General features: G+C 39.0%; 2 protein-coding genes, 1 non-coding gene and 1 pseudogene across 7 annotated transcripts in view; 2 read left to right on the plus strand and 2 right to left on the minus strand.

The window, feature by feature from the left end:
• Positions 1–8,480: 8,480 nt before the first annotated feature.
• Positions 8,481–72,941, plus strand: FOXN2 (forkhead box N2). The gene is made up of 7 exons (XM_025354767.1): positions 8,481–8,647; positions 21,944–22,084; positions 39,522–40,072; positions 52,216–52,316; positions 55,784–55,848; positions 66,955–67,023; positions 68,550–72,941. Exons 3-7 carry the CDS (start codon positions 39,536–39,538, stop codon positions 69,071–69,073), a joined length of 1,296 nt encoding a protein of 431 aa, XP_025210552.1. The 5' UTR covers positions 8,481–8,647; positions 21,944–22,084; positions 39,522–39,535; the 3' UTR covers positions 69,074–72,941.
• Positions 34,033–34,172, minus strand: LOC112605518. Its single transcript, XR_003115496.1, has one exon. It is a non-coding gene; the product is annotated as a U4 spliceosomal RNA (small nuclear RNA).
• Positions 62,130–62,610, minus strand: LOC112605139 (annotated as a pseudogene). Its single transcript, XR_003115359.1, has one exon. The product of XR_003115359.1 is annotated as an uncharacterized LOC112605139 (transcript).
• Positions 72,942–133,050: 60,109 nt separating the features above from the next.
• Positions 133,051–144,179, plus strand: part of PPP1R21 (protein phosphatase 1 regulatory subunit 21) — a 70,817-nt gene continuing 59,688 nt past the window's right edge. For all 4 annotated transcript variants that reach the window (XM_025354856.1, XM_025354852.1, XM_025354854.1 and 1 more), the window contains exons 1-2: positions 133,051–133,277; positions 143,179–143,247. Coding sequence is in view for 3 of the 4 variants with exons in the window: in XM_025354852.1 (XP_025210637.1) it covers positions 133,221–133,277; positions 143,179–143,247 (126 nt within the window). In the remaining variant the exon portion in view is untranslated. The remainder of the gene's footprint in view (positions 133,278–143,178; positions 143,248–144,179) is intronic.

A 144,179-nucleotide genomic window follows, 5' to 3' on the forward strand; every position in this document is an offset into this window, starting at 1 on the left:
GGGGTTTCACCATGTTGTCCAGGCTGGTCTTGAACTGCTGACCTCAGGTGATCCACCCGCCTCGGCCTCCCAAAGTACTGGGATTACAGGCATGAGCCACCGTGCCTGGCCAGCAAACTTTTTCTGTAAGGGTCTCCGTAGTAAATGGTTTCAGCCTACGGTCCATTGGTTTTCTGTCTCAGTTGCACAATTCTGTCTTTGTAGTGCCAAAGCAGTCATAGATAGTATGTTAATGAATGTGTGTGGCTACGTTCCATTAAAACTTTATTTACAAAAGTGGAAGGCAGGCTAGATTTGGCTCCCAGAGCCATAGTTTGCTGACCCCTGATGTACAAGCATGTAGAAGCTGCATCACTCTGATTACAGCTCCTGGGAATTTGGAAGTGGGACCCTGAGGCTGTGTTAGGTAATAACTGTGGGTTGCTAAGCAGGAAAGTTAGACAAAGTGGGTTGGTGGCAGAGGTGGAGAGCCAAGGCCCGTATCTGGGACAGCCATAATGGGCCACATGTAAGCATATAAGTGAGCAGAGAGTGAAACAGACACACAAAGAAAAGCCAAGACTAGATGATGAGAGAGAGAAAGGGGAGAGTTCTTGTAATGTTGGCTGTGCTTCCCACAGTTGTGTCTCACATAATCCCTGCCTATTTTTATATTCATTTCTCCTTTACTTTTAGCCAGCTGGCATGAGTTTCTGTTTCTTGCAACCGGATAATCCCTAACTTGAGCAACCTTTTATATTCCAGACATTCCAAATGACTGGCAGTTCTCTGACTTGAATAATCATGCTCTTTCCCCACTAGGCTTTGCTAGATATGGTTCCACCCCTCCTTCTACCACTCCCATTCCTACCTCTACTCTATATTCTTCTCTCTTCAGTCTTTGTTCAGACATCTCCCTGAGTTGAGTTAGGACTTGATTCCCATTACTACTTATGTGAAGCTCTATCACTACACTTATATACCACAATTATATTTTCTGATTTACTTGCCTGTAGTTTTAACTACTGTTTTCATCTCTGTGCTAAGTGCAGGGCCTGGAACATAGTTGGTAGTTAATATGTTTATTTAATGAATGAGGTAAAGGTACACAATCTATCTGTAAAATAGGGATAGATTCTAAGTAGCCTGAAGGCTCAGGATCCTCTGATATCCTTACCAGCTTCATGAGCCAAAGCAGAAATAACATAAACTAATGAATTTCTTCGTATGTAAAAGACTAAAGAAAAGTATTCCATATGTCCTTATACTTAACTTTGCTAATAGCGCTGTTCAGACCTATAGTCACTGAATTTTTCGTCTGCCTGTTTTATCAGTAACTGAGTATGATAACATCTCCTCCTAATATTCTGGATTTTTTATTCCTCGTAGTTCTGTAATTTTTGCTTTATATACTTTGAAGCTATGTTATTGGAGGAATACAAATTTACAATATTATTATCTTCCTGGCAAATTAAGTCTTCATTATTATGAAGTCTCCCTTTCACTCCAGCAGAACTTTTTTTTTTTTTTTTTGAGACGGAGTCTCGCTCTGTCACCAAGGCTGGAGTGCAGTGGCATGATCTCGGCTCACTGCAAGCTCCGCCTCCCGGGTTCATGCCATTCTTCTGCCTCAGCCTCCCAAATAGCTGGGACTACAGGTGCCCGCCACCACACCCGGTTAATTTTTTTGTATTTTTCACTAGAGACGGAGTTTCACCGTGTTAGCCAGGATGGTCTAGATCTCCTGACCTCGTGATCCGCCAACCTCGTGATCCGCCTCCCTCTGCCTCCCAAAGTGCTGGGATTACAGGTGTGAGCCACTGTGCCTGGCCCCAGTACTTCTTGTCTTAATATCTACTTAACTTAGCTATTCTAGCATCCTTTTGGTAATTTTGCATGGTTTACTTTTTTCCTATTTTTTACTTTCAAACTTTCTGTATTTTTATATTCTAGATTATGTCCCTTGTAAACAGCATGTGGTTGGGTTTTTATTTTTGCCCAGTTTGACAATCTGTGGTAGTTGGTTACATCAATTGGTGGCCCCAGGTTCATCCCACTTTCTAGTATTTACACCCTTATGTGGTTCCCTCCTGACTCTAGGCCTGTTATTTCCTTTATCTGATAGAATGTAACAGAAGTGACAGTGTGTTAGTTCCAAGCCTAATCTTCTTGGGAACTCTGAGCTTGCATGTAAGAAGTCTGCTATTTTTCTGGAGAGGCTACATGGATTTGCCATGTGGAAAAGAAGTCCTAGAACTACTTGTAGAAAAACGAAAGAACCCAATCAATTGTGAGAACCAAGGCCCCACATATATGATATTAGTCAAGCTGTTCTAACCCCTGGCCATTGGAGCCATCCTAGCTAGGTGCTAGACAAAGAAGTAAAGAAGCTATCTAGAACATTTCAGCCCCAGTGGACATCACCCAGAGAAGAGAGATCCTTCTCCATTATGCCCTGTTGAAATTTCTGACCCATAGAATCTGGAAAAATAATAAAATGGTTTTTATTTTAAGCTACTAATTTTTTTTTTTTTTTTGGAGACAGGGTCTTGCTATGTTGCCCAGGCTGGAGTACAGTGGCGCCATCTCGGCTCACTGCAACCTCCACCTCGTGCCTCATCCTCCTGAGTAGCTGGGACTACAGGTGGGTGAAACCACATTTGGCTAACTTTTTTGCATTTTTAGTAGAGATGGGGTTTCGCCATGTTAGCTAGGCTGGTCTCAAACTCCTGACCTCAAGTGATCCACCTGCCTAAGGCTCCCAAAGTGCTGGGATTACAGGTGTAATCCCACCGTGCCAGGCCTAAGCTAGTAAACTTTGGGGTAGTTTGTTACATAACAATAGGAAACATAAACAATCTTTGTCATTAAATTAGGATCTGTTTTCATTTAGTGTAATTAGTGATATTTGGGTTTATGTCTATCATCTTATAACAACTTTCTATTTGTTCTATCATACATTCTTATTTGTCTTCTATCTTGCATTTAGATTATTTTTTATTACTCCATTTCCTCATACCCTCAAATTAGATTGGAAATTGCATAGTGTCATGGTTTATTTTATGAATCAACTGCCAGTGCCACTGGTGTACAAATGTTCGGTCAGACACGATTCTAAATGTTTCTGTGAAGGTATTTTTTGGATGAGATTAACATTTAAATCCATAGACTTTAATAAAGCAGATTACCTTCCATAAGGTGGGTGGATCTATCCAATGCCTTAATAGAACAAAGATTTATCTTCCACGGGCAAGAAGGAATTCTGCTAGCAACTGCTTTTGGACTCAAACTGCAACTCTTCCTTGGGTCTCTAGCCTGTTGTTCTACCTTACAGATTTTAGGCTACTAAGGCTCCACTTCTATTTCTCTGAAGAATCCTGACTAATACACAGTTTCTTACTGTTTTCTCAGTGATTATTCTAGAGTTCATAAGATGCATTCTTGACTTACCAGAGTCTAATACTAACTATAACTTCTTCCATACTTCTAGAAAATGCACAGATTTTAGAACACTTGATTCCATTTACCTTCTCCTGACATATACCATTATTTCGTGTGTGTGTGTGTGTGTGTGTGTGTGTGTGTGTGTGTCTTAAGAGGGTCTCTGTCACTCAGGCTAGAGCGCAGATCAGTGGTGCAATCATGGCTTACAGGGCTCAAGCAATCTTCCCACCTCAGCTTCCCAAGAAGCTTTCCACTACAGGAATGTGCCACTGTGCCTGGCTAATTTTTAAATTTTATGTACAGATGGGGTCTCATTATGTTGCCCAGGCTTGTCTCTAACTGCTGGGCTCAAGTCCTCCTGCCTCAGCCTCCCAAAGTGCTGAGATTACAGACATGAACCACCACACCCAGCCTATTGCATATTTTCAAATACAGAAGACAAGACTATTATAGTCTTATATAGTCAGTATCAATATTCTTTTAGACTTACCTATATATTTATCATTTTTCTTGATCTTTATTTCCTACCATATCTATGACCTTATAACTGGGATCATTTACTTCCTGCCTATGGAATGCCACTGTGAATACTGTTTTGCTCCTTTGGAAATTCCTTAATCTTACTTTCTTTCTTAAAAAATATTTGTTTCAGCCCTTTAAAGTTATCATTCCATCATTTTCTGGCTTCAGCTATTTCTGTTAAAAAGTCAACTGCAAGTCTAATTTTTTTTTTTTAAGTCCTCTTTTTTCTCTGGCTGCTCTTAAAGATTTTTCTTTTGGTCTTCAGATTTTAGCAATTTTTTCATGATGTGTCTATATATCAGCTGTGTGGATTAAAAAAAATCCTGACGGAGATTCACTGGTTCAAATATTATTTAGGCTGAACACCTTTTCCTTTCCTTTTGGAATGTCATTTATGTTCATATTAAACTTCCTTACTATATCTTCTATGTGTTCTATATTTTCCATCTTTTTTCCTTTTTGTGCTTCATTCTGAATATTTTCTTCTGACTTACCTTCTAGTTCACTAATTCTATCTTTATCTGTGCCTAATATGCTCTTATACCCATCATTGAGTCTTTATTTTCAGTTAGTAATTTTTGTTCCAAAATTTTCATCTGGCTCTTTTTTCAAGTTTCTAGTTGTCTGCCCAAATATTTAATCTTGTGTTTGATTTATTTGAACATAGTAGGCATTGTTATTTTTACATCTGTACCTGATAATTTCACTATCTGACCCCTTTTGGGTCTGTCTTTGTTCTCTGTTGTTTCTGCTATATTTTTCTTATTTCCTTATGTAACTGATTTTAAAACATTGTGTACAAGGCATTGTGGTTTCAATATTATCGTAGAAATTATTTGAGGCCTAGAATGATATTATTTTGCTCTGGAAAGGATTTTAGTTTGCTTCTGCCAAGTGCTTGTGGGCATGAGCTCAAAGGAATTATCCTAATCCAGTTTCAAGGTTGAGGTGATCTGAAAACGAGCTACAGATCTTTTACTTTTATGATGGAGCCCTTTGAATTCCTAGTGCAAAGCAAGGGGCCTTCAACAGAGTTCACCTCTTTCTCCCTTAATATGCCCTGAATTCAAACCTCTGTCCCCCATTCCTGCTCATCCTCTCAGCAGCCCTCTATGGAATGGATCTCCATCATTCTCCAGATCATGGCCTGGTAATTCCTCATTAACTTTTTAGCTTTCTCATGCCCTCAAGCTGACATCTTTCATATTTTGTTGAAGATTCATCCAAATTGCTGTTAATACCAAGGATTACAAAAATGTAGATATCATTAAATATAGGTAGTTCAAACATTACTGAACATCACCACTGTACCTGAAACTCTTCTAAGAAATTAGATTATAGAAAAACATGGTTCTTGACCTCAAGGGGCTTGAAGTCTAGACTCCCTATTGACAAACTGGTTTTTTTAGAATCATCAATTCATGATCAAAAAGTCTTCTGTTAAATTTATGTAGCATTATACAATGATAAATACATTTAAAACATAAACAAATATTTGAGCTTCTGTCACTTTTTAGCCTAAGCACGGGGGGCATTTTAAACAATATATTTTCTTTTTTTTTTTTTTTTTTTGTTTTTGAGACGGAGTCTCGCTCTGTCGCCCAGGCTGGAGTGCAGTGGCCGGATCTCAGCTCACTGCAAGCTCCGCCTCCCGGGTTTACGCCATTCTCCTGCCTCAGCCTCCCGAGTAGCTGGGACTACAGGCGCCCGCCACCTCACCTGACTAGTTTTTTGTATTTTTTAATAGAGACGGGGTTTCACTGTGTTAGCCAGGATGGTCTCGATCTCCTGACCTCGTGATCCGCCCGTCTCGGCCTCCCAAAGTGCTGGGATTACAGGCTTGAGCCACCGCGCCCGGCCTAAACAATATATTTTCTAATGCATTTGTCTTCCAGTAAAGTTTATCACTGAATATGTTTCTTTGAGATATTTTGGAGACAGAAGAATAGTAAGCTTCACAAGAGATCTTAAATCCAGGATCATCTTTTTCCTAGAGTTCACTTCTTGTTTCCTAGCCTTTTTACTATTGCAAACTCCTGGGAAAAGCTACTCACTCTGACTCGTCATTATCTTTAATCAGGGCTTTTCCTTGGCAGATGTTCAAAGTCCTCTAAAACAACCTGTAGGTATACAAGTATCCCTGGACTCTAAACTAAAGGCATAACAGATTTGCTGAGACCTCAGCCTTACTCACAAAGATTATTTAAATACGTCCAGACTTTCTGGGTTGAACCAGTCGGTAAAAGGATTAGGAGAGGGAATTTAGAGAATGGGGGTGTAGTAGATTCATCATTTGATCTTGGACAAATTACATAACTTTTCTGGATTTGTTTTCTCATGATAGATTGAGTTCCTGGATGATACATCTCTGAAGTATCTTCCAGCTCTCAAATTCTGTGATTCTCCTACAGTTAAAGAGGACTGCTTAGCCACTTGATTTTAAAATAGATGGACGGCACGGTGCAGTGGCTCATGCCTGTAATCCCAGCACTTTGGGAGGCTGAGACAGGGAGATCACCTGACCTCAGGAGTTCGAGACCAGCCTGGCCAACATAGTGAAATCCTATCTCTACTAAAATTACAAAAATTAGCTGGGCATGTTGGCGCACGCCTGTAATCCCAGCTACTCCGGAGGCTGAGGCATGAGAATCGCTTGAACCCGGGTGGCGGAGGTTGCAGTGAGACGAGATTGCGCCACTGCACTCCAGCCTGGGCGACAGAGCGATAGACTGTCTCAAAAAAATAAAAAATAAAAATAATAAATAAATAAATAGATGGAGTAAGAGCAATGAGGAGAAAGATAATTAAAGTTCAATATATCAAGTAAGATATTAGTAAAATAATTTGTAAGAAGATTAAGATATATTATGTGAGTAGCCACCACAACAATGTCTGGCAGAGATAAAACAAGACTGAGGTGTGAGGAGGCTGTGGCTCCTTTGTGGTTCTTTCAATCTTCCCTTCGTTCTTTCCCCTGCTCCCTCTCTACTACACCCTCCTTCCAAGAATTTCCTTCAGTATGTCCACATGAGTGGGCAACAGTGATTGCTTCGAAGGGAGAAGTCACAGCAACTCCTGCTCCAATTGAAGGACGCTGTACATTTGCCTTGTGGCCTCCGAATGCAGCTGTGAGGCCCTTCAGGACAGTGCAAGGAAAGACAAATGGAACTGGTAGATGACTAAACAAATTATACAAATGTAGCAGCGTTCCATCTGTGGAATGACGGGATCAAATGTTTACATTTTAAAAATATATTCTGATGTCCATAATTCTTCTGTAGCTGTCAGCCCCACAGCCTGACTTGTTTTAGTGTCAGCAGGTAGCTTGTTTCATACACAGCTGACCTTCTACTCAGAGCCTGCACACGCAGTGAACACGCTCAGTCAGTATCCAGGCTTCGTATACCTTTTCTTTTAGTCTACTTAACACCTTTGTGAGATAGGTATCACTACTCTAGTTTTTGAAGATATTGATAAAGAAACTCAGAGATTTAATTATCAGGATCATATTCGCAGCAAACGAGAGCCTTAGTGCTGCCACTTCTCATACATTTGACGGGTCATTTTTCTAAGTCTCAGTTTCCATATCTGTAAAGTTTCCACTTCTAAGCCTCAGTTTCAGTATCTGTAAAGTTTCCATGAGTTAGATAGGGTTCTCAGATTTAGTAACACAAACCAAAACAAACAGGAAGTATATTCCAAACGGGATGTACTTATATTTAAAAAAAAAAAAATCTCCAATTATATGAAATTCAGGTTTAAATGGGCACTCCTGTATTTCATGTGGCAAGGCTATGTTATTATTGTGGATATGACAATGCATGTGAAGTCCTCAGCTTCTGTAAATGCTATGCATACTAAATTTTGGTTGATCCCTAAGTCTTTTTTTCCCTACCGCAAACACACTGACTTGTTTTCACAGAACATTTCAGTCAAGCAAGAGTAACACTATTTTAAGTCACAGCAACGCTTTACCGTTCCTAAAGCGCTTTCAAAGCCTGGGCAATAGCGGAAGGCTCTTGCGGAAACCCACGTAACTTGGGGTGTCGAGGCCGCTCTAAGCAGTCGGGGCACAGGCAGCGAGGGCCGTCCTGCCCTGCGGTAACCTAGCCCCGCCCCGCGCCTCCTCGGCCACTCAGCGCCCGCGCCGCGCCGCCGCCGCACTCCTATAGGTCCTTCCTCGGACAGGCGAGGCCTTTCCATTTTCCCGCTTTCCCCTGCCCTGCTCAGCCCGAAACCCACACCGGCCTACAGCGCCTCCGCCCTACTTTCCGTGTGAGCCCCGCCCTTCCGGACCCTGCATTTCACCCCCACCCCAGCCGCCGTGCCGGGCAGCCAGCCGGATCCCAGGCCCGTCCCTTCGGTAGGAGGTGGGCGGGAACCAGGAGCAGTCGGCCGAGCCCCCTTCCTCGGGGTCCCGGGAGGCGGGACTGGAGGGAGAGGCGGGGCTAATCTCCTTGGCGCCGCGTTGCCATGGCAGCGGGGAAGGGGAAGGGGAAGGGGAAGGGGAGGGAGGGGGAGGAAGCGAGCGGGAGGGGGATGTGGTGCTGCCGGAGCCGCCACTGCAGCTGCTGCTGCCTGCTCGTGGCCGCGTCTTCCCGGAGGCGACTGCTGGAAGCTTTAGGGAGCAGCTGCGGTGCTCTGCCATATTGTGTCTTCCCTGGCCGGTCCCTTGCCTCCCGGCCGGTCGGCCGAGCTGACGGTGAGTCCCGAGCGGAGCCGTGCCTTCCTGGGTCGGCGCCGCCCGCGGTCGGCGCTCCCCGCCTCAGCCCGCGGCGCAGCTCCCGGGCGCGGAGGCAGCGCGAGCGACCCGCGCCAGGCTTGGGGCGCGTAGGCGGCTGTCCCGTGACGCGCCCGGACATTTTTGTCCCATGAGGAATTTGCGCCGGCGCGGGGGTGTCCCCGGCGCGCGTATCGGGTGGTGTGTGGGCTCCGGGGGATGTCGAACTGAGGGGAGTGTGGCTTGTGAGGAGTTAGGAGTTTTTCCTGAGAGGTAATGACCTCCCGGGAGGGGCTGTCGCGCGGCGGAAACCGCGGCGAAGGGTGTCGTCTCTCCGGGAAGGGGTGGAGGGGGTCCCGAGGACCCTCAGGGCTCGGCTCGGGACTGGAATCTGCTGTTAGGAAAGTACCCGAAGCACCTCGGAGCCTTTGCAACGCCCCCTCCTCTGGCTTGAAGTGGAGCGAGACGTGCCGGGCTCGGAGTCCTCGTCCGGCCCCAGTTGGGACTGGGTGGGCCCCGCCAAGTAGTGCCCGGGGAGGTGCCGGGGGCGGCCGGGCGTTGTGGTGGGCAGAGGCGGGTTCTGGGTGTGTGTGTGGGGGGGCGACCCCAGCACCCTCTCGCCCCTCCACCGCCTCTTGGGGGCCTCCGAGGGTGGCTGTCTTGAGAGGGAGCTAATGTTTCAGTGCTGCAATATGGACACTTCCTGATCGCCGCCTCCTTTGGGGCCGTGGTTACCTTTGCCTTTCAGTCCTCTCTTTCCTGGCAAGGTGAGAGGTCTGAAGTGGGAGAGGCCCTTCAGCCTTCCGAGTTTGCCCCACTGCAGCAGCAGCCTGTGTGGAACCCGGCAGGACGGTGGTAGTTAGGGGAAAGCAGCCCAGGTCTATGTGTTCCGTGCTCCATCCTCCACTCCTGCTTAACTCCACCCGCTTTTGCACCTTTGCAAAATGCCTCTGTTCCCACCGCAGCTCTCGGGAGTTGGGGTGTCTGCTTCGCTGAGGAGCCAGAAGCAGCCACACTCTCGCAGTGTTCTTGCACTGGATTTCTGCTTTAAAGTCTCTTTACAGCAGTCTCTGAACTTCATTTTCTTCCTACTGGGAAAAGAGTTTTAGCGTGCAAAGAAATGACACAGACTTTCTTCCACCCCAACTCCGAGGTGAGGGGAGGAGGGCGGTTAAGTATTTCCAGGTCAGTTGAAGCTGTTTCTCATATCTTTTTTCTGATTGTGACAGCCACGTGGTCGGCTGAGTGTAATAGAGTGCACTGGCGGCACTAGGGGCTGAGGTTTCTCTGGTAGCCAGGGGCTTTGTAACTGTGCTGTCGCTTTGCTTGTACGTTTATCTTGGTGCTTTCTTAGATGGCGAAGAGGAGGAAGCTGAGCCATTAATGCCTGTACCTGTTCCATCCGAATCTTAAGACTTACCTCTGTTTCCTTGCGGGACTTCTAAGGTGTATACTGACGTTTTTTGCCATTCTCTGCTGTTTTGATGATCCATCTTTAAAACCTCAGCATTATTAGGTACCATCATAGAGTGATGGGGAATAGTAGAATAGTGCATTATGGAGTTTGCCAACTTTGGGAAAAAATATTACTTGAATTTCAAAACCATTAATGAGAGATTCTAATGTAATCAGAAATAATTGCATTATCTGGAGGATTTCTTTTTGATAGTTTTAGAAATATCTCAGGTTTTTTTTTTTCTTTTTACGTAAAAATTGTGATCTAAACATAGTAAATAACATTAACAGTGAAAATACTTTTTTAGGGATGAAGTAGTGATTTGATTGGTGTATATGTATACTTTTTAAGGCTTTTTTTGAAAAAATGTGAAGTTAATATGAATGTTAACATGAACTGATTTTAAGAGAATAAAATATAGTTTTTAGACTGTATAAAAGTAGAAGGTCAAAGAGTTGGAGATAAAAAATAAACTTTTGGAGAGTTTGGAAAATTTTTGAATTTAAGGACAGTCCTTGTTTACTAATGCATCGTTTCATTTTGTGAATGCTTTGATAGATTTGAATTATTTCTGTAATGTATGTTTTTATTTGAATCAGTTTTACTTGAAGAATGTTAAACCACAGGAACCATTTAAAATCTGCGCAAGAAGAACTGTATAGAGAAGTTATAGCAACATCATTTTATTGGAATTTTAATTACCCCATAACGATGGTGCTCAATCAGAGAAAATAGATAAAGCTATTGAAGTGGTATCTAGGCCTCAGGGCAGAAAAGACAATACAATTGAGAGATAAGTATATGTGTTAACCACTAAGAGCAATTTTTAGTTGAGAAAGAAAAGTAAATGAGGTCATAAAATACTTAAAGACTAAGCAGGAGGATCTCCTGAGATCAGGAGTTCAATTCCAGCCTGTACAATGTAGCCAGGCTCTTATCTCTTGAAAAAAGGATTACTTAACTCGTGCCTGTAATCCCAGCACTTTGGGAGGCTGAGATAGGAGGATCACCTGAGGTTAGGAGTTTGAGACCAGCCTGGCCAACATGGCAAAAATGCAAAAATTAGCTGGGCCTCATGGGGCATACCTGTAGTCCCAGCTACTCGGGAAGCTGAGGCAGGAGAATCGCTTGAACCTAGGAGGTGGAGGTTTCAGTGAACTGAGATCATGCTACTGCACTCCAGTGTGGGCAACGGAGCGAGACTCCGTCTCACACAAAAAAAGAATTTTTGAAGGGTTAAGAACAAAGATTGATGCTTTGGAAAACTAACATTTAAAGGAGCTTTTGCTTTGGTCATATGTGACTTCAAAATTCATACTACAGATATGTACAATGCATATAGTATTGCTGGAGTGCAGTGGCGCGATCTTGGCTCACTGCAGCCTCCACCTCCCGGATTCAAGTGATTCTCCTGTCTCAGCCTCCAGAGTAGCTGGGATTACAGGCGCCCACGCCTGGCTGATTTTTGTATTTTTAGTAGATACCGAGTTTCATCATGTTGGCCAGGCTGGTCTCCAACTCCTGATCTCAGGTGTCCCCCTGCCTCAGCCTCCCAAAGTGCTGGAATTATAGGCGGGAGCCACCATGCCTGGCTTATGGTATCGTTTTATTAGTAATTTTATTTCATAAATGAGAATGCTATCCCTATCCTTTCACTAAAGATAAAGGAATCAAAAGAACGTTTATTATTATTTGCTTCCAAGGGATTTTGATTCATATATACTTTATTTCCCTTACCCTAACTTTTCTATTTAAATAAACTTTTTATTTTAGAATAGTTTTATAGTTACAGAAAAGTTGCAAGCTAGTAGACAGAGTATACCTCACCCAGTTTCTCCTGTTCAATTTCCTACATTGCAATGGTACATTTGTCGCAATTAAGGAAACAAAATTGTTACAGTAGTATTAACTAGACTACATACTTTATTCCAATTTCACTAATTTTTCCCTAATGTCTTTTTTTGTTGTTCCAGAATTTCACTTTCTGTGACTTTTCTTTGTTTTGATGACTATGACAGTTTTAAGAAGTACTTGTCAGACATTTTATAGAATATCCCTCAATTGAGGTTTATCTGGTATTTTTCTGATGATTAGACTGGGATTATGAGTTTTAGGGAGGAAGATAACAGAGATGAAGTGCCAACCTCATCACATCATATCAATGATACAAACTAACAACATGATAAAACTGATGATAATTACCTTGATCACATGGTTGAGATCTTTGTGGAGTTTCGCCCACTTTCCTGCCTCCTTCCAATCTACTCTTTTGGAAGCAAGTCGCTAAGTACGTGCCATACTCAAAAGCCTCAACCTGATTTTGATTCGTGTATTTTTTAATTTCCCTCAACCTAATTTTCCTTTCTATAAACGAATATTTAAAGTTGGACAGATATTTATTTAGTATCTATTGTATGTAGTTGCTAAGAATACAGTGGTGAGCAAGAGAGACATTTCTCTTCTGGAGCCTGCCTGATTTAAATATCACATAGGATGTGTCTCCTCACCTTAGGTCCTGATTTCGTTGACAGTTTATAAACATAAAATTACTAAAGCCCTAAAAGGCTAAATAATAAAAGCTCTTGAGTAAACATTTAGAATATATGCTATTAGCATAAAGGTTAAATAGACGTACCATAAAAATAGACATCTCTTTGCTCCCAGCACAGATAATGGAAAATTACTTTGATTCTTCCCAAGTAGATATATTACTGTTAAATCACTGGGATAGTTTAATTACTGTTAACTATCTTCCTATCTTAAAAATGTTTACAGGTGTTAGAAGAAAATTCTTGCCTTCTTGCTAGTATTTTTACAGTTATTGGTGCTTCTGCTACTCAAAAGCTTTTTTTTTTTTTTTTTTATGAGAAGTTTTTTGAAAGGTATGTTGGAGAAAACACATGGGGAAAACAACAGGGACCCTGGTCTCTCTATGAGAAGCCATGCTTATTTATTTATGGAAAAAGAAAATGAGGCTGAGGAAATAAAAAACATTAACCAAAGTTTTCAAAGTGATAATAAACGTTTTTGGAGGGAATTTACTGTATATTTAATAGAAGAGTAGAACAGTGCTGCTATCCTAACATTGGAAATGTTTTTGGGAATGTTTTTAACCAAATAATACCAATTTTATTGGAGAATAAAATTTTATTAAAGACTTATTAAGTAAAGATTCCAGTTAATATTTTTCTGGTAAACTGGGTTAACTACAAAACACTCTTACTTTGAACTCTTAATTGAAATTCTTTCTAAAATATGTCATTAATACACTTTAAATTGTATAGCCCATTGAACAGAATTTTTATATGTTTAAAATCTTTTTTTTTTTTTTTTTTTAGGCAGGGTCACACTCCCCAACCCTGCTGGAGTGCAGTGGTACAATCACAGTGCACTGCAACTTCCACCTCTTAGGCTCAAGTTGCCTCCTGCCTCACCTACCAAGTAGCTGGGACCACAGGGATGCTCCACCACCCCTGGCTAATTTTTTAATTTTTCTTTTTTTTTTTTTTTGTAGAGGGGAGGTCTGACTATGTTGCCCAGGCTCTTCTCAAACTCCTGGGTTCAAGGGATCCTCCTACCTCAGCCTCCCAAAGCGCTGGGATTTTAAGCATGAGCCACCTCATCGGGCCAATATTTACATTCAAATTTTGCATTGATACTGGGTTAGTGTGGTTATTCTGAGTTTTGTATATAACTTTGGAGATAGAGAATTGTGGAAATTGACACATTTACATCCTTGTAGTTTTTTTCTTTTCCTTACAAGAGGAAATAGGAAAAAAAGGAGAAGAGATTTCTTATAATTAAGATTTTACTGATCCTTTTAACTGCACCATGCCTTTGTCCAACCCTTCCATCCTTAAAAATTCAGTTTAAATACTACCTCTTTCTATGCTGATTGAACAATGATTATTAATAATCATAGCAACAACTGCAGTCTTTATTGTGTCTGCTGTGTACTGGCATGGTTATACTAGACACATGAGTATATAATTTAATTTTTTTTTGAGATGGAGTTGTGCTCTGTTGCCCATGTTGGAGTGCAGTGAGTGGCTCCATCTCGGCTTGAACGCCTCCCGGGTTCAAGCAATTCTCCAGCCTCAACCTCCCGAGTAGCTGGGACTACAGGCATACACCACCGTGCCTGTCCTGGCTAATTTTTGTATTTTTAGTAGAGATGAGGTTTCACCATGTTGGCCAGGCTAGTCTTGAACTCCTGACCTCAAGTGATCTGCCCACCTCAACCTCCCAAAGTGCTGGAATTACAAGTATGAACCACTACACCTGGCCATAATTTAATTATCAATAATGCTGTAAGGAGTGTCATATTCTCATAAACAGATAATGAGAAATTGTGTAAATGCAATACTGGGTATTTACCCAAATCTCTCAGACTTGAAAAAAATCATTAATCTTTGTATTACAATCTGAACTCTTTAAAAAAATGAGTAGTTGTTAGGATGAGATGCTTACATCTTGATCTGTTCCTAAGAAGGAGTAGGGAAGAATACAAGGTAGGGAGAGAAACTAATATTTATAGAATGCTTACTCTGTGGCAGGAATGTTGGTACTTTATTGTTTTAGCAAGTTAAGTAAGTGGTATTATTCCCTGGGACTCAAGGAGGTTAGGTCATTTGTCAGAGATTGCATAAGTATGTTGGTGGCTGGTCCGTCAGTTTGACTTGAGAGCCTTTCTGTTTCACGTTTCTCTTTTTTTTTTTTTAACTTGCCCCAAAGCAATGAAGATACCGTTTCAGTTCTCTAGTACAGCATCTACTATATTTATTCATTCATTTAAACATTTAAATGTTCACTACATGTTATGGTCTGTACTAGAGCATACAAATGAATGTATTGAGTTCTGCCAACAAGGATTTAGACTCTAGTGTAGTATTTCTTAAATGGGTGACTGAGTTGGGGTGGAAAATTCTGACCAGCTTTTCTTAAAGAACAATCTAAAAAAATTCTGATACATTTTATGTGGTAAGGGTAGAAGTATTGTTTCATGAAATTGTGACCAGCTTTTATTAAAAAACAATCTAAATAAATTTTAGTACATTATATATGGTAAGGGTAAAAGTATTATTTCATGAAATTTTTGTTTTAGTTATATGTGTATGTATATTGTGGGTCTCCATGAAAAAAATACATTTCTTATTGTGGGATAACATTGAAAGTTTGAGAACTACAGGTCTAGTGGCTGAGATAGAACTGTAAGCAAATAATTATACATAATTATAATAGCAAGTAAGTTCCTTTTTTATTTTGAGATGGAGTCTTGCTTTGTTGCCCGTCCTGGAGTGCAGTGGCGTGATCTCGGCTCACTGCAATCTCCGCCTCTGGGGTTCAAGCAATTCTGCCTCAGCCTTGGGAGTAGCTGGGACTACAGGAATGAGCCACCACGCCTGGCTAATTTTTTCATATTTTTAGTAGAGATGGGTTTCACCGTGTTGGCCAGGCTGGTCTCGAACTCCTGACCTCAGGTGATCTGCCTACCTCGGTCTCCCAAAGTGCCTGTATTACAGGTGTGAGCTGCTGTGCCTGGACTAGAGGTAGTTTTAAATTAATGTCAGCAGAAGTTTATTTTCCTAAATTCTTTTTTTTTTTTTGTAATTGTAAAGTGAAACAAATGCAGAAAACCACACTAAACAAATGTGTAACTTAGTGAATTATAAGGCTAGCACCTGTGTAACCCTGTCCTTTAAAAAGTAACCACTGTCCTGGTTTTTCTGAAAATGAATTACGTTTTTGGTTTTATTATTCAAGTACGTATCCCTAGATGCTATAGTTAAGCCTGCTTTCTTGCTCATGTTCACACTCATGCAGATTCTTGCACTCCCCCCTCCTTTTTTTATTTTTCATTAAGCTTGCTTTCTTTACACCTTCTGTTTCTCTAAGATTTTATCCAATACATTTTTTCTCTTAATCCTTTAAGTCTTCGTTTCTGAAATGATTTTTTCTCTTTTATTTTAAATTCTTTCTTGAGCACCTCATTTCTTCTGAGCTTTTCTAATTCTGATATATTTGATATATATATATAATACTATGTATATCTGATATGTATTTCTCATATAATTTTTTTTAAGTTTGCTTTGAAATAGGAGTTCATTTTTATCTCTTCTATGAGTATCTCTTTCAGACTTGCTTTTATTGTTTATAGAGATGTTATTTTATTCTCTGTTTCTTTTTTTTTAGTTGTAACTTTGGGATTCAATCTCTTGAAAGTATGAATGCTTTCATTTATACTGTGCTAGGAATAAGATGCATGTAAGTAAATAATTGCATTATGAGACATATTCTTTTAAACATACATTAAAGGGTATTATGAGAACACAGAGTAGGAACTTACTTTCCCCAAAGTGTAGGGATTGGATGAGGTGGACTTTAGTCATAATGGAGGTTTATTATTGGTATATCAATATTTTAAAAATATTCTGTTTTTTTCTTTTTTATAATTTATATATTTTTCAGGGTACATGTGATATTTTGGTACAACATATAATGATCAAATTAAGGTAATTAGAATTCTCTGTCACCGGAAACGTCATGGTAGTTCTGATTTTAGTTTTTGAGGAACCTCTATACGGTTTTTTGTAATGGCTGTATTACTTTACATTCCCACCAACAGTATATGCTCATTCCCCCTTTCTCCACATCCTTGCCAGCTTTGTTATTTTTTGTCTTTTTGATAAATAGCTTTTCTGACTGGTGGAAGATGGTATCTCATAGTAGTTTTAATTTGCATTTCTCTGATGATTAGTGATGTTGAGCATTTTTTTCATGTTTGTTGACTGCTTTATGTCTTGAAAAGTAACTGATCATGCCCTTTGCCCGCTTTTTGATAAAGTTGTGTTTTTCTTGTTGAGTGTCTTGTAGGTTCTGGATATTAGTCCTTTGTCACATTTATAGTTTGCTAATATTTTCTCCCATTCTGTGGGTTGTCTCTTTATTGATTATTTCTTTTGCTGTGCAGAAGCTTTTTAGCAGATTAAGTCTCATTTGTCTGTTTTTGGTTTTGTTGCAGTTGCTTTTGAGTTCTTAGTCATAAATTCTTTGTTTAGGCCAATGTTCGGAAGAGTTTTTCCTAGGTTTGCTTCTAGGATTTTTATAGTATAGTTTCAGGTCTTACATTTAAGTCTTTTCTATAGCTAATTTTTGTATGTGGTGAGAGATGGGTCCAGTTTCATTCTTTTGCATATGGCTATCAAATTTAGTAGTGCTTTTTATACAAATTAATTTACTGTTGACTTCCTTCAATTACTACTTTGAAATACTGTTCAGATGGAATTAAAATCATATTTTAAAAGTTTTCTTTTGCTATACTATTGTCAGATATCATCAACTATCTCTTAAGTAGAGACCTGAAATTTAGAAAGTGAAAAGATCACAAAATAGAACGGAAAACATAGTATAATGTATAGTATTCTGTATGTGAATGATAAATTGCTCAGTAATTTTTTATTTATTTATTTATTTTTGCGACAGAGTTTCACTCTGTCAGCCAGGATGGAGTACAGTGGCACGATCTTGCTCACTGCAACCTCCTCCTTCTGGGTTCAAGCGAGTCTCCTGCCTCAGCCTCCCAAGTAGCTGGGATTACAGGCACCCACCACCTTGCCCGGCTAATTTTTGTATTTTTAGTAGAGACTGGTTTTGCCATTTTGGCCAGGTCTTGAACTCCTGACCTCAAGCGATATGCCTGCCTTGGCCTCCCAAAGTTCCTGGATCAGTAAATATTTGAATGAATATCATATTTCATCCTTCAATTTTTTTTTTTGTTTCATGTAGTTTGATTAAAATGGCTTCTTTGATTAGTTAAAACAAAACTTAATGATGTGGTATGGTTTGGGTATAATTTTCCCTTTCTATTCAAATTGGCAGCAAGTTAGAGCCAGGTTGTGCTTGCTTTTGAAGTACTCTGTTTAGGGATATTGAGTCCATTGTTTTCTATTTTCTTTCTTTGGTTAACAATACTTTTGACTTGGTGTGTATTAAGTATCTTATAAAATAACTTTAGTGTTTATGAAGTGATCTCATGTCTATTGTTTCTTTTGCTCTCTTAACATAAATAATTACAGTAAAAAGAAGAAATGTAAATGCAGTTGGAACATGGAGAGATTTAAAGACTCTTAACAGAAAAAAGCTGGGGGTGGGAATTATGTGGAGGAGTTGTTACTAGGCCTTAAATATTAGGGTTTGACTGAATGATGATAGGGAAGGTAGACAATCCAGTTGTTAGAATATCAAAAGCAAGCATGTAGAGAAATGTATTGGAACAGGATTAGTATAGTTTGGACTGACTTCTAATACAGAAGCATTAGCTTGAGGATGTAGATACTGAATCATATATTGATTTTTGCTTGTTTGTTTGTTTTTGGTCTTTGGTACTTATAAAGCAATCTAGGCAGGATGTCAGGCTAGTGTAGTAGTGAATAGTGTGAACTCTGGAGCCGTACTTCCAGTTTGGAGCACACTGTTTAATCTTTCTCTGTATGTGTTTCTGCATATAAAATAGACACTAATAATGGCAACTACTTGATAGGGTTGTTATGAGTAAGATTAAAAGAGTTAATACTAGTAAAGTATTTACAACAATACCTGTTACCAATAAGCATTCAATGAGTTTTTTTTAATTTATGAAAATACTAGCTCTTTCATTCTCTGTGTGTGTGTATTTGTAATGTACACATACATCTGTAAATATGTATGGAATATAACGTGAGTGTATGTGGAATAGATACAGAGGGGAAATGTAGATCTCACGTGTATGTATCTATAGGAAAGCTAGTAATATTTGAATTTCAGTTTTGATTAGAATTTATATTATTATTATAAAGTCTAACATCTCATTTTACAGATGACAAAATTACGTACTAGCAGAACTAGAGCCAAGATTTGCCGGACAACAAATATTTGAGCAATAAACAAAACAGACAACTAGCTCTGCCCTTATCAAGCTTTCAGTTAGTCAAGAAAGATATGTATTAAACCATCTCAGGTGTGGCAATTGTTATCAAAAAGAGCACTGTGGGAGAGTAGAACTGGGGCTCCTCCATACTCTGGGATTTTAGAGAATTCTTCCCCCAAGATTTCTTTTTTTTTGAGACGGAGTCTTCCTCTGTCACCCATGCTGGAGTGCAGTGGCGCGATTTTGGCTCACTGCAACCTGTGTCTCCCAGGTTCAGATGATTCTCATGCCTCAGCCTCCCAACTAGCTGGGATTAGAGGCACACACCACCATGCCCAGCTAATATTTGTATTTTTAGTATAGGTGGGGTTTTTGCCATATTGGCCAGGCCAGTCTCAAACTTCTGGCCTCAAATGATCTGCCTGCCTTGGCTTCCCAGATTGCTGGGATTACAGACATGAGCCACCGTGCCCGGCCTTCTTCTCCCAAGATTTCCAAGCTGAGGTGTGAGTAATAAATAGCAGTTAGCCAGGATTAGGTGGAATGAAGAGTCTTCCAGGCAGGAGTAGGATGTGTATAGGCTCTGAGAGAGGAGAAAGCATGGTCTATTCAGATATATGAAATGAAAAGAACAAGGAAAAGGGTGGCAAAAAATGTGTCCTGAAAGGTTAGAGCATGGCTAAAATACACAGGGTCTTGTATACAAGGTTAAGGATTTTGACCTAAGGGTCCCCATGATGGATTAAGCAGGAAAGGGACATTGCTAGATTTGCATTTGCAATATTACATTAGCTATATTACAGATAACAAATTAAGAGAGAGTCTGGCATAAGTGTAGGGAGACTTAATTTAGGAAGATACTGTAGGAGCTACTGTGTGTGGTTGTGCAGAACACACCATAGGGGTTTCCATTCATGTATACTGGTTGAGCATCACTAATGCAAAAACCCAAAATCTGAAATGCTCCAAAATCTGAAGTTTTTTGAGTGCCAACATGATGCCACAAGTGGAAGATTCCATCCCTGACCTAATGTGATGGTTTGTAGTCAAAATGCAGGTGCATGGTTTATTCAAACCAACACATGGTTTATTCAGCATCTCTAAGGGAAAAATAAAATTACCTTCAGGCTGTTTGTATAAGATATATATGAAACAAATGAATATTATGTTTGGACTTAGGTCTCATCCGTAAAGTATCTCATCATATATATACAAATAAACATTCCAAAGTCCCCAAAAATCCCAAATCCAAAGCATTCTGGTCTCAAGAATTTCTGATAAGGAGTGAGTATTCAACCTATACTACCTTTGCAGTGGTCTGGATGAAAGATAATGTTGACCTAGACTATAGTTGTGACAGTGAAAATGGAGAAAAGTGGACAGATTTGAGAGCTATTTCAGATTTAATGACTCCAAAAGTTATCTCCAGACCAGACCTCTTTCCTGAACTTTAGATCATGTATATCCCAAATGCCTGTCCTACTTGGATATCTCACAAACATCTCAAACTCAACAGGTTTAAAAAAAAAAAAAAAAAAGCAAAACAAAATACTGCAAACATTAATCTGTCTCCAAAAAGAAAAAAAAAATAGTCATTTTCTTTTCCAGTATTTATAGTAGCAAATAGAACTAACATCCACTCACTTGCTAACCATGTCTGCTAGTAGTGACCACTAGACTACTTAGCTATATGTAACTGCAGTTGATAATGGCTTTTTAGAATTTAGGTTATATTCCATGTAAGTTTATTTAGAAACATTTATTTTAGAAAGTATTACTTTCTAAAATGATCTGGATATAGTCTTTTTTTTTTTTTTTTTTTTTTTTTTGAGACAGAGTTTCACTCTTGTTGCCCAGGCTAGAGTGCAATGGCGCGATCTTGGCTCACCGCAAACTCTGCCTGCTGGATTCAAGCAATTCTCCTGCCTCAGCCTCCCAAGTAGCTGGGATTACAGGCATGCGCCACCACACCTAATTTTGTATTTTCAGTAGAGACGTGGTTTCTCATGTTGGTCAGGCTGGTCTCAAACTCCCCACCTCAGGTGATCCACCTGCCTTGGCCTCCCGAAGTGCTGTGCTGGTATTACAGGTGTGAGCCACCGTGCCCAGCTGGAGATAGTCTTTAATAACATGAATATCTTTAATAATTTTTTAGCATAAATATATTTTTAAGTCAGGGTACGTATGAGGTTAATGTAACCCTATTTAAAATCAACTTAATTTTGTGTTAATTATATTTTTGCTTTTAGAATTACATATAAAATCAATATATTAAACCAATCAGTATAGAGTCCTAAGTTTTACTCTTGCTTTCCAAATTTGACATTAGGGCTGTTAGTAAGATATTGTCTGCATTTATTAGATTTATTTCTGATCACGAATATACTTTTAAAAGATGCTTCTTTTCAGTGGAGCAATTCAGTTGGCTATAGATGATTTACTACATGACTATGACTTATATTCAAGGCATTGAAATATTATACATAAACAAATTTTGATGACAAGACCGCTTGTTTATATTCAAATGCCAATCAAATTTGTCCTTTAGGACATTAGATCTGTTGACTTTTTAGGTTTCTGTAACTTTGTTCCTTTCAGTGTTGTTTTTCAAGTCAATATAGTCATCCCTTGATATCATGGGGGATTGATTCTGGGACCTCCTGAAGATAGCAAAATCCACAGATGCTCAAGTTTCTTGTATTACCTGGTGTAGTATTTGCATATAACCTACCCACTTCCTTCCGTATACTGTACTTTAAGTCTCTAGATTACTTATAATACCTAATACAATGTAAATCCTACAAAATAGTTGTTATACTGTATTGTTTAGGGAATAATGACAAGAAAAAAAAGTCTGTATCTGTTCGTTACAGATACAACCAACCTTTTTTTCCCCCCAAATATTTCTGATGTGCAGTTGGTTGAATCCATGGATACAGAACCCACAGATGGAGAGGGCTGACTGTACAAGTCTGTCAAAAAACCAAAGTGCTGGTTGGCTAATAATTGGTCACTGTATGACTTATAGTACAGGTGATATTACTTCTGATTCTAGATGGTAAGTATATTTTTATCCTTATATTTTTGTTCTTTGATTTCTGTGCTGTCAGTTTTTTTCTGCTTTTAACTTAGTTGTGTTTAGATGTGGCATTGATAGCAGTCCTGAAGTTTAAGTAGATGGGTTTTCTAAGTCAGATTTACTCTAAGAGCTAGTAGTGGTTCTTTTTTGTCATATTTAGTAACGTGTAGGGTATGTAAGTGCTATGTTTGAGATAATAGAAGTTTATGAATTATTTAGTCACCAATTTTTTTTAACATTTATTAAAAATAACCATTTTTCTTAAAACAGTTTTCACTCAATTTAGATCTTTTGTGGTACTGCTTTTTGAAATCGGTGTTTCTGTGAAAGGGAGGAGGATTATGTGCTAGGGACTCATTTTAATGTATTTGGTCTTTATGCAGAAAATATCAGGTTTGTAGGTTATTGGTTCATTTTAACTTCCCCAAGAAAGGGACGAATGACTACACTTTTCTTTTTGAGACAAATACTGCAACATTGTGTAGAGAAAGTCTATATACTATGTACAATTGACAGAAAATTATTAATATTTAAATAGAAGTGGCATCTAAACACATGGTTTACAAATTGAATCTGGGCAAGTTAGTATAGGAGAAAAGTGAATTCAGTGGAAGGTTTCCACACATATTTTTTTAATTTTGTTTTAGTTTTAAGGGTATCTGCTTTTAGTGTGAGTTGGAGAAAGGTTTCCCCCCACTCACTTTTATTTCATTTTTTACTCTCATTTGAGAAGCAATTTCTCCACGAGACAGATCTTTGACCCTTTTGTATTCTGCACTCCCATCCCCCTTGACTAGAAAATGCAGCTGCACACATTTTTTGTTTAGAGACAATGGATCACATGCTGTGTCACCTAAATCTATGACCAAGAGGCAGTTTTATCCCTAAGAGACCATAATGCTTCAGTTCTCCTGGATGCATGACATCATGTAGCATTATAATCAAATATACATCTTTTTGCAGTACATTTGGGATTTGATTTTACCATGTAATCTCAGTATTGGATTTTATGGGGATAGACATTATTTATAATGGAGAATCTTAATCAAAACAAAAATGTATTGTTAAATCAGTAGGAAAGGTTGTGAGTTCCTTCCTTTTATATGCCTTTTTTTTCTTACATGAGGTTTACCAATGTTTTTAGATATTCTGAGATTATGGAATATCTTTAAAGCTGTAGTGGCTGTTAAGTTTATTATTACACAGTGCATTGCAGATAATGTGCGTTCAGTAAATGCTAGACTTTATTTTTGCTACTGACTCGACAAATTAACAGGAAGAAAATTGTTTTCCTTTTTTGAGTGAGAACCAACCTTAATTACAAGGAAAAAAAAATAAAAAATTGTTTTTTTTTTTAAAATGAGGAAGTCTTCAGATTTAGAAAATATTAGTATCTATAAACTGCTAAAATATATTATGTCAAGTTTATTGTAATCTGATTATACTTTTGAATAAATCTGGGAAATACAATGCTGTGGCTTCCAGGCTTGAGAAATGGTACCTTATTATAATTAATAAATATGATTCATTCCTAAGAATATTGGAAGTGAGGAAAGGAGAGGAAAATTGAATGGAAATTTATTTGATTATATATTAAATCTTAGTGGCAAAGCTTAAATAAATTGCAGTGAAGAATTGAACTAATTGCTAGGCAGTTTCCATAAAATTGACAAACATTTGGATTTCTGGGCTTTGCCATAGCTCTGTAGTAGACATTTCTTTTTCTGTGAAAAACATTGTTTAGTGATCTGAATTCAGTGAATGACTATCTCTTTCCCTTTAGTAGGGTTATCTTAGCCTAAGTCAATTTGTTTTTTTAATATTGGTTACTTGAGAGTGATTGGATAAGAAAGCCACAAATCTGAGATGATGCCTGCTTTCTGGTTGCTCTTTTGACATTTGTGAAATTGATTTATTTGCTGATGACATGCAGTTAAAGTTTCCAAATGTCTTAAGACCACCTAAAAAGAATTAGAGATTGTAAACTTTTAAATTAAGTGTAACCAAAAAATCCTATTTTTATATGCTTCAGGATTCACATGTTTAAGCATTTAATGGGACTGATTTTAAGTAAGAAGCTGGAGTAGTAGGGTCAAAATGGTGAGAAACAATTTTGTCTGTAGGCTAGATACAGCCATATAGTTTGAGGTTAATTATTTCTTGCTTAAAGCCTGGGACTGACTACAGTCTTCCTCAGGCCTCTTGGTACAGTTATTCAAGTGTTGGTTTCAACTTCTTTCCAGTTCTAGTAGAAATAACAGATGGCATGGTTCTTTTTCACTCCATGTAGTAAAGCTTATTAGAAACAGCACAATTGATGTTCTTCATTACCCAAAGAGGTAATAAGGAAAGATATTCAGTGACTGGCCCAAGGGTACAAGGAAACACTAAATTTGCCTAAGTTTGCTTTGGGCTATCAAGAATTGACTATCGTATTTTGTTTTGATCTGAGTCTTTTCTCAGTGCTATATTTTATTTCCCAGTAAGAATTCTTAGACAATATAATGGATGAAATATAAATTTTAAAAAATTAAACAATTATTTAGAAACAACATAGATTTAGGACCCTAAGAACTGTAGTATACGTAAGATAGAAACTTAAATAAAATTGAAAATGTGGCATGAAGAGATTCAATAATAAACCTTTAAAAGCACTTTTTAAAGGTATTGAACCCATAATTAATCGAACCGAGTTAATTGCAGCTATGCTTTATTTGCTGTGGACCTATGTAAGTTATTAAAGAGTACACTAAAAATCATTTATGTTGGCCAGGCACAGTGTTTCACACCTGTAATCCTTACAATTAGGGAGGGGCCAAGGCAGGAGGATCCTTGAGCGCAGGAGTTTGAGACCAGCCTGAGCAACATAGGGAGACCCTGCCTCTACAGAAATAAGAATATTAGCTGAGTGTGGTGACACACACCTGTTGTCCCAGCTACTCAGGGAGCTGAGGTGGGAGGATCACTTGAGCCCAAGAGCTTGAGGTTGCAGTGAGCTATGATCATGCCACCGCACTCCAGCCTGGGTGACAGAACCAGAAGAAAAAAACCCAGAACCTTTATGTTCATGAGAATTTCTTAACTGAGCTGGATTTTTTTTGGTCATTAAATAAATTTTATGTTCATATACCTGTATTTTTAATGTACTGTAGTTGCTAGGCTGGAATTAACCATGTTATTTATATATTTTTCATAGATCTGCCTCATTTGTTAAAAGTATTATCTCAAAATGGATAGAATATTATTATTTTGAGTATTTTAACTTAAGAATTCTGAAACAGAATAGTACATTCTAAATTAGTTGGATACAAATGAATGTAACTAGGAGATATTTATATTCTTGTCCAGTTTTGATGATGCCATTACATTTGTTGCTGTGTCTTTTCTTTTTATTATTGAGAATGGCATTAATAGTGAAAACTCATGATTATTTCAGAGGTAGTATAGTTATTTTTATTGTTCATAAATTCTTTTGTGTGTGTGTGAGAATGTTGGCATCAGACAAAGCTGTCAATAAAGTAATTTAGACCTTTCTTGGCCATTAATAACAAAATATTAAAAGTTTATGTATTTTAAGTTCTTTTGGATTATTTAAACTACAAGGATTAGAAGAAGGGTTCTATCATGTTGCATGATTGGCAAAATATCTGCAAGCAAAGTGCATGGAGACAAATATAATAAGGAAGTGAAAGTGGAATAATAAAGAAAATTATGAAACACATATTGTGGCACTCTTCCAAGAAGTCCTGATCTCATTTGGCCACCTCGTCAGTGGATATCATTGGTCGTGAGGGAGATCTATCCTTAACACTAGACAAATATTTTTTTAATTTCAAAACTTCAAAATATAAAGCCTTGTTACTGATTTTGTACCCTAAGCTTTATATTTAGAGGTTATAATATTTATACATCTACTTTAGGAAGAAAGCTAATAATTTTAAAATTTATAATAGTAATAACCATCATTACCAACTCTGCAGCTAGTATTCATTGTATACTTACTCTGTACCTCTGTTCTAAGTGCTTTATTTTTGTTGTTTAATTTGTACTAAGAATCTTATGAAAGTAAGTAGTAGTATAATTCTAAATTGATAAGTCTCATAGCTTAGTGAAAGGCAGGGCTGGGATTTGAACCCAAGCAGTATTTCTTCACAGCTCATGCTGATAATCCCTTGCTTCACTCTCTCCAGATGTAATTAATATCAAGATAAATGATTTAGATTTTACTTTTCGAATTTTTAAATTAATGGAGTTCCTTATCCTTCACAATTTCAACTTCAAATATATTGCCTCCTCAAGTTTCTGCCCAATATCTCCTAGTATTATGTATGTTAATTTCTTTCTAAAGGAAGAAGACTTTCATTTTATAAATTATATAATATTTACCATAGACTCTAACTATGACAACAGAGCCATGCATGTAGTAGATGCAAGAAGTTTCTGATTTGAAGTCTCTTAGAAAAGAACCAGAAGAGGTTCTTCTGAATAGTGTATCTCTTATACATCTCTTTCTGTACCTTTTATCTACATTGCTAGATGCAGAGATACTATAATCATGGTCCAATATAGCTAATACTTTAGCATTTAAAATTCCTATATACTTTTTATATAGATTTAAATTTCTATATTTAAAATTCCTATGTACATTTAGGTACTTCTGACATTATAGTAATTCATAATACATTTCCTTACCAGGAGATTACTTACTCTGTATCCTCAACTGTTAAACCACAGATAGACAAAAAAGAGACTTATAAGTATTTGTGGGGGTGGGGGAATCAGAAAGTTTATGCGTTAAATTCATGTCCCTTAAGGTGAGCTCTTTACCATTATTAAGATTTTATTCAGATCTGTGGTGGTATGTGAAATTCTAATGAATTTTACCTGGCTTTCCATTCTGTAACAGCTAATAAATCGGTAAGTCCATTTCCATGATTTAGAAATCCAAAATCCTCCGGAAACCAAAAGTTTTCTTAACCCTTATAGTGGTAAAACATGATCTGAGCGGATATAAGGGTATTGGTGGTCTTTACCCCCTTCTTAGTGTGAATATACATTTTGCCACAGAAATATTAACATATTTATTTTGGGGTATTGCCTTAGACTTCACTAGGATGTGAGAGAAATATATATATATATATAGATATCGTATTACCTTTCTGAAATCCAAAATAATTCTGAATTTTGAAATATATTTGGCCCTAAGGTTTTTAGATAAGGAATCGCAGACCTGTATAATCAGGTACATTGACTACATACAGTACCACTGAGGACTAAGATATGGAAGTAAGGTTTGTTTGGTAACTTAAATATAGCAATGTGAGACCTTTCAGTATGGAGCAGTGCCTCTCTCAAATAGTATGGATCTCTTTTAAAGAAAAAAAAATCTCATTTTGAGAATCTCCAACTTTAGTTCTTAGAGCAGTTTTCTTTAAAAATGTCTCTCACTTTTCTCTTTGAAAATGGCAAAATACATTTTTTATTATTGAAATGAAAGCACAAAATGAAAATTTGCAACACTTGTGACCTGTAGAATGTATCCATTAATCATTTACCTCCAGGGATATGTACTTTACCTACTTCCGATTGGGATTCGTTGTCATAATGAGCAACTCTTGCTAGAAGTATGTCAAACTTCTCAAGTGTGCTGAGGCAGAAAGGAAAACATAAGAAATTCTGTGCTAAAATAAAGGATAATGTACTTCAGTGACACTGTCATCAGAAATTAATGTAAATATCTGTTTCCAGCAGCATGGTGAACCACGTACCTGGATCAAGGTACCAAGTACCTTCAGCTTTCTGCTGAAAACAACCTAAAATGCTGGATAAAATAAAATCTTAAATGCATCAGTGCTCTGGCGCAAAGGGGAGAGTACTTAGGGCAAGCTGAGTTCTGAACCTGGCTATTGCCTTGAGGATATTTGCCATACAGGTGAGCTTCTCTGTTCTTGGCTTTGTGGGGCTCAGGGATCAGGAAGCAAAGCCTAGACCCAATCAGGGTGGAGCATTTAGCAGGAAATAGTCTTCCTCATTAATTTGGAGCCCCATTGTACTGCACTTTTGTAAGAGTAATATAGAAATTCTTTCCCTTTATGCCCCCAGGGTTTCTACAGGTAAATTTTTTTCTCGAATATTGCTGTAAATCGAAAAAATGTCACTGAAAATGCGCTACCACAAACCAGTTCTCACACTAGTTGCAGCATGAATTCACACTAAACCTTAAGAATTTAAAATGATCCTGGGCTGTTACTACTCCCAAGGGCCTGATAAAACCTAACGTGTAATCATCATTATCAAAGAATTCCCATTGGTAAAGTTCTAATGAAAATAAGTGGCTTATAATAAAAACTGCAGACCATCCAAGGAAAAAGGCACAATCTAAGAGAATCATTTGAGTCAGATCTGCAAATAGTTCACATTTTGGAATTATCAGATGGAAAATAGAAAATAAATACATTTAATATGTTCAGTAAGAGGCTTAAAAATAAAAAGAGCAAACATGTTGAAACAGAAACAGAAGTTCTGGAAATGAAAATAGTAATTGAAATTAAAATTCAGTGAATAGGTATAAAAGCAAATATATTGAAAAGTTAGCATAATGAAAGGTAAATCTTAGGAAATTTAGAGCACAATATAGACAAGAAATTGGAAAATACAAAAGAGGTTAATAAAGGGAACATTTTTAAGAGAAAAGACATTGCCTCCAAAGGATTATCAGGTTCCGATAACAGTAATGGAAATAGTAATGGACTATGAAATGATATGTGAGACAAAATAACAGTGTAGAATTCTATAGCAAAAACATCTTTCAAGATCATGGACAAAATAAAGACATGTTCATACAAACAAAATGTGAAAGTTCACTGACTATTTTTTAAGCAGAAGTGAATGATCATAGGTAGAAAATCTGAGATTTAAGAAGAAACGATGAAAGAGAGTGACAATTATATGGGTGAATAAAAATGGACTGCATAAATAGTAATAGCATCTTATGAAGTTAAGAAAAAGCTATATTGGGTGGGGGCGGTGGCTCACGCCTATAATCCCAGCACTTTGGGAGGCCGAGGCGGGTGGATCACGAGGTCAGGAGATCGAGACCATCCTGGCAAATACGGTGAAACCCCGTCTCTACTAAAAATACAAAAAAATTAGCTGGGCATCGTGGCAGGTGCCTGCGGTCCCAGCTCCTCAGGAGGCTGAGACAGGAGAATGGCATGAACCCGGTGGGGGGCAGAGCTTGCAGTGAGCGAACATCGTGCCACTGTGCTCCAGCCTGGGCAACAGAGCGAGACTCCGTCTCGAAAAAGAAAAAGCTATATTATATTATAAACAAGGAGAAGGTGATTGGCGCTAGCATGTAAAGATCTTTTTATTGTTGCTGGGCACAGTGGCTCACGCCTGTGATCCCAGCACTTTGGGAGGCCGAGGTGGGCAGATCACTTGAGGTCAGGAGTTCGAGACCAGCCTGGCCAACATGGTGAAATCCAGTCTCTACCAAAAATATTTTTGGAAAAAAGCCGGATGTGGGGGTGCACGCCTGTAGTATCAGCTACTCAGGAGGCCGAGGCAGGAGAATCGCTTGAACTCGGGAGGCGGAGGTTGCTTTGAGCTGAGATTGTGCCACTGCACTCCAGCCTGGGTGACAGAGCAAGACTCTGTTTCAAAAAAAGAAAAAAAAATATATATATATATGTATATATATATTTATTGTTATTTATTGTTTAGGAGCAGACTAAAGATAACTGGAATTTTAGAAGTATATATCAAAAATTATAAGGTAACATTTCAATGATAGAAATATGTATATAACTTCCACACTAATAGAGGATTAAAAGAAATGGAATGAGAAAAAAGAATCATATCAAAGAAGGCAAGAAAAGAAAGATAAAAATTAACATGGAAAGAGTGGGATACCAAAAAGGATGGTAGAAGTAAATCCAAATACATGCATGCCTTTAAAAACAATATTCATTTATATGGGATATAGAATAGAGACTACAAGAAAACAAAAATGTTGAAAGTAAAATGATGGAAAAACATACACCTGGCAATTTTTTTTTAATGTTTTTAAATTTTAGTGTGTACATAGTAGGTGTGTATGTTTATGGGGTACATGAGATGTTTTGATACAGGTATGCGATGTGAAATAAGCACCTCCTGGGAAATGGGGTATCCATCCTTTCAAGCATTTATCCTTTGAGTTACAGATAATCTAATTACATTCTTTAAGTTATTTAAAAATATACAAATAAGTTATTATTGATTATAGTCACCCTATTGTGCTATCAAATAGTAGGTCTTATTCTTTTTTTTTTGTACTCATTAACCACCCCCACCTCCCTCCCACTAATCCCCCACTACCTTTCCCAGCCTCTGGTAGCTGTCCTTCTACTCTTATGTTCATGATTTCAATTCATTTGATTTTTAGATCCTATAAATAAGTGAGAACATGTGATGTTTGTCTTTCTGTGCCTGGCTTATTTCACTTAACATAATGATCTCTAGTTCCATCCATGTTGTTGCAAATGATTGGGTCTCTCTCTTTTTTTTATGAGACTGAGTCGTCTCCCTTTGTTGCCTAGGCTGGTGTGCAGTGGTGTGATCTCAACTCGCTGTAACCTCACTTCCCAGGTTCAAGTGATTCTCCTGCGTCATCTTCCCAAGTAGCTGGGACCACAGGCACACACCACCATGCCCCACTAATTTTTGTGGTTTTTTTTTTTTTTTTTGGTACAGATGGGGTTTCACCATGTTGGCCAGGCTGATTTTGAACTGCTGACCTCAAATGACCCGCCCACCTCTGCCTCCCAAAGTGCTGGGATTATAGGTGTGAGCCACCACCCCTGGCCTGATCTCATTCTTTTTCATGGCTGAAGAGTACTCCATTGTGTATACGTACCACATCCATTCCTTTCATTGATGGACACTTAGGTTGCTGCCTGGCTAATATTAATGGGAAGAAAGCTAGTACATCATTTCAAATAGACTTAAAGACAAAAAGAATTGATACATAATGGGAAATGGCTAATTTGGTAGGAGTATATATGTTTTAAAGTTACATGCAATTAATAACCATAGCCACAAAATGAAGCAAAAAGTTAACAGATGTACAAGGAAAAAATTGAAAAATTTTACCAGTATAGCAGGAGATTGTAATATATCTGCCTAAGTATTTGATGTAGAAAGCAGATCCCAAAAAAAGATTAGTAGGAATATAGAAAATTTAAACAGTGTGGTTAACAAGCTTCATCCAATGGACTTATATTTCATCCACACACCATAGAAATATCAAGTGAATCATTATGAAAATTAATCATGTACTGGGCCATGAAACAAGTTTCAACAAATTTTAGAGATTGATACCTTATACACTATTGTAATACCAACTCAGTTAGGTTAGAAATAGGTAACCAAAAAAAACCTTTTTTAATCACATGGAAATTAAAAAATTTTTTTTTCTCAGTATCTCATGGATGAGAGAAGAGATGTTGGAAGTTAGCCTGTTCTTTACTAGGAGATGTTAAATCATACCTCAGGTTTGCTTGCAGCAGACAAAAATTGAGAAATGGCCCAGATAAAAGGCCTTGCATTCTTAACAGATGAGAGTGTGCAGGGACGCTAAGGACTGATGGTGGGTTGGTTCTTCTAACAGGAAGAATGAATTTTTTTTTTTTTTTTTTTGAGACGGAATCTCAGAATCTTGCTCTGTTGCGGGGGCTGGAGTACAGCAGCTCGATATCGGCTCACTGCAAACTCCGCCTCCTGGGTTCACGCCATTCTCCTTCCTCAGCCTCCCAAGCATCTGGGACCACAGGCGCCCGCCACCACGCCCGGCTAATTTTTTGTATTTTTAGTAGAGAGAGGCTAGCCAGGATGGTGTCGATCTCCTGACCTCGTGATCCGCCCGCCTTGGCCTCCCAGAGTGCTGGGCTTACAGGCGTGAACCACCACGCTCAGCCTGAAGTTTTTAATAAATGGTGCTGGAACAATTTTATGTTTATATGTGAAAGATGAAATTGGATAAAAAATACGTGTATACATTTTTGGTGAGTTGAGGAGGCAAAAACTATAAAACAAACTGCAGACCATAAAAAAAAGGGTTAATAAATTCCACCATATGAAAGTAAAGAAGTTTCTTATTAAAAGACAACTAATAAAGAGATTGAAAAGACAGGTCATCTACTGGGGAGAGATATTTGTATCACATATAAGTATTAGTATCCACACATTACAAATCATTAAGAAAACTCATAGAAAAATAGGCACAAGGCTTCAATAGATGCTTTATGGAAGAGGAAACCCAAATGGTATATAGATAGGTATATATTCATAGCTGTATGTTCGTATATATCTATATTCATATTCTGTATATCCATATACAGATATAAATGAATGAAAAGGTATTCCACCCTGTTACTAATCTGGGAAATGCAAATAAAACTACAAGGAGATAGAGTTTCATAGTTGATATGGTCTGGCTTTGAGTCCCCACCCAGATCTCATCTTTAATTGTAATCCGAATTGTAACCCCCACGTGTTGAGGAGAGACCTTATGGTAGGTGATTAGATCATGGGGGTGGTCCCTTCAAGCTGTTCTTGTGATAGTGAGTTCTCACGAGGTCTGGTGGTTTTACAAGGGGCTTTTCCCCAGTTTGCTCAGCACTTCTCTTTCCTGCCACCATTTGAAGAAGAATGTTTTTGCTTCCCCTTCTGCCATGATTGTAAGTTTCCTGAGGCCTCTCCAGCCGTGCAGAACTGTAAGCCAATTAAACCTCTTTCCATTATAAATTACTCAGTCTCTGATATGTCCCTCTAGCAGCTTAAGAACGGACTAATACAGTAGTCATCAGATTGGCAAAAAACAATTTTGGCAAGTACATGAAGCATTTGGTATATACATTCCTGGTTAGTGGTAACTGATTCAGCATTTTTTTGGTAAGCAGTTGGTCATCAATTAAAGTTGAAGACTATTCTGTGACCAAATAATTCTGCTTCTTGACATATGTTCAACTTTTAGATGTATACTCGAGAAATTTTTGGCACTTGTATTCCAGGTGATATGAACAAAGACTTCTATAACAATAGTACTTGTAGTAGTCCCAAACATAAACAATTAAATGTTCCTTAAGAGTATAAGAAATTATTGAATATTCATAAAATGGAATACTAGTCTCCCTAAAAATGAATTACTGCTGCAATAATGTTAATGAATTTGATGAGAGAAAAAACAAGTCTCGGAATGTCTTCCATGTAATTTTATTTTACATGATGTTTAAATGTGGAAGGCTAGATAACGTTTAAGGGTTCTAACATCTGGAAAAATATAAAGAAAAAACCTTTTGTTAACTCAGTCTTTAATATAATCAGTTAAAAGTGTAGAAAAATAAGTCAAAATTCTGTTTGGTTAAACCAACGTTTTGTATTTAGTAGGTTTCTTAGTTATTTTGGGCAAAAAAGGCTATCACTGTGACACATCTAATTCTCTGTAATGCAGCATATTGTGTTTTAGGTAATGCTGAAAAATCTGTGGCTTTGTTTCCCTTTTCTTATGTAGTCTCTGAAGCGTTTCTCTCTTACCGATGTTAATACCGACCTAAGCAAAAATGCTCTTCTATGACCTTTTGGGAAACGCTCAGAGAATTCCAATATGTAATTTTATTTTTCTTATCCTAGAGTAGGGTATCACTATAACATTGAACATAATACGCAGATGTGCAGATCTCTGTTAGACACCTTCGGAGATGCATGAGCTGCACAACGGTGGAAAAAAAAATAGTACATTTAAATCCCAAGCCTTCTTCTCAAGATACCGCCATGGCAGGCACACAATCAAGCTCTAGATGGGTTCCAGAGTGATTGTACTGGGTTGGTTTGAACTCTCCACTTTTATTTTTATTTATTTTTCATATTTTATTTGTTTGTTTATGTCTCCATAGAGACTATCAAAAATTGCCAGTGCTGACTATATTGCAAGTAATTGCAGTGGGGTATTGGGAAAAGTTTCCAGTTAGCAATAATTGTGCTCAGATAAACCTCATTGGCTGCGATACTGCCACTGCACAAAGCTTTAACTCTCCACTTTTAAAAATCTCCTTGTGAATAATTCTTTTTCTTTTTTAGAATATAGAAGATGGGAGCCTTAACACAAATTTGTACTTTGCTAAAGTGTATAGTCCATTTATCTACTTTTTTGGATAGCAGTGTCTTGGCTTTAGAAATTTGTTTATTAGTGGTTGTATTAGTTACTTGGATTAAGCTAGTTATACTCCTAAAAATTAGAATATATTTTTTAAATCCCACATCGTATTATTTTGGCTTTTTTAAAAGTAATATTTGTTATGTACCACAATTTTATATGGTTTGTTGAAATACTGTTCTTAAAGGAGTAATAAAATGTTATGTTACAAGCCCAGGTTTCCTTCTATTTATGCATTTGGCTTTATGAAGCAAGTTGACCATGCATATTATTAATACTCTGCTAGTGAATGGTTTCAGTTCATTTTAAGATGCAGTTTCTCATAAGACTATAATTTTTAAAATAAATAAAATTGAACGTTTTCTTGATTTTATTGTGAAATATACAGATCTTTTTGTAGTAATAATGCATATTTATATATTCCTGAAAACACTAAAATTGTGCTCAGCTGATGGGCCAGCTCACTCAAAAGTGAAAAATATGCAGCTTTGTATCCAGAATACTAACAAAAAAATCTTAATGAGAATACTAGAATATGTTAAAACATATATGAAATTTGTCACAAATAAGTAATATGGTCAGTTTAGGATTTTTAAAAGAAGATGAACACGGTGCGAAGAAGGGTTGAAGCTACAGGATTATGAAGGCCAGGGTAAAATGCATAAAGATTTGGAAAGAAGAGCTCATTAAACACTTGCAAGAAAGAGCATGTGGCCAAACTGTGCCAAGAAGAAGAACATGGGTTGAATGAGAATTGTGTACCATACTGTCTTTTCAGCATCTTGCTGCTTTCCACTGTGTTAGCCTATTTTGGGTTCAGCTGTTGTTATTTGGTAGTACAAAAACATAGGCTGAGAAGAATCATGTACAAACCAATGTGACTTACATTGTACTAAAATCATTCCTTTATTTACCAATGGGCTAATTCGTATTATGTAAGATTTGTAACAGAACAGGCTGTACTAAGAATACAAGAGGTGGCTTCTGTTTTTGACTTGAGCTCTCTGATAAGTCCATGACCTTTTTAAGATTTAATTTTTGTGTATGAAATGGAAATACTACAACTGAAAATAATGTAGCACAGCCTTTTCTCCCTTGAGCTTATTGTTTTAATTTTAAACTATAATAAGCACATTAAAGAAAAACTGGAAAACAGAACAACAAAGACAAAGATTACTGTTAGTAATATAAACCACTGTTTTCTTTTTTGTATGTATTTTTTACTTTTTCACCTGTTTTTAATTTATTCACATTCTTCAAGTCAGTCATTTTTAATGGCTACTAAATATTAGATTGAATAGATGGGCTTTAGTTTACCATTTCTCTGTTATAGAAAATGTAAGTTGTTTATAGTTTTCCATTATCTTTAATAATTTTTGGATGAATATCTCTGTGTCCCTCCACACATCGTGGGCTGCAAAGGGAGTATCTTTTTCCCTACATAAGATTATTTCACAAAAGTGACACATTTGGAATTGTTGGTTCAAAGAATGAAATTTTTAATAATTCTTAATACACATTTCCAGTTAGCTTTCCAAAATGGCCCTAGGTCCTTGCCCAAAATTGTTTATATTTTTTAAAATAAGTTTTTAATATAATTTTTAAATTTATGTATTTGTTTGCTATTTGTATTTAATATGTGAGAAAAGATCATTTGGCTATTTATCCATTGTGGTGGACTTAGTATTCTAAGTGGGTAGTGCTCTGTCTACAGTCGTAGCACCCTGAACATGTCTGATCTCATCTAAATGGATAGTGCTCTAAAGTGCTATATAAGGATAGTTTAGAAACAGCTTTTTTTCCTCCTTGCAAACACAATGACAGTTCAAACCTTACTAAGATGATGTCAGTACTTGGTTTTTTAAACTTTGCTTGGATTAACACTCTGTAACTCTTTGGCATATTTGTTGCCATACTATTTCTTTACATCTTAAAGTAATGAAATTTTATTATAAACTTGTAATTCAGAGGAATAACATACTTGCAACCATTTAAATTACTTATGAGAAGAAAATTTAGTCAATAGTTATCAAGAAACTGATTTTTTGAGTATGTTACGTTAACAAAACGCACTATTTCTGTTTTAAGCAGTATTGCTAAAAATGTAAGTTACTTGAGCGATTGAGAGTGACTGTAATGGCCAGAAATTTGAATATTGAACTTAGCCTTGTTTATAATTTTGGCTCTGCTTTTTATTAGCTTTAGTACCTTAGGGAAATGGCTTACTTCATTTCCATTTCCTTATTCTTAACAATGAATTTCAGTTTTTTTTTATTGTTACCACTTAGGATGTTTCCTACCATTAAGCATTCATTTCTAAAATAAATTAACTCTTAAAGGCAGTTAGTGCAGCATTTTATAGAATAGACATACAATTTGTATTATGAGTTCATTTCCGTCTGAAATAATTATGATTTGAGTGTCTACTCATACTCAACATTTTGATAAGATTCATTAGGAATACAAAAGTAAAAGACTTTTATCCCAGCTGGGCATGGTGGGTCATGCCTGTAATCCCAAAACTTTGGGAAGCTGAGGAGGGAGGATTGCTTGAGGCCAATTGTTTGAGACCAGCCTGGGCAACCATAGCAAGACTTTGTTTCTATAAAAAATTTAAAAATTAGCTGGGCATGGTGGTGTGCGCCTGTAGTCCTAGCTACTTGGGAGGCTGGTGCAGGAGGATCGCTTGAACCTAGGAGGTGGAGGTTACAGTGAGCCATGATACCGCCACTATACTACAATCTGGGTGACAGAGTGAGACCCTGTCTCTTAAAAAAAAAAAAAAAAAGACTTACTCCTCATGGAATTCACAGTTGGAAAGGAAGGACATATATTGAACTAAGGAGTAGTTCAGAGTAAGTAGAGATGATGCATTTTAAAGCCTATGACATAGAATCTGTAATGTAGTAAAATCTCAGCAAATGTTAGCCACTGCTGTTTGGTACTTTCTAATTTCTAGATGTAATGACAGATGAATGGAGATTTAAGTGACAAGGCAAAAGTGAAACATTAGAAATTAATCACTCCCTTCTTTAATTGAACACTGGGTACACCAAAGAGTGGGTTTTTTTGTTTGTTTTTTAAGGAAGCAAGACACTATTCAACCAATTCTCATTCATCATGTTTTTAAGTCCCTATGAATAGAGAGACTTTGGTGATAAAATGAATAATTTGATCACTTATATAGTACAGGATATCAGTTCTGAAATACATTGTGTGCTCATATATGTGAATGCTTATGTATGTGGTTTTCATAAGAGATTGAAACAGAAACCAAATCTGTTATCGTTTGATCTTTTCCTTTTTACAGTGTCGTGATGTTTCAAGTTATGGGTGCACAGGAGAGAGATAAGAACTGGATATGGAAAGAATGCTGTTAAGATTTAAAATGAATAGGATTTGAGTCATTGGTGCTCATAGGTGTTGTGTACATACTGTTGCCAGCACATACTGTGGTTAGAATTTTGTTTCTGGAGTCAGTCTGCCTGGTTTTAAATTCTGACAGTTCCACTTATGCTTAACCTCTCTGATTAATTTTCCTCATCAATAAAGTTGAATTAATAATAGTGCCTACCTTATAGGATTTAATTGACAGTTAATTGAGATATCATATGTAAATTGTTTAGCAGAATGCCTGGGCGCTAAAGTATTATCTAAGGCTGTTGCTAATGGAGTGCTCTGAGGCTAACTACTTCTGGTGGTAGCTCCCAGAATTCAGATAAACTGTTCTACATCTAAAATTAACCAGTTTTCTCTTTTACATAACTGACATAAAAAATAGAAATAAAATAAAATTAGCCGGTTTTCAGAATTCTTGAAGTAACCTGCCATCTATGTTCTAAGCAAAATAAAACTCTGGAGGTACCCCCTCCCCCCAATTATTTCAGTTACACAAGCATAAGTGGGTTGAATAGTATAATAGTTGGTTTTTCACTGAGTTTAGAAATGAGTTATCTTTGTGAGCCATTGAAAATTAATTAAATAGCACATTAGCCTATTGCTTTCTTCTCTGGTCTGTTATTCTCTCATGATAAAGTTTTTGAATAGAACGGTGTTTAAAATGCAAAACAAAAATCATTTGAGAAAATAGAAATGAAAAAAGAATAGTAACAGCTATTTTTCGCTGTCCTTGAAAGTACAGGGACAGTTCAGACCTTACTAAGAGAATGTCAGCCTTGAAATGTCAGTACTTGAGATGATATAGAATGCAGAGTTTAAAAGTACTGGAATTTTAAAAAGAAATGATAAACTTACAGTGAATTTAATTTAGCTAATAATAAATTTAGTGAATAAGAAATGTTATCTTGTTAGACTTACAGAAGTATAGAATAGAATGGTTGGTAACCAGATATGGGTGGTGGGGGTAGGAGGAGGGTGTAGGGAAAGGGGAAATGTTAGTCAAAGATTACAAAGTTACGGTTACACAAGAGAAGTAAGTTCTAGTGACCTATTGCATAGCATGGTGACTATAGTTAATAATAATGTATATTTCAAAATTCCTAAAAGAACATTTAAAATATTCTCACCACAAAGAGAAATAAGTATGTGAGGTGATGGATATATTAATTAGCCTGAGCTAATCATTTCACAATATATACATGTATCATAATATCACATTGTACCCCATATGTATAATTATTATTTGTCAATGAAAAATAAATAATGAAATAAAAATGTTATCTCTTTTTAGTATGATATGCTATAAAAATAGTATACATAGTTTCTTTTTATAGTAAATAGTTGAGATTTGAGGAAAGGGTTTATTTTAAAATATTGCTTAAATAATATTTCAAATGTATTATTTTCAGGATTCAACTATTTGTAAAATCATAGATTTTTAAGATACATATGAAGTCTTATAATTCAAAGAAATAGCCTGTCCGTTTTAAGTAATAATAGCTACTTCCTATTAGGCGATTAGTGTGGGCTAGGTGCTTAAGTACTAAGTATTTAAAATGCATTATTTAATTGTGTTATTATCACCCATACACCTGGTCCTATAAAGCTGCACTTTATTTACAGCCATTTCAACTAATATAAGTTATTTTCCTTGTTTTATAACCAGTAGTATCTTCATTATACAAATGTGATGCTTAAATATTATGTGGGATAATTGATAGCAAAATTTCCCTGATTTGGGGATATTTACATATGTATTTTCTTTTTCCCAGAGTTTAAGATTCTAAAGTATTACATTGATAATTGTTTCCTTTGTTGCAGAACTATAAGAGTAAATGGGTCCAGTAATTGGAATGACTCCAGATAAGAGAGCTGAAACCCCAGGAGCTGAAAAGATTGCAGGATTAAGCCAGATTTACAAAATGGGAAGCTTGCCTGAAGCTGTTGATGCTGCCAGGCCAAAGGCCACTCTAGTGGACAGTGAATCAGCAGATGATGAGCTCACAAACTTGAACTGGCTTCATGAAAGCACTAATCTTCTAACAAACTTCAGCCTCGGAAGTGAGGGTCTTCCAATTGTTAGTCCATTGTATGACATAGAGGGAGATGATGTGCCATCCTTTGGACCAGCTTGCTACCAGAACACAGAAAAAAAATCAGCAACTTCAAAGCCCCCATACTCCTTTAGTCTTCTCATTTATATGGCTATTGAGCACTCTCCAAATAAATGTTTGCCTGTCAAAGAAATTTATAGCTGGATTCTGGACCATTTTCCATATTTTGCTACTGCACCAACAGGCTGGAAGAATTCTGTTCGACATAATCTGTCCCTGAATAAATGTTTTCAGAAAGTGGAAAGAAGCCATGGCAAGGTCAGTGTTTATGAATTATATTTGGGAAGTGGGGGAACTAATTAACATGGAGCCCTTAAAATATCTGCAAACCGGGGAGACAAAAAGTAGTCAAGTCAAATCACTTCAGCTGAACTGAATTATATTAGTTCATCATTTATTTTTGCTTGAGATGTTTTAAAATTTCTTAAATATTGATATAAATTTAGCAGAATTATGTTTTGTCTACTATAGGTACCTAGATTAGTCTTTTTATCATTTTAGCTCTTTGTTTCTAGTTTCTGTAGTGTTCCTATAACTATCAGTATTTGATTCTTTATTCAATATGATAATCTCTGCCTTATAATCAAAGTATAGACCATTTAAATTAATGAAATTGATATGGTTGGGTTTAAATCTATCACCTTGCTATTCATTTGATTTTCTTTTCCACTTTTCCTGCCTTTTTTGGGTTGAGGTATTCTTCATTTTGGGTTTTGGTTTTTTGGTGGGTTTCTTTGTTGTTTTTTTGGGTTTTTTTTTTGAGACAGTCTCGATCTGTCGCCCAGCCTGAAGTGCAGTGGCGCGATCTCCGCTCACTACAATCTCCACCTCCTGGGTTCCAGCGATTCTTATGCCTCAGCATCCAGAATAGCTGGGACTACAGTTGTGTGCCACCATGAGCAGCTAATTATTGTATTTTTAGTAGAGATGGGGTTTTGCATGTTGCCCAGACTGGTTTTGGAACTCCTGACCTCAAGCACCACCCACCTTGACCTCCCAAAGTGTTGGGATTACAAGTTTGAGCCACTGTGCCCGGCCAAGGTGTTTTGTGTGTGTGTGTGTGTGTTTTATGCTTCAATTTTATCTCTACTATTGGCTTATTATTTATTTATTTATTTTAGTGGTTGCTATATGGTTTTCAGTATACATCTTTAATTTATCATTGGTCCACCTTCAAATAATATTACACCATTTCACTTAACTGGCTCTTTACAGAAAAGGTTGCTCGGCGCCTGATGCCCTACTGGATTAATTCCTTTTGCCTGGAGAAGTTTATTTAAAATTTCTCATCATTCAGTTTTCCTGGCAATGGTTATTTTAAACTTTTTTTGTGGTGTACGAGTTTAGAATTTAGTAACATTTTTTTATTCTGTGTATTTTAAAGATGATTTGTTGTCTTCTGGCTCCCATAGTTTCTGGTGAGAAGTCTGCTGTCATTCCTATTTTTGTTCTCTGTATGTAATGTTTCTTTTTTTAATTGCTGTCTTCAATATTTTTTCTTTATCTCTTTATCACTGCTTTTCAGCAGTTTGATTGTAATGGGCCTAATTGTGGTGTTCTTTATTTTTATCTCGCTTTGGTTTCTCAGTGGTTCTTAAATATATGGTTTATTGCCTGTCATTAAATTTAGGAAATTTTTGCTCATTATCTCTTCAAATATTTCTTTTGCCTCACTCTTACTTTTAGGACTCCAAGTAAAAATATATTAGACCATTTGCTAGTTGTCTTACTTCTTGATTGCTTTGCCCTTCCCCGACTCTTTCTCTCTTAGTTTGGATAGTTTTTACTGATTTTTCTATGGGTTCACCCTTTTTCTTCATTGTGTTCATTCTGCTGATAAGCCCCAGTGAAGGACTTCTTCACATTTTTAATTTCTAATGTTTTCATTTTCCTTTTAAGAAAGTTTCTGTCTCTGATAAAATTCCCCACTAGATCCATAAACATATTAATTATAGTTATTATGTAATGTCTGTCAGTTTCAATATCTGGTCTGTCTCTGGGTCTGGTTTTGTTGACTGTTTTAATCTCTTGTTTTTGTATGTGTTTTATAATTTTGGAATGAATATCAGACGTTGTAAAAGAATGGCAGGGACGGAAGTACATAATATTTCTACCCAGAAATAGGCATGCCTCTACTTCTGTCAGGATGTTAGTGTGAACAGGTATTGGTCAGTCTAGTTAGTAATTGAGAAGAGTTTTCAGTGTTTGTGGTTGCAGTAATTACCATTGGTACACCACAATCTTCAGACTCTTACAGAGATGGACTGCCAATACTTTGTGTTTAAAAGCGAGGTCTGGAGTAATATGATTTTTTTGTCTCGGCATTACTGCTACAACTTCATCTTCCAGCTTGTGCCACATTTGAGGGTGGGAGAGAGGTAAGATAGTTCTCCCTGTTGCCCTTCCTACAGCATTAGATTGCTATTGCTTGTTACTTGGAGCAAGGCTTTTGGAGGGGGCAGAGTGGGATCCTTGGTTCTTCTCCGGCATTAGTCTTAAACAGGCTCAGGATGCCTGTGCTTCAGGTGTGAGTCTTTCTCTGCCTCCCCCAGGAGCAGATAGTCTCTCCATCTACTTAGTATAGAGTCTAGAGCTGCATTCTTCAGTAGCAAAACGTAAACTGTTTCATGCCAGGACCATCTTACCACTGCACTTCAGCCTGGGCAATAAAGGGAGACTCTGTCTCACAAGACAAAACAAAAAACACTGGATTCAACTTTGGCCAAGTGCAGTGGCTCACACGTGTAATCCCAGCACTTTGGGAGGCTGCGACAGGTGGATCACTTGAGCCCAGGAGTTTGAGACCAGCCCGGGCAACATGGCAAAACCCTGTCTCTACTAAAATTAGAAAAAATTAGCTGGGCGTGGTGGTACACGCCTGTAGTCCCAGCTACTCGGGAAATGGAGGTAGGAGGATTGCTGGAACCCCCGGAGATTGCAGTGGGCCAAGACTGTGCCACTGCACTCCAGCCTTGATGACAAAGTGAGACTCTGTCTCAAAATAAAAAAATAATCCGGGCGTGGTGGCTCGCACCTGTAATCCCAGCACTTTGGGAGGCTGAGAGGGCGGATCACCTGAGGTTGGGAGTTCAAGACCAGCCAGACCAACGTGGAGAAACCCCATCTCTACTAAAAATACAAAAAATTAGCCAGGCGTGGTGGCACATGCCTGTAATCCCAGCTACTGGGGAGGCTGAGGCAGGAGAATCGCTTGAACCTAGGAGGCGGAGGTTGTGGTGAGCCTAGATCGTGTCATTGCACTCCGGCCTGGGCAACAAGGGTGAAACTCTATCTCAAAAAAATAAATAAATAAAAATAAAAATAATAAAATGTGACAGGCTCCATCCTGTGAAGTGAGATGTAATATATGAACTCTTACCTTTGCAGAGCACGGAAATGGCAGTCGTGCTCTGCCTTTCTTCTAGTGCACATGGCACATTGCCTTATTAAATATGGGGATAGCTAGGTTTTATACTTTTCTTTTAGCAACAGCCATCCTTTGCCTGGGACTAAAGTGGGCGAAGGATTTTGCCTCTTCCTCAGTGGCAGACAGCTTTTGTATTAGAGAGGAATCTGGAATATAGGCAGATTTGTGTCTATTCTACAATATCACCTAATCTTCACCTTGTGCTTGTTCAAGGTCTAGAACATGGATGATCTTTGCCTAAACTTTGGCAGATTCTGTACATCTGTCTTCATCCATAAGGGTTTTTCTCTTAGGCTTCCTGGCCTGCCTGCAGTCTTCCTCTGGAGCACCAGATGGAGTCCAGTGGAAAAAGACCTTGCCTAGTGGAGGCAGACCCTTCTTCTGGGAATGTCAGGGATTCTCAGCTGTCATGCTAGCTCACATTTGGTCTTAAATAATTTGAATTAAAATTTGCGTGGTTTTTTCCTTACATTTTTTTACTACTGCCATTTCTGTACTCTGCCAAAGGTAAGCGTTCATATGTTACATCTCACCTCACAGGATGGACCCTGTCACAATTTATTTTATTTTTTTATTTTGAGACAGGGTCTCACTTTGTCATCAAGGCTGGAGTGCAGTGGCAGTCTTGGCTCACTGCAACCTCCGGGGATTCAAGCAATCCTCTTACCTCCATTTCCTGAGTAGCTGGGACTACAGGCATGTACCACCACGCCCAGGTAATTTTTTCTAATTTTAGTAGAGACAGGGTTTTGCCATGTTGCCCGGGCTGGTCTCGAACTCCTGGGTTCAAGTGATTCCCTGTCTCAGCCTCCCAAAGTGCTAGGATTACAGGTGTGAGCCACTATACTCGGCCTAAGTTGAATCCAGTGTTTTTTGTTTTGTTTTGTAAGACAGAGTCTCCCTCTATTGCCCAGGCTGAAGTGCAGTGGTGAGATGGTTCCTGGCATGGAGTTTCAGTTTTAAAAAGTAAGGAGGCAAACAGTTAATCATAATACAAAATAGAAAGAAATATAGTAATAGTAACATGAACAAAGTCAGAGAGGAGTTGATTAATTATTACCTAGTACAATGGTCCCCAAACTTTTTGGCAGTATGGACTGGTTTTGTGGAAGACAGTTTTTCTGCAGCCTGAGGTGGGGGCATGGGATACGGTTTTGGGATGAAACTGTTCCACCTCAGATCATCAGGCATTAGATTCTCATAAGGAACGCACAACCTAGATCCCCTCACATGTGCAGTTCACAATGTGGTTCCAGCTCCTGTGAGAATCTAATGTACGGGCTGATCTGACAGGAGGCAGAGCTCAGGTGGTAATGCTTCTCAACTTCCACTCTCCTCCTGCCCCATGACCTGTTTCCTAAGATGCCACGGACCTCTACCGGTCTGCAGCCTGGAGGTTGGGGACCCCTAACCTAAAAGATTTGGGAAATGTTTATGGAAAAGTTTGCCTTTGAAGCGTGCTTTGTGAAAAAAAGAACAGGTTTTAGAAGGGTAACATATGCCAAAGGGCAATGGTACATTCTGCTGGGAGTTTGGGGCAGTAGGCATATTCTCTGTGGGTGAGGAATGTATGAAAGCAGGGTGGAAAAGCAGAGTGATCCAGAATAGAAGTGTGGTGAATATCATGCTAAATTGTTTGGACTTCAGTTTTGAGAGCAAACCAGTGAGAGTTTTCAAGCCAGGAGCATGATAGAGTTTCCCTGTATTTGACTTGTGACAGTGTGAATGATAGAGCAATATATTATCTTAAACAATATCTGAATTCATTTGCCAAAGGAATGTCACAGTTACTAGTACCATGCAAACGGAGATAGTTTCAGTGAAGATGTGGGATTTGAACACTTTATAATCACTGCCCTCCTTATGTCTAAATCCACTGACTTCTTTTCTGTTCTTATTTAACCTGAAACTGCGTTATATGATATGATTAGCTCTGGGAATTCATCTTTTCTTTGATTTGTATAACACTGTGCTTAATTCTTTGTTTACTTGCCTGACTCTCCATCTTTTTCTTCTACCACTTGTTATTTAAACTTTAGTGTTCACTATTTTGTCTTTTTTGTTGATTTAGTGTTTTCTTAAATAATCTCATTAATTCCCATGGCTTAATATGTCATCTGTAATCTAATGACTTCTAGATCTTTCTCCTGAAGCCCAGACCTGAATTTGCAACTAATTATTAGATCTGGAGGTATCTCAAATTCAGTGTGTCCAAAATTGGACTTTATTCCTCTCTCTTCTCCTAGGATCTCTCTGGGTCTCAGCTAGAAATCTGACTCATCTTGGGTACCTGCTCTTTGCAATGCCTAAGTTATTTGAAGGTCAAATTTGAAAGGATTGTAGATATTATCCTGATGAACTTCCTTATTTTATAACAAAAAAGTGAGATAGGTGGTATTAATTGATCCTGGTCTACAAAGCCTGTCAAAGCCAGGGGTTAGACTCTAGAAAAAACAGTGTCTAGTAGCACCTGTAAATACCTACAAGTTGCTTTCTGATTCTGGCCATTGTTTTTAGTTTCTACCATAACATTAGCCTTAGTTCAGGTCTTCCCCTCATTTCTCATCGAATTGAACTATTATATAAGTTGAGGAGTCAGCATGAAGGATTGGGTTCAGTTATGTTCCTAGATCCAGATAGATGTGTGACTTGGTAAAGATAGACTCTCTGAGCCTCATTTTTACTTCAGTTTTTGTAACTAGTAGACTTTAGTAAATATGACATACTAAATAAAAGCCAGACTTGTTAATATGGTTTTCAAGACCCTCCCCAGTTTGGCCTCTGCCTGTCTTTGCAGCTTTTTTTCTTCACTACTCCATGATCTGCCCCCACAAGACTACTTGCTATTGCAGTATACTATAAATAGTCCTTGTTTATTTTGTTCCTCTATCTACACTGCATTTTCGTAATTCACTGTCAGTGGAGATAACACTTCCTCAAAGCCCAGCTCAGAAGTCACCTCTCAAGCATTTCCTGCTTCTGTGTACTCATTTTGTGTTTTTATAGCATTCTGTTTGTTATCTTTATAATATACATATCCCAGTTATGTATAGATTTGCTTCTCCCGCTAGGGAGGATATGAGATCTCTCTGAGGTCAAGGCCTTAGTAGAATAGTCACGTGTGTGTGTGTGTGTGTGTCAGAAAGAGAGAGAAAGGGGAGAGTGATATTATTTAATAACCTTTTAAAAGCTCAGCGTCTTTTTTTTCATCTTAATGCATAATTCTCTTTAGTTGTGATGTGGATGAACATTTAGGTTTCTAATTTTTTTTTTTTTTTTGGAGACAGTCTCGCTGTGTCGCCCACGCTAGAGTACAGTGGCGCAATCTTGTCTCACTGCCAGCTCTGCCTCCCAGGTTCATGCCATTCTCCTGCCTCAGCCTCCTGAGTAGCTGGGACCACAGGTGCCCACCACCACGCCCGGCTAATTTTTTGTATTTTTTTAGTAGAGACAGGGTTTTACTGTGTTAGCCAGTATGGTCTCGATCTCCTGACCTTGTGATCCGCCCACTTCGGCCTCCCAAAGAGCTGGGATCACAGGCGTGAGCCACCACACCTGGCTGTTTTCTAATTTTTTGTTATAAACACTGCTACAGTGAAAATCATCTCCCTATCCTTCATTCTCTTTGCCTTCTTTGAAATTGATCCCCCTTTTATTCTTTTCCTCTATTACTTTGGTATTGTTATCCTCTTTTTTTTTAAACACTACACATATTTCATAATTATTTTATGTAGTCTCTGTTTAAATTTACCCTTATAGTTACCAGTGTCATTGTTTGCTATTGTTTATGCATTTAGAATTTCCTTAGTGATTTTGTTCTTGAATTGTGTCACTTAATTCTTTTATACTTTTAGAACTATTGTGTTTATACTTATGATGGTACATAAAAGGTAACCATCTACTAGGTACTTAGAAATATAGGCAGGGATAGAGGTGATGTGGCGAGATTACAGCTCTAAGTTTGGAATTTATCAGCATTGCTTCTGAGTGGAAGAATCTAGGAAAAGTATGGTGTAATGAAGCCAGGGAAGCTAAGCTTAAGTGTGAATAGCCAAGGGTGTCAAATATTGCAGAACACTTGAAAATGATTGGCTAAGTTGTTGAAAAAGTAGCAGCCAAAGGATTAGGATTCAAAATACATAGTAAGTGCTGTGCTGGTCGGGCGCAGTGACTCACGCCTGTAATCCCAGCACTTTTGGAGGCCGAGGCGGGTGGATCACGAGGTCAAGAGGTCAAGTCCAGCCTGGCCAACATGGTGAAACCCCATCTGTATTAAAAATACAAAAGTTATCCGGGCATGGTGGTGCGTGCCTGTAATCCCAGCTACTTGGGAGACTGCGGCAGGAGAATCGCTTGAACCCAGGAGGCAGAGATTGCAGTGAGCCGAGACCGCGCCACTGCGCTCCAGCCTGGCAACAGAGTGAGACTCTGTCTCAAAAAAGAAAAAAAGTGCTGTGCTGATAAATGTTTTAACAACTGTCTAGGGATGGGCTGTTTAGCTTTTGCAGATTTCCATAGTATAATATTTCCATCATGGCCAATTTCAAACTATCAACATCATATCATTAAATGTGGAGTTGAGAAGCGATGTTTACTAACAACAGTATACCGTTACATAGAAGAAACTCATAATTCAATAAGAAAATGAAAATCTAATAGAAAAATGGGCAAGTATATGAATAGGCAGTTCACAGAGGAGGAAACAAATAGGCAATAAACGTAAATAAAGATGTTTATCTTACTAGTAATATGTGTAAGGGACATACAAATTAAAAGAACAAAAAAATGCTTTTTTATCAGAATTCAAAAATTTTAAATATTTGATAATATCAAATCAGATGGGGACATGAGTAAATATTGATACTTTCACACCATTGATAGGAGTATGTTAATATGGCCATTCTTGAGGGCACCCTGGCAGTAGTTACTAGAATTAGAAATGGGCTCTCCTTTGATCTAGCAGATCATATTCTGATTTCTCCTCTAGAGTAGCATTCATACTTGCACACAAGAAGATGTGTGTGAAAATATTCACAGTGGTATTATTTTTAGTAAAATTTACAAAACCATATGTCCAATGGTATGATTTGTGGTAGTACTCAAAAGGGAATTGGTTGCATCCATAATTTTTAAATGTGTACATTTTTAATGTAATTAACCTGAGTGTTTTGAATTTTCAGAGAAAGGAAGAAATTAAGGAAGTAAGAGCTAGAGAATGTGAAAGGATATAGTCCAGAGTATAGGTAGAATTTGATAAAGAAAAGGAGAGAAATCATCTTATAATTTAAAAAAAGGGATAAATATAGAAATGGTAATATATTGGCATAAAAATTGGCAAGCTGTCACCACAAGTCAGGGTCGGGGGGAAGGAACTTTTAAATCGTCTTCAAAGAAATCAGTTAACTATTTTGCCTAAATGTCTGAGTTTTAGACAGAAAGAGATACATTCAAGTAGATTTGGGAATGCATGTGGATTTTTTTTTTTTTTTTTTTTTTTTGGTGAAACATTTCTTGGGTCAGTGACAGAATGACAGTATTTTTCTTCCAATCTGTGGAAGTCAAATAAATTATACTTAGTTGCATTAAATGTTAGAATTGGATTTGGCAAGCTTGACAACACTTTTCTGATGAATGGCTGTTATCTAGAGATGATAATCCCAATCGAAGGTAGAGTGGCAAGGTCTAGATCAAACTATGAAGTGGTAATGATACTCAGCCAGCTGATACAGCTGCTGATTAGTTTTTTTTCTCTCTATCATCAGTACCATTTTTACTCCTCTGAAAAGACAATCTAATAATACTGGTTTGGTATTTATTGGTCTCTGGATTTTAAATTTCTTAAAGTTACATATGGTTGTCTTTTGTTTTGGTTCAGCTTGCTTTGGTTGGGGCTTTATGTTTTAAATGTTAACATCTGGCTGGGCACAGTGGCACGTACACCTGTAATTCCAGCACTCTGGGAGGCTGAGACGTGAGAATCACTTGAACCTCAAGGCAGAGGTTGCAGTGAGCCAAGATCGTGCCACTGCATTCCAGCCTGGATGACAGAGCAAGACTCTGTCTCAAATTTAAAAAATAAATAAAAATAAAAATAAAAATTGGCCAGTCGTGGTGGCTCACACCTGTAATCCCAACACTTTGAGAGGCTGAGGCAGATGGATCACTTGAGATCAGGAGTTAGATCAGCCTGGCCAACATGGTGAAACCCCATCTCTACTAAAAATACAAAAATTAGCCAGGAGTGGTGGTGCGCACCTGTAATCCCAGTTACTTGGAAGGCTGAGGCAAGAGAATTGCCTGAACCTGGGAGGCGGAGGTTGCAGTGAGCTGAGATCGTGCCACTGCACCCCAGCCTGGGTGACAGAGCAAGACTCTGTCTCAAAAAAAAAAAAAAAAAAAAGTTAACATCCAAGTCTTGTATGTACTCTTCTAAATTTTTATAAAGCCCAACTTAAACATTATTACTGTGAGATTTTAGCTGGGAAACATGGAATTAAATTTTTTCCTAGTGTGGTAAAATTTTAATCAGTTAATTATTTTTAACTCAGAGGTTCTAAAAGCCACTGAAAATCATTACCACTTTATAATTTTGTCTAGGCCTTGCCATTTTGCCTTCTTTTTGGTATTAGACAAGGTGAGCAACTCTATTAAAATACACAGATACAATGAACGTTGCCTCTTCTCCCAATCTAGTTTTTACAACTTCTGTTAAGTCTTTTTAAAGTTCACCTTTTAGTACATTCAAAATTTCTTCAAAACCTTTAGCAGTTCTCTACTAAGTAAGTTCAGAAGTCTTAGAGTTCTAAAATGCGAAATAATAAAATGAGAGAATGCTCATTTCCTGTTTCCGTTGCACAGAAGACCATTTTGTTACAGGCAAATTTAGTTTTAAACAGTACTTCTAAAACTTTTATTATTTGTATTCTTTCATCTAAGCTCAGTAATATAGGAGCAAAGGTTTTAAGTGGAAAATTAGTTAAAAATAAGTTTCTTTTTGCTATGGACTCTAAAATGTAGATTAGCAAATAGAGAGTTTTATCTCTTGTTCATGATAGTTCATGAACAGACCCAGTGAAAGGAAGTGCTGCCATGGTAACATAAACCAGACTGTTACTTGAGACCATACTCAAGATACTTAACTGCCCCGAAACTGCGCGTTTTCAATACCAGTTTTTCCAATTTGCTATTTCAAGGAAATAGCAACTCTACTCTGATCAGAACAATTTGCAGTCCCCTCACAGTAGAATTTGTAAAGTAGACTTGAACTAAACAATTTCTAGGAGTGTAATCTCAGGAATTCCAAGGTAGAGCATGGCTAGCATTATTGAAATAATTGTCTTGGTCTGTGTATGAAAAGTAACGCATGCGTATCTTTTGTATATGAAACTGAATTGGCTTTGGGGCAAAAGGTGTTATAGTTGCTAACAAAAGGTGTTATAGATGCTAACTTTTTAATTCTTTTTTTTTTTTTTTTTTTTAAGACACTGTTTCCCTCTGTCACCCAGACTAGCCTCAGCCTCCTGAATAGCTGAGACTATAGGCACACACCACCACACCAGGCTAATTTTTCTATTTTTGTAGAGACAGAGTTTTGCCATGTTGCTTATGCTGGTCTTGAACTCCTGAGCACAAGCAATCATCTGCACCGGCTTCCCAAAGTGCTAGGATTACAGACGTTAGCCACCACACCTGGCCTGGTGCTAACATTTTCCCTGTCATCAAAACACATTCATCATTTGGTCCAGGTGACTGAACATATAGCTAAGTGAAGTTTCATTTAATCCAAAAATACATTTGTAAAACTTGTCTTTTCTTGAAAAAGAAAAAAAAGAAAATGTCAAATACTTGTTCAGTATAGTTAATGTGATATCTTGCTGGTAAACACCAGAGAAAAGTTTCTGCTGATAATCTGGTGTGTTTCTTTCCTTATGACAGTGTGGTATGACAGCCATGGTTTTTCTGTTTATAGACATTGCCAGCATGGTAAAAAACTGCCTTACACTCAATTTCTACACCTTTCCACAGGCAAAAGGTTTTATTCTCTCCTAAATTTATTTTATTCCTTGTTTTTTTACCATCTAACTTTTGCCTTTTTTTCAGAACTAATTGATTTTTTCTTATTGTTGATTTTTTTTCAAAATTCCCTCCTCTGTGGAAAGTAAAGGAGTAGGAATATACCATTATTCAACCAATATGCCGCAAACCCTTACGTATGTCACTTTCAGAATGGCCCCTTAATATTCACCTATTTTGCAGCTATATGTCTCTTGCGGATAAATCCTCTTTGAATCTCATTACAATTCAGTGAAGTGGACTGCATTGTTGTTTTACTTTACGGGTAAAATGTAAATGAGAAGTCTGACTCTCAAAAATTAAATGATTTGCCCAATATCACATAGCCAGTCAATAAGTAGGGATCGGGACCTCGGTTTTTGAACCTATATAACAGTGTTCTTTCATTTTGCCATTCAGCTATAAAAATTATGACACAATATTCAGAGATAAAAGAGCCTCAGTAATGGACTAATATTACCTTGAAAAAGACTGTGGGAAATGGAAGGACTCTGGAGATCATCACATTAAATCTTAATAGCAATCATAAAAGCTTATATCATAGGAGATTTCATACACGCAAAAAGGAGTGTGAGAATGAGAAACAAGTAAATTTTGTTGTTATCTAAATCATTGTTAATGTAGTCGTAAAGGTAATTTAAATTTTAAGGAAGAGTTTTTAAAGTAGAAAAGGCATAATATAAAACCAGAAACTAATAACATTTGAACCTCACTAATCTTGTGAGTTAGAGGAAGGTGACTTTTAGTCGCTACAGTGCACACATAGCAAGCTCACTTCAACCTTAGTTTCATACTCAAAAGGTACTAGAGATTATTTCCCCCTGCACGTTTATTTAAAACATTTAGACACTGACTGTTTATGTATAAAAGTTCCTAGTTATTCTTGTGCATTTTATTCTAGGTTAATGGAAAAGGTTCCTTATGGTGTGTTGATCCGGAATATAAACCCAATCTTATCCAGGCACTGAAGAAGCAACCTTTTTCTTCAGCATCTTCGCAAAAGTAAGGATCTTCCATATAACTGTCAGTGGTAATTTATAGGATTTCATTGTGTGAGACGGAGAAACTTAAAGGTCTAGGGTATTTTGGTTCTGTTTTTTTATTGTATAAAGAAGTATTTATGTTTTATTTAGTTTTTAGTTTTTGTTTCTGTTTTTGTTTTTGTTGTTTTGTGAGACCAAGTCTTACTCTGTCACCTAGGCTAGAGTGCAGTAGCGAGATCTCAGCTCACTTTAACCTCTGTCTCCCAGGTTCAGGTGATCCTCCCGCCTTGGCCTCCCTATTAGCTGGGACTAAAGGCACGCACCACCACTCCCAGCTAATCTTAGTAGAGACGGGGTTTCACCATGTTGACCTAGCTAGGCTCCAACTCCTGACCTCAAGTGATCTCCCACCTCTGCCTCCCAAAGTGCTGGGATTACAGGCATGAGCCACCATCCTTGACCTGTTGTTTATTTTATTTTCTTTTTTTTTTTAAGAAGTCTTTATGGATAAGACATTAGCCTAAGTTAGTTTTCCTTATGGTCTAATTTGTATTTCTAGAAAACAGGAAATTGGTTAGTTGAGAACATACACTCTGGGAAATATAGTCAGTACTGAATATGTTATAAGTAAACCCTAAAGAAAGTTGTAATATAATTTCAACTACAAACAGATCAGATCATTTTAATTGTCTGCAATACTAATGCTAACCTAAAAATGAAGGAAATTAAAAATATATTTAAAATTTTTTAATAAGATGATTAAGTTTGTCATAACATTTTATATACATATGTAGGTTTCTTTTTCTATTTTAGGGTTTTTTTTCATAGTACTTATAATATTTGAAAAGTATGTTCAAGTCTAAAATTTTTAAATGTTCGGCAAATAAAATAATGCTTTGAACTTCGTTTTTATTTTTTCTGGTAAATATAATTGTACTGTATTTGCTTATAATTTTCCTTGGCTTTGTTTTCAATCCCAGTAACCCCTATTGATCTTCTAGCTTCCTCATTTTAAGTTAAATCTGAAAATACCCTGACCTTCTTAAATCTGATTTTTGTTTCCTTTTTCTAAAGCAGATTTTAGAGTCTTCTACAATTTATTATCTACCTTCATTTGAATTGAAAATCCCAGATTTGGTTAAAATACTTTTAAGGGTAGTTTATAATGGCTAACTTGTTTTTTGAAAAATTTAAAAAGATTTTTAATAAAGTAATAAATGGAAATTTTTAAACATATGCACAAAAGTAGAGAGAAAGTTATAATGAACTCCCAGCTGCAGCAATCATCAACATTTCATATAGTGGTTAATTTGAATTATTAAAGTATCATTAGATAACTTGCAGAGGAGTGGTTGTAGCTGAAATACAGTAAATAGCTGGGAAGGCTAAAGTTGAAATATCAGTAATATATTCACTCACTGAGATTTTAAGCTTCTTTACCATATTTGTAGATTAGATGGATCATTATCAAAAGAATAACTGAGGATTTATCTTTATGAAATGAAACCTAGAAAAGAAGTTACCAGATTTTATATTCTCATTTGGAAATTGATATCTTTATTAATTAATTTTGGTTATTATGAGGCATTCTAAATAATAATTTAGAAACTAATGGTAAGTTCTATTGATGTTCACCTATGTGTTTTACTTAGCTGTGTTGGTTTTTTCTTTAACTGAAGATTAAGCCTGGGCAACATGGCGAAACCCTGTCTCTACCAAAAATACAAAAATTAGCTGGGCGTGGGTAGTGCACACCTGTGGTCCCAGCTACTCAGGAGGGTGAGGTGGGAGGATCGTTTAAGCCTGGGAGGCAGAGGTTGCAGTGAGCCAAGATGGTGCCACTGTACTGCAGCCTGGGTGACAGACTGAGACCCCATCTCAAAAAAAAAAAAAAGATTATATGAAAGAATTGGCACCATTTTTTCTAAACCATCACAAATATATTTTGCTGTCTTTGATATATTGCATTTTCATGTTTCTTTTAGCCTTAATTATAAGTTTAAATGTTAAAAGTGATCTTGTGGCTTTAAAACAAGATAAAAACTATGGTTGGGCGAGGTGGCTCAAGCCTATAATCCCAGCACTTTGGTAGGCCGAGGCCAGTGGATCACCTGAGATTGGGAGTTTGAGACCAGCCTGGCCAACATGGTGAAACCCTGTCTCTACTAAAAATACAAAAATCAGCTGGATATGGTGGCACGTGCCTGTAATCCCAGCTACTCGGGAGGCTGAGGCAGGAGAATTGGCTTGAACCCAGGAGGCAGAGGTTGTAGTGAGCCGAGATGGTGCCACTGTACTCCAACCTAGGCAACAGAACGAGACTCTGTCTCAAAAAAAAAAGATAAAAACGACAACATAAGGGTTATATATAACCGTTGACTTTAAACCCCTAATATAAAATGAAACATTTTCCCCTTTGTGATGTTTGGCAAAATAACAGTTCCATCTGACATGCTTTTGTGTAGCCTTGCATATAAGAATTTGTAAGTCTGAGGAAAAGAGTGAGATACAGTATATGTAAAACTATGAATAGGAAATAAACTTTTAAGTTAGTTAACAAATAGATTTTTTCATACTATCATAAACTCCAAAGAAGAGAAGTAGTTTTTCCCAAAAATATTTTAATTCGTGGATTTAAAAAAGAACTGTTGATGTCTTCCCATGAATATAGAAAGTTTAATTTTATATTTATTAATAAAATCAGGAACATACCTGTTTGCTATCAGTACCAAGTGTTCCTTAACCATGTGTTTTGGTAAATGCTTTTATTTCTGTGGTAATACCTATATTAGTATTATATCAAACTTAAGCATCCAATACAAAACCAAACAGTAACTATCATGTATTATCTATTGTTCCAGGCATTTTAAATGCATTATTCTTATTTAATTATCACAACAGCCTGCATGGGAGATTTAATTATTCCTGTTTTACAGATGAAAAAACTAAGAGATGAATTATTTTGCCTAAGAACATCCAAATAGTTGTGATTTAATTTTGGCTCCTATGCTCTTTCTGCTTTGTCAGACTTTCTAAATTGAGTAGTATTAGCAAAGAAAACAAGGTAATAGTTTGTTTTTTATAGTACAAATTAGCTGTATTTGTGACTAAGTTGTATAACAAGTGAAATAGTTGGGTGCGAGTAGCTCACACCTGTAATCCCAGCACTTTAGGAGGCGAAGGCAGGTAGACTGCTTGAGCCCAGGAGTTTGAGACAGTTTGCACAACATGGTAAAACCCTTTCTCTACCAAAAAAATTACAAAAATTAGCCAGACATGGTGGTGCATGCTTGTGGTCCCAGCTACTCAGGCAGCTAAGGTGGGAGGATCACCTGAGCCCAGAAAGTCAAGGCTTCAGTGAGCTAAAATCACGCCACTGCACTCCAGCCTGGGCAACAGAGTGAGAGAGAACCTGTCAAAAATTAGGGGGGAAAAAGTGAAATAAAAATTTTTATAAGCACATTTGCTTTTCTGTTTGTTTTTCAGTGGTTCTTTATCACCTCACTATTTAAGCTCTGTACTCAAGCAGAACCAGATGCGAACCCTCAGAGGTATGTGTGAATATCAGTACAGTCAAGCACCACACAACAATCTTTTGGTCAACAGTGGGCTGTGCATATGATGGTGGTCCCCTAAGATTATAATGGAGCTGAAAAATTTCTATTGCCTGGTGACCTGGTAGCTTGTTGTAACATTGTGGCACATTTACTGAAGTTTGTGGTGATGCTGGTGCAAGCAGACTCACTGCACTGCTAGTCATGTAAAAGTATAGCATGTAGTTATGTACATACATTAATACTTGATAATGGTAATAAACAACTGTGTCACTAGTTTGTGTATTTACTATACTTTTTACTGTTATTTTTGAGTATACCCCTTCCACTAATTTAAAAAAGTTAACTATAAAAGAGCCTCACACAGGTCCTTCAGGAGGTATTGTAGAAGAAGGTATTGTTATAGAAAAATGACAGCTCCATGTGTTTATTGTCCCTAAAGACCTTCCAGTGGGACAAAATGTAGAGGCAGAAGACAGTGATATTGATGATCTTGACCGTGTGTATGCTCAGGTTAACGTGTGTATTTGTGTCTTTGTTTTTAATTAAAAAGTTAAAAAAATGTTAATTTAAAAATAGAAAAAAGCTTATAGGTTATAAGTAAAATATTTTTATACAGCTGTATTATGTATTTTATGCTGTTATTACAAAAGAGTAAAGTTTAAAAAATTAAAAAGTTTATAAAGTAAAAGGTTACAGTAAACTAAGGTTAATGTATTGTTGAAGAAAGAAAATCAATTTAGTGCAGCCTAAGTGTATAGTGTTTATAAAGTCTACAGTAATGTACAGTAATGTCCTAGGCCTCTACATTCACTCACCACTCACACGCTCTGACTCACCCAGAGCAATTCCGGTCCTTCAAGCTTCATTCATGGTAAGTACCCTATACAGGTGTACCATTTTAAATATTTATGTAGTGTTTTTGTTGTACCCCTTTTTTGTCCCCTGGCAGAAACTAATAGAGCATTTACTGTACCTTTTCTGTGTTTAGAGACACAAATACCATTTGTGATACAATTGCCAATAGTATTCAGTACAGTAACATGGTGTACTATTTTGTAGCTCAGGAGCAATCCTAGGTGTGTAGTAGGCTATACCATTTAGGTTTGTGTTAAGCACACTCTAGAATGTTCACACAATGACAAAATCACATAACAGTACATTTCTCAGAACATATTCCCTTCATTAAACAAAGCATGACTGCATTTTTTTTTTTTAAGAGATGGCGTCTTGCCGTATTGCCCACACTGGTCTTGAATGCCTGGGCTCAAGTGATCTCCTGCCTAAGCCTCCCAAGTAGGTGGGACTACAGGCACACATGACTGTATTTTAAATCATAAAAAATTCAGATAAAAATTCGGGGTATTTTGTTGTTGCCGTTTAACATTTTTCTATTTTAAAAGATATTATATATTTATTATAGGAGATTTGGGCAATAAAAACATTTATAAAAGAGAAAGTAAAGTCATTTATACCATTGTTAATATTTTGTTTTGTTTTTATTTATTTATTTATTTATTTATTTATTTATTTTGAGATAGGTTCTCACTCTGTCACCCAGGCCAGAGGGCAGTGGCACAGTCCATGATTCACCACAGCCTCAAAATCCTGGCCTCAAGCCATCCTCCCACCTCAGCCTCCCAAGTAGCCAGGACTACAGGTGCCATCACACCTGGCTAATTTTATTGTTAACATTTTGATATAGTTCCTTTGGGGGTTTTTTAATGCCATATATGTAAATAGATACATTTGCATGCATGTATGTACAGGGACACATACATAAACACACACATACTTTTTCTCCAAATACTAGATTCACACTGTGTGTATAGTTTTATATCCCATTTCCATTTATTTTTATGTGTATTTTTCATTGAAAATAGGATTGAATTTTTTAGTAATATCAGTAGAGTTATTACCTTTTCAGGTCTATCTTAGACTAGAATAGGGGTTGGCAAACTATGGCCATGGCCATATCTGGCCTGCCATCTGTTTTTGGGTGTCCCATGAGCTAAGGATGGTTTTACATTTGTAAAATGGTTGGAGAAAACAAAATCAAATAACAGTAACATTTCAAGACTATGAAAATTCGTTGCAACAGAGACCTAGATATTATATCCTGGGTTTTGCCTCTAGCCTGCAAAGCCTAAAATGTTTACCTTCTGACCCTTTACTGAAGAAGTTTGTCATCCCTTGAATTAGAATATACTTGAAGATATTTCTCCTATAGGTTATTTAATCTGAAGAACTTTAATTTTAAAAGGTAGTAAGTTGACTTTTTAAAAGCATATCAAAAGTCTGAATTAGTGGGGTTTTTTCTTCTTGTAGATTAGTAATATAGTAAAATCAGTTTTTCTAGTCTTGCTTTGGAGCCTAGAGACATTTTCATAACCTTTACAAATAGAAAATTTCGGGTGAAAACCTTTCTGTGTATCAGAAATTTTTTGGCTCTTTGGAACTATACTAAACTGAGCCTCAGAAGCATTGTGCTGATATCTTTTAAAACAAAGGAGGAAAAGAATATGAAAAAGTTCTAGAGAACCCTGCAAAGAAGTTAAATGGATAGGGGATCTGTTTCAGATAATGTTCTGTCTTAACATAAGACAGATATCTGTGTTCCTGTTACCGATATCAGTAAATGTAGTTTCTCTTTACATTTAGCTATTGCCAAAACGCCTTTATCTTTGTATTGCCTCAATAAAGTCTGACACTTATTCTCTAAAACTCAGTTTATATACATATTTTGAGAACATTTTCTTTGTGAATTCTGGAGTTTACTTAAAATCTTTTCTTCCTCTTGTTCTATTCTATCCAAATTCTTTCTTTGGGGAACAGACATTTCCACGAGTTTCTCCTGCTAATTTCAGCTGCATATTTTTCATTATTAGGGCACAGGTACTTCTTCTTCATCTAATGACTTATACGTGTTATGCATCATCTCTCTCATGCTACCAGCACCTTACCTCCATTCCTATATGCATGGGTCTTAGGCCTGTTCCTCTAGTAATAATTAACTTAGTAGGGAGGTGGTTGGTATTCTAGGTTAAAACAAATGCACATCTGTCCTGGAATATAATACAAAATTCTCCATGAATTTTAAGGGGAAAAAAACACAAAACCTCACAAATTTAGGAAATTTTATTTTTGAACTTGGTTGTTTTGGGGTATATTTCTGAGGAAATTTTCTCTTGCCTCTTTATATTATTTCTAGGGAGAAGTTTAAAAAACACCAAGTGGATTAGACATTCATTACAGCTAATACTGTTGAGCCTCCTGCCAGACTCCTTGTGCCAGAAACTGTTGTAGGTTCCTTGGGATATGCATAGATGAGGCCTGCTCTTAGAAAATGTATACTTTGGCTGGGCACAGTGGCTCATGCCTATAATCCCAGCACTTTGGGAGGCCAAGGTAGGTGGATCACATGAGGTCAAGAGTTCGAGACCAGTCTGGCCAACATGGTGAAACCCCGTCTCTCCCCATCTCTACATGTGGTGGCACATGCCTGTAATCCCAGCTGCTCGGGAGGCTGAGGCAGGAGAATCACTTCAACTCAGGAGGTGGAGATTGCAATGAGCGGAGATCGCACCACTGCACTCCAGCCTAGGCAACAGAGTGAGACTCCATCTCAAAAAAAAAAAAAAAAATTGGTGGAGAACACCTGATTATCAATGATTTGTCCAAGATACAATCTCAAACTCTGTGGAACAAAAGTTCTCCCTGGCAGAGAAAATCATAACAATAGAGAAAGTTGTCTGGCAGTTGCTAGGAATCTGTCTGGCATGTTGATATAGACCAGGTAGATGTGGTCATTAGCCCATGTTGATGTAGACCAGGTAGATGTGGTCATTAGTGTGGCAAAGCAAATATAGAAGTTTAAGAGCTTATTTAGCATAATAAGGATTTTGAACATCCTCCTCTGCCTAGAACAATTAATAAGCCTTAAGTTGCTTACTTGATGCTTTGCATGCATTATCTAATTTAATCCTTAAAACAACCTTCTGAGATATTGCTGCCCCTCTTTTACAAATAAGCAAACTGAAGTTCGGGGAGATTAAGTAACTTCTCAAGGTCACACAACTAGTAAGTGGCAAAGAAGGATTCAGATTCAATAATTCTAATTTCAAAGGCTGACTCCTACTAGATAAGTGGCACTGGGAGACCTACTGAAGAACTTTAAATAGTGAAGTGACATTGTGAGTTTTATGTTTTATAAAGATCACTTAGGTGTTATTGTTGGCCTCCAATATTAAAACATATATTCATCTAACACTTCACAGAATCATTTACTGGTCATTATATTAGAGCTACCTTTAGACATATAAGACTAAGGCGAGAGATTAGGCTTAGAACTCCAGAAACTGCTATCAGCCTAAACAGATGCAGCAGTGTGTTTGTTGTCTCTTGATCAACTTATAATGACTAATTTTATGTGACAATATCAGTGTTACAGCATTGTATAATAGATAGCAGGAGACACAGGATTCTCATATTGAGATAGCAGAACAAAATTTTTTTTGGTTAATAGTTTGGTTTGGTGTGTATTTAGAGTAAATTCACCTGTTTAAAAATATTACTGAGCTGTTCTAGACACCAAGGTACATCAGTGAACAAAGCAGACAAAAATGGAACTCATATTCCAGTTAGTAAATTTTAGTAGTTATGCTAACTACTAAAAGCATCTGGTATACTACAAACAGATATAAAATTAAGGTAGTTGATGGTGATGTTAGGGCTACATGTAAATCTAAGATTTGTGTCTGATTGAAATGAAACTAAACCGGTGGTCCAGAGAGCTTAAAGTGTTGGTAATTTATTGAAACTGTTCTTCTGCTTCAGAGAATTACAAGAGACAGCTTCTCCATCTGGATGCTCTGCAAATGTATATATTAATTTTGATAGAGACAATAAATCCTTTTTTAGTTACTACAAAGCTTATACCATTTAAATTATTTCTATAATTCTCCTATCATTCCTTACACAAATGGACTGAGAATCAAACAACAGAAATATGCTCGACTTATAACCTTACTCTCATATGGCTAAAACTGGTGCCTTTTAATTAATTATTTTTAATAATTTCCCAACATCAAGGTTAAGGAAATAAAGATCAACAGGCACAAATTAACAGGTTTTTTAAATTGTTGTTTATTTTTTGTTTTTTGAAACGGAGTCTCGCTCTGTCATCCAGGCTGTAAGTGCAGTGGCACGATCTCCGCTCGCTGTAACCTCGACTTGCTAGGTTCAAGTGATTCTCCTGCCTCAGCCTCCCAAGTAGCTGGGATTACAGTCACGTACGACCTCACCCGGCTAATTTTTGTATTTTTAGTAGAGACAGGGTTTCACCATATTAGCCAGGCTGGTCTCAAACTCCTGACCTCAAGTGATCCACCCACCTCAGCCTCCCAAAGTGCTGGGATTACAGGCCTGAGCCACCCTGCTTAGCCAAATTCACAGTTTTGACACCGTTTTGTCTGAACCAGTTATGAAATCAGTAGCATGTTTGAAACTACCAAATTTTGGTTCCTTGTGAACTGGATATGTTAGATAATATGGCTAATAGTGTTATTGTTTTTAAAAACAGAGCCACCTTTAAAATAGCATAAAGTACTTTATCAATGAAAAAATACCATTATGAAGTGTTTTCAAATGTGACAATAAACAAATGAGTCTTCAGTTTAAATTTAATAGCAAAATTGACTGAGCACAGTGGTTCATGCTCGTAATCCCAGCACTTTGGGAGGCTGAGACGGATCCCTCAGGAGTTCAAGACCAGCCTGGGCAACATGGTGAAACCCCATATCTACAAAAAATATGAAAATTAGCTGGGCGTGGTGGTGCACACCTGTGGTTCCAGCTACACGAGAGGCTGAGGTGGGCAGATCACTTGAACCTGGGAGGTGGAGGTTGCAGTGAGCCATGATTGCACCATCGCACTCCAGCTTGGACAACAGAGTGAGACCCTTTTGATAAACAACAAACCAGTCAACAAAAACAGATTGGGTACTATAATTAAAAATTGTTTGTAAGTTCTACCCAGAGAATTTTTATTCCCTTTGTTCTACAAAGTTCAATATTGTACCTTGGACAAATCATTGATAATCAGGTGTTCTCAATTATGATGGTGTTTTGGGTTATTTCTCTATTGCTTATTTTTAATGTTGAAGTTAAACTTTTTTTCACAGTTAATTGGCAAGGCATTGTAGGAAGCATATTTATAAATGTTTTAAATAAGATACAGGTAAATTTGTTTTTCTTCTACTATTTTTTTTTTTTTTTTTTTACAAAGCTACTTTTAATACTTTGGGGTGAGCCCCACAGGAATAAAAGACACTGGGAAGGGGTAACCCCCTCACCCCTGGGAGTGGCCCAGCGGGAGAGAGGCTACCTGAGGGGAAGGAAGCACAAAAGGGACCCGCTGCAGACTCAGGGCAAAGGGAATGCTATCGGTGCTGGGACCTGTGAGCACTACAGGAGGAAAGGCGAGCGTGGTGGGACTGGCTCCAGGCACACAGGCGAAGGGCAAGAGGGTTGGACACGAAGCCACAAAGCTACTTGGGTTCCTCCTTCTCATTTGCCTTTTTCTGCTTCTGCTGCATGATCTCCGAGTCCCTCGGCTTGCGGGCGGCAGCAGAAAGCCCGTCATCTCGGCGCTTTCCCTTAACCGAGTCGCTCTGCTTTTTCATATTCTTCTGGCGGGCGAGCTCACGCTGGTTACCGCGGGTCATGGCGACGGCAGTGGCTCCGACCTGCCTCCGTTACGTCCCCTCGTTCTGTCCGGCAAAATTCTTTTGTAAAGAAGTGTTTGGTTTCACAAAGTTAATTTCATGTTGGAGAATTCAAATTAATTTGGCTGTATAAGTTATTTACAATAAATAAATACATTTAAGGAGTATTTTTCGTACCATTCTACTGTTATAGAAACAGTACTTAATTTTGTTATCGCTTTAAAATATTCAGAAATGGTGTTCATGTAGCTTTCTTATGTTAACAGGATAAGCCTCTTAATCAGTTTTAGGTGTTGTGTTTCAAAAATATGTTCCTTGAATCATAATGGATGCTTGTTAAAAGAAGTCAAGTTAGGCGGGGCAGGGGGCTCATGCCTGTAATCCCAGCACTTTGGGAGGCCAGGGTGGGTGGATCATCTGAGGTCAGGAGTTCGAGACCAACCTGACCAACATGATGAAACCCCATCTATACTAAAAATACAGAAATTAGCTGGCATGGTGGCAAGTGCCTGTAATCCCAGCTACTCAGGAGGCTGAGGCAGGAGAATCACTTAAACCCAAGAGGCGGAGGTTGCAGACAGCCGAAATGGCGCCGTTGCACTCCAGCCTGGACGACAAGAGTGAAACTCCATCTCAAAAAAAAGAAGTCAAGTTAGAGATACACTAATTTTTTAGTAAGTAGATTTTATAGGTGCTTCATTTATAAGACAAAGTTTCTGTAATTGGTTTCTCATTATAATGCATTTCCTTGTTAGATTATTTTACCATCACCTTCCTCTTTTATAAAATTGGAAACAAGGTAGATCCTTTTTTATTAAAAAGAAGAATTAGGCTGGACACGGTGGCTCACACCTGTAATCCCAGCACTTTAGGAACCTGAGGCGGGAGGATCAGTTGAGCTCAGGAAACATAGTAAAACCGTATCTCTACAAAAAATAAAAATAAAAATTAGCCGGGTGTGGTGGTACATGCCTGTGGTCCCAGCTACTTGGGAAGCTAAGGTGGAAGTATCGTTTGAGCCCTGGAGGTTGAGGCTACAGTGAGCCATGATTGTGCACTACACTCCAGCCTGGGTGACAGAGGAGACCTTATGTCTTGAGAAAATAAAAGAAAAAAAAAAAGAAAAATTAGTTTATGGAGAAGTAATCTCTCTGTTGGGGCTTTTGCATAATGCCATGCATGTTGTACCCTCTGCAAGTTCGCCTGGCTTAAGACAGTGAGTGGGACCTGAAGTTCAGCCCACATTCCATTCTTCTAGCTGTGTGCCTTGGATAGGGAACCATTCACCTAGAGGAAGATTTGCCTTTTTTCCAACTCACACAGAGACACATTATGGGCTAGTGGCTGCATCTTTTCTTCTTCAGATGTGATAGAATACTGAACTCAGAACAAATTGTCTCAGCCTTCATCCTAAAAAACAGGAATTGGAGAGGTCATTTTTTTTTGCTAATCTCTTGAATGTGGCATGTGGGCATCATTGATTCAAATCCTTTGTACTTGCTCTTCTTTCTGCCTAATACTCTTTTCCCTCAGATATCATTCTTTCCCTCCCTGAGGTCTTTGCCCAACTGTAGCCTACCTTCTCCTTCAGGATTTCTCTGACCTCTGTATTTAAAATTGTAACCACTTTCCCTAACACTCTATTTCCCGTTCCTCTTAATTTTTTAAAATTTCTTGGCCATTTGTATGTCTTCTTTTGAGCAATGTCTGTTCTGATAATTTGCCCATTTTGAAATTAGAGGGTTTTGGTTTGTTTGTTTTCCTGTTGAGATGCTTGAGTTCCTTTTGTATTATAGATGTTAATCCCCTGTCAGAGTAGTAGTTTGCATGTATTTTATCACATTCTGTAGATTGTCATTTCACTGTTGATTGTTTCCTTTGCTGTGCAGAAGCTTTTTAGTTTGATATAATTCCGTTTGTTTTTGCTTTTGTTACCTGAGTTTTTGAGGTCTCATTCATAAAATCTTTTCGCAGACCAATGTCGTGAAGTGTTTCATCTTTGTTTTCTCCTGGTAGTTTTATTGTTTCAGTTCTTACATTTAGGTCTTTGATCCATTTTGAGCTGATTTTTGTATAGGGTGAGAGGTGGGAGTCTCGTTTCATTCTTCTGCATATAGATATATATTCAATTTCCTTTGTATCATTTATTGAAGAAACTGTCTTTCCCCCAGGAAGCGTTCTTGGCACCTTTGTCAAAAATCACTCCGCTGGGGTGGGCACGGTGGCTCATGCCTGTAATCTCAGGACTTTGGGAGGCCAAGGCAGGCAGATCACTTGAGGCCAGGAGTTTGAGACCAGCCTGGCCAACATGGTGAAATTCCATCTCTACTAACAACACAAAAATTAGCCAAGTATGGTGGCACACCTCTGTAATCCTAGCTATTCAGGAGGCTGAGCACAAGAATCACTTGAATCTGGGAGATGGAGGTTGCAGTGACCCAAGAACACTCCTCTGCCCTCCAGCCTGGGTGACAGAGTAAGACTCTGTCTCCAAAAAAATACACATTAAAAAAAAATAGTTGGCTGTAAATATGTGAATGAATGTCCAGGTTCTCTATTCTGTTCCATTGATCTATGTGTCTTATTTTTATGCCAGTACCATGCGTTTTTGGTTACTACAACTTTGTAGTATATTTTGAGGTCTGTTAGTATTTTGCCTCCAGTTTTGTTCTTTTTGCTCAAGACTGTTTTGCCTATTTGGGGTCTTTTGTAGTTCCATACAACTTTTAGGATTATTTTATATTTCTGTGAAGGATTGGTATTTTGATAGAATTTATAGATTGCTTTGGGAGTAGTATTGTCATTTTAACAATACTAATTCTTCCTATCCATGAGTATGGGATGTCTATTTGTATTGTCTTCAACTTTTTTGTAAGTATTTTATTTTTTGTAGCTATTGTGAATGAGATTGCCATCTTGATTTCTTTTTCAGCTAGTTTGTTGTTTTGTGTATAGAGATATTACTGATTTTTGTGTATTGATTTTGTACCTTGCAACTTTACTGAATTTATCAGTTCTAAGAGTTTTTTGGTAGAATCTTTAGTTTTTTCTATATATAAGATCCTGTTGTCTGCAAACAGGGACATTTGACTTCCTGTCTTCCAACATGGATGCCTTTTACTTCTTTCTCTTACCTAATTGCTCTGGCTAGGGCTTCCAGTACTATGTTGACTAAGAGTGGTGAGAGTGAGCATCCTTTTCTTGTTCCAGTTCTTAGAGGAAACGCTTTCAGCTTCTCCCCATTCAGTAAGATGTTAGCTGTGGATCGTGAGGTCTCATTTTACTTGGGGAAAAAGAGGTATAGTATTATGTGCTGTCTCATAGCGGCCAACATCTGATTTACTTAAGCCTGGATAACAATAGCATTTCTTGCTTAAGAGAGTTTATGGTCTAGTTGGAGAGAAAACAAGTCAATATCTTCATGGCTTTATTATCTACAATACCTTTTAAATTAGACATTGAAAGTAAATAGGAAATCTTTATGCTAATAAAAATTTCCACCTTTGAGATATAGATTACAAATTTCATATCTGAGTCTTATTTTAAATGTCTTTTTGTAAGCTAAAATGTATAAATATTTTCTAACTTTTCTAATTATTAATGGTGTAATTTAGATTATACCATTTTACTTTTCTTTAGTTACTCAGATGAATATATCACCAAGATGAAGAACTTACAGCAGTAAATATAAGTAGATGTGAGAGCATAACTTTATCTGTTGTAGAACCTGCTGATTTTACCAGTCTTCTAAAGCCCATTTTTAATGGAGTATCCATTTGACTTCATGAATATTATATTTATTTGTGGTACTTGCAGGCTTGTGTATAATTATGACTAAAACAATACTAATTGTTTTTGTTTCTGCATATTCACTTAGCATTTATAGGTTTACATGATCTAGACTGACGAATTACATATTTTTATCTCCTGCAACTGACATGTAATTAACATAGTACTTCATAACTGCAGATATGCATAGGTAATGATAGTATTCAAGGTAAAAATGCAAAAAATAAATAAATAAAAGGAGTAATGATGTACATTCTTAGCTAATTTAGTCTGTTTAAGGGGAAACCTTACTGAAATAACAGTTTAAGTTTTCGTTTTCATTGTGAATAATTAAAGAAGAGAACTTGTATTATTTCTGGTACCTTTCCATTTCTTTTATACAGTGCTGTTCGCAAAACTGTTTCATGATTTTAAGTGAACAAAATCAGACTTCAGAATAATATATAATATCCCATTTTTAATGTATGTTTATGCTTTCTTAGAATATACACCAAAATTGTAACACTGGTTATCTTTGGGTGCATGCAAATACTTACAATAGCCTCTCTTTTATAAAGAACATTAATATTATTACTTTTTCCCTTTTCAGAATCTGATATCGATGCTGCTGCTGCAATGATGCTTTTAAATACTTCTATAGAACAAGGAATTTTAGAATGTAAGCAATTGTGCCTTTTAAAAAAAAAAATTTTAGTGACTTTTCAAATTTAACCTAGACTATAAAATAACTATTACAAAATTACTTCTTTCCAACCAAATTTTATTTTGATCTAAGTAACTCAGTTTCTGTTTTATTATACTTTCATTAATTTATGTGAGCAATTGAGAGATTGAAGTTAATGCTGTGATTTTTCTTACATTGACCAAGAAATGAAGAAAAATATATTTAGAAAAATGAGCTCGAAGAGCTAAAAGTAAAAATGAAAACTATAAACAAGAAAATATAGTAAGTAAAGTATATTTATGAACTTGGACTAGGAAAAACTTTAAGATACAAAATGCAAAATCTATAAAGGAAAAAAATGGGTAAATTTAATAAAACATCAAAATTTTAGCATCTGGTCAGGCATGGTGGCTCACGTCTGTAATCCTCGCACTTTTGGGAGGACAAGGCAGGTGGATCACTTGAGACCAGGAGTTCCAGACCAGCCTGGGCAACGTGGCAAAACTGTCTCTACAAGAAATACAAAAATTAGCCAGATGTGGTGGTGCATGCCTGTAGTCCCAGTGACTCAGGAGGCTGAAGTAGGAGAATTGCTTGAACCTGGGAGGTGGAGGTTGCAGTGAGCCATGGGCACGCCACTGCACTCCAGCCTGGGTGACAGAGTGAGACTCTGTCTCAAAAAAAAAAAAAAAAAGAAAAAAGCATCTGACAACAAAATATGTCTAAGAAAAGTGACATAAAATGCTGGAGACGTGTTTTTTCCTTATATAACAAAGGATTAATATCAAGTATATACATAAAAGGATTCTACAAGTAAGAAATAAGAAAACAGTTCAACCGAAAAGTCAGCAAAATGTATGACTAGGTGGATCTTAGAAGAGGAAATATATGTGGGCAATACACATGTGAAAAGATGTGCAACTTCTCTAGAAATTGGGGAAACACAAAATGAAATAATACTGAGATAACTTTTTTGTCCATAAAATTATAAAAAATTTAAGTAATTGAGACTGGTGTTAAGTAGGGAATAAGCTCTATCATACACTGTTGGGAGTAAAACCATTTTGGATGGCAATTTGAGAATACCAATTATAATTTTAAATGTGTATGTCCCTTAGCAATTTTTTCATATCTCTTTTTAAATATTACTTGCATATATTCAAGAAAAGGCATCCAGAAGGATTTGTATTGCAGCATGATTTATACTAATGAAAAATTGGAAACAGGCTAAATATTAACACAGAAGTGATTAAACAGTGGTACATTCATATTGAGGCATTCTTTGTAAGCAATTCAAAATATATGTTCTATGGAAAAGTCAAGACACTGTTAAATTTTTTTTTTTAATGTTTCAGATTAATGCTTGCAGAATGATGTGATCTGGGTAAAAAAATAAAAAATCTACAAAGCATCATTAATCTAAAACATTTACTGCTCAAGAGTAATGTAGTAGTTTAAAATTGGTCTGTTTTTGCAACCAAACACATTTGACCTATTGATGGAACTTTTATTTTCCACAGGTGAGAAACCTCTTCCTCTTAAAACAGCATTGCAAAAAAAGAGGAGTTACGGCAATGCATTTCATCATCCCAGTGCTGTACGATTACAAGAGAGTGATTCTTTAGCCACCAGCATTGATCCAAAAGAAGATCACAATTACAGTGCAAGTAGCATGGCAGCACAGCGTTGTGCATCCAGGTCTAGCGTGTCTTCCCTGTCTTCTGTAGATGAGGTATATGAATTTATCCCAAAGAATAGCCATGTGGGAAGTGATGGCAGTGAAGGATTTCACAGTGAAGAAGATACAGATGTTGATTATGAAGATGATCCTCTTGGAGACAGTGGCTATGCATCACAGCCTTGTGCAAAAATCTCTGAAAAAGGGCAGTCAGGCAAAAAGATGCGAAAACAGACATGTCAAGAAATTGATGAGGAGCTCAAAGAAGCAGCTGGATCTCTGCTCCACCTTGCTGGAATTCGTACATGTTTAGGTTCCCTAATAAGTACTGCAAAGACGCAAAATCAAAAGCAACGGAAAAAATAGAAATACTTAAAGTGTGGCAATACTCTTTCACTTAATTCTTTACAAGGGATATCAAAGCCATAATGGACTTCATTAGTTTTAGGGTAGGGAAGGGATACGAATTACTTATTTCTTTCAAAACATTTTTGGTTTTTGGTTTTTAAAATTTTTATTAAACAATTGCTGTTAGGATCATGCCTGATCAGAAATACATGATGTGAAGTCCTGAAAGCATAATTTTTGTGGTAAGTGTCTCCAAGATTTGGAAATTTTTGTATAAGAAAATCCCCAGCCTCTGTCTTAAACTTGTGGGACAAAAATCCTTTCTTCTGTTAATATGTCAGAATGTAAGATTTGGCAACTCTATAAATTTTTTTCATTTTCTTTTCCAATCTGTAACTATAGTTACTGAACCAGCTAAAAATTTTGCTAATGTACTTTTCATATACTTCTCTCCTGACACACAATCCGGTAACATAAGATTGAAATTTTTTTACTTTGTTTTAATTTGTTTTTAATTTTTTTGTTGTTGTTGTGGTGTGGGCAAAGACAAACATAAATTGAAAAACATCCTGATGTTTAGAAAAAGTTTCTTTTGGTTACATAGGTAAAGAATGCAACAAAGAGTTCTAAGGTTTAAAAAAGACAATTTTGTGGTGTTATTTCATCCAAGAACACTCCCAATTCCTATTACAATGGTAGCTTTGAAGTGTTTTTACTTCACAGATACTGCATAGCATTTATTGGGGCCTTTTATTCTTGCCCAAAGTGCTTTGCAAACATTAAGTTTTAGCCACTAGCTGCCTTTGTTGAGTATAAGTTATCCAATGAGAGGATATAGCCAATTAAGTGTGTTATGGAGTACACCCATTTTGACACACTTGTAATAAGAGAATCTTTCATTTGCCTGCCACATGTACTGCATTCTGAGAATCTTGTAATAGGAATGCAGTGTAATGAAACATTCTGAGTACTAATTGCGTATGTATCATAAAGTAGGTCATTTAGGAAAAAACTTCTGTCCAAGCTTTGTATGAATTAAATTTATAAGTATAACAAATTAAATCTTAATAGATTTAATGCAATTTTGCAAACAAAATTACCTTCCTGAATTTCAAAATTCATATAAAATTAGATCTTATGCAATACACCCTTTTGAGGAGGCAGTGTAATAACCTATAGTGCCATTGATCCATGAGAAAAAGATTTTCTGGTACTACTCCAAAAGTGCTTTGACTGAGTATCTTATTTGAACAGTCTGCTTATATGAGACAGCTTTTCATAGTATCATTTGTATAATTTGATTAGATCATTCAGAAACAACAGGATGCTAAACTACACTTATTCATTCTATCTTTTTTTTTTTTTTTACAATGATGGAAGCAACTTTCCAGAAGTTCAGTCTTATGCTACATCCTAAGTCATAGACAATGACCTTGTTTTCATCATTCTGATAGATTGTATACATATGTACACATACATACACACATGCACAGTCAAGGTCATGATGTTGATTTGCTGTTTTCAGCTGTTTCTATGATTATAAAGCATTTTTTAAGAGACAGATATTTTAACTTTTAATTTTTATTTTGGCAAAACTGTCAAATGAGAAAAATGATTTTAAAAACTTTTTTTTTCAATTGACAAGACTTTAAGTCAGGGATAACAGTATTAATGTTCTCTGTTCCGTTTCCATGTTTAATTTAACCTGGATAGCCACATTAATGAATTGGTGCTATCAAAATATAGTAATTTTTAAATTTGTTAATAATGAAAAATAACCCTTAAGCATGCAGGATGAGGTATTTGGGTTTTTTCTTTATATCGATCACATCTACAGAGAATGGCTAAACCAAGTTAACTTTTATTATAGACAGTGAATAAAACACCAAAAACCCAAAAATGCTTTAACCACAGTGTAAATAATAAAGAGATTACACTCATCATTTTAATAACTGTTTTTAAGTTTTTACCATAGCCTTCTGGATAGACCTTAGGAACAGTGTTTCAGTAATCTGGCACCAATTTATTTTGTTCTGCTGAAATTCGGTATCACAAATGTGCTACCTGGTTTCTGTCTATAAGATAATTACTCTTTCTTTATAAGAAAAGGAAAGTGATCTAAGAGAAGCAGAGTTAGTTCCAGCTCTAATAGGGATCTTCAAGGTTATTTTGTCTTGATGTATGTAACAGTAATTCTTTACATCTTTTGATTTTTCTCTTCCTTTTTATTCACTCTTCCCACGAATTTACATGTTTAAGTTATATTCATCACTAGCAAGGACGATAAACACTTCTGCACTGAAAGCTAACAGGGAGAGATTACACAATATTTTACAGTTTCTTAAACTTAATTTAGTGCATCACCTTCCACTTGCTAACATACCAAGCCAGTTATTTTCCAGGGGAAGCACCTTTTAAATTGTGGTCCTCCAGTTACTACTTCCATTGAGATCATGCTCTCATTCCTCAGGTGTTTTGAGAAACATGACTAATAACCATATAATTAAGTAGAATCATTCCAAGTCCTATGGCCTGGAAATTGTATTCCCGATAATACACAAGTTTTCCTGTAATAAAGTCAATTTAGAAACTCCAAGGTGATTACATGTTTTCCAACATATTCTAAAACTGTGATATAAGCTAACATATATTTTGCCTTACGTCAAAAGAATATGTTTTGTTGCAGCTGATTCCAGTTTATAATAGATCCCTAGTAAAAAGCTTTGATTCAGCACGATTGTTCATCTTCACATCCCAAACAGAATCAGTGTTTCTTGAATATATATTTTTGAAGTTTTTTGTGCAATATATTACTAAATCAGTTATTATTTTACTTTTCAAATTCAGAGACAGAAAACAGATTACCTGAATTCATGGAAAAGGTGGATCACCTCCCTTTTTCCACCTTCAAAGCTTTTCCTGTCCTCATAGCCAGCATGACTTCTTTTAACTTGGATTCCTTTGTATATAGTAAAGTTTAGTATATATATTTTTTCTTTTGCTACTTTTGGAGGCATTATGTAAAGGGCTCATACTAGATGTTCAGTTAAATATGCTTTAGCACAAAGTCAAACTAGAGAATGTGTTAAGGAGGGAATGTATGTGTCTTGGTAGACCAGGAGGCCTTTCCCAGCAATTTAAGCAACAGATGTGAATACTTCACAAAGCTGTAAAGACCATTGTCTTAAATACTGCAACAACTTAACACCCTTTTGTGAAGATCATAGCATTTATCTAAGAAACTTTGAGGCTTTCTGGTTTACATATATCTTACAGGTTTTTTTTTTTTTTTTTTTAGTTTGAAATGTGCAAACTTTGATTTAAACCAAGTTTACTTCAGTATGTTAATGATGTAGTAAAAATATTTATTGAAAGGCGAATTAGAGTATTTTAATGTTATACCTGCCATTTTTTTCTTAAAGCATATTCTTTGCATCTAACTGCCAGTGCCATTGTCAAAACTTATTTTTTAAATCGTTGTACATTTCTTATTAAACTAAGTGCTTAATTTTAAAGTATTATGTTGCCATCATATAGTGTATAAAAATGTATAATTGCCAATTGATTGTTAACTATTATTTATTTTTAAATGAAAGTGTAAGAATGCTTTCTGATTCAACAAATTTGTTATCAAACTGTTTCCTTATCCTCTTTTCTGATGTAGCATAAAAATTGTTCTGGTTTGAGTTATAACTGCCAGTAGATGACCAGTCACAAGTGAACCACTTTTCAGTTGCCAGTCTTTGCTCATATTAAAAACAACTTACAAATGCTTAGTTTTTGTATCTAATCTCTGATTATTAAAATGTTTATAAAGTTTATTTTTACCAAAGAGATGCAATTCATTATGACAAAGTATTGCATAATAAATTTGTTTTATAACATTTTTTTGTGCTCTGATCTTTTGTAGGATAGGGTGGGGACAGGAGAAGGGTGGTAGGGCAGATGTGATGGCTTATACTTCTACACACACTTTCCATCCAAATTGGAGTCAGGGAAATGAAAAATACAGTTAAATTTCAAAAAAATTTTTTTAAGTTTTTTTTTATGGTTTTTAGATGTTATCTTAATTATTGAAAGCTAAAACAACATTAATTAAATTACTGTCTTCCTAAAGTTGAACTTCTTTTTCTGTTAATTTACATGTATCTGAAATATTTTGAAATATAACTGGGAAAAATGGAGTAGAATATGAAACCAGCCTGGCCAATGTGATGAAACCCCATCTCTACTAAAAATACGAAAATCAGCCAGGTATAGTGGTGAACGCCTGTAATCCCATCTACTCAGGAGGCCGAGGCATGAGAATTACTTGAACCCGGGAGGCGGAGGTTGCAGTGACCTGAGATCCCACCACTGCACTCCAGTCTATGTGACAGAGTGAGACTCCGTCTCAAAAACAAAAAAAGTCATCAAGAGCTTTATGCCAATAAATTCAACCACTTCGGTGAATTAAAAGGCAACAATAAGAAAACCCAATCTAAAAATGGGCAAAATACCTGAACGGACACCTCAGCAGAAAAGATAACAGATCACACTCATTGATACTTACCCAAATGAGTTGAAAGCATGTCTAAACAAAAACCTGCACACAATTGTTATAGCAGCATTGTTCATAATTGCCAAAACTTGGAAGCAAATCAGAAGTCCTTCAGTAGGCAAATGTATAGACTGGTACATCCAGACAGCAGACTACTATACAGCAATTTTTTAAAAAGCTATCGACATCCCAAAGAAGATATACAAATGGCCAAAAAGAACATCAAAAGATCCTCAACGTCGCTAATTATTAGGGAAATGCTAATTAAAATCACAATGAGATACCAAGTCATATCCATTAGAATGGCTACTATTAAAAGGTTAAAATCACCACCAAAACTAAATGACAAGTGTTGGCAAGGATTGGAACACTTGTGCAGCCACTACAGAAAGCAGTATGGAATTCAGAATAGTACAGTCACTGAAAAGCAGTATGGAAGTTCCTCAAGAAATTAAAAATAGACCAACAATTTTACTTCTGGGCACATACCCAAAAGAATTGAAAGCAGGTTCTCAAAGAGATATTTGTCTACCCATGTTTAGAGCAGCATTATTCACAATAACCAAAAGGTGGAAGGTACACAAATTTTCATCAATAGATGAATGAATAAAATATGGCACATACAATGGATTATTATTTCACCTCAAAAGGGAAGGGAATTTTGACGCAAGCTTTACAACATGGATGAAACTTGAAGACATTATTCTAAGTGAAACCAGTCAGAAAAAGAAAAATACTGTATGGTACCTACAGTAGTCAAACTGATAGAAACAGAAACGAGAAAGATGTTTGCCAGGGGCTGGAGGAAAAGGGGAATGGGGAGTTGTTTAATGGGCATGGAATTTTGAGTTTTGCAAAATGAAAGAGATGTAGAGATTGTTTGCACAACAGTGTGAATATACTTAGCACTATTGAACTGTACACACAAAAATAGTAAATGTTGTATATATTTTACCACAATTAAAAAAACAAAAACGAAAAAATGAGACATCAAGCTATGATGGAAATTTAAACACGTATTACTAAGTGAAAGAAGCCAATCTTTGACTTAGTTGAAAGGTTCACTTACTGAGCCTTAGAAGGCTCATTTCTGTGATTCCAACTACAATCTTATATCGCTTACCAACAGGAATACCTTCTGAGAAAAGTGTCAGGCAATTTTCTTATTGTGGGAACATCATAGGGTGTACTTACACAAACTTAGGTGGTATGGCCTACTACACAACTAGACTATATAGTAGACAGCCTATAGCCCATAGGCTACAAATCTATGCAACATGTTACTGCCCCAAATACTGTAGACAGTGGTAACGCAATGGTATTTGTGTATCTTAACCATATCTACACATAGAAAAGATACAGTAAAAACACAGTATAAAAGATAAAACATGGTACACCTATATAGGGAACTTATCGTGAATGGAGCTTGCAGGACTGGAAGTTGCTCTGGGTGAGTCAGTGAGTGTGAGTGGTGAATGTGAAGACCTAGGACATTACTGTACACTACTGTAGACTTTATAAACACTACTCTTAGGCTATACTAAATTCATTTTAAAATTTTTTCTTCAATAGTAAATTAACATTAGCTTACTGTAACTTTATAAACTTTAAATTTTTTTTAACTTTTTGACTCTTTTGTAATAACACAGCTTAAAACACAAACACATTGCACAGCTGTACCAAAATATTTTTTCTTCATGTCCTATAAGCTTTGTTCTATTCAAGTTTTTCTTCTTACTTTTTAAACATTTTTCTTAAAAACTAAGACACAAACACACACATTATCCTAGGCCCACACAGGGTCAGGATCATCAATATTACTGTCTTCCACCTCCACATCTTGTCCTACTGGAAGGTCTTCAGGGGCAGTAATACGTATGGTGCTATTATCTCCAATGATAGCAATGCCTTTTTCTGGAGTATCTCCTGAAGGACCTGAGTTTGTTTTACAGTTAGCTTTTCTTTTTTTTAATAGGAGTATACTGTAAAATAATGGTAAAAAATAGAGTAAATATATAAACCAATAGCATAGTCATTTATTTTCAAGTATACTCTACCTTATTGTATGTGCTATACTTTTATATGACTGGTAGTGCCGTAGGTTTGTTTATACCAGCATCACCATAAACACAGAATATATTATTACAATATGAGGGTTAAGGCATCACTAGGTGATAGGAATTTTTCATCTTCATTATGATTTTATGGGACTGCTGTCGTCTATGTGGTCTGTCCTGGCCTTCGACCAAAACATCATTATGCAGCTCATGGCTGTATATGACATTCTAGAAAAAACAAAACTATGGAGACAGTAAAAAGATCGGTAGTTACCAGGGGTTGTGGGGGAGCATGGGCTTTTTAGGGCAGTAAAACTATCCTTTATGATACTGTAATGATGTATATATATCATTATACATTTGTCAAAACCCACAGAAATTAAAACCAGACAGAGCGAACCCTAATGTAAACTACGGATTTTAGTTACTAGTGATGTATTAATGTTGGTTCATCCATTGTTGTAAGTGTACCACACTAATGCAAAACATTAATAATAGGAGAAACTGGGGCTGTGGTAGAGGGCACAAAGGAGGGTATAAGAGACCTCTTGGTACTTTCCACTCAATTTTTCTGTAAACCTAAAACTCTTCCCAAAAAATTAAGTCTATTAATTCGAAAACAAAACCTAAAACAAAACTGGCACTTGAAAGTACTTCCAGTGGCCAAAGCTAGAAAAATATGGGCACCAAAATAAAAATGCAGTCTTCACTGGGTGCAGTGACTCACACCTGTAACCCCAGCACTTTGGGAGGCCGAGGAGGGCAGATCACAAGGTCAGGAGTTCAAGACCATCATGGTCAACATGGTGAAACCCCGTCTCTACTAAAAACACAAAAATTAGCTGGGTGTGGTGGCGCGCACCTGTAATCCCAGCTACTCAGGAGGCTGAGGCAGGAGAATTGCTTGAACCAGGGGTTACAGTGAGCCGAGATCATGCCACTGCGCTCCAGCCTGGGCTACAGAGCAAGATTCCATCTCAAAAACAAAACAAAACAAAACAAATGTAGTCTTAAACCTTAATGTATCTATGAGTCCATACTGATATAAATAAATGATTGAATATGTTAATACATGAGGGAAAAGAGACAAATCTCCCATGCAGAAGAATAACACATAAATTATGCAGCTACTCCACCCTAAAGGAGGAAGCATAACTTCCCATTTCTTAAATGTGGGCTTGCATAAGGGCTTCCTTCCAGAGTTTAGTGTGGAAGGGACAGTGATGGGGATAGTACCTTCATGATGGAGAAACCTGACAGACACTACTTCAGTCAGGCATCCTAGGTCAACATCAGCAGTCATGACTCATGTTGATAGCACGTGTTGTTGATATTATATACAAATGGACTTTACCTCTGTGATCTGCATCCCAAAACTAATAGCCTAATTTTTAAAAAGAGATCAGACAAATTCTATTAGCTTGGCGTCCTACAACAAGCCTGGCAAGTATTCCTCAAATCTGTCAAGATCATTGAAAACAATCAAAATCTGAGAAACTTTCATAGCCAAGAGGACCCTAAAGAGACACAGCAACTAAATGGGATGTATCCTGAATGGGGTCCTGGAATAGAAAAATGGTATTAGGTTAAAAACTAAGAATACCTAAATAAAGTATAAACTTGTGTTAATAATAATGTATCAATAGCAGTTCATTAATTGTAACAAATGTACCATACTAGTGTAAGAGGTTAGCAGCAGGGAAAACTGTAAGGCAGGGGGCATATGGAAAGTATCTGTATTATTTGCTCAAATTTTTAAACTCTAAAATGGCTCTTTAAAAAGTCTAGTTTAAAAAAAAAAAAAAAACTCAAAGCAAACTCCAAGTCCAGATGGCTTCACATAAATTATATTTATTATTTAAGGAAGAAATAATACCATTATACCCAAACTCCTTAAAAGCAATGAGAAAAAAAGAAGACAAGAAAGTATGTCATAACTTGCTTTATGAGGCTATAGGTTTAGCATTAACCTAATACTAAAACTGAGTAAAGACATTACCTGCTGGGTGCGGTGACTCACGCCTGTAATCCCAGCACTTTGGAAGGTCGGGGCAGGTGGATTGCTTGAGGTCAACAGTTCAAGACTAGCCTGACAAACATGGCAAAACCCTGTCTCTACTAAAAATACAAAAATTAGCCAGGTGTGGTGTCACATGCCTGTAATCCTAGGTATTTGGGAGGCTGAGGCAGGAGAATCACTTGAACCCGGGAGGCAGAGACTGCAGTGAGCCGAGATCGCACCACTGCACTCCAGCCTGGGCAATAGAGTGAGACTCAGTCTCACAGGGGGAAAAAAAAAAAGACATTACCAAAAAACTACAGACCAATACGCATCACGAATGTAGACACAAAAATTCTTAACAAAATAAAATTCAGTAATATACAAAAGAGACAATAACCAATGGGGCTGGCCCTAGGAGTGCAAGTTGGCTCAATATTAAAAATCATCATTATAATTCACCATATCAACAGAGGCAAGAAGAAGAATGTTGGGAACTGGCTCCAAAACTGGCTATAAACAAAATCTCTGCAGCACCATGACATGTTCGTGATGGCCGTGACACCCACACTGAAGGTTATGGGTTTGCCGGAATGAGGGCAAGGAACACCTGGCCCACCCAGAGCGGAAAACCGTTCAAGGCATTCCTGAACCACAAAGAATAGCATGAGTGATCTGTGCCTTAAGGACATGTTCCTGCTCCAGATAACTAGCCAGACCCATCCCTTTGTTTCAGCCCATCCCTTTGTCTCCTGTAAGAAATGCTTTTAGTTAATCTATAATCTATAGAAACAACGCTTATCACTGGCTTGCTGTCAATAAGTATGTGGGTAAATCTCTGTTGAGGCTCTCAGCTCTGAAGGCAGTGAGACCCCTGATTTCCCACTCCACAAGCTATATTTCTATGTGTGTGTCTTTAATTTTTCTACTGCCGCTGGGTTAGGGTCTCCATGACTGAGCTGGTCTTGTCAAGTGGTGCCCATATGTGGGGCTCAAACCCAGGTTGAACGGTTGCCAGAGCGACAGTTGGAGAACGTGGAACTAAGCTGGAGAACACCTGAGTAATCTTAAGCAATCCCCACGGTGAGTAAGAAGGGGAGCTCGGAAGCATCAGGGTAACAATGGGACAAGTGTGGGCTCTGGTTCATTCCACCTTGGAACCTTTTCACACTGATGATGAGGAGGAAGGAGAGTATAATGAAGTAACACAGCAGGTTTGTTTGCCAGCTAAAGCTAAACTGGCAAAGGAGGGAGAGGTTCATTCCTACCCTTCTGCACCCCCTCCTTATTTTGAAGAAAAAGAGTGGCCTCACCCTCCAGATCTTTCTTTTCCGGAGGACTCTGGGCAAAAGGTAGTTGCCCCAGTGACTGTTCGAGCAGCACCTCGAGTGACCACTCTCAGTTCTATTCAGGCAGGAATCCAGCAAGCTAGAAGAGGGTGATTTAGAGGCTTGGCAGTTCCCTGTTAGAATACACGCCCCAGATCAACAGGGAAATATTATAGCTACATATGAACCTTTTTCTTTTAAATTAATTCAGTTACAGGAGTCTCTTAAAAAGGTGATTGCAGGCTGGGTGTGGGCTCAGTGGCTCATGCCTGTAATCCCAGCACTTTGGGAGGCCAAGACAGGCAGATCATGAGGTCAGGAGACCAAGACCATCCTGGCTAACATGGTGAAACCCCGTCTCTACTAAAAATACAAAAAAAAAATTAGCTGAGGGTGGTGGGTGCCTGTAGTCCCAGCTACTCAGGAGGCTGAGGCAGAAGAATGGTGTGAACCCAGGAGGCGGAGCTTGCAGTGAGCCGAGATTGCGCCACTGCACTCCAGCCTGGGCGATAGAGTGAGACTCCATCTCAAAAAACAAAACAAAACTAAACTAAACTAAAGGTGATTGCAGATTGCAGATTTGGCTGCTCAGGATATAGTGTTGCGGTTATTAGCTTTCGACAATGCTAATCCCGATTGCCAGGCTACTCTGTGACCTATTAGAGGGAAAGCACATTTAATTGATTATATCAAGGCCTGTGACAGTATCTGCATCAGGCTGCTCTGCTAGCCCAGGCGATGGCAGGACTGAGAGTGGATAAAGGAAATACATCGTTTCTGTTTTAACTGTAGGAAGCATGGTCATGCTAAAAAATGTAGAAAAAATCAGTGAGTCAGGCCACCAGATAGGGGAAAAAAGAAAACTGCTGAGCCTGAAGTATGTCCAAAATGTAAAAAAGGAAAACATTGCGCTAATCAGTGTCATTCTAAATTTGATAAAGATGGGAACCTGATTTCAGGAAACGCCATGGGGTCCTGTCCCAGGCCCTGTTCCAAACCTGGGCATTTCCGGCTCAGGTCATTCCCTCACCCCTGTACAATGTCTGTCCCCTGCCACAGCCGGTAGTGCTGCGGTAGATTTATGCTACATAAAAGCTGTGAGCCTTTTGCCTGGAGAATCCCCGCAAAAGGTCCCATCAGGAGTCTGTGGACCCTTGCCAGTGGGGATGATAGGATTACTTCTAGGAAGGTCTAGTTTGCATTTAAAAGGAGTACAAATACATACAGGAGGCATTGATTCAGATTACAATGGAGAAATTGACATTGCTGTATCTACTTCTGTTCCCTGGAAAGCAGAGCCAGGAGAGCATATAGCACAGCTCCTGATTGTGCCATATGTGGAAATGGGGAAAAGTGAAATTAAATGAACAGGAGGATTTGGAAGCACAAATAACCAAGGCAAAGCAGCTTATTGGGTAAATCAAATTACGGATAAATGTCCTACCTGTGAAATAACTAATCAGGGAAATAAATTTAAAGGTTTGGTAGATACAGGAGTGGACATTTTAACCATTTCTCTACAGCACTGGCTGTCTGCATGGCCAATTCAACCTGCTCATTTTAACATAGTTGGAGTTGGTAAAGGCCATGAAGAATATCAAAGTAGTTATATTTTGCATTGTGAAGGGCCCAGTGGACAACCTGGGACTATTCAACCAATTATAACTTCTGTACCTATAAATTTATGGGAGAGAGATTTATTACAACAATGGGGAACACAAGTTCTAATTCCAGAACAATTATATAACCCTCAAAGTCAACATATGATGCATGAAATGGGGTATGTCCCTGGTATGGGACTATGAAAAAATTTGCAAGATTTGAAGGAACTGCTTCAAGCGGAAAGACAAAATTCCCACCAAGGTTTAGGATAGTTAAGCCTAACTAAATTTTTTTTTTTTTTGATGGTGGCCATAGTTAAGCCTCCAGAACCTATACCTTTAAAATAGTTGACAGATAAGCCAATTTGGATAGAACAATGGCTGCTAAGTAAAGATAAACTGGAGGCTTTAGAAGACTCAATTACTGAGCAATTAGAAAAAGGACACATAGCTCCAACATTTTCCCCTTGGAATTCTCTGCTTTTTGTAATTAAGATAAAACCAGGTAAATGGAGAATGTTGACAGATCTTAGAGCCATTAATTCAGTTATACAACCTATGGGGACATTATAGCCAGGATTGCCTCCTCCTACTATGATTCCAAAAAATTGGCCTTTAATCATTGTAGATTTAAAAGACTGTTTCTTTACTATCCCCTTAGCTGAGCAAGACTGTGAATGGTTTGCATTTACAATTTCTGCAGTAAACAACCTGCAGCCTGCTAAGCATTTTCATTGGGAAGTGTTGCCACAAGGCACATTAAACAGTCCAACAATTTGCCAGACGTATGTGGGGCAAGCAATTGAACCTACTTGTAAAAAATTTTCACAGTGTTACATTATTCATTATATGGATGATATACTTTGTGCTGCTCCCACTCGAGAAATATTACTCCAATGTTATGATCACTTGCAAAATTCAATTTCTTGCACTGGTTTAATTATAGCTCCTGACAAAATTCAGACTACTACTCCTTACTCCTACTTGGGGAGCTTAGTAAATGACACTACAATAGTGCCACAGAAAGTAACCATACATAGGGATCAATTGAAAGCATTAAATGACTTTCAAAAATTACTAGGAGACATTAATTGGATACGACCTGCTCTAGGCATTCCTACCTATGCCATGAGTAATCTATTTTCTATCCTTAGAGGAGATCCTAGTCTCACTAGCCCTGGGCAATTAACAAAAGAAGCTGAGACAGAGTTACATTTGCTTGAAAAGCAAGTCCATAAGGCTCAAATAAATAGAATAGATCCAGAGAAGACTCTAGATTTGCTAATTTTTCCAATTCAGCATTCACCTACTGGTGTTATTGTCCAAGAGCAGGACTTAGTAGAATGGCTTTTTCTTTCACATACTAATTCACAGACTCTAACTCCTTATTTGGATTAAATCGCTACTAGGATAGGAAATGGGAGAACTCAGATTGTTAAATTACATGGATATGATCCTGGAAAAATTATTGTTCCTCTCACGAAGGCACAAATACACCAAGCTTTTATAAATTGTCTTGCTTGGCAAACTCATTTAGTTGATTTTGTGTGTATTCTTGATAATCATTTTCCTAAAATGAAACTGTTTCAATTTTTGAAATTAACTGATTGGATCCTCCCTAGAATAACTAAATTTAAACCAATTGAAGGTGCTGAGAATGTTTTTACACATTGATCTAGTAATGGTAAAGAATATTAAACACATTACTGGCATCCCATATAATTCTCAAGGACAAGCCATTGTAGAACAAATGAATCTCTCCCTGAAACAGCAGTTGCAAAAACAGAAAGGGGGAAATAGGGATTATGGGACAGCCTATACACAATTGATCTAGCATTATTCGCTTTAAATTTTTTGAGCCTGCCTAAAGGCCAGATGTTAGCAGCAGCTGAACAACATCTACAGAAACCAGCTGCAAGGACAGAAGCAGAACAACTGGTTTGGTGGAGACATCCAATAACAAAAAGTTGGGAAATAGGTAAAATAATAACTTGGGATAGAGGCTATGCTTGTGCAGCTGATTTGGATAGCATCAAGACAGCTGAAGACTTATCATGAGCCAGATGTCAAGGAAGAGATTCCAGGAGGATCCTGAGGAACCCCCGGTTGCAGCCATGTCAAGACTGATGCTGAGGAGGACCCCAGCTGTCACAAGCAACACCCATCAAACACAGCCACCTACTTGGGGACAGATCAAAAAGTTGTCACAGATGGTGGAAGAACACCTGAGGAAAACTGGACAACCAGTCACAACGAGTAATTTAATGATAGCTATGATAGCGGTGATCACCATTGCTATGAGTATTCCTTCAGCAAAGGCTGACATAGAGAACAGTTATACTTACTGGGCATATTTATCAATCTTGGCTGGCAATAATGCCTGGATGTAATCACTCTATGACACATTTACACATGCTTTCTGATCTCATTATTTACCATAATAAATCTGCTCCTATAATTGAGGCATACCGCCCTCAAAAACCTATTTGTAAACAGAATTGGACCTGGCCAGACAAAATGAACGTACTTGTTTAGGAAGATTGCACTGCAGAACAGGCAGAGGTTCTGCTCAGCGATTCCTATGGAATCATTATAGATTGGTCCCCTAAGGGGATGTTTATCTTAAGTTGCACCACTCAGTCTGCATGCCATGGCCACACTATGTTCAGCTGGTCTGAACAAAATGGTCAGATGGTAGACATGGTAGAAATGGTAAGAAGTATGGCAAGTGTTCTTATTATTTGGAAACATGGCATTATAGTGGCACCTCAACCTCAAATGGTATGGCCTGCTGTAGGAGCTAAACATGAGGATTTGTGGAAACTCTTAATAAGATCAAAATTTGGGAAAGAATAAAAGAGCATCTAGAAGGACATTTGTCTTTGGATATTGCATAATTTTTTAAAAAACTAATATTTAAAGCATCCCAGGCACACCTGACCTTAATGCCAGGAACTGGAGTGCTTGAAGGAGCTGCAGACAGATTAGCAGCTAGTAACCCATTAAAATGGATAAAAACACTTGGAAGCTCTGTGAGTTCAATGATGATTGTGTTATTAATCTGTGTGTTTGTCTTTGTATAGCCTGCAGATGCGGATCCTGACTCCTGTGAGAAGTAGCTCACTGTGACAAAGCTGTCTTTGCTTTTATCACTTTGCAAAACAAAAAAGGGAGGCATGTTGGGAACAGGCCCCCAAAACTGGCCATAAACAAAATCTCTGCAGCACTGTGACATGTTCATGATGGCCATGATGCCCACGCTGAAGGTTGTGGATTTACCAGAATGAGGGCAAGGAAAACCTGACCCACCTAAGGCAGAAAACCACTTAAAGGCATTCCTGAACCACAAACAATAGAATGAATGATCTGTGCCTTAAGGACATGTTCCTGCTGCAGATAACTAGCCAGACCCATCCCTTTGTTTCGGCCCATCCCTTTATTTCCCCTAAGAAATGCTTTTAGTTAATCTGTAATCTATAGAAACAATGCTTATTACTAGCTTGCTCTCAATAAACATGTGGGGCAAATCTCTGTTCAGGGCTCCCAGCTCTGAAGGCTGTGAGACCCCTGATTTCCCACTCCACGTGCTATATTTCTGTGTGTGTGTCCTTAATTCCTCTAGTGCCACTGGGTTAGGGTCTCCATGACCAAGCTGGTCTTGGCAGAATAAAAAATATGATCATTTCAATAGATAGAAAAGCTTTTAACAAAATTCAGTATAATTCATAACAAAAATTCTAACCAAACCAGAAATTAAAGGAAGTGTTTTTATTGGAAGACAATTTTCTATGGATGTCTTTTTTTTTTTTTTTGGCAATGTTTTAATTCTAGCAAAATATGTAACATAAAACTTTAATCATCTTGAAGTGTACAATTCAGTAACATTAAGTACATTCATGATGTGATGCAACCATCACCAATATCCATTTCCAGAACATTTTCATCATCCCAAACAGAAACTGTATTCATTAAACAGTAACTCTCCATTCCCTGCCCCACCCCTGTAACCTCTTTTTACTGTTTGTCTCCATGAGTGTGCCTATTCTATGTACCTCATTGTATATGCAATCAATCATACAATAATTTCCCTTTTGTGTCTGGCTCATTTTCACTTGGCATAAAATTTTCAGGATTCATCCATGTGGTAGTATGTGTCAAAATTTTATTTCTTTTTAAGGCTAAATAAAACACCATTGTTTGTATACAATATATTTTGTTCATCCATTCTTCTGTTGATGAACATTTGGGTTGTTTTCACCTTTTATCTCTTGTGAATAATGCTGCTATTAACATTGATGTATAAGTGACTGTTGGAGTCCCTGCTTTCAATTTGTTGGGGATCTATCTAGAAGTAGAATTGCTGGATCATATGGGAATTCTGTGTCTAACTTTCTGAGCAACCACCAAACTGCTTTCCATAGCAGTTAGACCCTTTATATTCCCACCAGCAATGCACAAGTGTTCTACTTTCTCCGTATCCTCTTTAACACTTAATTTCTGTTTTTTATGTGTTTTATTTTCATAATAATCATCCTAATGAGTGCAAAGGAGAGTGTCATATTTTTGCATGTCTTGCAAATAGAGGCACTGGCAGTGTTTTTTTTTCCAGACTATCTTTTCAAGGATGTTTGTATAGAGAACAGCCATGAAAAGTAGATATAGTATCTCTTTCCAGAGCAGATAACAAGTTTGTTTGCTGTCCAGTATCATAAAGATAATGGCTTCCTCTGGGGCAAAGGCTGGACAAGTTTGCTTGTACCCTTTGTAAAATATTTGGATTTCCTAAGCAGCCTCCAAGTGGGCTACTCCGCATAGCCCCAAAGGAGTGATGAGAACCAATGTGATCATGAAGCTGATGTTGCTTGCTGAGCTATAATAAATTCTTTGGTCTTTGACCCAGAAGTCTGATGTCTTTTGCCAGCATCCATGAAACTATTGCAGGCTAGCCTGTTAGCTTGAAAGTAATATAAAAGTTCACACCCTTCACAGTTCCGGACATTCTTCTGCCTGATAAAAGCCATCTATTGAAAATCTATAGTAAACATTATACTGAATGATGAGAGACTGACTCCTCCTTTTCCCAATAATGAACCAGCCGAGTATGTCCATACTCACCCCGTCTATTCAATATTGTTCTGGAGGTCTTTGCCACTGCAATAAGGTCAAAAACTAAAAAAGAAGGAGGAAGAGGAAGAAAAAGAGAAGCAGGAGGGAAAATAAAAGGCATACAGCATGGAAAGGAAGAAATAGAACCATCTTTATTTACAGACACCGTGATTATGTATGTAAAAATTCCTAAGGAATCTATAAAAGGCTATTAGAACTAATAAGTACATTTAGTAATACCACAAGATACTAGGTCAGTGTTTTAAAAATCAATTGTATTTATATTAGCAACAAACTTCTGGAAAATTAAAATTTAAGAAGCAATACCATTAACAGTAATGTACAAAAAATGAAATACAAAGGGATAAATTTAACAAAATATGTGCAACACATGTACAATGAATGAAAACCACAAAACATTGCTGACAAAACTTTAAAAGATTTAAATCAACGGACAGATAAACACTGTGTCCATGGATTCAAAGACTTAAATATTGTCAAGATGTCAATTCTTTCCAAATTGATCTATACATTCAATCTCAATCAAGATCCTAGCTGGCTTTTTTTTTTTTTAAGAAACTGGCAAGCTGAGTTTAAAATTTGTATAGAAATGCAAATGACTTAGAATAGCCAAAAATTTTTTGGAGAAAAGGAAAACAAAATTGGATGACTTATACTACCTGACTTTAAAATTTGCTATAAAGCTACAAAAACCAAACCATATGGTATTGGCATAAATCTAAATATATAGATCAATGGAACAGAATAGTTCAGAAAATAAAAACTCACATATACATAAGCAACTGTTTTTTGACAAGTACCAAGTTAACTCAAAGGATTAAGGATAATTTTTTTTTCAACAAATGGTGCTAGAACAATTAGATATATATCAACAATGAGCCTTGACCGCTACCTCTCACCATACATAAACATTTATTTGAAATCAATCACAGACATATATGTAAAAAAAAAGCTAACAGTGTAACACTTTTAGAAGAAAACATAAGAGAAAATCCTTCTGATTTTGAGGCAGGCAAAGATTTACTAGATAGCATACACACACATAAAAATTAAAAATTAGCCAGACATGGTGGTTGTGTACCTATAGTCCCAGCTACTTAGGAGACAAAGGATGTAGTGAGCCGTGATCACACCACTGCACTCCAGCCTGGGCTACATACTGAGACCCCATCTCAAAACAAAACAAAATAACAATTAAAAAAAAAAAAAAAGGAAAGGTGAATAAACACATTATGCTGAATTCCTACAATGGAACAAAAAACGTTTAATTTTTTTTCAGAAATAAAAAGAAACAAACTGCTGATACAATGTATATGAAACCAATCTCAAAAGAACACACATATGTGATTCCATTAACATGAAATTTTTAAAAAGACAAATCTAATCCTCTCTATAGTGACAGAAAGCAGATCAGTGATTGCCTAGGACCCGGGCTTGGGTGGGGAGCATTAAGAATCCTGCACATACAGCAGAAGGGAGAAGAGAAGAGCTTCTTGGTATTCTAATTCAGTGTCGGCAAAACAAAAATAATTTGTCCTGCTTGACCTGTAGAGTAAGAGAAATAATACAAATTTGCTATTAACATGAAAAATTGAAATAAATTGGACAATTTCTATTACTTTCAGAGCTGATGGTTGAATAAAAAAACCTTCAAGTCATACTAATGACTCCCATGTAGAATAGAGATGGATTAAAACGTGGCTGGGTGTGATGGCTCATGCCTGTAATCCCAGCATTTTGGGAGGCCGAGGTGGGTGGATCACCTGAGGTCAGGAGTTGAAGAGCAGCCTGGCCAACAGGGCGATACTCCATCTCTATGAAAAATACAAAAATTAGCTGGGCGTGGTGGCGTGCACCTGTAATCCCAGCTACTTGGGAGGCTGAGGCAGGAGAATTGCTTTAACCTGGGAAGCAGAGGTTGTGGTGAGCCAAGATTGCGCCATTGCACTCCAGCCTGGGGGACAGAGCGAGACTCCCTCTCAATAAATAAATAAATAAGAAAAAGAAAGAAATATTAAAAGGTGAGGAGGGTTGGGTGGATGTGGGGAATCAGTCACTAGAAGTTTAATGGCCTTTTTTAAAAAAAACTTCATTAAGAATATTAATGGAATGTAGGCTGGGTGTAGTGACTCACACCTGTAATCCCACCACTTTGAAAGGTCAAGGCAGAAGGATCACCTGAAGTCAGGAGTTGGAAACCAGCCCAGCCAACATGGTGAAATCCCATCTCTACCAAAAATACAAAAATTAGCCAGGCATGGTGGCAGGCACCTGTAGTCCCAGCTACTCTGGAGGCTGAGGCAGGAGAATCGCTTGAATCCGAGAGATGGAGGTTGCAGTGAGCTGAGATCATGCCACAGCACTCCAGCCTGGGTGAGAGAGAGAGACTCCATCTCCAAAAAAAAAAGAGAGAGAATAAATGGAATGGAATGGAAGAATAAGTACTACTTACTGAGTATTTACCACTTGCCACTTGCCAAGCAGGGCAATCACCAAGCCAAGCATTTATATATTGTTTGTTATTTCATTTAATCCTCACATTGACACTATGAAGTTAATAAGGTAAATGTTACCATTTATAGATGAAGAAACGCAGACTCGAGGAGTTTCAACTGCCCATGGTTACACTAGTTAGTAAATGATTTAAAAAAACAAGTCTGATTCCAGAATTTGTGCCTTAATTACCAGGCTTTACTGCCTCTGGGTTATAGGAATATACAAACATGAGAACAAATTTGGCCATTGATTAATTTGCTAAACAAATCAGCAGGAAGCACTTTTTGTTGTTGTTGTTGTTGAGATGGGGTTTCCCTCTGTCACCCAGGCTGAATGCAGTGGTGCAATGTTGGCTCACTGCAACCTCCACCTCCCACATTCAAGCAATTCTCATGCCTCAGCCTCCCAGGTAGCTGAGACTACAGGCACACACCACCATGCCTGGCTTTCTTTCTTTGTTTTTTGTTTGTTTGTGTTTTTTTTTGTATTTTTAGTATAGACAGGGTTTCTCCATTTTGGCCAGGCTGGTCTCAAACTCCTGGCCTCAAGTGATCCACCTGCCTCGGCCTCCCAAAGCGCTGGGATTATAGGCATGAGCTACCGCACCCGGCCAGAACACGAAGCATTTTTTTTTTTCTTTTTGAGATGGAGTTTCACTCTTGTTGCCCAGGCTGGAGTGCGATGGTGCGATCTCGCTCGGCTCACCACAACCTCCTGCCTCCCAGGTTCAAGGGATTCTCCCGCCTCAGCTCCCCGAGTAGCTGGGATTACAGGCATACACCACCACGCCCGGCTAGTTTTCTTGTATTTTTAGTAGAGACGGGGTTTCTCCATGTTGGTCAGACTGGTCTCGAATTCCTGACCTCAGGTGATCCGCCTGCCTTAGCTCCCAAAGTGCTGGGATTACAGGCGTGAGCCACCACACCCAGCACATGAAGCACTTACTAAAGCCCCACCACTGTATTGAGCCTTGGCAGTTGGTAGTGAACAAAACAGACAAGTCTCTGCCCTTGTGGAGCTTATATTCTAGTGGGAGGATAACAGACAAAATAAGAAATTGAAATAAAATATCAGAAGTCATAAATGCTATGAAGAAAACTAAGGTGAGGAAAAGGAAGTAGAATCAGGGTGACAGTTGCTATTTTAGATGAGTTGGGCATCTGAGCAGAGCAGGAAATGGAATGATGTGCAGAAGCCTGTCTGCCAGTATCTAGAGGAGGAGCCTCTAGGCAGGAACCAGGGAAGGTAAAGGAAATGCAGCCCTTTGATGTGTTTACAGGAACTGCAAGAGTAGGAGCTACTGCACCCAGAGGAAACTGCGAAGGAAAGACTGGTAGGAGATGACAACTGAGAAACATTCAGGTTCCAGGGACCATGTCATGTGTGGAGCTCTGCAGGGGCTGTGGTAAGAACTTAGAACCTAAGATTAGGGGAGCAAGGAACCAAATGTACACTTCAAAGAGTCACTATTGTGTCATGAGATTCGAAGATTGCTCATAGCAAATCTTAAATACAAAATCTTGGTCAAATACCTTCTGACAAAACAGTATATCCTATGTACTATAATCTGTTACAGTTACCCTTCAAGCCAAAATAACTCCTACATCACGAAACATATAATCCAGAAAACTAAGAAAGAAGGAGTTGTTTCTCTAAACTGGTATCCATATTACTGCACCTTATTTAATTATTTACTTATTTTTTTTTAGAGATAGGGTCTTGCCCTGTTACCCAGGCTGAAATTCAGGGGCACAATCATAGTTCACTGTAACCTCACACTCCTGAGTTCATGCAATCCTCCCACCTCAGTCTCCTGAGTAGTTAGGCCTACAGGCATGCATTGCCATGCCTTGCTAATTTCTTTTTTATTTTCTTTTTTATTTTGTAGAGATGGGATCTCTCTGTATTGTCCAGGCTGGTCTTGAACTCCTAGCCTCAAGCAATCCTCCTGCCCTGGCCTCCCAAAGATTACTTTACTTTATTAACAAATGGTTTTATAAGGTAAAATCTTACCTATTCTCATTTGTATAAAGGTCAGCCTACATTATTGAAAAGTATATTAAAATATATACTTACTGCTTTTAAATGTAATTGGAACTAAACCATCCAAGTTTTTTAGGACTTTAAGGGAACAGAGAAGAGTAACGTTATAATTAGCCTATCTGATAGATTTCATTAAGCAATTCAAGCATTCTCTTGAGGTCTTGCTTACAGTATTGCATCTCTTAATAAGTAGAGTAAAAGTAAGTAAGAAGCTGAATCTTGACCAAATTATAATACTATCAATTCTACAACAACATAAGTTAGCTGAAACACTTACTAATCTTTCAAGTAACTGCCAGCCAGCACACACTTTAAGAACTCAGATGTTTTGGTGTCTTTCTAATCAAATGAACAAGAAGCAGTAGGAAGTTTTCAGTAGGAAAACTTCCCCTCACATCATATTGATTTAATTTAAAGGACTCCCACCCACTTTCTGCCTTCACTTGCACACCATTCTGAATTTTTATATTTTAAAATATAAATTTTTTCTCGAATGAAAATATTTGATGGTAATTCTGTGTTTCCTTGTAATTTGATTCTGTGTAACTACTATCTTTCCCTTCTTTTAAATGAATTTTCCCCAGGAAATGTATGGTCAGCTTTAATTCACTTTAAGAACAATTGTTGATTATTCAAATGAGAAATTGCAATGTTTAAATACTTTCAGCCAGCTGTTGGAAGAGGCAATGGTGTACCGACACATTTCAGCTGATACACTACAGGCTCTTTATCAGCGGAGGTAAAAGCATGGCCATATATAATTCATTAGTATTCTCTCTCTCTCTCTAATTGCTTTCTAGTAGAATTGCAGAAAGGAATTCTCACTCTCTTCTGTTTCCCTTGGGGGTTTGCCTTTGTTACGACTCGACTATAAGCTTTATATGGAGTTGCAGCTTTTGAAATAGAGCATTAATTGGAAGCAATTATTCAATTATAGCAGCTGTGGCTATGCTGTATCCTGAATATTTACCAAGAAAAGAAAGCATTTAACAGATGATTTAATATAGCAGCTTGGCAATAATGAACCTGCAACCAACACTGCAATTGCATAACTAATATCTTCAATGGCTAAAATATTCAAGAGTACATGGTATAAATTTAAAAATAAAATAAGACTATCAGGCTTAATTTTCGAAGCACTGCAAAATGTGTGAAGTCAATTCAAAAGTAATCAAAGAACTTATGTTTGTTTATTATCTAAAAATGTGTGAGATTTCTCCAACTGCTTGATTTTAAAAGTAGATATGTTTTCAATTTTAATCGATTTTTTTTTCTTTTACTCTTTCGATGCCTCATGTATGTACTCTGAAGTCTTATTATAACGCTGCCCTTGAAATTGGTGCTTTGGAACCACTTTAGGTACTTCTCAGATAAGCACCAAGAAGAACCTGCCCTGTGTGAAATTCCACTCTGTAACCAATGGTGTGATAATGAGCTGCCAGCTAGTCATTTTCTGCCTGTAATCTATTCAGCTTCTCGAGTGCTGACCAAGTGCTTGGCAGGGAATGGCTTTGGCTGGGCTAGGATTGATTAAATGGATGTGAAGACAATCCATATGCTGTCAAAAAATATTTTTATGGGCAAAAATCCACTACTAATACCTGCATTATTGGTTCTGAAAGAAATGGAGAAAATGTTTCATCAAATTTATTAGCTCTACGTTAAAGAAACGAAACAAAGGAACTGAAACACTTTGCTACCAACTCTTGTGTCATCTTATTGGTGCTGTCTTGACAAAGAGATGCCATTCTTTTATTTGCTATGATGTCACCTTTGTCCAATCATAACCTTCCTTATGAGAGTAGGATAACTCTGGAGACAAGGTGAGTGACAGCAGCAAGCAACGCAGCAGTCACTAGGCAACAAGATCCAGCCTTTAGCGGAAGAGAATCTTAAAACATTTAACCCTCACACTGTCTGGGTGTCTCATTGCTGAAATGGCAGTAATCTCTGGACAAAAGCCTAATGTGAATAGGCAGCTTGTTTCTAAAGCCATGTTTTTTCAGGCACTGTGAGGAAACTTCCTTCTTAGACTAAGAACATTACTCAGTTTGAAAAGATTGGTAGAGTTAGAAATCTTTAAAACTGCTTTTTCACAGGGTCACAGTTTAAGCCACATGAGGATCCCCCCAGTGTGTTTAGAACTGTTATTCAATTGCTCCCCATAAGGCAGGCTGCCGCACAGGTCTTGTAGTCTGTGCTCTGCACAAAGTCACACTATAGAAGGGGTGAGTGGGACTGAAATCAGCCTGTGCCCCCTTGCCAAGACATACCCTTGCTAGGGCAGTGTGGAGAAGGGTGTCTTTATTTAATTGGTTGCCCTGATGGGGCACCATTTTGTAATTTGTCTGCCTGGAGGAGGCGCTTTTTCCTAATTTGCACAAAATTGCTCTGTGAGCTCTTAGGTGGGGGGCACTGCAAATACATCTTGTGTCCCCCACTAGTCAAAAGCTCTCCAAGATTGTCTCTCCTGTTTCACTTGACTCTTGATGTAGAATTTAGCACAGGCTGGACAGACCCAGGTGTGGACTGGTGGTGGTGTTTCCAAACTGGATTTCCAGAATTGCCTCATTCAGATTGTTTTGGTTTGTTTCCAGAAAAAAAAATGTCACTTAAAATTTTTCTCATGAAGCAAATGTTTTGTCAGTTTTTGAGAGCTAATAGTTTAATATTATTTTCTGCCCCCAAACGGTTACACAGTGTAATGATTTTCTTAAGATAAACCCTTCTGGTTTTTAGTCAGATCAAAAAGTGATTTACAGGCATTTATTAAGTGGGCTTTTTCAGAACAGTGGATACCATGTTTCTCTAACAGTGTCTGGCACAGAGTAAGTGCACATATCTCTTTGCGTGAGTGCATTAATCAATTGATTAATTAATTAACAGTATTCACTTGGTGGAATCCAATAGTAGAGTTATATAATACTTTGGAAGTATTAGAAAACCTACAGGGTTTTTCGGTTTCTTGTTTTTGAGAAAAGGTCTCATTCTGTTGCCTAGGCCGGAGTGCCGCGGCATGATCATAGCCCACTGCAGCCTTAAACTCCTGGGCTTGAGCAATCCTTGCCCTTAGCCTCCAAAGCATCTAGGACTACAGGCATGTGCCACCATGCCCAGCTAATTTTTGTAGAGATGTGGTCTTACTATATTGCCCAGGCTAGTCTCAAACTCTTCACCGCAAGTCATCCTCTTGCCTCAACCTCCCAAAATGTTGGGATTAAAGACATGAGCCACTGTACCTAGCCAAGAAACCTCACAGGTTATCCAGTACAACAGTTGTTATGCAGTTGAGGAAACTGAGAGCCAAATAACTAACCAGTTCGTATATCTAGTTAAAAGCATAGCCAAGTGTCCCTATAATTAGCACAATGTGGAGACTAATTTAGATTGTAATCATGTAGAAAGCAAAGATCATTTGCATTGACTTTGCTATATGCCTAACCTATAGTATCATTAAACCTGTATTCAGTGTTGGTGCCAATACAGTTCATGACTATAATGAGTTTGCAAAAATAAAAATTGGATCCTGTTCAGAAATAACCATGCCGTGGTTGGCTCATTGTGACCACTTTTCTTCTGGAATATAAAAATCTCATATTATAGTGATTATTGCTTTGCAACCTGTATTTTGTTCTGTCACTGAAAGTTTTTACAATCTAATTAAGGAGACAGGACTAACACAAGATAAATTAGAGAAAATACAGCCAAAGACTTACTAAACCAGCCATTTTACATCTTACCCTCACAAAGGGCAGATCCAGCATATTAAACCAGTTTTCTTATTCTGAAACGTTTTTATCCTGAAACCAATACTTCCCAAACTTGTCCTTCATATTTTTCATACTGTCACCTGTGCTATTTCTTTAATATTTTTCTTTAGATTAACCCACTTTTATCTTAGCGTTATTCTAAGTCATAATACTCCTTAATATGTATAACAAATACATATTTTTCCCAATGTACATGAATATATCTAAAAATGTTTATTTGTGTGCCTTCAGCAGTACAGGGTCACTCCTTGGGAAACAGCAGACTACACAGTGCTTTTAAATGTGCAATGACATTAAACATTATTGAGTGCCAAGCAGTGCCATGCATTTTCCAAAAAGGAGGAAAGCCAGTACTGACTTATAACTGATTTAATTTGACCCTAACAAGATCTTCATGAAATTATGTTAGATATCACAGTCTTATGTTCAAATTTAGCTGCTAGTTCAAGCTTTGTCATTAAATGGCATGATCTGGTATCCTTCTGTTTCCTCATAAGTCAAAGAGAAGATGGATTAGACAAATTCTGAAGGCCAACATTACAGGAGCTCAAATCATCTGCATTACTTACTTGTCTCTCCAGTTAGACAAAGGATCCCTGTATGCTGAGAGATCCCCATGCAGGAACTTAAAATGTGATGGAAACACAGTGGCCATAGTAAATGTGAATATGCTTAAGTTCCTATTAACGACTTTCAAATGATTTCTTTAAAGACCAAAATTAGGTATGTTGTTAACAAGACATATTTAAACAAAATGAAAAACACTAAAAATAAAAATAATGGACTAGACAAACATAGCAAACAAGCCTCCCCCTGGAAAAAATAAAGGTGGTAAAATTAATATCAGACAAAACAGCATCTAAGGCAAAAAGTTAGAATAAGAAGGGGTATTTCTTTAGAATAAGAAGGAGTACTTCTTTTTTTTCTTTTTTTTTTTTTTTTTTTTTTTTTTGAGACTGTCTCACTGTCTCCAAGGCTGGATCTCGGCACACTGCAACCTCTGCCTCCCAGGTTCAAGCGATTCTGGTGCCGAGTAGCTGGGACTACAGGCGCGTACCCAACATGCCAGCTAATTTTTTGTGTTTTTAGTAGAGATGGGGTTTCACCATGCTGGCCAGGCTGGTCTTGAACTCCTGACCTCAGGTGATCCGCCCACCTTGGCCTCCCAAAGTGCTTGGATTACAGGCATGAGCCACCGCACCTGGCCAGGAAGGATATTTTATTTTGACAAAAGTATAGTCCATGTAGAAGATGTTATAATAGTTGTGAATATTTATAGACAAAACAATTAAAGTAAAAATTGTTAGAAATACGTAGAAAATTTGACTAAATCGCAATTAGAATGGAAATGTTAATAAATCTTCTTCTGGATTTACAGAATACATAGAGCAAAATAAGATAGAGTCTGAATTATGTATATACTTAGTAAGCTTGAAAATATATATATTCTTGTCAAACAAATATTTGAAAAGGTAAAAATTACACCTTTTTTACTGTCACATTCTCTGACTGTAGTGAAATAAAACACGAAATCAATAAGAAAAGGCAAGTTTCCCTCCCACCCAATTACATTACTTGGCAATATTCATACAAATTTAAGTCAAAGAGGAAATCAAAACTGAAATTATAGATAATTTAGACATTAACAAATGAAAATATACAGTAAAAGATATTAATATATTCAGGGGAAAATCCATAAAGTTAAATGCATTTATTAATGAACATGAAATGTTGAAATACTTGAAAGAAAGTAGAAGGAACAACAAAATAATATGAAGGAGAAATTAAGAATTAATGAAAGGATCAAAGCAGAATCTAATTTATTAGAAAAAGAAAAACAGGCTTCATATATAAAACCAGGAGTTGTTAGTCCGAAAAACAATGAAATAGAGAAACTTCTTACAAGTGTGATTATGAGAAACCACAAATACACAATGATAGAAGTGGAAAGGGAGTGTAATGATAGGCACAACAGAATTTTTGTTACAAGAATGTTTATAGTTTTACACTGATAAATCTGAACATTTAGATAAAATGAAAAATTTAATAGAAAAATTGAAAATCCAAACAGACCAATTACCATAGACAAATGAAAAAGTTTGTCAAACACCTACTACTTCCATTCCCAGCAAAACACCAGTCCAGGGGCTTCACAGTGAATACTACCAGTTTTTTCTAGGAGTTTCTCTCTTGTTTCAGCTGTTCCAAAGAATAGGGAAGGAAGGAAGGAAGGAAGGAAGGAGAGTGTCTTAGTTTATTTTATAAAGTTATAAACACCTGGTACCAAAACCAACAAAACATCACAAAAATGCTACAGATCAATCTCCAGAACTGGCCTTTTTCACGTATAAAACTGGCATGGCCAATGTAACTTAACACTGGCTCCATGTTGGCACGTGTACACAATGGTACAACCTTTGTGTCAGTGAAATTTTGCGTGTTCACATTTAACCTAGAAATTCAGTTTAAAGGAGTTTATCCCAAGAAAATAATAAGGCAAATGTGCAAAAACACGTAAATATTTTAAAAGTTCACTGCAACATCCGTGATCTGTTAAGTGCAAAAGGAGATTTTAAACAGAATGTGTAGCAGTTACCTATTTGTTTAGCAAAAATCTAACAAATATGTGTGTTTATACATGAAGAAGTCATGTTCTAATTCCTGGAACCTATGAATGTGTTACCATTATATGGCAAAGAGGAAAAGAAGGTAGCAGATGAAACTGTTAGCTAATCAATGAACTTTAAGAAAATTATCCTGGATTATCTGGGTGGGCCAGATGTAATCACAAGGTCCTTAAATGTGAAAGAGTGGGGCAGGAGAGGGAATGTCAGAGTGGTGTTATATGAGGAAGACTAACTCTGGCATTGCTGGCTTGAAGATGAGCCAACGTAGCCTCTAGAAGCCGAAAAGGGAAAGGAAACACATTTCCTCTTAGAGACTCCAGAAGGAACACAACAGCCTCGCCAACACCTTGATTTCAACCCAGTGAGACCCCTTTCAGACTTCTCACTTCCCAGTAATAAATTTATGTTGTTTTTAAGTCATTAAGTTTGTGGTAATCTGTTATAGCAGCAATAGGAAACTAATATGATAAATGCCTTGATTTCTTAGTAAGAAAACACATTTTCTAAGATTTCCTCCAAGGGTATCCTGGAAGTATGGGACAGGATCACTTCTTGAGTGGTATTCTAAACGTTTTTCCAGTAGAGTTAATGCAAAAGATAAACACATATTATCTGTAATCACCTATTTCAGGGATCTTAAAATGATAGTATGGCATCAAAAGAAATTATTTGCATGTTGAACTTTTCATTTTTCCCTATTTTCCAAAATTAATAACATTTTGCATCAGCCAACGACACAGGTTGAAACCTTCCCCTTTTGCCAGCGGTAATTGGAACCCAGGTCCTGGCTGCCTGAATGTCCCTAAGTTCCCAGTCTTGGAGGGATTTTTTTTTTTTTTTAAATGAAATGGGGTCTCGCTCTGTTGCCCCGGTTGGAGTGCAGTGGCGCGATCTCGGCTCACTGCAAGCTCAGCCTCCCGGGTTCACGCCATTCTCCTGCCTCAGCCTCCCGAGTAGCTGGGACTACAGGCACCCGCCGCCAGGCCCGACTAATTTTTTTTTTTTTGTATTTTGAGTAGAGATGGTGTTTCACAGCGTTAGCCAGGATGGTCTCCATCTCCTGACCTCGGAATCCGCCCGCCTCGGCCTCCCAAAGTGCTGGGATTACAGGCCTCAGCCACCGCGCCCGGCGGGATCATCTTTTTTAAGTGAAATTGTTAGTATTGAAGTAGAATTGGGCTGGGCGTGGTGGCTTATGTCTGTAATCTCAGCACTTGGGGAGGCAAAGGAGGGTGGATCACCTGAGGTCAGGAATTCAACATCAGCCTGGCCAACATGGTGAAACCCCGTCTTTACTAAAAATACAAAAATTAGCCAGGCAGTAGCGGCATGTGCCTGTAATACCAGCTGCTCTGGAAGCTGAGGCAGGAGAATCATTTGAGCCTGGGAGGTGGAGGGTGCGGTGAGCCGAGATCACACCACTGCACTCAACAGAGTGAGAAGTTGTCTCAAAAAAAAAAAAGAAAAAAAGAAAAGAGAAAAAAAGAAAAAAAGAAAAGAAGTAGAAAGTAGAATTGATTTCACTTCTCCTGAATATATGATGGTAAATCAACATCATTGCCAATATTTCCAGGGATTCTGAGCCCACAGGGTTGAGTAAAGATGCTTTTATTTTTGCTAGAGGTACTGATGATCAAATTTCCACTGATTTTTCTTGATCTCCACTCTGCATTTTGCCTCTCATCTCTGTTCACCATTTTTTATACCTTGTTACTCAATTAGATATTTTCCTTTCCAATCTCTTCACTCTCCCAAATACTACTATGACTTATGGCAATGGCCATAGCAGGCTTTATTAAACATTTAGAGCAATGGAGGGTTGCACTGCATAAAACACAGACAATCACTTCTTAACATTGTATATTAGAATTCCTTACTTTTAAATGTGTGTTGGCCATTTTCAGGACTGGGGAACAACATCACTTTGACTTGGGCTCCAGCCTCCTGCTACGATGCTGGGTCTTCTCTCTTCTTCCCTTGATTGTTCCTTTCCTGTTTAGTTCAAAGTTCTCCAAACCTCAAATTACTGCTCATTTCTCAGGGAGAACAGTTTACTTTCATCTCTGTCCCAACTTAGGTCACCCAGCTACTTTACAAGAACCTTATTTTATTTTATTTTATTTTTTGAGACAGCGTCTGGCTCTATCACCCAGGCTGGAATGCAGTGGCACAATTTCAGCTCACTGCAACCTCCATCTCCCAGGCTCAAGCAATCCTCCCACCTCAGTCTCCCAAGCAGCTGAGACTCCAGGCAGCCACCACCACGCACAGCTAGCTTTTGTATATTGAGTAGAGATGGGGTCTCACTATGTTGCCCAGGCTGGTCTCAAACTTCTGGGTTCAAAGTGATCCACCTGCCTCAGCCTCCCAAAGTGCTGAGATTACAGGCATGAGGCACTCTGCCTGGCCAGCCTTTTTTGTTTTGTTTTGTTTTGTTTTGTTTTGTTTTGACACGGAGTCTTGCTCTTGTTGCCCAGGCAGGAGTGCAATGGCATGATCTCAGCTCACCGCAGCCTCCGCCTCCCGGGTTCAAGCAATTCTCCTGGCTCAGCCTCCCAAGTAGCTGGGATTACAGGCATCCGCCACCATGCCCGGCTAATTTTGTATTTTTAGTAGAGACAGGGTTTCTCTATGTTGGTCAGGCTGGTCTAGAACTCCCGACCTCAGGTGATCCACCCACCTCGGCCTCCCAAAGTGCTGGGATTACAGATGTGAGCCACTGTGCCCAGCCCAGCCTTATCTTTTTAATAAAACTTTTTGAAGAACAGATGTTCCAAGACAAGACATTTCTTCCTGAGGGAATTTTGTTTCGTCAGCTTGCTGCAACAGTTGTTCTTCTCCCCTACCCAAGTAATTTAGTAATTTAAAATTTCTTAACACTTATACTAAATGTCTATTTCATAGTATATGGAACGTATCTCAATTTTTGAAGTAAAACGAGAAATTAAAAAGAAAAAACAATCTCTCCTGGGCTGGGGCTATTTCATACTACAGCCCCAGGCCCCAAAGGAGGCATGTGTACCTTCACTCCCTTTCGTGGTTAGGGGTACTTAAGTGGAAGCTTCAGAAGCACTGGTCTCTTTCTGTTTCACTTTTTCATAATAAAAGTTTTCAAGTGAATGCAAAAGTAAGTACAAAAAGATAATAAATTTTTATGTATTTATAACTCAGTTTCAATAATTATTAACATATGGCCAATGTTATCTCAAACAAATCCCCCTCATTCTCCACGCTCTCTCCCACTAGACCATTTTGCAGTGAATTCCAGATGTTATATTCTGTCCATAAATACTTCATTATTTATATCTAGAAGATAAAGACACGGGACCCTAATTGTCCCATGAAAGTCATTTGACAGTTGTTGAGAAGCACTGTTTTCAGGCATTATGCCCTCTTACAATCCGAAAATGCATACGTTTATTAGATCCTTTCATGGGAGTAGTTGGCACTCAGTGATGAAAAAGAGATATTGTTCGAAGACTAGTTCAGCTTTGCTTATTTTATTTTTTTCTTTTTCTGGAGCAAGACATCTCCAGAATAGTCTATTCTCCAGACTAGCTGAATGACATTTTAATTTGCTCCATGAGCAGTCTCAGCCTTACAAACAACCGACGAATGACTTAATCATACACAAGGCTTCCTCCACACCTGGACCCTCTGTTGCCAAACAGGGGAGGTTTTAGAGAATCTGTGCGTTCAGGAGCCAAAGGAGAGAGAGTTGTGCAAAGGAAGGCCAGCCAGAGGATGGACCCTCCAGAGAGGGATGACTACTACCAAGGCTTCCTCACTACCTGAACTGCCCAGCTACTGTGCACCACAAATCAAGTGATTCTACCCAGTGAAATGCAGTCACTGTTTGCTGTGAGCCCCCACGGGACAGACGCTTGTCTTGCTGACCTTTGTATCTCCGGCGCCTAGCTCCAAGTCTAGCAAACTGTGGACTCTTAGGAGACTGAGGCTCCAAGTTCAGACTAGTATCTTCCTGAAACTGGCAGAATCAGGTACACTGGGGGAACTGGGTGCCTTGTTGGTGAGGAGGGCGTGGTAGCAAGGGTGGGCAATTTGAATTGCGCAGGCCTGGAGAGTACGGCCCAGAGAGGCGCCTCACAGCTCCAGCTCTTTGTGGCGAGGCAGTTAGAGGTGAAATATTGATGCAAAGTGAACGGTCAGAGGGATTTGCTGACAATGTTTGCCTGTTTTAAAGATGTGCCCTGATTTGGCTAATTTCTGGGGACAGAAATTTTTTCTTTATTCTCTCGCTCCTTATTTCAAATGTATGCTGTATGGTCTTTTGTTGTTAAATAGGCTGTTTAGGGACGGCCCAGGAACTGCCAGAATCAGGGTTGGTGGGCCAAACTGGAGAAGGCAAAAGCTGGGAATCCAGCCTGACATGCCAGGTATGCGGGGGGAGTGAGTTGAGAATCCTCTGAATGAGAGTTAGAGGCCTTTCTCACCAGATATAGAAATTTAGATGAATGTGCTATACTTCTAAAGTTCATGCCATTAAATAAGGTAATTCTAATACGGGTCCCAGGGCTAAAAAAAAAAAAGCAAACAAAAATATCTTGGAGGAATGTAGCCTTTGCATCTTCGGGGATTGGTGCAGGACTTAACACATAGTAGGTGCTCAATAAATATTTGTTGAAGGGACAAAAGGGTAAAATTAAAGAATAGACACAGAAATGCATTTCAGTTCTCAAAGCTTTTGTTACATGGCAGATTTGCCTGTATTTGGCTATATTTGCTACAGTCACATGAACCAGTGAACAGAAGGTGGTTTGAAGTCTTGTGAGCTCTTTTAAGCAGCCAATAGATAAGTAAAATAGCACTCGTCCAAACTAATCCCAGAGAAAGCCTCGCAATGAAAATATCATGGTAGGGTAATACACTGTTTAAGGACACGTTTGGGTGGATTAAGTCTAAAATATTCTTCAGATTTATTTATTTATTTATTGAGATGAAGTCTCACTCTTGTCACCCAGGCTGGAATGCAGTGCTGCGACCTCGGGTCACTGCAACCTCTGCCTCCCAGGTTCAAGTGATTCTCCTGCCTCAGCCTCTCAAGTAGCTGGGATTACAGGTGCCTGCCATCACATCCAGCTAATTTTTGTATTTTTAGTAGAGATGGGGTTTCCCCTTGTTGGCCAGGCTAGTCTTGAACTCCTGACCTCAGGTGATTCACTCACCTGGGACTCCCAAACTGCTGGGATTACAGGCGTGAGCCACCATGCCAGGCCTATTCTTCAGTTTTATTAATTTTAGTCTGGTTGACTAAGGTTTCTTAGAAGTGAACCTTATAAGGAAAATAAAAAAATAAATGCATAAAACAAAAACCTAATGTGCCAAAATGTATGGGATGCAGCTAAAGCAGTGTTTGGGGCGGGAGCAGGGGGAAATGTATAGCTAAAAGCCTGTATTAGAAAAGAAGAAAGATCTCAAATCAGTAACCTAATCTTCCATCTTAAGAAACTAGAAAAAGAAGAGCAAACTAAACTCAAAGCAAATAGAAGATGGGTAATCATCATGATAACAAGGGAAACAAATAGAATAGAAAAACAATAGAGAAAAGTAATGAAACCAAAAGTTGGTTTTTTTAAAAGATCAAAAAAACCGTTAGCTCTCGTGATCAATGACTAGAGAGAGAGAGAGAGAAAGACACAAATGACTGAAATCACGAATGAAAGTGGAGACATCACTCCCAACTTACAGAAATTAAAAGAATTCTAGAGGAATACTGTGAACAACAGTATGCCAGTAAACTAGTTAACATCGGGAAACATTCCTAGAAAGATATGAATTACTGCAACTGACTCACGAAGAAATAAAAAATATACGTGGGTACATGAACATTGTTTTCTGGAAGATTATTTGCCCTTTAAGAATTATTTTTCTTCTAACACATGTGCAATGCAGGTAAAGAAATGAAGTACAGATAAACAAAAAAGAGGAAATAACTTCATGACCAAAGGTAAGTACACTGATAACTTTTTTTTTTTTTTAAGAGGCTGAAGTGCAGTGGCACAATCAGAGCTCTCTGAAGCCTTGAACTCCTGGGTTCAAGCAATCCTCCTGCCACAGCCTCCCGAATAGCTGGGACTACAGGTGTGACCCACTACGCCCAGCTAATTTATTTTTATTTTTTGTACAGATGGAGTCTTACTATGTTGCCTAGACTGGTTTGAAATTTGTGGCCTCAAGTGATTCTCCTGCCTTGGCCTCGCGAAACATTGGGATTACAGGTGCAAGCACCCAGCCTACTGACAACATTTTGAAATGAAACCTGCAAATATGTGAACCTGTAAATGTATATAACAGGGTGCTAAAATTGGACTCTTCTCGCTTACTTTTGGTAAAAGCTCTAAAGGCTGATAACAACACAATAGACACCCAAAGATTCCCACATCCTAAATATCCAAATTGGGTGCCTATTCCTCCTATGTAACCTATGTAGAGCAGACTTGAGAGATTATGAAACTGATTCTGCAGGAAATAAGCGGTCAATGAAAAGTGAGGGCTGAAGCATTAGTGAGTGAGGATTTCATGGACAGCCTGTGAGTGAGCTGGGTCCCACCTTCCTCCCAGGGGAAGAGGAGGGAATGCATGCCCTCATCCCAAGCCAGTGAGAGGGCCTTCCAAAGACCCCCTTAGAGAGCTTCACATGGGCTCCCTGAAGCTTGGGGACTGGTGTCTGCCTTTTGCCAAGAGAAGCTAACAGGTGAGACTGTGGCTGGAACTAAATGGCGGTGGCAACAAAGAGATAGAAGTGGCTGACAAAGATGCATGAGTTTTACTGGGAAGCCATGCAGACCTGGGGAGGGAGCTGGCCTGGGTTGTTTTAAAGGAGAACCACACAAGAGGACTCCTGAGGAGAGGGTAAGGGCCAAAACAAGAGGGTTAATGTAAGGGATGCTGCTGGAAAGCCTGGGCTGAGGGGAGAAGTGGAAGCTTCCAGCTGGAGGAGAGACAGCCTCCTCCATAAAGGATTTTGGGGACAACTTGCAAAGCCACCTGCCAGAGAAAGAGCCTGCAAAGGTGCCTCTGCCACACCCTCAGGAACCAATGGTGGCTTAGGACAGTGCCCGCCAGGAAAGATGGCGTCTTTTGCCCCATCCCCATCCTCAGGGACCCACCTTGAGGGGCCAGAGACTGAAGGGAAGAGGACAAGCTGTGAGGGGGAGGATGGCAACCACTAACCCTAACTCCCAACTTCTTCAGCTTGCAAGCTTGAAGTAGGTTGGCCTGGAGGAGGAGAGTCCCTTTCAGTTGAAAGCGGTTCAGATTGGGCTGGACATTTTAATGACTGAAGACAGTCCAGCTGACTGAAAGGGACCAGAAGGCTCTGAGATCTGCCTGAGATTTCGTCCAGGGGCAGGAAAAGGGCAAATCCCGAGAGTGAATTTGAAATAAATGTAGGAGAAAGGAAATCGTTGCTTTATTATTGCATTTGTGCTTGTCTTGTTCAACAAAGTAGTAACAAATATTTTTAAAAAGGTGTGTTTGTTTGTTTTTGTTTATTTTGAGACAGGGACATTCTGTCACCCAGGCTGGAGTGTAGTGGTGCAATCTCAGCTCACTGCAGCCTTGGCCTCCCAGGCTCAGGTGATCCTCCCACCTCCGCCTCCTGAGGAGCTGGGACTATAGGCGCCTGCCACCACACCTAGCTAGTTTTTATATTTTTAGTAGAAATGGGTCTCGCTAATGTTGCCCAGGCTGGTCTCAAACTTCTGGGCTGAAAGTGATCTGCCATCTTTGGCCCCTCAAAGTGCTGGGTTTACAGGCATGAGCCACGGTGCCTGGCCTAGAAAATATTTTAAACAAGTTTTGAATCCTACTGGGTTCTTATGTAAATAAAATGACTTAGCATATGTAGCGCTCCTGGCACGATGTTTGGCACATAATAAATGCTCCATAAATGTTAGTATTATTATTACTACTACTGTTTTGTAATCTGCCTTTTTTCACTTAATATACCCTCAATATATTTTTATGTCAATAAATACACTTATGGCAGATAACTAGAACATGAGTTCCACACCGTTCCGTTTACTAATATATCCTTCTATTTACAACAGTGCTTGGCACATAGCAGGTAATCAATGAACAGTTGTTAAATGAATCATTTCAAGTGGAGGCAATGTGGTGCTGTATGGAATGTACAATATTTATTGATTGATTGGTTATTTTTGGTTAGAATATGATGGAAACAACCACATCAAGGTGGATTCCAATCTTTCATTATTATAAACCAGACTCTCACAAACATCTTTATTTTTGCATCTTTGTGGATATCCTTAATTGTTTTCTTGGTATAAATTCTTAGGAGAGGAACTGCTAGGTCAAAGGGTATGAACATTTTATTCAAACTTGGAAAATTGTCGCCAAATTGTCCTCCAGAGGGATTTTGAGGTTAAGGAAGAAATAGAAATGTATTAAGTATAGAGGTTATTTTTATTATCTTGGCATATCTCTGGATATTTCCCAGTTCCAAGAGTTTGGCATGGCTTTAGGCCAAAAAGGATTTCTGCAAGAAAATCCTTGCAGAAATAAAATAAAAACATATTTCAGTAACTTTTTCTAGGGCATAGTTGATGGGATAAAATGGAAGGGAAAACAGAGCATTCAGCAACAGAAGCAGCTGTGAGTAACTCCTCAGCCCAAGAAACCTTAGCTCTGAAAAGAACAGAGTCCTCTCCTGGCATCACAGAGAAGAATTACAAGTCAAAATACAACTATTTATTGAGCACTTACTAGGTATGGCACTGTGCAGCTGTCATGGACAGACAGTGCTTGCTATATTCCCCCCTCTCCCTCTGCACTGACTTCAGAGTGCACTGGCCTGTCTGTGTTCCCACTCTCTCCCCTTGCCCCATGCCTGGACTGTAAGCTCTCCAGAAAAGGGAACTTGTTGGTTTCATCTTGCATCCCTGGCATGCAGCATTATATGTTTGCAAAACTGAACAGAACTGCCCTAGGAGAACTCCAAAAGGACTGGTGCAAACTCTGGAAAACACACAAACTTATATGCATATGAATGACGAAAGTAAAAAGTGTGGGAGTCTAAAACACCGCCATCTTGATTTCTCACACAAGAGACTGAAGCAATTTGGGGGATTTTGAGCCCCTTATCCTCAGATGGGCCTGCTGTCCCAAGATTTAGTTTAGTACCAGGATCTAGTCACCATGGATCATGGTGACCAGATCCTTCCCTCTGCTTCCTTGCATAAAACAGCAGCCTAAGATTGAAGCCCACGTGAGCTTGAGCCCATAACTCAAGCAACCCAAAAGACTGCCTACCTCTCTTAGAACCTGTGAGTTGAATCTGTATTTGGGGGCTGCAGGAGGTTCCCCAGACATTGTCAGTGGGTGAAACAATGTGGTAGGGATGGCTAGCTGCCTACCCAATATCCCTTCACTTTGGCTTTCTCGCTATAGAGACCAATATTATTAGAGACAGCAAAGCACCTAACTAAAAACTTCTATTTCCAGGCTTGTTTTGAGGACAGGGATGGCCAATGAGATATAAAGAGAGTTGTTGGTGGGGTTTCCAGGGATACTCCTAAAGGAGGTTTATTCATCTACTAGGTGGCTTTGCTCTTCCTGCCTTCCTCCTTTTTTACTTCTTCCTACCTAGATCACAGATGCAATGGTTGGAGCTTTAGCAACCATTCTGTTACCAGGGATTTGAAGATGGAAATCAATGCTAAATAGGGGTGTTAAAGCAGAAAAGATAGGAGGCTTGGAAAAACCAAGCTAAGACTGCTAACTGCCAAGTTTATCTTATTTGAGAGAGAAACAAACTCCTATCTTGTTTAAGCTATTGTCAGTTGAGGACTCTGAAGTAATGACCCAAGGTAATTGCTAATGAATGGCTTTCTATGGGTTGAAGGACACTGTACTAAGGGCACTTTGGAATTTTTTTTAGAGAGATTGCATTTTTGGTTGTCACAATGAATGGGAAAACTACTTGGATTTAACAGATGAGAGCCTAGGAGGTTCCGTCCCAGATGTTCATGTGGATTCAAAGCAACAACAAAATGTTTATAATCAATTACCTGTGCCTTGAACCTAACTATATTTTCCATGTAAAAACAACATATTTTTTTGCAAGGATTCAGACGTACCTAATTTTCCATGAATTTAACTGTCACGTAAAACAAATAAATCTTGAACTTTGCTTTTTGGACCTTTACTAGGATTTGTTCACTATTTACAGAGTTATATCACCACTGGCAACACTAGCTGTATTCAGTATAACACACCTGTATTAATCTGTGTTTATAGTTGTCCTGTTTATGGTGGATGTATGAATAAGTATAGAATTTGACCCCTTCATCATATCTTCTGCGGTAGCTGGTTCTAAGCATTTCTGTATTGAAATACATATTACTTGATTTTAAATTACCTCCCTTTTATTTCTCCTTTGCATCTTTCCAGGGAAAGCCTTATGCTGATTCTCTTTTTGAGAAGGTATGTGTAGGTAGATTATATTATCTATAAATTTAATTTCAGGATCATAATAGTTGCCCTACAAATTTAGCAGGGAGAGCGCTTTGCTCTTGACCATGCCTGTTGTCCTAACTGATACCGATGAATAAACACTCAGCCCTTTGTCTGCCTTCTTTGCTTTAGTGCTAAGAGGCAGAAAGGACTGACAATAGCGAGCTAAGCATTTGGGGTCTGTATTTCAAGCAAAACAGGAGTGATTTTAAATTCATCTGTGGCAAGCCTGGGTTTGGACACAAATGCAAAAGATGCCTCCTATGCAATGTCATTGGAGAGCTAATTCTCTCTGAGGGTTAAGTATTAATCCAAGATCTTCCATGAACTATTCTGTACACATTAGTTTATTAGAGGACACATATTGGGATAGGACTCTCTGTTGATACGGGGGAGGCAGGGCCGACACAGCTCTGGAACTCCAGGGGCTCAGAAAGGGAAAGAGGGGGAGGTGAAGAAACCACACTGGCCATCTGGGGGTAGGAAGGAGTGCCAGGGGAAGCAGCATGCACAGGGCCACTGAGAGGACCTGAGGCCAGTGATGCCAACCTCACCGTTTGCCTTGGTCAGCTCGCTGGGGTGACTGAATTAACCACATCTCTCTCTCCTTAATTGGAGCAGATAATTGGCAAGCTGGCTTTGTGCACAGGAAGTGTGTTCAGATAGATTTGGCGGAGTGTGACAGGAAGAATGGGGACCACCTGATTTCATCTTGTGCCAAGGAGGGCGACACAAAGCGGCAGTGTCTCCTATGGAGAGCCTGGCCCAGGCAGAGCAATGGGGGCAGAGAGCCCTGTGCAAACCCATAGGCCGGTGCTCCCTTCAGGAACCTCAGCTGGCTGGGCTGAACGGGGAGGATGCTGGAGCAGCTGACGCCCAGGAGCCCTGGGGCGGGCTCTGTGATTCAGCTGCTTTGTGACTTTGGCCATGTAATTTAACCTCTCTGTCGGTTTCCTCATCTGCAGAACAATTGAGAAAGAAATGTTATAACGCCTTTAAGATTATGTCACTCCATGCCATGCAACCTACAGATGCTGCCTGAACGCCTCCTCTGTGGGTAGAGCTGCTCTGGGAGCTCTGCCGACTTCCTGGTGATCCCTTGTAGGAGTGAGAGGAGTGTAAAACACAAATATAAACAATAAACAAATCACTGCAGGACCATTTAAATCTTCACCTTCTCCCCAGATAAGTCTTCAGCACTTTCACGTCAGGTTGGAATATATGGCCAAACCTCCTCCCCCAGCCCTTTGCCCAACTTTTTTCAGAGATACCCCCAGGAGAGGGACTGTTTAGAGATAGTTGTTGCCAGGGTGACAGAAACCAAACACTGACAGAAGTGTCACTATTTCTAAGGATATGTTGAGTGAAGTGCTCGCCTGATGACCCACCCCATGACTGCCAGAGGCTCTTTTCCAACTACTTTTTGGAATCTTTATCTTAGGAAACCCTTTGTTGTTGTGAAATGATCTCAGGTCCAGAAAGGAAGTGAGGGTCAGTCAGCAACGCAATCGCAACCCCCCAGCGCACACATGCCGGTACTTGCACACAAACAGCACTGTGGAATAGCAACTGTTTTTGAAGGACTCATCTTCATTTGCCCCTGGCTTAGAGTCGGTCTGTGAGGGCTGTTTCCTGGGGATTTCCACTTGAACTGCAAAGAGCCCTGGCCCTAGCTCATGCCATGCGAGGGACAGAGACAGCTGTATTTCTTGTGTGACTTTCTCTGTGTGACAAGAGGTAGATGAAGGGAGTCAAGGACAGAGCAAGTCTCTCTACAATCCTGAGCATCAACATAGCAACAGAAGCATTTTGTAACTTGTGTTCCTAAGGGTAAGTTTAGGACAAAATAGAATACACATTTGTAGCTGATATTATTATCATTATTTTGCTTTTAGCTCAAGATTTATTCTTCATGATCTAGCAGTTATTCAAATGAGGATTTTCTTTTAGTAAAATCATTTGGCTTAGAGCTATCCATCTATTAATATTACCATTTATTACAAACGTTTGAATGCAGACATGCATTTGTATTTTTTTAAATTAATCTTAGTTATCATGGATAGTTGGGTTTGAATTACAGACATTTGCAAGCTCATAAAAACTGTAAGGGGGATAAGTTCATAAAATTTATTTTGCAGATAAATAAGCTGTAAGAATCATCAAATATCTCCAAAGGTAAAATGAATCAGGGTGTCACATGTCATTCTCATGACCAGCTTGTTAATCAGAGATTCCATAATTACATTCTCACTGAGCTGTTGTTGTGAGGCTTCAATAAGGATATCAAGTTCTTGGTGCCCAGTACGCATCTAATAAAGGAGAGTTGTTATTAATATGTTTAATCCTCAAAAACAGACATACCTACAAAGACACGCACACACACACACACTTCTGGTCCTTTTACAGGAATTCCGTCTTTGGTGGAGACAGATGGATACCCCCTTCAGACTCTGAGCATGAACACTGAGTATCTATTCTTTGCTTTTTCGGAGCCTGGGTCACCTGAATACAATAAATGTCCCTGAGAGCCTCTGTGAGTTCAGCCCTGGCTAGGTCAGCCCTGAACACACGCTACCAGGCTAACTGGGAAAACAAAACATCTAAGTATGAAAAACATCCCAAGACTGCATCTCAGTAAGTAATAACTATTCCGTGGCATAGGTGGGGTTTGAACTTCAAGATCCACCTGGAATACAATTGCAAGTGCTGTGCGGAAAGACTCTGTGGGGCCAGGCGCGGTGGCTCATGCCTATAATCCCAGCACTTTGGGAGGCCGAAGCAGGCAGATCACTTGAGCTCAGGAGTTCAAGACCAGCCTGCGAAATATGGTGAAACCCCATCTCCACAAAAAAATTAAACAGTAGCCGGACATGGTGGTGCACGCCTGTCATCCCACCTGCTTAGAAGGCTGAGGTAAGAGGATCACCTGAGCCCAGGATGTGGAGGCTGCAGTGAGCCATGATTGTGCCACTGCATTCCAGTCTGAGCAGCAGAGTGAGACCCTATCTCAAAAAATAAAAATAAAATAAAATAAAAAATTCTTCCTCCTGGCCCTGGAGGAGGAATATCTTCAAAACTGCCTGGAAGTTCTGGCTCCTGTCTGGGGTACACCTGAACAGGACCCTCTTTTCCAACCCTGTCTGCTGCCTCTGCCCACCTAACTGGTTCAACAGCCACACTCCTCATTTCTGTCCCCAAATAGAATGTGTGCTTATGGGCGTGGCTTTTCACATGCTGTACCCTGTGCCTAGAATGCCTTTCCTCCCATTTCCCCTAAAACTGCTATCAAAGCTTGGAGCCACCCTGAATTGCTCTCCTCTCATACCCCACATCCTGTCTGCCAAGACATCCAGGTGGGTTTCTATATGCTGCCTTCAGAAAACACCTAGAATCTGCCTTTGAGTCACCATATTAGTAGTGAATACCCAATCTCTGAACATGTCCTCTCTTACCTGAAACACTGCAAGAACGTCCTAAATGTTCCCTGCCTCTGCCCTTGCTTCCCTGGCCCGGTCTACTCTCAACACAGCAGCCAGAGTGATCTCTTTGCAACACGGTCAGATCATGTCATATCTCTGCTCAGAGCTCTCCAAAGCAGAGGTGGGCTGGAATGACAAGCACTGGTTAGTGAGGGCCAATCCTGCACATCACTTCCCTACTCTGTGGTCAGGAATGCCACACTCATGGCTTGAAATAGGCCAAGGTGGGAGATTTACACCACAGAAATTGGCAAATGCTACAAAGCAGGGTTGTTTTTTTTTTTTTTAATTATACTTTAAGTTCTAGGGTACATGTGCATAACGTGCAGGTTTGTTACATATGTATACTTGTGCCATGTTGGTGTCCTGTACCCATCAACTCGTCAGCACCCATCAACTTGTCATTTACATTAGGTATAACTCCCAATGCAATCCCTCCCCCGTCCCCCCTGTTTTTTTTTTTTAGACCTAGTTTGCCAGCATATCGCTGCTCCTATGATGGCGCATTTCTCTCAGAACCAAAGTCCAAGTCTTTAAAACTCCCCACAAGGCCCTCTGCAATCTGACCTTATCTCCTCCTTCCCTGCCCTCTGCTCCAGTCACACTGACCTTGCTGTTCTTCAAACATGCCAGCACATTGTGGCGACGGGGATTTTTGCCCTGGCTGCTCCCCATGTCTGGATCACTGTCCCTAGATAACCATACCTGGGCTCTGCTTATTTCTTCTTTTACGGTAAGTTCTTGCTCAAACGTCACCTTCTCCATGAGGCTTACCTGACCACCTCCCCAAAAATGCTAACCCCTCTCCAACTCTCCTGTCCTCCTTACGCCGTTCTATTTTCCCCTACGGCATTCTAACCTGCTATCGAATGCGCTTACTTACTTATTCTGTTTTTTATTAATATTTATGCTCGGCACCCCCACCGCCACCCCACTAGAATGCCACCTCCATGTTTTCTTTCCCTGATGCATTCCAGCACCTATAACTGCCGGGCACCCAGAAGGCACTCAGTAAGCATTTATTAGCTGACCAGCTAACCTGATCTTCAAATGCCCACCTGCTCTGTAAATCTTCCCTAGACTTAGCACCTTCCTATCTTCCTCTTCTCCATCCCCAGAAGGTCCAGGCTCTTGTGCCCCTATGTTAGTGGAGCCCTCTTTGTACGTGAAGCTGCTAAATTGCTTCTGTTGCGCCATAATGTTTTTCTTACTAACTGCCTCCCCGTCAGCTGGCTGTGTCTGAGCTCTTCAAAGGCATCTCCAGCACCTATCCCAGTGCCTGGCGCACGCACCACCCCATCGGTCTGTTAAATGAACACATGTATAGATGAACAGTAGCCAGAATTTAATTTTTCACATTGATTCCTTTTCTCCTCCAGAGGCCCCCTCTGGTGACAGCTCTGCTAGGAAGGCCTAGAGCAGGGAGGGACTGGGAGATACCATAGAGGGAGGCAAAAGGGGTGCTTCTGGACTCCATGCTCTGAGCAGTCTGGTTATGACTATCATGCTCCTGACACTTCTCTGCTCAGCCCTTACTCCCGCCTTTCATAAGCTCTGATCTCCCTTGATCCCAGGCTAGGGTCAGCTTTATGCACAGGGAAAGGAGACTGCTGATGGTGGTGTGATACCAAGGGCTTCAGGAAGGTTCCTCATTCTCAAATACTTTATTTTCCCTTGTGCCACTTTCCTTGGGGTCTTCTTGGAAAGCAAAGCCTCAGCTACCTGGTTCACTGCTTGAGGTCGTGATGGATGTGTGGAGTATTTTCAGTTTTTCAAAAGGTTTTATGGAAATGCTGTCATTTCTGTGTTGCACAGAGTCTAGTGGAGCAGTCAGGAGCATGGGATTATGGTTGTGGCAGAAGCTTCCAAGGAAAAACTCAGGATGCAGGAAGAATGCCTGAGGGGAGGCCTTTGGCTGGGAGCATGGAGGGGTCCAGGAGAGGAACTCTTCAGGCAGAGCCAACAGCACCTCGGTGAGCACAGGGCAGTCGGGACCCAGAGGGCTGGAGGGCAGTGAATGCAGGCAGCGCAGAGTGGCACTGAGGAGGGAGGGCCTGATTGTGTAGGCCCCCTAGGCCATGACAGGGCATCTGCTTTTTACTGGAGGCCACAGGGAGCCATCCGAAGCTGCCTCCTCTAAAGGATTTTCTCGAGCGGGAAGCAGCAGGATCAGATCTGCAATTGAGAGAAACCCTCCCTCTCTCATCCTCCCCCTTAAGCCCTGTGTCCTCTGAAGGCCTGGCTCATGGAGCAGGAAGGTGGCCTGGAGCCCAGCAGGCACTCAGTGCATGGCTGGAGGGAACGGGAGGCCCAGGGGTGTGCAGGAGAATGGGCGCTGAGCCTGCAGAGCGACTGGCAGTTTGGAGCGGTCCTGCCATCTTCGGGGTCCTCCCTGCCACAGAGGCTTCTGAAGGTCAAGGCCCCTCGTCTGTCCCCAGTGACGCCCCTGTCCACACAGGCCAGCTCACTCCTGCTCTGCCAGCCAGGCCTACTCAGGACAAAGAAGGGGCCGTGCCCCTGCAGAGAGGGGTGACTCGACTCCCTTCCCAGCCATCAAGTGAGGAGGAAGGGTCCACACCCAGAGCTAAGCCCCAGGGGAAGACAGGATGTCCCAACACATCCTGTAGAAGCACCTAGTCATCTTCCAGTTACTAATTTGCCTTACTTGTTCTGTTCAAACAGGGTAATTGTTTCCCCAAAAAGACTCGGGTATAGTGGAATGAGGTCACCAGAGACGTGCCTAAACAATGACAAACTCGGGTCCTGGGCGCGCCGAAACCCTAGTAACCAGTTACTCAGACTGCGGGGTTGATTTTATCTTTCCTGAAGCAGCCGCGGAGCAAATTCAGTGAGGGCGCGCCCCCTGGTGGTAATACGAGGTTCTACCAGGCAGAAAGGGCCGTTCTGGGGAGCGATTCCTCTGGGTGGAACGGAGAACGGGAGGAGGAGGAGGTTTCCGGACGTTCTCAGCGGCACATATTCATAGTTAATACTCAATAAATACTGATTTGTTGATTGAAATATGAAATAAAAGTGATTAATATAACCACTAGTAATCAAGGTCTTGGAATGTGAGAATTTTAATAAAAGGTAAATCAACAGCCAAGGCAGGAAGAAAGCAGGGAGAGTTGGTCTGATAAGAGAAATAACTTTGAGAGCGTCCATATACTTTCTGCTTTGACACTGTGGGCATTATATACTCTCTTTGTTTACCTAAGGCAGCCTATCTTTTTATTTTGAAATTTTTCAAATATATACAAAACAGTGAAAATAGCTATAAATCCCCGTATACCTACCACCCAAGTTCTGGAATATCAAGTTTTTGTCACTCTTGCTTTATGTATCCGATTTTATTTTATTTTGAGACAGAGTTTCGCTCTTGTCCCCCAGGCTGGAGTGCAATGGCGCGATCTCGATTCACTGTAACCTCCGCCTCCCAGGTTCAAGAGATTCTCCCTCTTCAGTCTCCTAAGTAGCTGGGACTACAGGTGCGTGCCAGTCTAATTTTTGTATTTTTAGTAGAGACAGAGTTTCTCCATGTTGGCCAGGCTGGTCTTGAACTCCTGACCTCAAGTGATCTGCTCACCTCGGCCTCCCAAAGCGCTGGGATTACAGGCGTGAACCACTATGCCAAGCCGGCATTTTCTTACATAGCCACATGCCATTATTTCATCAAAAACATTTTATAATTCCTTGGAGTCATCTAGATCAAGCTCGTCCAACCCGTGGCCTGCGAGCCACATGCAGCCCAGGACGGCTTTGAATGCAGCCTGATGGAAATTCGTAAACTTTCTTAAGACATCGTGAGATTTTTTGATGTGATTTTTCTTTTATCAGCTCATCAGCTATCGTTAGTATTAGTGTATTTTATGTGTGGTAAAAGAATTCTTCTTCAATGTGGCCCAGGGAAGCCAAAAGATTGGACACCCCTGATCTAAATGACCATATAAACAGTCTACATTTAGGTTTTCTTGAAAACTTATTGCAGTTATCTGGTTGTTAGGTCTGTCTTTCTCTCTTTCTCTCCCTCCCTCCCTCTCTCTCTCTTTCTCTCTCTCCACCTCCCATTCCTTGTCCTTCCCCTTCCTCTGTCACTGACTTATCCTTACATATAGTGAAACGCACAGGTACTAAGCATACAATTCAATGAGTGCTGACAAACGCACACACCTGGTAACCCACACCCTCATCAAGATAGCCAACATTCCCACCACCTCAGAAAGTTACCACCTGTACATTGGCAGCGACCTGTGTCCTCAACCCCCAACCACTTCTCTGATTTCTTTCACCATGGATAAGTTTTGCCTGTTCTAGAATTTTACATTAAATGCACACTTGCAGTATGTAGTCTTTTTGAGTATGGCTCTTTGTGCTCAGCATGATATTCTTGAGGTTCATCTGTGTCGTTACTGAGGTGCATTCCATTGCTTGCATTTACTACAATTTGTTTATGCATTCTCCTCTTACTGAGCATCTAGATTGTTTCCAATTTGGGCTATTATGAATAAAGCTGCCATAAATATTTTTGCATAAATCTTTTTATGGACATATGTTTTCAGAGTGTATACTTATGTTCAGCTTTATGAGAAAACCTTGTCTCATCCAAAGCGCTTCTTGGTCTCCCTTTTTGTTCAGTTGTCCAATAGTTCAATATTCTGCACATGCCCATCAGCTTCCTTGTGGTATCACTTACCTGGTCCCTCCTCTGATTTCTAGATTTTGTTTGTTTGTTTTTTTGTTTTTTAGAGACATGATCTCACTCAGTCACCCAGGCTGGAACGCAGTGGTACAATCATAGCTTACTGCAGGTTTAGACTCCCCTGAGCTCAAGTCATCCTCCTACCTTAGCCTCCCCAAGTAGGTAAAACTACAGGTGTATGCCGCCATGCCCAGCTAAGTTACAGAAAAAGGTTCTTTTTTGTAGAGATGGGGTCTTGCTATGTTGTCCAGACTGGTCTTGAACTCCTGGCCTCAAGCAATCCTCCTGCCTCAGCCTCCCAAAGTGCTGGATTACAGGCATGAGCCACTGAGCCTAGTCAAAATTCTGAAGGAAAATGCTGGAGTTTTTATAAACTGGAAAGTTGGATCTAAAACCTGGAAGAGGGAGGCAGAGGTTGCAGCCAGCTGAGATCGCATCACTGCACTCTAGCCTGGGTGATGGAGTGAGACTCTGTCTCAAAAAAATAAATAAATAAAAATAAAACCTGGAGAAGATTCATGTTAGTCACTCTGGCAAGAATGACTCAGAAGTGATGCTATGTAGTTTATTCTGCATCTCATCAGAAAGCACGTAAGTGGCACGCTTGCCCCAGTTGCAGTTAAGACAATAAGACTGATCAGTAGATCTAAGGAGTGGAGGCCTGATTCCTCACTGTACCCTGCATCGACCTCTCATCTTTTGGCTTCAGATGATCTTTGCTTTGAATCAATTCCTTTGTTAAGAATTACAAAATGGTGGTTTTTAAAATTCTGTCATCCCTCCACTTTTTTTTTTTGGAATTTTTCCGTGAAGAAGCTTCCTTTATCAACTTTCCCTCGTTGTCATTTGGCAAAGGCAGGAAAATGTGTAACTATTTGTCTTTAATTGCATGTGCCACTAGCAGTTTTAATTCACTAGCAATTTTAATTGCTAGTGAAAATTTTTAATCTGGATTATTGATTGTTAGAAACTTTCTAAAAGCTAAGACAAGAAAAGCTCTCATAATGAAGCATTATTCAAAATGTAAATATGAGAGCTCCCTCATCTTGCTTTAAGAAAAAGATACATAATACAGAAAAACATTGATGTATCAATGGACTTGGATCCACTCTGGGCTAAGCAGTTGTAACTGTAATAATAATAACGACTAACATTTAGGGAACATTTCTTATTGATTTAAATTAATTAATAATTAAATTGAATGAATGTTTATGATAACAGTTATTGAGAAGATAAAAGTGTTAGTCTAGAGGGTTTTAATCAAGTTAGATTTAACTTTTCCCCTTGAGGAAATCATGGATTCGTTTCATTTAGCTGACATTTATTGAGCATTCACTTCGTTGGTAAAACAAAGATGAATTAGACTTAGACACTATGAGGCCTCGAGGGACCTAGTAGATGAATTTTGTCTCAGTGGTTCCTGGGACTTGCTTTGGCCAGATATTTATGGTCTTTGTTGTGATATGTGCAAAGAACACCCTGAAGCTCTTGGCAACACCCCAAGGTCAGATATCACCTGCCCTATATGCGGGTGACAAATAACCGGCTCTGGGATGGGGGAAGGGAGAAGGTTTGATTGGTATCATTTGCCTATTTCCATGGTGCAAATACTCCCACCATGGCCTGTTTCAAGCTGCCAAAATGATGTCACTGAATGCAGAGTTGCAAAGATATGCATAGCACACCATTATATAGTATTTCCACTACACAGATGCAATAGAGGTAAATGACTTCACAAGCACAGATAATGATTAAATAGAGTAAAATAAGGAACAGATGAGCTTTGAGTATTTATTATCTTTGTAATATAACTTAATTGTAAGTTTATATAATTTAAGTTTTAATGATGACTATGTTTAACAAGTGGTTTGCACGATCTCTGAAAATTTAACGATTAGCTCTAGAGAGCCAGTATGTATGGGCCTGCTCCAGCACACCACTGCTTACACTCATGCAGTAGTACAAGATAGACACCGTAATATACTCATGGAGCTGGGGACTTGGAACAATGTGGCTGGGATGACACTCTGAGTGGGGATGGTCAGTGGCCTTAGGGCATGGTAGAAGAGAGGAGCTGGGTACAGTAATATGGGTTATTTCCTTGTCTCTTCTGTGGGGGTTATTTAGTTTCCATCTACTGGTGTAACAAATTATCCCAAACTTAGTGCTTTAAAACAATAAAAGTTTATTATCTCACAGTACGGGAGGTCAGAAGTCAGACAGGGTTCTCAATGGGCTAGAATTAATGTGTTTGCAGGGCTGTGTTGAAGGCTCTGAGGGAGAATCCTTTTCCTTACTTTTATCAGCTTCTAGAAGCCACCCACATTCCTTGGCTTGTGCTGTCTTTACTCCATCTTCAATGTTGGTAAAAAATTAGCAACATTAGTCAAGTCCTTTCCCATTGCCATCTCTTTGATTTTCAATTTGGAGAGCTGATTAGCAATCTTAACTCCATGTGCAAACTTAACTCCCCTTTGCCATGTAACCTGACACATTTTTAGGTTCCAGGAACTAGAATGTGGCTATCTTTGAGAAGCCATTATTCTTCCTAACACAGGGGTGCTGACAGATATCTCCAGCTGGCTCTGCACACACTGTACTCTGGGAGAACCTTCTGGAGAAGGTGCTTGGAGCCCTAGAAGGTAAGATACAATGAGAATCCCATGGAAGCTGCTGATTTGCCTTGGGTAATCAGCAGGTATAAAAAAGTGTTAGGAAGAAAATAAATAGCAGGCAGAGAGAGAGAGAGATGGAGAAGTATTTTAGTAGATGGTAAGGGAAGGTCTTTCTGAAGTGTTGATATGTGAGCTAAGACCTGCCATGCCAAGATCTGGGAAAGGCCAGGCGAAGTATAGTGGCACCAAGGAAGTGCTGGTTGGGGCTGGAGTTTAACTGCCTTAATCATCCTAAATAAGTAAAGCAATGTGTTTACTATGCACTCAACTTGTAAGCTATGTCTGCCACCTCATTTCCTCTTCCAACCAGGTCTATCCTGTTAAATCTCTCCTAATAGAAATTGTGGCATGCCACTGGAGAAAAATGAGTACAAAGTTTCTGAAGATTGGCATGTTTGAAGAACAGAAAAAAAGAGCAGTGGAGATGAAGGCTAATAGCTTGTTATAATAATGGCACGCAGAGAATCATGCTTCCCTATGTCCATGCCCCTGTACAATTGATGTTCTGCTCTTTCTGTCAAGAGATATTATCTGTTTTTCCACCCCCTTAAATCTGGGTTGGCCTTGTGACTTGCTGGTTCAGTAGAAAATAGCAACAGTGGTAGTGTACAATTCCAGAGCCTAGACCTTAAGAGGCCTCGGGGCTTTGCTATCATCACCCTCTTTGAACCCTACCATGCCACGAAGAAGCTCTGTCTAGCCCACTGGAGAATAGGCGGACACAAGGAGAATAACTGAGGAGCCCAGCCAATAGCCAACACCAACTGCTCCACATACACATGAGGCTGTTTAGACCTTCCAGCCATAGGTGCACCATCAAGATGGCTGTAGCTGTGTGAGTGCTTTTAGGTGAGACCAGCAGAAAAACCTACAGAATCACAGGAAATAATAAACCATTGCTGTTTTAAATCACTATGTTTTTTTGGTGGGGGCGTTGTTACACAGCAATAGATAACTGTTACATGAAACGGGGAGGCCTGAGGGACCAGATCACATAAAGGTTTATTAGCCATGGTAGGGAACTTGGATTTTATTCTAAGTACTCTGAGGAATCATGGGGTTTTAAGAAGGAGAGTAACATCCTTTAAAAGATCATTCTGGGCTGGGCACGGTGGCTCACGCCTGTAATCCCAGCACTTTGGGAGGCTGGGGTGGGCTGATCACTTGAGGTCAGAAGTTCGAGACCAACCTGGCTAACATGGCAAAACTCTGTCTCTACTAAAAATACAAAAAATTAGCCTGGCATGGTCGCAGGTGCCTGTAATCCCAGCTGCTTTGGATGCTGACGCAGGAGAATCACTTGAACCCAGGAGGTGGAGGTTGCAGTGAGCTGAGATTGTGCCACTGCGCTCCAGCCTGGGTGACAGCAAGACTCTCAAAAAAAAAAAATAAATAAAAGCTGGGTGTGGTGGCTCACACCTGTAGTCCCAGCACTTTGGGAGACTGAGGCAGATGGATCACCTGAGGTCAGGAGTTCGAGATCAGCCTGGCTAACGTGGTAAAACTCTGTCTCTACTAAAAATACAAAAACTAGTCAGGCGTGGCGGCACGTGCCTGTAGTCCCAGCTACTCGGGAGCCTGAGGCAGGAGAATTGCTTGAACCCAGGAGGTGGAGCCTGCAGTGAGCCGAGATCGCGCCACTGCACTCTAGCCTGGGTGACAAAGTGAGACTTTGTCTCAAACAAACAAACAAACAAAAAAAAGATTATTCTGGGGTTTATGTGGAGAAAGGATTGTAGTTGAGCAAGAATAGAAGCAGGGAGACGAGTCAGAAGGCTTTTTCAGGCATGCAGACAAGAGATGATAGCAGTGGAGATGGAAAACAGTGGACAGATTTGGGTCCTGCTAATGGACTGGCTTAGGAAAGAAATAGTGAATAACAATCTTCTTCTTTGAAATTCAGAGCTATATAAATAAATGTGCTTTGGACTGGGCGTGGTGGCTCATGCCTGTAATCCCAACACTTTGGGAGGCTGAGGTGAGAGGATCACTTGAGCCCAGGAGTTTGAGACCAGCCTGGCCAACATAGTGAGGCCCTGTCTCCACAAAAAGTAAAAAGAAAAAAATTGTCAGATGTGGTGATGTGTGCCTGTAGTCTCAGCTACTCCTCAAGAGGCTGAGGCAAGAGGATCACTTCAGCATGGGAGGTCAAGGCTGCAGTGCGCTGTGATTGTACTACTGCACTCCAACCTGGGTGACAGAACAAGACCCTGCCCCAAATAAATAAAAAAATACATGTACTTTGCATTGTCTTTTCTTCCTTTGGTGGACAGGGCAGTGCTTGACAAGTGACAGTAAAGAGACAGAAGCTTGGAAGCCCGATGAGCACTGAAGTTATGTTTTGAGATGCGGTCAACATTAACAAAACCTTTTTTTTTTTTTGAGAGAGAGAGAGAGAGTTTCATTCTGTCACCCAGGCTGGATAGAATGCAGTAGTGTGATCTCGGCTCACTGCAACCTCCACCTCCTGGGTTCAAGCAATTCCCCTGCCTCAGCCTCCCAAGTAGCTGGGATTACAGGTATGTGCCACCACTCCTGGCTAATTTTTGTATTGTTAATAGAGATGAGGTTTCACCACGTTGGCCAGGCTGGTCTCAAACTCCTGACCTCAAGTGATCCACTTGCTTCGGCCTAACAAAGTGCTGGGATAACAGGTGTGAGTCACTGTGCCCCTCCAACAAAAAGTTAAAAATAAATTAAGTTAAAAAGCAATTGTCTTGTAAATGCTTTGCTCTGAAGGATCGGATAGGCAAAAGACACCGATGGGCTCATGGACAGTACCACTGCCCCAGTAGATTGGGAAACCAGAGCCTTGGGAAGTGAAAGCCATGAAAGTTTGGGGGAGGGAACACAGAGGAAGAAGATGAAGGGGAGAGAGATCAGAAGGAGAAGGTGAAACTGGAAACCCATTCAGAAGTGGGTAGAAACACAATGGGAAAAGTAAAAAAACCACCCTGTGTTTGTGGGAGTGTCATGTGGCTGCTTTCTTTCTGATGATGGACTGCCCTGTACCCTTCCAGATGCTGCAGGCACATTTGGGGGCTTGCTCAGGCATCCCTGAGTGTAGAGGGCTAAATAAGATGCAGTCCTAGATGAGCATGGTGGCTCATGCCTGTAATCCCCCCAGGGAGGCCAAGGTGGGAGGATCACTTGAACCCAGGAGTTTGAGACCAGCGAGGGGCAACATAGTGAGATCTTGTCTCTACCAAAACAAAAGACAAAAATAAATAGCCAGGCATGATGACACATGTCTGTAGTCCTAGCTACACAGGAGGCGGAGGTGGGAGGATCGCTTGAGCCTGGGCAGTCAAGGCTGCAGTGAGCTGAGATCACACTACTGCACTCCAGCCTGGGCAACACAGCAAAACTGTCTCCAAAAAAAAAAAAAAAAGAAAAGATACTTCTCATTACTTCTCAAGCTAAGATTCTTGAAGTTTAGGCGAGGGCACATGACTAAACATGGTATAATAGGCATTTAAATGTAAATAATGGTCCACATTTTAAAAGTGCTAAAGTGCCAAATGATCTCCAAAAACGGGGAGGAGATAATGTTTGAGAAGGAGTTGTGGAGGTGACGGGGAACAGGGAAGAGGGTGTGTGCAAAGACACAGGGGGTGCTGGAGAAGCTGGTTGAAAATCAGAACTATTGAAGCTGAGTGCAGGAAGCAGGATGGGGTCCAAGAATTCGGGTCTTTTCCCCTGGGAATAGAAATTTGTTTTTAATCTATGAAGCTAGTAACCTGTGGTAAGAAAGGGGATGGACTGGAATCAGGGAGCATGGTTGGAAGGCCGTTTCTAAGTAGACCAGCAGCCTCAGATGAGGCTCATCATTGCTACTATTTGCAGAGCTGTGGAGTAAGGCAATACCACCCTGCACCTAAAGGGCTACTTACAGAGTCCAAAAGACCTGTGCCCTCACTCTGCCTCTTTATGTGATACTGACAAGGAAGAAAATAGTGACATTTGTAGTAGAATAAGAAGATAAACCGTAGACAATGGTAAAGCATCTTTAAAGACTGAAGACACAAGTGGGTGGGTGATGAGAAATTGCTGAGTGGGTACAATGTATGTTATTCGGGTGACGGATACACTGAAAGCTCAGACTTCGCCACTACGCAATATATCCATCTAACAAAATTTCACTTGTACCCCTTATATTTATACAAATTTTTAAAAATCAGAAAACAACCCTGAGGACATAAACACGCACATGAAAGTATATTCAATGTATGCACTAGCATGTTCATCGCAGCATCATTCACAATGGCAACGAAATGGAATCAACCCAGGTGCCCATCAGTGGTGGGCTGGATAAAGACAGTGTGTTACATATACACCATGGAATGTTACCAGCCATAAAAAGGAATAAAATCTTGTTCTTTGCAGCAACAGGCATGCAGCTGGAGGCCATTATCCTAAGCGAATTACAGCAGAAATAGAAAACCAAATACCGCACGTTCTCATTTATAAGTGGGAGCTAAACATTGGGTACACGTGGACACAAGGATAGGAACAATAGAGGCTGGGGACTATAATATCGAGGAGGAAGGGAGGAGGGCAAGCTTTGAAACACCACATACTGCGTACTATGCTTACTGGGTAACAGGTTCAATCATACTTCAAACCTCAGCATCACGCAATATACCCTGTAACAAACCTGCACATGTATGGCCTGAATACAAAATAAAAGTTGAAAATTTTTAAAAAGCATTTTCAATATTACTAATTTTCAGGGAAATGCAAATGAAAACCACAATGAGAAAGCACGTCTCACCCTCTAGTTCAGCTACTATTAAAAAAATTAAAAAGCATGTTCAGTATCACTAATCATTAAGGAAATGCACATCAAAAACCAGTAAGAAAACACTTCTCACCCAATTGGTTGGCTATAATGTGAACAGACAAACAAAAAAAGATAGCTAAAGAAAGTAACGAGTGTTAGTAAGGATGTGGAGAAACTGGAACCCTTGTACATTCCTGGTGGGATGTGCAGCCACTGTGGGAAACGGCATGATGGTTCCTGCAAAAAAAGAAAAAGAAAATTAAACATAAAATTACTATATGACTTTGCAGTTTCACTTCTCGGTATATCCCCAAAACAACTGAACATTCTCGGTATATCCCCAAAACAACTGAACACAGGAACTTGAACAGATATTTGTACACCCATGTTGATAAAAGCATTAGTCCTCATATCCAAAAGTTGTAAAAAAAAACGAATGTTCATCAATGAATGGATAAACAAACATGGTATATACATACAATGGAATATTATTCGTCCTTAAAAAGGAAAGAAATTCTGACACATACTATGACAGGGCTGAACTTTAACGACAATATGCTCAGTGAAATAAGCCAGACACAAAAGGACAAAAGATTATATGAGTTCACTTATATGAGGTCCTAGAACAATGAAATTCATAGAGACAGAAAGTAGAAGAGTGGTTGCAAGGGGCAGGGGGCAGGAGGATGACGAGTTTTCATTTCAGGGATATGGAGTTTCAGTTTGGGAAGATAAAAAAGTCCTGGATGGATGGTGGTGATTGCACTACGATATGAATGTACTTGATGCTATGGAACCATATACTTAAAAATTGTTAAAATGGTAAAATTTATGTTATATATTTCAACATACACATACGAACCCCCTTCTATACACACACATAAACTGAGGACTATCCCCTACCTCCCCACTCTCAAGGGCCAAACTTCACAATCCAATACATTCTACCCTCCTATATCTGATCTGGTCACTCATTGCTCCTCAATACACATCTTTTGTTTTACAGCCAGTAAGTAGAAAGAACAAAATCAGAGTTTAAGAGCCTAACAATGGAAAAAGGGAAGACATAACTCATGCTTAAGAAAAGAGAACTCTTTAATATCTAATTTAAATTCAAGATTAATATCTATTGGGTGTTGAACTATATAACAAACAGAGTGACTCTCCAAAAGAAAACGGTGTGAATTTGGGAATAGAACACTGCAGTGTGGCCGGGCGCGGTGGCTCAAGCCTGTAATCCCAGCACTTTGGGAGGCCGAGACGGGCGGATCACAAGGTCAGGAGATCGAGACCATCCTGGCTAACCCGGTGAAACCCCGTCTCTACTAAAAAGTACAAAAAACCAGCCGGGCGAGGTGGCGGGCGCCTGTAGTTCCAGCTACTCGGGAGGCTGAGGCAGGAGAATGGCGTGAACCCGGGAGGCGGAGCTTGTAGTGAGCTGAGATCTGGCCACTGCACTCCAGCCTGGGCGACAGAGCGAGACTCCGTCTCAAAAAAAAAAAAAAAAAAAAAAAAAGAACATTGCAGTGAGAATACGTAAGAATGCCATAGTTAACTATGTGTGTGTTCAGGGAGGTAAAGGAAGACAAAGGTTTTTAAAAGAAGAAAATGAGAAAGATTACACAGTTGTTTCAAGAAAATTATCTTTGGCTACAAAGATCAGTAACAAGGATAACGCCCTAACGCCAGTCCAGGTTTGGGCAGACAGTTGCCGGGCAGCTGTCCCCACAGAACTATTTTTTGTTTAATGTTGCGATGGCATCTGTGTAAGGTCGTGGTTTTTCCAGAGTCTTTTTTGCTACCAGGTATACAAGTGTGAGAACCCTCTTTTCAAGGCCTCCCCGGTCTTTCTTTGTTAAGGTTTTTTGTTTTTAAGTACTAGTGACTCTATTTTGATTGTGACAACATTCACATAGGTTATCAAGATTATCAAGATTAACATGTTTCTAGTATGTGCCCTTAATATAATATATTGAAAATTATACTTTATCTGTTTTTCCTCCCAAAAATTCGGCCCCAGTAATCATAGGGAAACATTAGCCAAATCCCAACTGAGGCATGCTGTACAAAATACCTGACCAATATTCCTAAAAACTATCCAGGTCAGCAAAAATAAGGAGAGTCTGAGAAACTGTCATGGCCAAGAAGAGAAAAAAAGATGTCAGAAAAAAAAACAACAAAAACACCTTAGGGAATATGAATAAAGTATGCACTTTAGTTAATAATTATGTAAAAAAGGGGGAGCTCGGGCTGGGCGTGGTGGCTCACGCCTATAATCCCAGCACTTTGGGAGGCCGAGGTGGGCTGATCACTTGAGGTCACGAGTTTGAGACCAACCTGACCAAACGGTGAAACGCCGTCTGTACAAAAAAACAAAACAAAAAAATTAGCTGGGTGTGGTGGTGGGTGCCTGTAATCCCAGCTACTCAGGAGACTTACTTGAACCCAGGAGGTGAAGGCTGCACTGAGCTGAGATGGCGCCACCGCACTCCAGCCTGGGCAACAGAGCCAGACTTCCATCAATAAAAAAGGGCCAGGGGAGCTCTTTTCTCTTAGAGATGTATACTGAAATATTTAAGCATAAAATAATGTCTGAGATTTATTTCAGATGAATCAAGTCGGGTGAGAGAACGTGGATGGAGTTATAGACCTAAAGTTGGGAACTGCTGAGACTGGGTAATGGGTACATGGGGTTCACTACACTCTTATTTTTATTTTTGCACATCTTTTAAAACTGTCCATGATAAAAAGTCATAAACTTAAAAAAATCTAGTATGCTAATTTATATAAATCTGGGTGCTGTAGGTGGCTATTTCCTGTCATTATATAGGGAGGCAGGAAAAAAAACCAGTTTTGGGAGAAGAGAATAAATAAGAATGAAGCAGAGATAGAAGGAGAGAAGTGGAGAGAGATGAAGTTCGAGCTGTAAAATGTCACTGTGTCTGCTTCCCACCCACTCCCTGAGACCCTGCTCTTGGATTTTGTGAGCAAAAAAAGTACTGGATACTTTTATCAGCCCCTACCCTGATCCCCCGATCCCCTCCAAACAACTCCAATGCTATGTGTTTGTGAAGGTACAAGTTCAAACAAATACTGAGAAATATAAGGCTCGCTTTGGCACTTCACCCCAGTCTAGAACTCATTCTTCTTCTTTTTTAAGCTAAAGAGTAAAGGGTTTCCCACATGGGGGCACTTAGCCTAACTTAGGGAAAGTACAATCTGCAGTAGAGGTGGAGGACCTGGGTCCTGGTTTCGGTTCTGCTGTGCCGCCATGTGACTCTGGACAAGATACGTCGGGACTCTGTGCTTGCTCAGTTGGTCTTCTGTGTTGCTGTAACTGAGATAGGAAAAGCACTGGGGTAAAGTCAAAAAAACAAAAAAGTTGCAAAACTTCAAAGTACTGAATTCCTATTTTTAGTAGGACTCCTCAAAGTTGCAAATCATCAGAATTTGTTCAGATTTTTGCCTCAGAGAGCACTTATTAAACCTGAACTTTGGAGCTAGTTGCTCAAGAGAAAATCACATGAAGGAAAGTTCTTTTCTTCCTTGCCCACCCCTCTCCTCTTTTCCTTTCAATTTAAGATAAGAGTGACATGCATTTTTGCACTGGATTAAAAACAAAAATAACAACAAGGACAGTGTGTTGTCATAAAAAGCCCACCAGGTGCCTTCCTTAAATCTTCCCCTACGTCCTTCCATATATACATCTTAGTTGTTCGTTAGCCCAGTAATCAAGTATGGTAATCAGCCATGGTGACTGTAAAACCAGGCCAGAGAAAATCTTCGCTTAGTTATTTTAGTGACTGTTTGGGGAAGTGCTAGTGGGGCTAACGGGTCTTCCAATATTACTGTAGTAGCGGCCACATTCAGCAAGTTACTATGAAGTAGAATGCATGATTTAAAGGACGTGGAGAGAGCCCTGAAACTTGAAAAAAGCTCTTGATTTTCAAGTGTGCGCAAACATGGAAAATGTATCCCACAGCCAAGATAGTAAACACACGACTCTACTGATGGCATAATCAATCATTGTTTGTGTGACCAAGGGAAGTTCCACACTGTTCTCGATCTATAAACAATTGGATCTCATTACTTACAGTAGTTGTACTCTAAAAATCGCAGCAAACATTGAATCAGCAAATCACATTACTCCTAAGGAAAATACAGGGTTAAGTTCCTGTGACCCTCTGGTCATAGCATTTTTGTCAGCCGATCAATATATAACTTTGTTTTATGTGTGTTTCTGTTTAAAGATACCTTACTAATATATATTGTTAATTCATTAACATCAAACAGCACTATAACTCATGCCTGAATAAAACTTATCATACATCTGTATTTTCTCCATAAGGCACACCACAGCCTTTTGGTGCTTAGGAATACTGGACGGCACTTCAGCACTTTGGTTGCAGGTCATTTTAAACAGCAAAATCACCAACAGAAATGCAAAAAACATGATCAGTAAAAGGATCACACATTTACAATATGAGAGCTAAAACAAGAAAGTGAGCATCGTCTTCTCTGACCGCAGCTGGGAATGTGGGCTTCCAGTGACTCAAATCTTTTCCCTGCTCTGTGCACGTCTACAAATGACCATGAAAGTACTGTGAGTATTGATTCGGGGGTTACAAATAAATTTTAGCTAGTAGGCAAATTCGCAGATACAGAGTCCATAAATAATAAGGATTGACTGCAAACACTACATACCAGAGCCTGCTATAAGTTGGCAAAATCCCATTTTTTGCCCCCATTATGTGAATTTTTAGGGATGTGAGGGGTTAAGTGTGCAATGTATTCAAATATGAGTCACTCACTGTTAGATTGGATAGATTATGTAGACAATGGTATTGCATTTAAAATAGTCCTCAATTAAGAGTTCAAGACCAGCCTGGCCAACATGGTAAAACTCCATCTCTACTAAAAAAAAAATAATAATAATAAAATAAATTTGCTAGGCCTGGTGGTGCACACCCATAATTCCAGCTACTCAGGAGGCTGAGGCACGAGAATTGCTTGAACCCAGGAGGTGGATGCTGCAGTGAGCTGAGACTGCATCACTGCACTCCAGCCTGGGTGATGGAGTGAAACTGTATCTAAAATAAAATAAAATAAAATAATAAAATAGTCCTCAAATCAGGAGCTATTCTTTCATCTTAAAGACTTGATACCCATCCTCCAAATCATGGGTTCCCAAGCTTCACTCAGTATCTCACTTTCCATCTTTGTATCAGCCATTATCTACGATAATAAAATAGGTATGTACCCTTCGACTACTATGCAGTTTTCATTCTACCCACCCACCTGCCACATGGCTCAAACGTATCCAATCTTTGTGGTATGGAAGATCCTCCACATAAAAGTGAGGTAGCCTTTCAGACAGGACCTGGATGGTTCCCATCTTAGTCCCCTTTTCTGCCCCAGGGCCCAACTTAATCTTGCACAGTCTCCTACATGAGAGCTGGCAAGCTCTGTTCTCCATCACTATCCCTCCATGATGCATAAGGAACCAAGTCCTGTTTTATGCCAGATCTATTGTTCGGGGTGATATACGAACAACACAAGCAAAACTTTTTTCTTGCTCATGCTGTGTGACCACAATTGATTCATATTATGCTTAGGTATGCAGAGAAAATGCAGCCTCTCCTTTCTCTGTGACAGATCTAGCCTTCCTCAAAAATCTATACTTCACTGGAAGGGCAACAGCTAACTCAGTTAATACCATCCTAGTCTCTTCAGTGAAAACAGTTTTCTTTTGGTTTACAACAGTTCCTTCTTTCATGAATGCTCATTTGTTCTGAGTTGTCTTCACCCTCTCGCCTCCCAAGATGGCTTCCAGGTATGTGCCTTCAAGGGCAGGGCAGGGAACCTTGATCTGCATCATGCGGGGCCTGATGCTGCCTTCTGACCCTTGCTGGCCTCTGTGGTGGTGTGTTCCTTGCTTACCCCGGTGGCATCTGCCACAGAAATGTTCGTTCAGGGAAAGAGTGATCTAGTCTGTCTTGGCTTGGTCAGGACCTAGGGGTCTTCCCAGCTGACTTGCCTGCCTGTGTAACTAAAACCTCAAGCTAGATCTGACTGTTCCAGGGATAGGCACCTGACTGAAGCAGGGCCAATCAGAGACCCTCCCTGAAATTTTTTCAAACTGGAGCTAAGCAATCTGGTTCTTCTCTGGAGGGAATGGAAGCAAAACTATGAGATGGAACGCTCAGTGCAGTGGGCAACTATGCTTGCTGCCCTGTAGAAGTTGATATAGACCTGCAAGAAGAGACAGAGAATGTGAGAGCTGAAGAAACATTCAGATTTCTGGTCTAGGCTGTGTCTGAGGTCCTGTATCTCCTAATTTCTTCCTGTTTTTCTGCGAAATAGCCACACATCCTTCCAGTAAATTCCCTGAATCCAAGCTAATTTGAGTTCAGGTGCTGACACTTGCAACTGAAATTTTAAAAACCCAAGCAGTATGTTTTTAAATGACTTAATGACCATTCTAACACTTGTGTATTTATAATTCCCATCAACCTTCCTTTACACCATTCCCCAAAGTATACTATGTTTATAGGTTGAAAATTATTGCTGGCAAACATGAGACAATTGAGATTTTTAAAAATTTCATTGGCCAGGTGCGGAGGCTCATGCCTGTAATCCCAGCACTTTGGGAGGCCAAAGCAGGTAGATCACAAGATCAGGAGTTCAAGACCAGCCTGGCCAATATGGTGAAACCCATCCCTATTAAAAATACAAAAATTAGCTGGGTGCGGTCGCAGATGCCTGTAGTCCCAGCTACTTGGGAGGCTGAGGCAGGAGAATCACTTGAACCCAGAGGCAGAGGTTGCAGTGAGCAGAGACTGCGCCACTGCACTCCAACCTGGGCGACAGAGTGAGACTCTGTCTCAAAAAAAAAAAAAAAAAAAAAATATATATATATATATATATATATATATAGTGAAATGTGATACCAATACAAAAAACTACACAGAACATATATGTAACTTGCAAGGAATCATCACGGAGTTAACACAGCCGTGTCATTATTACACAGGTAAGAAATAGAACACTGCCTATACCCTTGAAGACCATCTCATTCCCCATACAAATAGTTACCATTTCCTCCTCCCCAAAAGTAATTATGCTCCTGACTTTTATGGTTATCACTTCCTTACTTTTCTGTTTTATCACCCAAGCATGCATACTTGAACCTTTACTTGAGTTCTACCATTCTTTGAACACTATGTAAACAAAATCATACAATGTAATTTGTTTTCAAAGATCAGACTTTTGCTTTGGATTATTTGAGACTTATCTAAAATTTACTGTAGCTGTAGGTCAGTCTTTTTTGTTGCTGTTTAGTATTCCATAACATGAATGAATACTCATTTACCTATCCATTTTGTTGATAGACATTTGGAGGTTTTTTTGTGCATTTTTGGCTATTATGGATAATGCTGCTGTGAATATTCTTGGTGAATACACGCACATTTTTACTGGCTATTTACATAAGAGTAGAATTGCTAGGTCATGAGTATGTATCTTTTCTCTTCTTTTTTGAGACACAGTTTCACTCCTGTTGCTCAGGCTGGAGTGCAATGGCGACACCTCGGCTCACTGCAATCCCCGCCTTCAGAGTTCAAGCGATTCTCCTGCCTCAGGCTCCTGAGTAGCTGAGATTACAGGTGCACGCCACCATGCCCAGCTAATTTTTTGTATTTTCAGTAGAGATGGGGTTTCACAATGTTGGCCAGGCTGGTCTCAAACTTCTGACCTCAGGTGATCCACCCGTCTTGGCCTCCCAAACTGCTGGGATAACAGGTGTAAGTCACCACGCCCAGCAGTATCTTTTTAAATGGGTAGATAACACTGATTATTTTTTGTAACTGACTGTTCCAGTTTACATTCCTACCAGCATTTTATGAGTTTCTCTTGTTTCATATCCCCACTAACACTTGTCTTTTTAATTTTAGCCATTTTTGTGTGTGTGCTGTGGTGTATCACTGTGGTTTGAATTTCACTTCTTCCTTATTATTAATGCAACTGAACACCCTATTGCCTGTTTATTGGCCATTTTTCTACCTCCCTTTTTGAAGCCCATTCTATAGGCTTTCATGATTCTCTTCCCCTCTGGAAGTCTCTTGGCCATTTTTCTATTTGTTTGCCTTTTTTCCTTAATGATTTGTAAGAGCTTTTTATATATTTGGATAAGAGACCTTTCTACGTTGGATATACATATAGAAAACATCTTTCGCCCTGTGGCTTGTCTTTTCACTCGCTTAATGGTGTCTTTTCAGTAAGAGATTCTTAATTTAAATGTATTCAGATTTATCAATTGGGAGTTTAAAACAATGCATCTGATAGAGCAACTGGATTCAGTAGTGCAAAATAAAATTCTAAATTCAGTAAAATGAACTTATACACTCTCTGGCTAACCTAACACTGCACATTCTTTCCTTGGAATGTCATTTCCAGAATGGCAATTTTTTTTTTTGTTTGAGACTTGAGTCTTGCTGTGTCATCCAGGCTGGAGTGCAGTGGCGCCATTTCGGTTCACTACAACCTCAACCTCCTGGGTTCCAGCAATTCTCCTGCCTCAGCCTCCCAAGTAGCTGGGATTACAGGCGCCTGCTACCACGCCAGACTCATTTTTTGTGTTTTTTGTAGAGACAGGGTTACACCATGTTGGCCAGGCTGGTCTTCAACTCCCGACCTCAAGTGATCCGCCCACCTTGGCCTCCGAAAGTGCTGGGATTACAGGCGTGAGCCACAGCGCCCAGCCGGCAATTTTTTAAATAATAAAAAATTCCATTATTTTACATAGCATTGAGATACCTTACAATATTTAATTCTGCCTCTTGGTGGTGCCATAGAAAACTAAGAGTAATAATTTTTAAAATTATTGTTCTGAAAGTTTGCTAGACAGTGGGATCTGACTATGAGCAAATTGAAAACTATGAACATTTTTAAAAAGTTTGTAATTCTCTTACACACTACAATGGCTGAAAATTCACTATAAAATTCCTGGCTAATAGTCAAATAAAAATAGCAGTAATACTTTTTTACTCATGGAAATTTTCAAGCATTCTAAAGTGCCAATATAATATTCCTCTATCTATTACCTAGATAATAAACGTCAAAATGTTGTTATACTTTAAAAAATTAAACAAATAAGGAGAAAGTTTATGCTCCCCTCATCTCCTTTCCCCACTAAAGGCAACTACTATCCAGAATTTGATGTGTTCCCTTCCAGTTTTTGTTTCTGTATTTTTAGTACATATGTCCATTAACAACAAAAATGTTACTTTGTATTTTAAAAAGTATCCTTTCATACTATAGTATACTGCAATTTGCTTTTTACATTTGACATGGTTTGCCATGTTTATATACACATATATAGATCTAGGTTATTAATTTTAACTGCCACATTGTAATTTATGGCAAACATATACCCTATATTTACTAATTTCTCTATTAATGAACATTGTAATGCTGCAACGCATCCAATACCTAGAACAGTATCTTTAAAACATTTAAATGAAGGAGGCAGGCTTTTAATTCAAGCAATATCCGCATAAAATTTCTCAGGCAGACTATTTTTGCTTCAATTTTTTTTTCCCGCTGTTCATATCTACTCTGCATGCATAGAACGAATAAATACCTGAAATTTCCTAAAGGTCTTTTACTCAGTCCCCAGAAAAAAGCTCTGATGTGGTATGTGTAATGGGGGAGGAGTGGGCGGATGAGGTGGGTAGAGATGGACACAAAGAAATGTCAATGACAATATACAGGACAGTGAAAGTTTGGAGCCGGGGCCAGTGGCAGCGGCAAAAGTTACCAATTTGGGGGAGGTCTGAGAGTTTACAGTGCAGGTGCTATAATATGCGGATAACAAAATAGCCGAATACACAAATCTTTCCATGCTTGTGAAAGACGTAACGATCTAGCGACAGACGGTTGCCATGGAAACCCGGGGCTGCGGGGAGTCGGCCAGAATTCTTCATGCGCTTAGAATGTTTCTTCTTCCGGCCCTCTGCTCTTCTCAATTATCGTCCCTCTCCTAGGTCCTACGCCCATTTTATAGGCTCTCATGATTCTCTTCCCCTCTTGATTCTCTCGTTGTGCCTTCCAGGTCGCCATCTTTGACCATGCGTCAAGATGGCGCCCCATGGTCCCAGAGGTACAGCCCAGGCATGCCGGTGACGCTATGCACGCACGTATTCGGGTGCGAAGGGTGGGGCAGTGACGCCAGACGTCGCCCCGCCCTCTGTAGTCGCTCCGCCCCCGGCCCCACTCCGCCTTCCTCCCACCCCGCGAACCCGGAAGTGGAGGAGGAGGCGCGGCGGCGGCGGTGGCCAAGCAGGCAGAGACTCCCTGAGCCGTTCCCGGGAGCGTGTCTGGGTTTGGGGGCGGGAGACAGGCTGAGCCGCCTGGGCGGCCTGGCCTGTACGGGGAGGGGGAGGCCATGGCCTCGGCTGAGTTGCAGGGGAAGTACCAGAAGCTGGCTCAGGAGTACTCGAAGGTACCCATCGTGGTCTGGGAGTAGGGGGTCCCCCGCCCTGCGGCCTCGGGTTGCCGTGGCAGCGACTTGTCGGGACCGAAGGGTACCGCGGGAGGGGCACGCGAGCGCGCCCCACCTTTCCCCTCCGCCGCCTCCGTCCACCATTACGGTGCCTCCACCTGCAGCTCCTAGGAGATGGGGCCGGGCGGTGTCTGCGTCCGTGAGCGTTTCTGCAGGAAGGAGCTGGAGTTTGATTCTTGCTTTTCACTGAAGTAGCAGGCTTGGGACTGGGATGTCAGAAATTCTGGCTTCTTGCCTCTAATGCTGGCCGAGAAGGGAAGGGAAAGGTGTGGACCACTCCTCCCCTCGCTGATTCCTCAATTTTCTCAGCCTAGGGATGGGGAAGATCAACCCTTCTCCCCTCCCACAGGGATGATATGAGGTTAAAGAGATTTATCTTCCCCCGAATCAATTCGAGAGGGTGGAGACATTCGGGTAAACTGCTTCACTAGGGATGAGTGGTTATGAATGTATTCACTGCTTTGGCAAGAGGTTGTCAGGAATGATTTTGAAAGCTTGAGTGCTACGGCTCTATTCTTTCTCTTGTCCCTCGGTCACCTGGAATGGGGTAGACACCCAGCAGGTGCTCAATACATGTTAAGCAACATGGGGACCTGCCCCTTTGTCGTGTTTATGGCATCAGTCTCTTAAATGATAGAACCGTTTCCTTGGAAAAAGATGCTGCAGTTTCTGGGTAGGGTGTTTCTAGTTTAAGAATATTTTAATGAAGTTATTAAAGCAGAATTTTACATCTTTGGAAATTGATTCAACAATCATTAAGCTTAGTTTTCCGTGATCTTGGCATTCATGGAGTCAATGGGAAGATGGTAATCCCTTTTTGCAATTTGGAGAAACTGAGACACATTTTATATCTTAGGATTTCATTCAACAAATAGCAAGATGAAATATTCTTTGAAAAATAAAACCAGTGCCTAAACATACACACTTAAGTCCTCACCATCAAATAGGAATATTTTGAGATACTATACTTATTTCAGTGATGCTACCATTAGCAAAACTTCGTTGCATTTCCATTTGAAATTGTCTTAACAGCCTGTGGCACAATGTTAGTGATGGCAAGTCTTCATTTTTTGAAGGAGTATTTCCTTGCTTGAAGGGCCAGAAGTTGTTTGGAACAAATCCATGTGATGAAGGGAGGTGGGTGGAGGTTGGCAATGCTCAAATTTGGCTCTCCTATTTTTGGTTGAAAATGTTTCATGATCAACACCTGTGAAAAGAAGGAAAAAAATAAGAAAATGTTTCGTGAGCATAAAGGGAGGGGACTGATTTTCTTCTCCAGAGAGCCAGCAAGCTCAGAAGGCCATTCCAAATGGCAAGAGGGGCGTTCGAAAAATGTTTTGAGTAGGGACTACATTGCTGAAATAATTGTATAGCCTCCCAAAGTAATAAAAACTGAAAAGTTTTTGGATATGTAAGCTTGTTCAACACACAATATGTGCCCCCTGTGAGCAGTCTGCCAGGGTCTGTTGAGTGAGGCAGGGTTCCAGCTTAACAAGTCACCTTTAATGGAGTATTCTAACGTAGTACATAGTTATGATATAGTATGACAAGTGTCAGTTCAGTGGGACTACCGAAGACATTGGGTAAACGTTGAGGTTACAGTGGGGATTAGAGAAGAGGAAATGAGGGAGTGGTAGCTTTCCAGGCAAAGGGAACAGTCCATGTTTGCTGGTATGAAAGTTCATTAAGATTAATCTTAATGAGCCTTCACACAGCAGAGAGTGGTGAAATGAGGTTGGAGAGATAATTTGGACCCCATCGTGAAAGGTTGTGAATGTCAAGTAAGAAGAGTGAACTTTACCTTTTGAGTAATCGAGAGACGCCAAAGGTTAAGCAGGGGAGTGACGTTACTTTTAGGACACTGATAACTGTGAAGGATGGATTGAAATAGGGAAAGATTGGTGGGGAAAAGAGCAGACAGTAGACTGTTGAAATAGATTTTGGGAGAGTAATGTAGGTTTGTATAAAGTTAATGACTTCTGGGCTGTAGAGAAGGGGCTTGATTCAGGAATTATGGTTAAAAAATGCTTTTCAGCTTTCCTTTTTTTCGAGTGCCTGCTATGTGCATGGCACTAATGAAAGATATAAGGCATTCATCCTTGCGTCTCATTCATTTTGGGACTTGGTGAGTGTGGGAAGACTCAGAGTTGTCCCTGTAGTTCTGAGCCACTGACATAATGAGGGCCGGCGGGAAGAAGAGCCCCTTCAGAGTGAAGGGCTATAAGGGAGGTTAGATACAGTCTAGGAATTTTAGGGTTGGAAGGCACACTAAATTTGTTATTCACGTATGAGGTGATGTTGGAAGTAATGACTGAAACTTTCTAATGGAGATGGACTGACTAAAAGTCAGGACAAAGGCTAGCACTTTTGGAGTAAGTCCCATCACGATGCACTTTGAGAGTTAATTAGGGTGGAAATTGGGAAACACCTGTGGGAAGGATGTGCCTGGAGGAGGAAGAGATGCTAAGGAGACTGTAGGAGGCCTGCCAGACTTCGGGTCATCTCCCCTATTGGACCATCCCAGTTTTCATTCTTTTAATTGCAATGTGATGGGAATTTCAGAACACAAGAGAACAGATCCTGAAAAAAAAGATTTCTTGTGTTTTTTATTCCCTGTCAATTCTAGTAGCAGACAATTTCTGGATAAGATCTGTGCTCTCTCCAGCCCTGTGCCTAAGGGTATTCCGCCTTTTTATTACCTTCCCTGGTACAAGTATCGTGGGCTGATGTTGAAATCCAGTTGCATAATTTTTCTGCCTTATTTAGGATACAAAGGAAAAAGATGTCCTCTTAATCTGTAGAAGGAAGCCCATCAAGAGAGCAGCAAACATGATCTCTAAGCCAAGGACAGTGGCAGAGTCTTACTCTTCTTTAATGCAGATTTCAGCCTTTGTTCCAGGAAAGGTCCCACCACTCAAAATCTTTCCTCTTGAAAAGGAAGAAAAAAAAAAAAAAAAGAAACAAATAGTGGTCTGAGGAGCTCCCATTACAGAGTGTCCAGTTAGATAAAAGATGAACTGTGGAGGTCAAAGCAGATGAGAATTGCTGAGGCAAACAGGTTGCTAAAAGAAAGTGTTATGGAAAGGTTAGTAAAAAGGGAGTTTAAGACCGAATGGTTTGGGCAATTAGAGGGTCATTTGAGGTTTTTAAAATTTCAGGTTCAATCGAGTTTGGGGAGGGAGAATGAATGTGTGTAGAGGTTGGTTTTCAGACGTGTGTGATGTTAATAAATAACAGATGTGAGTTACCTCCTTGAGATGTGAGGGAAAGTTAATCAAGACCTCACTTGCTACGTTACGGATTAAGGATGAACAACCATTTCTGACTTACTGTTTCTTCCATGACCTGCTGAGCTTCTGATGCTCTGTTGTATCTCATTGTGGAGAAGAGAGGCAAAAAGTGCTCAGTTCTGGCTCATTTGATTTTAGCCTGCTTTCTTTATGGGAGCACTCTTGCCTGGCACCGTGGTATGTGTGTAAGCAAGTTTCCAGTTCTAACTGTCTTCCCAATGTTTGTGTTACCCTGGGTCAGTGATTCTCAAAGTGTGGGACCTGAAACAACATCATCTGGGAGTGGGTTTGAAATGAAAATTCTTGGGTCCACCCTGCACTACTGCCTCTGAAGCTGGCAGTGAGACCCAGCAATCTGTGTTGTAACAAACCTATCCAGTGATTGGATTCATGCTAACATTTGAAAATCATTGCTCAAGGAATGGTATTGGGAGAGTAGCCTTGGCAGAAATAAAGCTAATCTTTTTAAAGTTTTTTTTTTGTTTTTTTGAGACAGTGGATGCCAGCAGGAAAGCTAAACATCCATTATTTCTCTACAGTTTACTTTGCAATTGATGCTTCCTTTACTTGCAAAGGGGATTGCCTTTGGGAACTTTATAGACTTCTACTCTTAGTACACAGCTCCTCATATTGAGAAAGGATCAGTTTTGATCCAGCATATTTGCTCTCCAGATAACAGGATTTGGCAGTACCTGATTTATCACCCACTTTTATAGACTCAGGAGCTGGATAGGATTCAAATTGAGTATGAGCTTTTTTTTTTTTTTTTTTTTTTTTTGACCCTGATGTGTAGGTAGAATTCACTAGTAAAGTTGGATTGGAAAACAGGTTTGTGTTCAGTGCTATCCAGTGGAAGTTTCCAAGAGAATGAAAATGTTCTGTATCTGTGCTGTCCAGCAGGGTAACCACTAGCCATGCATGGCTGTTGAGTGCTTGAAACGTAGCTAGTGTGTGACTGAGGAACTGAATTTTAGGTTTTATTTAATTTGAATAATTTAATTTAAATAGCCACATGTAGCTATTGAGTACTCTGTTGGACAGTGCTAGCTTAGACCCTGGGTCTGTGCATCACAGACATAAATGTCTAAATTACTCACTTGAAGACCTTGTTAAACTGCAGATTCTGGGTTAGTAGGTCTGGGGTGGGGCCTGAGATTCTGCTTCCAGGTGATAGTATTGCAGCTGTCCAAAACCACACTTGGGACAAGGCCCTGGAAAGACAGGGGGCAACCTCCTCTTCCTCTTTAGTTTAACTGATCTACTCACCGGTTCACGGAGGATCAGCTAAACTGCAAGGCTTGGGGTTTTGTCCTAGTGAGTTTCCCTGCATGGGAGCAGGAGCAGGAGAAAGGATGCCATTTGAGGCAGATGTGAGTTTTTTCCTGCCTCAGTGACAAAGTAACCCCAGCTACTGCATAAAATGTAGCCTGCACATACTTCATCCCTGTCCTGGAATAGGAACAAGTAAGTAGGCAGAAAGAAAGGCTAAGTAGGATTCCCAGTAATTTGGAATACTTAAAATGTTAGAACTGGAAGGAGTTTTAGGGGTCATCCAGGCCAGATACTGCAGCTGGGGTCTGCACATGACTTCAGTATTCTGAAGCTTTGAATCATGGTTTTAGTGTGGCCTGGGGTTGTCTTGCACACATCACTGTATATTGAAGAAAAGACTGTATGTTTAAATGTTTATTTTATAGGGTTATAAAATATGTATAAATGTCAAAAAAAAAAAAAAAAAGTCCATTGCATGAAGACGGTCATGTAAAAGTGGTTCTAACACAGAAGATTTTGAGATTAGCTGAGAAAATGCATATGAGTGGTTCATCTCACTTTCTCCACAAATTCTTCCAACATTTTGTGATTGAAGGTAATAAATCCCCAATCTTGGGCCATTTAGCCTATCACATATTGTCAGAGTGGCATGAGAGAAGTCATGGTGAGCTTACCACCACTCTCTGTCCTAGGAGAAACAGCTGTGTGATAGGCCTGACTGAAGCTGGGCTATTCCAGAACGAGAGTTATAGAGAGCGGGTCTGGGCACTGGTCATTAGAGAGTTAGGCTCAAGCCTTTTAAGAATTCTTGGTGTCCAATAGGACCATGAGGTTCACATTATTTGGAGAGTCTTCAAAGAGAACTGTTAAAGTAATGGCAATCTCTTATATAATGTATTACATTTAAACACCTTTATATGTGGTGTAACTTATTAATTTGATTAATCAAATTAACTGATCTGATTAATTAACTAAAAATTTATTGAGTTCCTTCTCTATCCATAGCATTGATCTTTCATTGCAGGCAGGAAATACAAGGAAGTATACTGTAGTCTTTACCATGGAGAACAGTTTAAGTTGGCAGGTGGGAAATGAATACAGAAATTGATTGATTGATTGATTGATTTGCTCTGTCTCCCAGGCTGGAGTGCAGTGGTGTGATCTTGGCTCACTGCAACCTCTGTCTCCTGGGTTCAAGCAATTCTCCTGCCTCAGCCTCCCGAGTAGCTGGGATTACAGGCACCTGCCACCGTGCCTGGCTAATTTTTGTATTTTTAATAGATACGGAGTTTTGCCATGTTGGCTAGGCTGGTTTTGAACTCCTGACCTCAGGTGATCTGCCCACCTTGGCCTCCCAAAGTGCTGTGATTACAGGCGTGAGCCACCGCGCCCAGCCTATACAGAAATATGTATATTAGTAAAATGTAAACTTTACTGATTTTAGAAGTAAAATTAAAACTGAATAGTTTAATAAGAGATGTTTTGTTGTTAGTAAGGAACTGAGGCACAGACTCTCTGTGGGCCATAGGGAGTCAGGGAGTGATTAGGAAAAATTATGGAGGATATAGGGCCAGAGGTAAAAAGCAGGATCCTAGTGAACAGGTGGGATTTGGTTGGCCAAACTGAGGAAGGGCTGTGCTTTCAAAGTAAGGGTAAAATGAATCAGAAGATTACAAAACAAGGAAATATGAGATTTAAAAGGATTAAGAGTGATTCAGAGGTACTCTTCCCCCACTGAATGGCACAGAAGAGCTTGGTGCACAGCTGTTGAAAATAAGCTCTATCATCTGCTGGAGAGTTTTTCTGAGACTTCAGGGCAATTGTTTCTCAGTTATGTCATATGCACTGGAGTCTCCATTCTGGACTCCTAGAGGCAGTAGTGACCATCCGGTAATCTTATACCTACATCTGAAAGAGAAACAGCATTCATTTGCCTCCCCTCTGTGGTGAATACTGGTGCAGAGAAAGATAGATTCTAAAAGACCAGGCTGGGTGGATGTGGTGACTCACGCCTGTAATCCCAGCACTTTGGGAGGCTGAGGCAGGCAGATCACTTGAGGCCAGGAGTTCAAGACCAGCCTGGCCAACATGGTGAAACCCTGTCTCTACTAAAAATTAAAAAATTAGCTGGGTATGGTGGTGCATGCCTATAATCCCAGCTTCTCGGGAGGCTGAGGCAGGAGAATCGCTTGAACCCGAGAGGTGGAGGCTGCAGTGAGCTGACATCACACCACTACACTTCAGCCTGGGCAACAGAGCGAGAGTCAGTCTCAAAATAAATAAATAAATAAATAATTTAAAAAATCAGGCTAATAAGAGCAGCTCAGCATTTTATAAGCTACTCATTCAGTAATGCAGTAGGAGTGGCAGAAGTGATGCTGAAATGCAGAAAAACGTCAAATGCCACAAAGAGTAGTTAAAATGGCAGTAGAGTATGCAAGCTTATCATCTTCCTCCATTTCTACCTACTAAGTAATAGAAAAGTGTTTCAGATAACAGTTTCTTAAAAAGCTGCATTGTCTGTTAAATGGTTTCATTGAAACCGTGTTTGAGTTACAGTTTAGCAAAAAATATTTTCCAAAGGAAAATCCTAATTTTTTTTTGTTATAATCAGTTATATTAAATTCCTAACAGCAATAGCTTGAAAGTTTCATTTTGCTTTTTAACAAAGCAGTCTGTTCAGTTTGCTTTAAATACTCTTCAGTGTGCCTTAGGAATGAAAGATGAGGTTATTTTTCTTAAAATTAATTGCTGTCGTTCTGGTCCTACAGGAAATTATCAGTTCAGTGAACTTCAAGCTTCGTTCTTAGTCCTTGAAGTAGTCATTAGGAGCTTCTAAATACCACACAATGAAGACATGTAAGAGATTACAGATCGCAGCTAAGACAGGGATATGAAATAAAATCTAAAGACTTTAGATTTATGAAATAAAATCTAAAGACTAGGTTTATAAAATAAAATCTAAAGACTTTAGGTTTATAAAATAAAATCTAAAGACTTAGTAGAACACTGCTTCATGGAAATCAACATTAAAGTGGTATTTCTCTCTTTTGAACTTCTAGAGCAGAGGTTACCAAACTCTGTAAGAGGCCACACAGTAAATATTTTAGGCTTGAGGCTATGTGGTTTCTGTTGCAGCTACTCATGTCTTCCATTGTACCTCAAAAGCAACCATAGACAGTACGTAAATGAATGAGTATGGCTGTGTTCCAATAAAACTTTAAAAATAGCATGCCAGTTTGGCCCTCAGACCTTAGTTGGCCAACCCAGGTCAACTAGTTGGCCAACCCAAGTAGAAGAGAATTTAATATCTTCTACTTTTTTTTTTTTCAAGCAGGAAATACTAGTATTGCTAGTTATCTTTTAATATTTTATCTTCCCTTTTAAAGTGTAAGTTCTTTGAAAATAGAGACCACATCTTTTACATCTCTCCCCCATATCAATCAAGGTGTACAATGACTTACACCATGCAAACTATAATAAAGGTATCTGTTGTCATTTTGAATCTGTTCTAATCATAAGTGTTCTGTTTCCATTTGTGGAGCATTTTATAGTTTAAAAAGTGCTTTGACATAGGTTTCTTATCTGGTTCTCACAGTAGCCTCAGAAGAAGGAAGATGGGGTAAATGAGTTTACCCATTCTATAGACCATATAGCTGAAGCTCAGAAAGATTAAGTGAATTTACCAAGTTTATATTGTCTAATAAATGGCAGAGCAAAGATTTGGATCTGCTTTCTATTGTGGTAATGAATTGTCATCTCTAACTTTCTAAAAATAGAAGAATCTCATCTTTTTAGTCTGTCTTTTGCTTAAAGTGTTGAATATCCTGCAGTATTCTTGCATTTTATCTCAGAATCTTAGCTAAATTTTCCATTGAGTTTTAAATACTCAGTTTAAGATTTAGCATGCAAATATGCCTGTTCTTTTGGCACAGAAAAGGGTCGTTTCTGTTCTCTGTTCTCAGGAGACAGATCTGAGTTATGCAGAATTAGAAAGATTTTTAAAATTTTTTTATTTTTAATTTTAGAAATGGTTTTTTTTTTTTTTTTAAAGCTCATATAGAAGGATGTCTCATTCTTTCAGTTTCTCAGAGAAGAACCTGGTCTTTCATGATATCTGCACTGAGCCCTGGGAATATTAGTCTGTAAACCTCTTGCTTCAGCTGCAATGAACTTGTATATTTGTACTCAAGTGCTCTATGTTCTTTTCGCTGAGAATATTTTCCTCTTACTACAGAAGTAAATTTTATCTTTTAAAACCCTGTCAGTGGTGGTTGTATAGATGCATACATAAGTAAAAATGCATTTAGCTGCATAATTTCTGATTTGTATACTTTATTTAAAATAACGTTGTTTCTCAATATTTAATAATTAACTGTGAAAAAAAGCCCAAGTTTTACCTCTTTCTCGAAAGGCATCTCTCACCTCTCCAGCTCACTGCTTTTTTCACTTACATGTAGCTTTGTGAAATAGCCAATATTGTCTAATTGGCATTATGACTTTGGAGTCCAAACTGGTAGAGTCTGAATCTCAGCATTGCTAATTAACTTCTCTGTGCCTCAGTTTCCTCATCTGTAAAATGGAGGTAATTAGAGTACCCACTTCATAGGATTGTGAGGATTAGATGAAGTAATACATGAAAGTACTTAGGACGGTGCCTGGTTTGTAGTGAGCATTCAAATGTAAGTGGGTATTATTATTAACTTCTGAATGGAGCCTGCTTCTTAGTTGCTTTTGTATACTGCCCCATGTATGATGCCTGAAGCCATTGTCGATGATGACATTTGCATGTCTAATATTAGGCACAGTCTCCTGCTGGGTATGGTGATGCCCCAACATTTTTATTTTCTGTGGAATTCTTACTTAATAATTAGTCCAGTTGTATGTATTTTACAGATGAATTGTGTGTCAGAATTTCAAGGAACATGGCATATTCAGTACCCTATTATTTATTGTATTAGTTTTTATTTAGGGATGGGACTTGGTTTTATAGAAAGAGTGACACACTAGAATTTAGGAGACTGGATTGTAGTCCCAGTTTTGCCATTGATTTTTGTTATGTCATTGGGCAACTCAGCCTGTGTGTCCTTATCTGTAAAATGGTGAATTATTCTATCTACTACCCTCTTTGGGTCTAATACTTTTTTGTTCTCATATATTTGTGAGAAGCTACTTAGTTACTCAGTGTAATGTAATGTTGCCTGTAAAATTGATGTGATTTCCTTGATATAACCAATTGCTTTATATGAAAAATTAATTATTGCTTTCTCTGTTTTTAGCTTCGGGCTCAGAATCAGGTTCTGAAAAAAGGTGTTGTGGATGAACAAGCAAATTCTGCAGCTTTAAAGGTGGGCAACAGGATATTTGTGTTGTGAGGGTTGTTAGCATTTGGTGTTGCTCAAAACAGGTTCATTGGGTTTTCTGGGTTAAAGTTCCAACTCTGACACTGATTCACTAGGGATAAGGGACAGTAATACAGTTTTTTGTGGTTAATTTTCCTACTTGCTTAGGTAAGAATATGAGGTACTTTACTTTCCTTAGCTAAAAATTATAAAAAAGATATGTGACTTTGTCTAGTGCCTTACTCCTGTGCCTCAAGGCCTTCAATTAGCTCAGTTTATCTGGATTATTGAGGCTTCTTATCAGTTGTCATCAGAGAGCTCTCTGAGGGAGGCTATGTCGTATTCCTATTTGAATCCCTCTCACTCAGCAGATGGGAAGTCTCTAATAAGTAGATTCCATTGTGTGAATCATTTAGTCCCTAAATCTTGCCTTTAGTTGAGCTATTTAATAGTAATAACCTGTGTTAATCAGGATACTCTGAGCGATACATTTTACCGTCAGCACTTTTGTTAACTGAGGGGAGAAATATGATAGACGAAGGCATTTGTTTCTGCCTCATTTCTAGTAGGCATGTAGTAAATATTGCTTAGTGATATTTTTAAATGGATAAATTAATCCTAGGATTTGGATTTCTTCTTGGCCAAGTTTCAGTTAAATATACTGTCTAGCTCACTCTTTTGCTCTTTCCCTTTCTTGCTCCCTCTGCTCTCTTTAGACAGATGGGATTAGGATTCTTCTTACTCCCATCTCTTTCTGGAGAAGCCCCTGATCAGTAATATGTCTAAGGTGGCTCCACTTAGGCAACTAAGCCACAGAAATTGTCGTTTTACGTAGCCAGTTGTTGGATCCTATAGGAGAGAAATCTGTCTCTGAGTGTCTCCTCCTTAGGTGCGGTTAGCACAGTCTCAGGGCTGAGATGGTTCTGAACACCCCACCC

Source organism: Theropithecus gelada, chromosome 13 (assembly GCF_003255815.1).
Source record: "Theropithecus gelada isolate Dixy chromosome 13, Tgel_1.0, whole genome shotgun sequence".
NCBI classification, from domain to species: Eukaryota; Metazoa; Chordata; class Mammalia; order Primates; family Cercopithecidae; genus Theropithecus; species Theropithecus gelada.

Bases quoted from the DNA above. Each gene is read 5' to 3' on its own strand.
- FOXN2 (XM_025354767.1), top strand. From the start codon at position 39,536: ATGGGTCCAGTAATTGGAATGACTCCAGATAAGAGAGCTGAAACCCCA. The intron at 55,849-66,954 runs GTATGTGTGAAT...TTCCCTTTTCAG, and splicing joins CCAGATGCGAACCCTCAGAG to AATCTGATATCGATGCTGCT. The intron at 67,024-68,549 runs GTAAGCAATTGT...TATTTTCCACAG, and splicing joins AGAACAAGGAATTTTAGAAT to GTGAGAAACCTCTTCCTCTT.